The sequence below is a fragment of the Eupeodes corollae genome, chromosome 2 (assembly GCF_945859685.1).
Source record: "Eupeodes corollae chromosome 2, idEupCoro1.1, whole genome shotgun sequence".
NCBI classification, from domain to species: Eukaryota; Metazoa; Arthropoda; class Insecta; order Diptera; family Syrphidae; genus Eupeodes; species Eupeodes corollae.
This window is the reverse complement of record NC_079148.1, coordinates 89,816,604-89,960,782: the sequence shown is the minus strand read 5'-3', so window position 1 is coordinate 89,960,782 and position 144,179 is coordinate 89,816,604. Positions and strand designations below refer to the sequence as shown.

At 33.3% G+C, this 144,179-nt stretch overlaps 3 protein-coding genes and 1 long non-coding RNA gene across 12 annotated transcripts; 2 read left to right on the top strand and 2 right to left on the bottom strand.

The window, feature by feature from the left end:
• Window positions 1–21,078: 21,078 nt before the first annotated feature.
• On the bottom strand, window positions 21,079–30,812 carry LOC129948592 (tubulin-specific chaperone cofactor E-like protein). 7 transcript variants are annotated; one of them, XM_056059725.1, is made up of 8 exons: window positions 30,795–30,812; window positions 29,670–29,935; window positions 29,460–29,603; window positions 22,223–22,954; window positions 22,067–22,153; window positions 21,901–22,000; window positions 21,517–21,833; window positions 21,079–21,319 (listed from the first exon to the last, which is right to left on the bottom strand). In XM_056059725.1, exons 3-8 carry the CDS (start codon window positions 29,567–29,569, stop codon window positions 21,127–21,129), a joined length of 1,539 nt encoding a protein of 512 aa, XP_055915700.1. In that variant the 5' UTR covers window positions 29,570–29,603; window positions 29,670–29,935; window positions 30,795–30,812; the 3' UTR covers window positions 21,079–21,126. The 7 variants fall into 7 exon arrangements, with proteins under 7 accessions (XP_055915700.1, XP_055915696.1, XP_055915695.1 ...); XM_056059721.1 differs by lacking the exon at window positions 30,795–30,812 and adding an exon at window positions 30,313–30,788 and having other exon boundaries at window positions 29,670–30,078; XM_056059720.1 differs by lacking the exon at window positions 30,795–30,812 and adding an exon at window positions 30,313–30,776 and having other exon boundaries at window positions 29,682–30,078.
• A 6,127-nt stretch (window positions 30,813–36,939) lies between these two features.
• Window positions 36,940–45,380, top strand: LOC129948593 (serine/threonine-protein phosphatase 6 catalytic subunit). Its single transcript, XM_056059727.1, has 5 exons — window positions 36,940–37,134; window positions 37,264–37,392; window positions 37,453–37,611; window positions 44,717–44,871; window positions 44,937–45,380. The coding sequence occupies exons 1-5, from the start codon at window positions 36,970–36,972 to the stop codon at window positions 45,238–45,240; spliced, it is 912 nt and encodes a 303-aa protein (XP_055915702.1). The 5' UTR covers window positions 36,940–36,969; the 3' UTR covers window positions 45,241–45,380.
• A 10,772-nt stretch (window positions 45,381–56,152) lies between these two features.
• On the bottom strand, window positions 56,153–128,551 carry LOC129943983 (protein PALS1). Of its 3 annotated transcripts, none has more exons than XM_056053090.1 (14): window positions 127,400–128,551; window positions 109,036–109,166; window positions 107,029–107,500; window positions 101,768–102,513; window positions 97,080–97,252; window positions 80,253–80,416; window positions 80,003–80,184; window positions 71,989–72,204; window positions 63,676–63,880; window positions 62,441–63,611; window positions 62,177–62,373; window positions 58,075–58,206; window positions 57,823–58,004; window positions 56,153–57,737 (listed from the first exon to the last, which is right to left on the bottom strand). In XM_056053090.1, the coding sequence occupies exons 2-14, from the start codon at window positions 109,054–109,056 to the stop codon at window positions 57,543–57,545; spliced, it is 4,056 nt and encodes a 1,351-aa protein (XP_055909065.1). In that variant the 5' UTR covers window positions 109,057–109,166; window positions 127,400–128,551; the 3' UTR covers window positions 56,153–57,542. The 3 variants fall into 3 exon arrangements, with proteins under 3 accessions (XP_055909065.1, XP_055909066.1, XP_055909067.1); XM_056053091.1 differs by having other exon boundaries at window positions 101,768–102,510; XM_056053092.1 differs by lacking the exons at window positions 97,080–97,252; window positions 101,768–102,513; window positions 107,029–107,500; window positions 109,036–109,166; window positions 127,400–128,551 and adding an exon at window positions 89,916–91,041.
• Window positions 128,274–128,908, top strand: LOC129943984 (uncharacterized). The gene is made up of 3 exons (XR_008781378.1): window positions 128,274–128,411; window positions 128,476–128,728; window positions 128,799–128,908. It is a non-coding gene; the product is annotated as an uncharacterized LOC129943984 (long non-coding RNA).
• Window positions 128,909–144,179: the final 15,271 nt, after the last annotated feature.

Below are 144,179 nucleotides of genomic sequence, written 5' to 3'. Positions count from 1 at the left end.
ATTGATTGGGTATCCATATTAACTTCAAATATAAAATATTTTTTTTTTGTTATATGTGCATGAACAATGCACATATATGGACATACGTTACTTAAGGTACATAATGAATGTTGTGTACAGATAAGATAATGATTTTTGAAATTTCATATTGTCATATAATATCATCAAGAAAAAATTTACTTGGTTTTCATTTTGAATTTCATCTAAAGTAGGTATATATGGCCGATAACATACACTCACTTTGAATAATATTTATCAAAAATAAGGTAAAGTTATGAAATGAACAATAAATTTGAGAATAATATTTTTTTGATAGCTTATAGAAATTTACTTCAAAATAAAGGGTGATTTTTTTGAGGTTAGGATTTTCATGCATTAGTATTTGACAGATCACGCGGGATTTCAGACATGGTGTCAAAGAGAAAGATGCTCAGTATGCTTTGACATTTCATCATGAATAGACTTACTAACGAGCAACGCTTGCAAATCATTGAATTTTATTACCAAAATCAATGTTCGGTTCGAAACGTGTTTCGCGCTTTACGTCCGATTTATGGTCTACATAATCGACCAAGTGAGCAAACAATTAATGCGACCAAGTTTCGCACTCAGTTTACTTTATTGGACATTAAACCAACCACACGAATGAGTACAGTGCGTACAGAAGAGAATATTGTGTCTGTTTCTGAGAGTGTTGCTGAAGACCGTGAAATGTCGATTCGTCGCCGTTCGCAGCAATTGGGTTTGTGTTATTCGACCACATGGAAGATTTTACGCAAAGATCTTGGTGTAAAACCGTATAAAATACAGCTCGCGCAAGAACTGAAGCCGAACGATCTGCCACAACGTCGAATTTTCAGTGAATGGGCCCTAGAAAAGTTGGCAGAAAATCCGCTTTTTTATCGACAAATTTTGTTCAGCGATGAGGCTCATTTCTGGTTCAATGGCTACGTAAATAAGCAAAATTGCCGCATTTGATCCCGAAAAATGCACTGTTTGGTGTGGTTTGTACGCTGGTGGAATCATTGGACCGTATTTTTTCAAAGATGCTGTTGGACGCAACGTTACGGTGAATGGCGATCGCTATCGTTCAATGCTAACAAACTTTTTGTTGCCAAAAATGGAAGAACTGAACTTGGTTGACATGTGGTTTCAATAAGATGGCGCTACATGCCACACAGCTCGCGATTCTATGGCCATTTTAAGGGAAAACTTCGGAGAACAATTCATTTCAAGGAATGGACCGGTAAGTTGGCCACCAAGATCATGCGATTTGACGCCTTTAGACTATTTTTTGTGGGACTACGTCAAGTCTAAAGTCTACACAAATAAGCCAGCAACTACCCAGCTTTGGAAGACAACATTTCCGAAGAAATTCGGGCTATTCCGGCCGAAATGCTCGAAAAAGTTACCCAAAATTGGACTTTCCGAATGGACCACCTAAGACGCAGCCGCGGTCAAAATTTAAATGAAATTATCTTCAAAAAGTAAATGTCATGGACCAATCTAACGTTTCAAATAAAGAATCGATGAGATTTTGCAAATTTTATGCGTTTTTTTTTTAAAAAGTTCTCAAGCTCTTAGAAAATCACCGTTTACATACATATTTCTCAAGCATTCTGAATTCCAAATTTGGTTCGTTATTATTTACTTTTTTAAAATGTTTGAATCACGGATCAAGCGGGTATTTTATGGTAGTCATTGTTATTTTTGGAAATAAGCAACGTTTCAACACAATTTCTAACATTTCTGCTTGAAATGCAGCAAAAATACTCCAAAATACTGTAATTTTGCTCCTAAGTATGGCATATTTAGAATTCTGTTGGAATCTTGGAATGCTTTCATATGTAAAAAGTCGTCCAAATTAAATAGTTAGACCATAACTTGCTGGACAAAAGTGTTCTAAAATAATCCAATTACTAAAGTTATCACTTTTTTAGATTTAGATAGATAGATAGAAATGTGTAAATGCAAGGTTAACATACACATTATGTCATTTAAACTTTGTCAGCCTCCCTTAGAGAACATTAAATAACATTTGAATGTTCAATTGAAAATCTCAATCCGCCCTTGCCTATTATATTATTGATAAGTTTATACGTATACCATCCTCAATGAAATTGAAAAGTTAAATAAAAGAATTTAACATTCCCAAAAGCTAATTGTTTTTTTTTTGCAAAAATGTAGATTATGACATTAAATTTTAAAATAAAAAAGAGGCTTGGATGCAATCCACACTGATAACTTCCCTTCTGTCGATTTGTCTAGCTTAAAAGTGTTGGGTTAAAAAAGTTGTTTAATTATTCTTAAAAATTTAAAAATACTTACATTACCATATAAAGGAATAGTTTGTTTGAAAATCAGTTTTTTAAATAGATTTTTAGTCGAAAACAATTTTTTACAAATTTTAGTAGCATTTCTTAAATTTTTACAAATTGGATGATGAATGAAATTAATTATGGAGATATCAAGAACGGAACATCAATTTTCATCAAATTTGCGTACTATTTTTTTATAAAAAACGGACAGTTGGATTTTAAAAAAAAGCTACTCAATATCGAAAACAATATTTTCTGTAAAATAAAAAAAGTTGGAAACAATAATTTTATTTAAGTCGAAAGTAAATTTTTAAGTTTTAGTATTGGTTTCTTTAAGGTATTTATTTATTCTAAAAAAACTGTTAATTAGATTTTTCTCAAAATTTTACCGAATGTTGAAAACAATATTTCTTATAAGATAAAATTAGTTTGAAACCATAATCTCAAGTTTTTGAAAAGATAAGAAATTGAATTTTTACCAACTTTGAGTAGTATTTTTTTAAGGTTTTTTTTTATAAAAAAAATCAACTTGATTTTTCTCGCAATTTTACCAGAAGTCAAACCCTTTTTTTTCGCTGCACAAAATCGTTTTGGAGATGAAATCATTTTTTATTCGTAAAATTTTTTTTTAGTTTTTCCTATTTAAAAAAAAAAGGTAATTGTTTTTTTTTTCAAAAATATACTGTTTTCGTATTACGTTACAACTAACCAAAATGTTCACATTTTTTAAAAACCGCTATGGTAAAAAAAAACCACCCATGCAATTTTCTTGAGATCCCTTCCTGCATCTTTGTGCATTATTGTCGTTATATAAAGTTTATTTGAAGTCGATATCTTCTGGTTCTTGAGCTATGAACGACGACGTACGAACGTGCGTGTACACGCACGCACAGACGCCTCTCTAAAAATCTTTTGTTTCGATTCTAGGGACTTTGAAACGTCGAGAAATGTCAAAATTTTCAATTTGACAAATCGGTTTCATTACAATAACTTCCTTTGAAAAGTTAAAAATAAATTAGTTTATTTTCTTCTGAGTGGAAAGGGTGAAAACAAATCAAAAATAAATGCATTTATTTTACAATGGAAAACTGTGTTACAGTGATCTCGGATTGCATATAAACATCAAGGAGTTGCTTTTGTCCTATACCTGTTACACCTTTAGTTTTTTGACTGGTATATAATGCATCTTTCGGGGGATTGACAACTCCTTTAAAAGCAACCATGTAACTCGCTACGAAAGAACTTTAAGTTGTTCCTGTCCAACAACATACGATACAGTGGTGTTCATACAACAATAGTGTGATTTTGCATCAACTAAGATTTTATTTCTTTATTGACAATTAACAAATCTTATTAAAGTAAGAAAAACACGTAACAGGTGTTTCTTTTCGAGGTGTGGTTTTTAGTTCGGCAAATATTTTTTTGCGGAGTTGGTCTTTTTGACAGATGTCACTTTGATATACTCAATGGCAGCGTTTAACCTCAGACAGATACGGTATCGGGATACCTTTTTGTTAGTGTTTTACGTGTAAAATTACAGATGATCAAAAACATCTGAGATGTCAAAAAAGGTATCCAAAGTTATCCAAGAATTTCTGGGGCATGTAGATATCTGACAGATCAGCTGATTCAACACATGGTTGAATTTCAAGAATCTTGAAAATTTGATTTCAGCTTTTTGTATTTGTTGGTAAACAAAGAGATACAAAATGTTAGTTGAAGTTGTATTTGAGGATGTTCTGTACATAACAGATGATGAAGAAGATATTTGCCTCCGAATTTTAGAAGGTAGATTGACTTATTTTGTTCTCGTTTTGTAGATGACGAATTTGCTAGGTCTTAACCCCAGTCTAGTGTCCAGTATTCTGAAATTGAAGAACCAGATCCTGTTCCAGAGTTAGAACAAAACTCAGGTAAATATGTATGTATTAATCTTGTGGAAATAAATAAATCTACCTTTTTTGTTTTTATGTGCATATAAACAGACAGAGGCGGACAGCTTGTGAAGCTACAAGCAAATAAGGTCGCTGAAAGGAAAGTAATTCTTTCAGATGATTTAAAACCCCAACGAAAAACAACTCTATTCGCTTTTTTTTAAGGTTGGGACATAAATCCATTCTGCTCTTCTTGTTCTTGGAGGAGTGCAAAAAGAGAAAGGACCAGCTCCGAGGCCCAAAAATCCGGCAAAGAACAATTTTTGAAGAGAAGGAATTAAAAATAAAATTAAAAAATCTTATCTTATCTTACAACAATTTTGACTTCGAAGCTTAAATGGTTCTCTGCTCTTTGTGAACACCTGATAGTTGTTTTTATTTTTTGACAGCTATCTCAATACAGCTATCCAACTCGTTCAACAAGGTATCTAAAAATCTACCTATCTAAGATACCCTATTCAAATCGAGATTGAACGCAGTCAATTTTGTATGCCATTTCATAATAAACCTTCAACTAAACAAATGCATAGTCCAAAAAGTCACCGTACAGCAGCTTTCCATTACCGCAGCATGAATTTCGACACGCGTTTTTTTTTATTTCATAGATACATATGTGCAAATAATAACTATAGCAGTTTTAGAGCGAGGAAACCTTTATATCTATTTTAATTAATTTTTAAAGTTAACTTTTTCACATACAAAACATGCAAAAATGGTTGATTTTGACATTTCTTTCCTGTTTTTTATTCCAGTGTTGCCATACTTCCTTTTTTTGTTGTGGATTTCCTTGATGTAAGTGCTCAAATGCAAAAAGTACTTTGGATATAACCAAACTCGCACTTACCTCAAATCCTATAGTGATCCCAAGCAGGGGGGTTGCAGCGGGGCAACATGCTCCCCAAAATACCAAACTGTTAGTTCGCCTTGCTATCAATTCAAAAAAAACTTGTTTTAGGCCCAAAAAGTGAAATTCAAAATAGTAGGGTTAAATCGGGAGAAGAAAATATTAATTCCTATGACTTAAAGGTGTTTCCTCGCCTTAATATTTAAAACATGATCTATTGAGACTCCTACCTAACTAAAAAAAAAAAAGTTAGACGGAAATTCGTGCTACGGTAATGGAAAGTCGCCCTAAGGTTTTATGTAACCTAGTGTTAAAGGAGTTACATACCTTTCAATTAGTACGCTCGCCGTACTATCCATTCAAGATAAAACTTGTTTTATCAGTGTACAGTGGCTCTAAAAACAAAATACACAAAAGTAGGGTTAAGTCCGAAAAAGAAAATAAAAATTATTCATAGAATTGACGGTGTTTTGTCGGCTTAATATTTTATATCCCTACTTATAAAACACTTTTTTTGCCATAACTTTTAATAAAGTAAATGTGTTTTATTTCTTCTTGAAGACCACACGACTAAAAAAACACCCTCTATATTGACTTATATTATAGGACTACGAGCTAATATTCCAACAAAAATCTTTTGCTCAGAAATAAACTTAAGGTAAATACTCAAATAAGTCCAGTCTTTGAAGGTATGTTGCTGAAATCTTTTATATGTATAAGACAAACCAAGAACAGAACTGCAGAGCCCACTTTGTTAACCTTAATATTATCGTAACACCAAAGTTCATACCTAGGTATTGTACAAACCTATGTAGGTATATCCGATTTCAAAATCTCGATTATTAGTTTTGAATGAACGATGAATCCAATGTAACACTAGGTCCTATATTCATATTATTTATTTATTAATAATTTAAAACCAACAATTTTTAAATTTGTGCCAATTGTTTATAAGTATTTATTTGTAATGCTATGTCTTTAAAATAGGAACTTAATTTCAAATAACAAACTCCTACCTACCTATTAATGTATTATTGATTTGGTAGGTTCGACGGCCTGGAACTGTAGCTTATATATATGTAGCTTATATGTAACAAAAACAAACAAATCTTTTAGTTTGGTAGGTAGGTAGGTAGCTACCTAACCTATATCCACTTTAGATATGAAATACACAATATTCAATCACTGCCCTCCTAATCGACTCGACACCTCACACATGATCCCGATACCCGATAATATTCCACAATAAGAATCAGATTTACCGAAATACCGCGCATAACGGGTTTTTTATCTCATTTAAAAACATAAACACAATGAAATGAAATGAAATGAAACGAACAGAAAGAAAAAAAAATCAAAATCGTCTTAATTCCGACAAAATGGGAACCGAAATAATCACGATCGCTCTCAATCGCGGCGCTTTGGTAACTAACGATTTCGGTTTCGGTCTCGCTCCTCTGTGACGGTGTTAAAGAAGCACCGTGCCGTGCGTCTGTCGTCGTCGTCTTCGTCTTCGGCATCATCACATATCGTTGTCGCCTCCGCATTCATATACACAACACACTCCGGGTCCCGAACCGACTCCACTTAAAACTCCCGTGCCCGTGTCCGTCCCGTATTCTCGTTCTTTTAACAATTTAACCCTACCAAACCGAATCGAACCAAAACCAACGAAGCACCGAAGAAAACAAAAATAAAGGGAATTGGAATATCACGACCAAAATAATGCACACACAACACACAAGCCATTGAGATTGCCATGAACCCAGATCTCCATTCTCCAACGCTTTGGGTTTCAGTGGATGTTGCCATTGCCGTTGCCACTAACTCCACTCAATGCATTTTGTGTGTTCTCACAAGAGTTTTGTGCATTGTGCAGCAATCCCCACGCGCTAAGATTCCTGGGCTCCTCTTACTTTAGCTCCAACTGAAATGTCACCACTACCACCTACATTCAAACAAAAAGAGCCCTATCGCCCGTCGCGTCGCGTCGTTAGTGTGGACGCTTTCGCATGGACTTGGTTGTTCTTCAGTTGGTTGTTTGCTTCGGTTGTTCATATCGGTGCTTGTTGGAATGAAAAAGAATTGTACTGGGCTGAGTAATCTCAGCCTCAGAGATACAGCGTTGCCGCAAACAACAATCCGAACTTTTTCGATTTTGGTTCATAGCCCTTGCACAAATGTTTGGGCTTCGGACCTAAAATTTGAACGTCACTTCAATAAAAAACTAGCAACCAAGATAAGAACTGTAACTGTATATATTTTAGGGTCTAATAAAAAAAAGCCTTATAAACTTTGTGAGATAGGTTTAAAATTATTATGTTCCCCAATAATTTTATATCGAGTTTTTGTTTCTCCTGAAAAATTAACTTTTCTGGATTACAAGAGGTATTTCAAATACAAAGTCGACATACATATTACACTGTTCGACAAAATTACGTTTTTTTCTGTCCCACAAACTAAACAATACTTATTTACAGGATTAAGATGTTATAAATTCGAATCTGGCTTTCACACTTTTTTCCACATATCGTTTTTAAAATATGCCCCTTTAAAAATGTTAAAAACAACCATAAACCGGGGTTTTAAGTCTGAGTTAGAACTCAAAATATCTCTGAACAAGAAAAGTAAAAAGCATTATCTTTCAGGTACAATTTAAATCATTTAAGTATTTTACTTATTTTCTGGAAATTCTCATTAGTAAGGAGTTTCGAGACAAACTTGAATTTGAAAGCTTAATAGTTTTGGGAAATATATTTTGGACTTAATGTATAGTGCTGATTTCGAATCCAAACTTTTATTTAAACAATTTGCTTAAGCTTTAAAAATACCTGGTTTCAACATTATAATAAAATTGTACTACGAGTTCCTCACAGGAACTGACTTAATTCAAAACCTCTTTTTCTTTTGAAAACCATTTTAGCAAAAATAGTTTAGCTTTTCTTTTAAATTTTTGAAAGACAGGTGAAATCTAACAACTTTAAAGTTTTTTTTCCGAATTATATATGAAATAATATAAATATTTCCTGACGTTATACATAAAAGTGTGCAATTTTAATATCAGACGATCACTGTTATTATTAACTTATTGTAATGGGTCCGATTTGTCAAATTGAAAATTTTGACATTTCTCGACGTTTCAAGGTCCCTAGAGTCCTAGAGAAATAAAAGATTTTTAGAAAGTACGTGCGTGTGTACGTATGTTCGTACGTCCGTACGTTGTTCGCGACGTTTTTTTTCTCGTTCATAGCTCAAGAACCAGAAGAGATATCGATTTCAAATAAATTTTGTTATACAGATAATAAGGCAGAAAGATGCAGAAAGATGCAGAAAGGGCTCTCAAGAAAATTGCGTAGGTGTTTTTTTTATCATAGCAGTTTTAAAAAAAGGTGAAAATTTTGGATAACCCTAAATATCTTACTAACCAAAAATGCTAGAGACTTGAATTAAATTTTATTTAATATATTGTAACGTGATACCCAACAAGTATATTTTTTGAAAAAAAATCCAGATAATTTTTTTTTTTATAAATCAAAAAAGCTGAAAAAAAAATTTGTCACCTCCAAAATTTTACACAAAAATATGATTTCATCTCCAAAACAATTTTGTGCAACGAAGAATAATGTTTTTCACATTTGATAAAATTTTGAGAAAAAACTAATTGACAGTTTTTTTTTATGAAAAATAAAAATCTAAAAAAACATTACTCAAAGTTGGTAAAAATTGAATATCGATTCAAATATCTTTTCAAAAACTTGAAATTTAGGCTTCAAACTTGTTTTATCGTATAAGAAATATTCTGAAAAATGTTGAGAAAAAATCGAATTGATAGTTTTCTTACAAAAAATAAAAACCTTCAAAAAAAAATATTAAAAGTTGGTAAAAATTGATTTTCGACTTACAAATCTTTGCAAAACTTTGAGATATTGGCTTTAATTTACTTTTATCTTTCAAAAAATATTGCTGTGGACATTCAGTAAATTTTTAAAAAAATCGAATTTACAGTTTTTTTTACAAAAAATTAAAAACAGAAAAAAATTAACAAAAGTTAGTAAAAAATGATTTTCGACTCAAATATCTTTTCAAAAATTTGAGATATTAGCTTCTAACTAATTTTATCTTATAAGAAATATTGTTCTTAACATTCGATTATTGAATTGATAGTTTTTTACAAAAAATAAAACTCTTAAAAAAAACAATATTAAAACTTGGTGAAAATTTACTTTCGAATCAAATAGATTTTCAAAAATTAAAAATATTGGCTTCAAACTTATTTTATTTCACAGAAAATATTGTTTTCGATATTCAGTAATTTTTATATAAAAATCCAACAGTCCGTTTTTTCATAAAAAATAAAATCTACAAAATTTAGTACACAAATTTGGTAAAAATTGATACGAGTTCATATAGACAAACTTTTAAGCAAGACAAATCGACAGACGGGATGGGAAGTTATCAGTGTGGGTCGCATCCCAGCCTTTTTTTTCTTGGAATTTGTAAGAATCAATTATTAAATACTATTGTTAAAAATAGTTGATCTGTCAAATCGAGCGCGTCAGATTTTCAAAGGGGATGTTAACTGAACCTAAAAGAAGGCTCTTATGTAATAATCTGACGATTTGGATGTGACTCTGATTCAATAAAAAATGTAAGAAGTGCAACAGATGAAGTCTTGGATGGCAATGGAAAGAAACTAGTTGAAATGTGTGAATCCATCGGTTTAACGTTACTAAATGGACGAACAAACGGCGATACAAATGGTTATTTCACATTTATCAGGGGTACTGCTTGCTCAACGATAGATTATTGTCTTGCAAAGGGAATATGGCTTAAATATATTGCTGCATTCATAGTGAATGAGCTTACCTACTCAGACCATTTACCCATATCTGTTCAAGTTGATATTAAGCTTCTGCAGGATTCTCAGCCTAAACAGAAGTATTTATTACCTAAACTACGGTGGTATGAAAGAGATTTACAGAAGTATACAGCGTATCTAAACCTCAATGTTAGCCTTATAAACGAAACTGACATTCAGTCTATATGGGGCTCAGATATTCTTACTTCGTGTATTATGGAATCAGCGAAGCCTTTGCAAAAAAAAAGAGTTAAAATAGGCAAGCAACCATGGTATGATTGGGAATGCGAATCTGCAAGGAAAAATCATTTGCCTTTCTCCTCCTGTTAAGAAGATGGAATTCCAATTACGCTAAAATCATGTATCGCGAGGCTAACAAAAACTACAAAATTTTATGCGCTCAAAAACAAAAGCGTTATTCACAAAGTTTATCTTCAGCCCTGGTTAACATTAAAGACAGTCGTTCCTTCTGGAAAACTGCCAAAGTGCTAAATGGAGCCCTGTTCTCGAAAAATATCAAAGTAGAAGCTGGAGAGTTAGCTACACATTTCAAAAAACTCCTAAATCCGCCACCAAATCCAAACCCCATGGAATATGCACTCCCATATCAACAGGACATTTTCTTAGACCGATCTATACTGCTCGAAGATGTTACAAGTGTCATACACCGATGTGGATTGATCAAAGCCCCTGGTGAAGATCGTATATCGTATGAGTTCTTCAAGAACGCTTCAACTGATTTTTTAGTAAAACTAACATCGACATTCAATTTTATTTAGTCCACGGGAGAAGTCCCTGACAGTTTTAAGAAAAGTGTAATACTACCGATTTTAAAAAAAGGAGATCCAAAAAATCCCAGTAACTACAGAGGTATATCGTTTTTAAACACTGTCATGAAAATCTTCACAGGCACCTTACTTCAACGTTTAACAGACTGGATAAACGAAAATGACCTGTTAAGAGAATTTCAAGCCGGGTTCCGCAAGGGGTACTCAACAGTAGATAATATCTTCTCTCTAATAAGTATTGCTCGTATGTATGTGGAAAAAGCAAAAAAAATGTATGCGTTCTTCGTAGACTTCAAGGCAGCTTTCGATTGCATAGACAGAAGATCTCTATTTCTCAAACTAAGCAACCTTGGAGTTCTTAACAAAAATGTTAAGAATCTTTCAAAAGCTCTTCGAAGAAAATAAGTCGGCTGTTTGGGATGGAAATATTCTTTCAAATTGGTTCGAACCAACAACTGGTGTAAAGCAGGGATGTCTCTTGAGTCCACTCCTCTTCTCAATTTATTTAGACGATCTAGTTACGGTTCTTCCGGGAGGAGTTCTTTTTGATGGAATGTCCTTAAAAATATTGCTCTACGCTGATGACATTGTAGTTCTCTCTGAATCTCCCAACATGCTCCAGATCATGATAAATAAACTTTATTGTTACTGTAAACTGTGGAACCTAAAAATAAATACAGCTAAATCAAAAGTAATGGTGTTTCGAAACTGGGCGGGTCATCTTGCAAGGAATGAAAGTTGGACTTGGGGAAATGAAAAACTGGAAACTGTTAAGGAATATAAATACCTCAGTGTTTGGATTACTCAAACGCTATCATTCAAAAAGCATTTACAAGAAAAACTTAAAGAATCCAAACGCGCGATAAACTGTAATTGGAAAACATTATTCTGCAATCGAAATATAGCTTCAACTGCAAAATACAGAATTTTTGAGGCAGTAGTCAGATCAATTATGTGTTATGCGGCACAAGTAGAAGTAGAAAAACTCTTACGTTTTTTCTTAAAAAGAATATTCAGACTTCCAGAAAATTCACTAACGTACATGTTGCACCTCGAAACTGGTCTACCTCCACTGTATTTGTACACTCTTGATTTACACTTTTCATATATAATAAAGACCTTGAAACACCCTAATCATCGCCTCACAAATAAAATCGCTTTGCATCTCAAAAACAGAAATGAGCAATTTTTTTCGGAATGGAGAAGACTGAGCCTAGAGCATGATGTTCCACTCCAAATAGAAAATGAAGATTATTTAAGAATAAACCTGCAAACCCTTTTAAGTAAAATTGAAGACTCAGCTAGAAATGCTTTCATCGAACATTGCCATCAAAGTCAAACAAGAAGCTCGTATAAGTTTTTAAACCATTTCGTGGGAGAAAATAATTACTTTAATGACCAGAATAGTCTAGATGTTATCAGTACTATCTTTAAAGCGAGAGACGAACTCCTCAGACTTAATTACGTACCCTACATAAGCGAGCAAAATACGGAATGCACCTTGTGCAATATGAGAACTAGAGAAGACATTATGTCATTTCATTGGCATATGTCCTATTTTAAACTCAATCAGAAGATCAATCTGGAGAAAAAATACTCTTAATGAAGATGAAATCCAGGGTATCCTTAATGGCGAAAATTGGACACTTCTTTACTGCTACATCAAAACTGCCTATAAATATCGAAATCAAATCATAAACGAATCTTTTTGATTCTGCCTTTAATTTCATAATAAAAAAAATCATTTTTATATTTATTGTATTAGTTTATCTATTTGTTATTAATAGCCGCGTTTTATTATCACCGTGATCTGATCCGGATCAGATCATGATAATAAAACAGCATTGGATCATCATATTTTTTATTATTTAAAGTTTGGTAGCAGTGTCAAATTCGTTCTTTAAAAAGTGACATTTCGAAGCAAAAAAAATATAAACAAATACCCAAAATGGAAGCTGCTGTGGTTGATCGAAGTATTAATTTAAATTTTTATTTCTTTTCTCTTTTAAAAACTTTTATAATTTGCAGTTTTTATTTGAAAGTGATGAAAGCGAAGAATCAAACAATTCAATTTTATCCCTATTGAATCTTATCGATAATGATTCAAGTTCCAGTTGTAGCTCCACAACTTCTGAAAATGTGCAAATCACAAAAATCAAAAAATGTTGAAAATACTTTTACATGGGAATTTTTTGAAATCAGTCTTTAAATTAAAAATGGTTGTAAGAAACACTTAGGTGACATAAATTAGAACTCAGAACCGTCTAAACCATCTCAATAAAGAGAGTAGTTTTGAAATGACAGTGGTTTGTATGACGGTGGGTTGTATGTAACACTTTTAAGAATTTTGTATGATTTTCTCTCGAAATTCTTGGAAGTGTTACATACAAACCACTGTCATTTCAAAACTACTCTCTTCATTGAGATGGTTCAGACGGTTCTGAGTTCTAATTTATGTCACCTAAGTGTTTCTCACAACCATTTTCAATTAAAAGAATGATTTCAAAAAATTCCCATGTAAAAGTATTTTCAACATTTTTTTCTGCTGCAGCTTTCTCGATTTTATTTATGTTTTTTGACATTTAAAGCAGGGTTGCCCATAGAACATTTTGCTCAATGATTTTTTTTGTTCCTTTTTTTTGGGCAAAATATTACCCATAAATTATGTCAAATATACATTTTTTTGGACTTAATTATTTAAATTTCACCAATTAATTAGTTTTGTTAAAATATCTAATTATTTCATGGATTATATACCAAATAAATAAATATAAAGCTTCTCGCTTTTTATTTAAAAAAATATTTTATTTCAGTCAAATTAAAATGTTTATATGGCAATACAGGTTTTATTTAATTTGTTTGCAATGATACCAACATTTACATGTGAAATCACAATGATAGAGCGCTCCTTGTTGTGAAAAAAAGAATTAAATTTTGGATCTCAAATTGAGATCTAAACACAAAGCAGGATCTTGTGTTGTTGTTGTAATGCATGTAAATCCAAGATCCGGATCAGATCATGGTGATAATAAAACGCGGCTAATGTAAACTTTGCGTTAAATTAACTCATACTTTGTATTAAGAAATATTATTGCTCTCTTTTCGGCTGACGGCACATGCCAATGCTCTTTTGTGATAACTACCAAACTATGTAATTACTTCTTATAAATGTAAATAAAAATCACACTTACTACTACTACTACTGGTACCAAAACCACATAAGCAATTTTCTTAAGAGCCCTTTCTGCATCTTTCTGCATTATAAACAGTATAACAAAATTTATTCGAACATCGCGAACGCACGGACGTACCAACGTACGTGCTTTAACAAGAATGTACAGACATTTTTCTAAAAATCTTTGGTTTCGACTCTAGGGACCTTAAAACGTCGAGAAATGTCAACATTTTGAATTCGACAAATCGCACCCATTACAATAACTTTCTATTTGAAGTTAAAAAAAGCTTGGCAACGCTGGCATCACCACGCGACTGACGACTCGAGCGAGCGTCACCATGCAACCCAGTTTTTGTTTGTTTCCAATGTTTAGGTTTCTGCTCTGCATCAGACTCCAATTCGATTCTTTCACAAAGCTCAAATATATTCCTACAAACGTATAAATATGTAAGTGCGAAGGAAGAAAAGACGATACAAGAAAAAGAGAAAAATCAAAAGGTGGGAAATGTAAACAAAGCATGAACGTAGTTGGTGTTGTGTGGAACGGAAAATTTAAGAGGCAACGGGTAGAAGTTGTACGAGTATCACTCCTCTTCGGTGAACAGCACCTTCCTCCTCTCCACACCAACAACCAACATCGCAACGTGGTATCATTTTATTCAAAATGCCATTCGGAACATTGGAGTTTGAGGGTTTGGAGCTTGGACCATTGGACTTTGGAGGACATATCCATAGTATATGCAACAAGTTGTTGATGACATAGCTGAGTGTGGATTGTGTTGTGTTTTGATTCATGTGTAGGTACATAATGGTTGCGTCGAGTGTTGACTACAATTTGTAGATACAGTAGGGTGAATTAAAATAATTTTAGTTATAAAAAATATCGAAGTAGGTAAATGCAAATTAATGGACAGTTGACTTTCGTTCCACAAAAAACACCGTAGCTTACTTAGGATGAGTGGAGATTTTTAAAATATTTGGAATAGAAAGCGAATACTACAAGAGAAGTCTCATTCATTTTTCGAAGGTGCTTTCATCCTTATTTGTCTAGGACATTCTTATGCACCGTATAGCAGCACACTTGGACTCCTCGAGAGAGGTATTTTGTTAGTTGTTAGACTAAGCCCTTAACTAGTTAATCTCCAATTCGCAGTCTTTAATAGCAGGCAAACAAAATCGGTAATCATATGACCATAACGATAAGATTTAACGGTGACAGTCGTTCCCATTGTCGTTTTCGAAGAAGTAAGGTCTAATCACACCTCCGAAACAAAGAGCCTACCAAACAGTTGCTTATTGTTGATTTAATGGCCTCTCTTTAATTACTTGAGAAATCTCAGAACCCTATACTTTTGAAACCGCAAAATGAATAGCCCGTTAAAATAAGTTTGTTCTTGATAGAGTTCAGTTCTTTCCTACGCTTTTTAACTCGCTTAGCTGTTCTCTCTTTGATGTGCTTTTTACATTTAAGCCTTGAATCCAAAGTCATTCCATTGCATTTGGCGGTATTCTACTTACTTACTTACTTACTTACTTACTTAAGGTGGCCACAATCCCTAAGTCTACGTCACTGTACCGCCCGTACAGCTCGTAGCTCGATCTTCTTCTCCACTCCCCACGAAGCTCGAAACTACCCAAGGTTCTTTCATCCGCTTTTATCATAGTCCATGTTTCTGTACCGGGCAGCATGACCGGGATGGTGAGAATCTTATATGACGACACTTTGGTCACTCGAGACAGAGCTTCGCTATTCAATTGCTTTCTTGGAAAAAAAGAAACAGCGGTTAGCAAGAGTAAGAGTAATTGTTGGGTTAATCTTGGGTTAGACAAAGTCCTTTACAACCTCAAAGTTTTTTTCTCATTTCCGTAATTTTTTCGCCTCTGCCTCAATACTCACCAAAGCCCCATTGACATCACTCTGAGTTCTTCCAATTATGTCAATGTCATCGGCATAAGCTAGTAATTGGACAGGTTTTTGAAAGATAGTTCCTCTAGTGTTGACGTGGAAGCTCTGCACTATTCTTTAAAGTACGATGTTAAAAAAAATCGCATGACAACGCATCACCTTGTCTAAAGCCTTTTTGACAACGAAATTTCCGGTTAAGTTGTTTTCAACCTTTATGGAGCAAGGTGAATTCTCCATGGTCATCCTGCACTAACGGACGTATTTGGCAGAAATGCCAAAGCTTTACGTGGCTCTATACTGCTCGGTGTTTAAGATGCTGTCATATGCGGCCTTGAAATCGATGAAAAGATTGTAGGGGTCGATTTGATGTTCTTGGGTTTTATCCAGGATCTACTATAATGTGAATTTTTTATCGACTGTGGACTTTCCTGGTCTAAAACCATACTGATAAGGTTGTTGACGATGGGGTTTAGACGTTCACATATTACGGCAGAGAAGATTTTGTTAGCTATGTTAAGTAGACTGATGCATCTATAGCAATCTTTACTTCTTCTTAGTCGGGAGGCCGGGATTTTTGGCTAACGTCGTCTATGTTGAATGGATCATCCTGCCTGACAGCGGAATTCGGTTCGTCGGCGCCGTTATACAGTCTGAAGAAGTGTCCCTTCCAGTTAATGATGTTTCCACGTTCGTCTTTTTAGCCTTCAGTCCTAGCTTTATGTGCATGTTTCACCTAATCATAAAAGTTTCGAACTTCATTCCTGCTTTTAAACCTCTCAATATCTTCGAACGCACGATTCTCATGCTCTGCTTTTTCTTCTGAGAAGTCGGCGTTCCTCTCGCATCTTCTGCTCATAGAGCCCGTAACAGCTCTCGTCATTGCTCATCAAACCAGGGGTTCCTTGTTAGTGGCTTCTTGAAACCCAGCACGTCAGAAGCGGCTTCTCTAATTGCATCCTGGCAATGTAGTACCCGTGGCATGATGTATAGTGTTGGACTGTCATGCGAGAGGTCTTGGGTTCGATCCCTGCCTATGCCATCTAAAAGTCTTGCGAGGAATTGACAAATTCTCCAAGAGTAATTCTTGTCATGAAAAAGTGCTTTCTCAAATTAGCCGTTCGGATTCGGCATATAAACTGTAGGTCCCCTCCATCCCTGCAATTACTCGCACACAGGAATAGTTGAGAGTTGTCAGTCACTATTTATTTTTTAATGTTGCCACTGGTTCTCGACACATTGTGTAGGCTGCAGAGAAATTCGGGAGAGATTAGTTGTAACTCGGTCAGTAAAGGATTTGGAGATCTCTTGCGATTTTAACCGTTTGACGTTGTATCTTCTCCTAGCATCTCCCAGTTTTGCCTTAGATCTTGAAATCCGTAGTGCTACCTTGGCTACAACGAGGTAGTGGTCCAATTCGATGTTAGCTCCTCGAAAAGTTCTGACATTCATGGTACTGGAAGCGTGTCTAGCGTCGATCCCAATATGAATCTGGTTGACGGTAGATTGATCTGGAGAACTCCAAGTTCCTTTGTGGATGTCGAGGTGTGGAAAACGTGTACTGACAACCATAACGTTTTGCCTCGCAGTACAATCGATGAGCCCGAATCCGTTGTCGGAAGTGTTGTCGTGCAGGCTGTTGTGCCGGCATAACCGCTCCTTACAGTCCTGCTATTCTAATGTGTCGTAGTAGCCCTATAAGGTCTTCACTATGTAGTTCAACCTCCGCTGCAGTCTGGATGAAAGGAGAGATATATTAGTCGCTACTCTAAATAGAAAATTGGAACATCATTTATTTTTTTGCTTACAAAAATTAAGACAGCATTTTGCAATTTTTGCAGTATTATCACCAAAGTTACAAGTTTAGAACAAACACCGGCTTTTATTTTCTTTATTTACGAGTAATTTTGGTAGTACTGTCAAACTTTTTCAAAACTTCATAAAACAAAACTTTAAAAAACCATAAATGCTTAAATATACATCTGTGTTCAAAATAACAGTAGTGCTCATTGAACTATAGCATCCCTGGCATTAACGCCATCTTTACAGTTGGAAACTTTATTTCCGTGATGTCAAATTTTCAGCTTTAAGATGTTTGCTTAATTAGAGCTGTTCAAAATAATAGTAGTGGAGCTGATTTTGTTTGATTTGTAAGTGATACATAATTAGGACAGGCGCATTGTCCAGATGAGCAAAGCCGAGCTCTTTGCGTAGTCTTGAACTTAGAGGTAAGTGCACTTATGATTCGGAGGCGATCGTTGGAAGCAAATTTGAATGCTCGCAGTCCGCGCAAAGTCCCTTTATTGACCAAGAAGTTGACTTCAATTTGGTAACGAGCACATAAACTGGCCTAAAGAGAAATGGTGCAACGTATTGTAGACAGATGAGAGTAAAATTGTTCTCTTTGGTGGTATTGGATCCCGCAAATATGTCCGTCGTCCACCCAACACAGAATATGCACCCAAATTCACTACGAAGACGCTAAAGCATGTAGGATCTAAGACTTTAATTTGGGCCTGTTTTTCATACTCTGGTGTAGGGCCCATAAAATTTATTGAAAATATCGAGCGGCTAAAAAGTTGTTTCGGGTCAATGGGATTGAGCTAATGTTTTGGCCAGCGCAATTATCTGAGCTTAACCCCATTGAAAATGTATGGGGGGATGTTATGAGGGAGGTTAGAAGAGCTAAGCCTTCTAATAACCGTGAACTGCGGGCAGTAGTGAAGGATGCTTGGCAGAACATACCAAAGGAGCGTTGTGAGTGTTTGGTAGACTCGATGCAGCGTCGGTGTTGGGCTGTCATCAATAACAAATTTAATTTTTATTAGGTTTTTTTTTAAATATTTTTGTTGACACTACTACTTTTTGAACAGCCGATTTTGTGTTTGTATTTAGTTTTATTTTATTTAATAATTGTTCTCGAACAAAAACCAAAAATAAATCAAGGATAAAAGTGTGTTTTATTAAAAATTAAGTTCTGTGAAAATAGGTTCTGTGTAATAGTTTTATAAAGCCATAAATCATTCCATGAAGCGCACTTCTATTATTTTGAACACAGCTGTAAATAGTTTTGACAACTTTCTGAAGAATAGTTAGAAAAGTTGAAATTGAATTCAATTTCAAAACAAGTTCAATGGAAGATCTAGATTTAAAGGGGTTTCGAATTTTAAGTTTTTCATAATTTAAACGTCAATAAAATTATTATTATAAATTTTGTTTAACCTTAAAACTCTAAACTCCTTTAAATCTAGCTTTGGAGTTAATCAAGTTAAGAAGAACTTAACAACATGAGCGTAAATATCAAGTCTCTAAAAACATATTTTAATTCTAAATGGATTGAGACTAAAGTCAATACTTTATTTAAAACAAGTTATAGATGTTATTTTAAGATGAAGTAATTAATGTCTGTTATTCCTGTAGTGTCTATCATTCTACGATTCTGCATTCTTTACTTTATTTTTATAAATATGTATATCATCGAAGTATATATTTCCAGGCAATATTTTATCCTGACTTTGTTTAAAATATATTGATATTAATAAACTGGATTTCAAACTAAATAGTTGTCCAAATAAATAATTAATTCAATCGATATACTACAATTCCAAAGTGCAATATTTACTCATTATGAAGTAAAAAGGACTTAAATTTAGGTCCGTAAAGCTGGAAACACCACAATCGAATTTAGAAATTCTAATGTGCTAATTAAGTGCTCAAATCCCGACATGTTTCAAAAATACCTTCCCCCTCAAACTTGTGGTGATCCCAGCTTGACGACAGGCTGGAAACCCACACCTTAAGCTTCATAATTTCAAAAAACTGATGATGAGGGAATTTAGGGCTCTTTTTGGGCTCCTAAGTTAGCGAAACTCCAAATTAGTATTTCCACTCCTAACAGCCTAAATTGGGTCGTAAAGTTAAAATTTTTGGAGACTTTCTAAACCAACAAAAATTTTATAAAACTAATTTAGTCATTTAGTGCTATTTCTGGGCTCCTTAGTTCGCGGAACTCAAAATTGTTTTTTTAAAGCCCATATCCCCAATTTTAAGTAGTAAAGCTAAAACTTTGGAGACTTTCTCTACCAAACACAATTTTAAAAATCTAATGATAAGGTGATTTAGGGCTCTTTTTGTGCTCTAATCCCAACTTGGTTCAAAAATCCCTTCCCCCTCAAACTTGTGGCGTTACCAGCTTGAAGCAATTTTTATTTTCATTTTTAAATTCATGATTTCAAAAAACTGATGATGAGGGAAAAGAATGTAACTTATCAAGTTTGAATTTACGCATGTTGAGATATTCGTAAATTTTAAGCATATTAAGATAATGTGCGTAAATTGTGCACACAATTCCTATCACAATATGCGTATATTCAAGTTTGATTAGCTAAATTTCATTAAATTTCAAAAAATAAATTTTTGATCTGATTAGTTGAACAGTTTTGTTTAAATATAATTGGTTGCTATACAAATCTCCAAAATAAAATAAGAGTAAATAAATGAATTAAGCCTGTGGAGTTCAGTTTGCTGGGAATTACGTTATCACAAACTGATTTTTCCTTTGTAAAACACAAACCAGTGGGAATAAAAAGACTAAACAGGTATTTTTGTTTGCAAATTATCCTATCTTTAAACTTTTTCAACTTTTGAAAAGTCTGGTCGACCCAGCTGCACGCTTTATTGTATTTATATATTCATGACATCATTTGATAACCAAATTGCTATTACCTCGTCACATTGAAAACTTATTTTCGGGTATTTAAAATAAGCCAAAACAATTTTCTAAAATCGAAAGCACATTTGTATTTACGAAATACTTATATGCTAGATCATTGAAATTAGCTTTTTTGTCCTATATTTCATTGATAAAGAGCTTAATACATTTCCTATTTTGAGTTTTTTGTATACTTGGAAACGCTATAAACTTTAAAAGTTGTTGGTATTTCTCAATGCGATTAAGCATTTATTTTATATCGAAAAATATTTATATACTATACAAGTCGTGAACTTATTAGCGAAAGTAACATTCCTTAGAGCCAGTTTATACGTTCTCATTAGGTCATTTTTAATCCATTTGATTATCACACCTATCCTAGCATTTTATTCGTCTAGTTGAACCCAACCTTAATATTTTAATTCGTATATCTTATAAAAATTTCAATAAAAACATAAACAATTATTATAAAAGGTTACTTTTGCTAAAATCCTTTGAGGCAGCACATTAATATTTGAGTTAGCAGTTTATTATTTGAAATAAGGTATTCACTTTGTAGTGTTATAAAATATATATTTTATATAAATATGATTTGTTAACAATTTTTCTGAATTATAAGAATTTCATCGCCAGATCTTATGTTGTAACTGTACAATTGTTTATTTGGAAATTTCATTTCTTCTGGTCCTTGTAATTCTTTTAAGTCCTGGTCTACATAAAACAGCCTCATATCCTTTGCTGGAAGTTTTACGATTTTCTCCAAACGAGATTTTAAATCTATAACGCTCCTAAACAAAAATTAAAAACAAAATTATTGCTTTGCACAACAAAAACAAAAAAATAAGTAAAAAACAATAACGACACTAAAAAGACGACAAATTTAACAGTTTGAACAGACAGTATCTTACATGGTATTTTGAAAATAACCTTTGAACTGTTAAAAATTGGCATTTCTTAAGTCGATTACAATTAAGCAGTTTTTAACCTGTAAACGTCGACAAATCGCGCTTCTGAATTATTTCCAAATGTAAAGTTTACTTTAACCCTCTTCTCAGGTTTTAAATCGACATTAACAAGACGATCTAATTTTCCATGTTTAGCAATTAGTTCGTTGTATCGCAGGGGTATATCACTCTCGGGGTGCTCCATGTAATAGCGAATAAATGCTCGTTCGGCATCTTCTCTTTCGTCTGCAGTTATAGTTCCACCACCATTTAGGGTCTTGAGAAAGGGTAATCTGGCAATCAAGAGTTGCCGTCGTTCGTGCTCTGTAGCTTCACATTTTTCCCATAAAGGCCAATTCTATTATTAAAAGAATAAGATTTAAATCAAAAAATGTTTGAGCATAACATCTCTTAAAAACCTGTACCTGTACACGTAGGTTTCTCAAACTGGGGAATTTCGCAAGCCTATCGATGTCTTCCCATGTGTTTATTTTAGTACTACTCAAATTTAAAATAGCTAAGTTACTGAGAATAGAAATATAAATCGTGTTAAAAAAAGTTCTTATCAAAACATGGGATTTTAATACTTACGAAAAATATTTATGAGGCGATTCTCTGTTGTTCATATCGTCGGCAACAACTTTAACAGAATCTGTCGGTGAAATTGGCTCAATTGATCTAAAAGATAAAAATAAAAAAAATCTACATACATTTTTGAATCAATTGAAAAATAAAATATCCTCTTACTTCAATGGACATTCGGCTAGCACTAATGTTTCAAGATTGGGAAAAACCCGTCCCAATCGACATATTTCTTTCCAATCTTCAACGGGATTTCCAGTAAAATGCAATTTCTTCACACCATTATGAGCTGGCACTTTTTTAAATGAAGAACTTTCTGAGGATGTAGATTCTGACGGACTCTTGTTGTTATCGGCGCCGGAATTGGTAATTAAATTTGAATACTCGGCATTAGCTGTCTGTGTGGTATTGGCAAAGTCTTTTATGGCTATCGGTGGTGTTTCAGTATTTGTAATGGCATTATTATCCTCACTGTCTCTTTTCTTACGATTCTCCGTTTCTTCATCCGCTTCTGCATCTGCGTCTTCATCAAGAGTGTCAATAAGCACATTCTGATAATCGTTTAAACTAAGATGCAACTCTTCTAGCACTGGCAGACATTTCAAAAGCATATCAATACTATTCCAATTCAAGCAAGTTCCATTCAATACAACACTTTTGAGACCGCTCATAGCGGGGGCGGGCGTAAATGTTACTGGTCCATAAAATCGATTTTTACTTAGATTGAGAAACTCGATTTTCGGCATGTGTTTCAAAATTCGGAATATCTCATCCCAATCCCTCAAGTTGTTTTGCGCTAAATCGAGTTCTTTTACTGCACGGCATTTTTCTTTGAGTGCTTCTGTATCGCCAGCACAGTCAATATCACAATCATTTAGAACTAATAATTCGGGAACGCTAGAAAAAAAATATGTTGTTTATAAGATTAGATAAATATTCGTGGTTGATTGATGGTTAAACATATTTTCAATAAATTAATTTTCGTGAATATCAAATAAGTTAAGTGATAATTGTTTTTCATTTAAATAAAAACTTTATCGCAGCAAGATCAAATTATTTTTTAAACATAGGTCAACATTTACCTACATATATAAACGGAGAGAGAAGCAGAAGTTTTGGGGCTAAAAATTAATTCCGGCAAAACAAAAACGATCAGCCTCGAAACCCGATCATCCTCTCAAATAAATATTTCCTCGCAATCGGTGGAAAAAGTGGAGAGCTTTCAATAGTTTGGAAGTATCGTCGCCATCGAAGGCGGAACCGAAGAAGACGTCACCTATCGCATCGGCAAAGCAAAAGCGGCATGTTGTCGAAAATTTTGAGGAATAACTCTATCAGCTCAAGAACAAAGCTACGACTGTTTCGCACAAATGTACAATCTGAGCTTCTTTATGGGTGCAGCACTTGGAAGGTTACTTCAGCTATTACAAGAAAGCTGCAAACCTTCGTGAATAGATGTCTCCGTAACATCCTAAGAACTTTTCAAGCCAAACCGTATATCAAATGAGGTCATTCATACATACAAAGGCGTAAGTGGCAATGGATTATACGCTTCGAAAAGTTAACGACTGCATTGCAGGCCAAGCAATGCAGTGGAATCCACTCATAGAAGAAGGAAGAAGAGCTGGACGACCGAGAAGCACATGGCGCAGGACAGTCCAGGTAGAATCAGCGTCACTAGGCAAAAGTTGGAGGGAGCTGAAACACATTTCCGGAAACCGTACACGATACCGCGTAGGCGTATTAGAGGCCCCATGCCTCTTAAAGGGTTCGCAACGGAATTAGAAATACAAAATAAAAAATCCAAGAGAAATTTACGGAAATATGCAGGTTATCGATTGTGCCCGCCTGCAGGCAAATTCAGCGAGAAATTTAGGTATTCGGAGTAAGATAGTTTTCTAGTTTAGGTTTTCGGAGTAGAATAGTTCTAAAAATTGTTGTATTTAATGGTGTAGGAGAAGACTGTCTCTTAATATATGGTACGGTGTCTCCTCATTCTTGTTATAGAAAAATCTACATAGAGAAATTCTCCTCAAGCCAACCAACTTAGGCTTTAGTTTTGAATAGCCAATAAGAAGTGGTGTTATTATTTTTGGGTTAGCTTAAGAGTTTGAAACAGAACAAGGAGCGTTTTTGGGGGGTAACTATGTAACTCGCTTCTACTTTTGTTTCTCTTTGAAACTCATTTCCGATTCTACTTTCAAATCGTACAACGTATAAAAGTAGAATCCGATGTCGGTTATACCAACTTGTTTTCAAAAAAATGTTTTCTTTCGAACGAGTATCGAGTTGTTTGAAAGTGTTAAAACAAAAAAAAAGCATCAAATTCTTGGACAAGAATAATTATTACTAAAATGGACACCGTTGGAATTTGGTTTAATTTGCAAGGAAATGAAGAACAGAACGAGTAAATAGAACGCAGAAGAATAGCAGACAATTTCAACACAATGGAGCTGAGTGAAAAAAGGTTTTTACATATATAAACGGTAGAATATTTGAACGCATTCTTAATGGAAAATATATACTTTTGTTTTAGTTTTGTTAAGAGCTATCGTCTTTTTAAAGACGGATTTATGTTCTTACTCAACACCAGAAGACTAAATGCTGTTCCGATTATCATAAAGTTACCAGCAGCATTGAAGATTTTGACAACAGGAGATTACCAAAACCAAATTGGTGGTGACAAGAAGGCTGGTCTTGCACAGAAATCATGTCAAAAATACTTGCCGAAGGTTTGACTTCAATCGAATTACATGTTAATAATTTATAACATTTTACTAACACTTTGACGACAGAAAAAACTTCGCACGCAAACACATTTGATGTAGAGTGATTATTTTTGAATTTTGACTTGTTTTGAATTCTACTTTCGACTTACGTAGTTCCCCGTATTCGAAAGTTCAAAAGAATATAGTTGGCACTACTGGAACTATTCAATTCTCGTTGGTTCGAAAGTAGTCAAATAGATACATAGGCGGCGTTTTATTCAAGAAACTAGTTATTTTTCATTTTTGAAAGAAAAAAAATATTATTCATAAAAATTGATTGTTGATTTAAGTTCATTAGTTTTGAACCACAATTAATAAAAGAAAAACGTATATGAGCAGAATGGTAACAGAAAATGTGAGCACAGCTATTCATGGCCCAAAAAGACACATTTTCTTCTCCCAATGATTTTAAAATTTAAAAAACGCACTTTTTTTATTTAAAACAATCAAAGCCTATTTTATGATCTGAGGAAACAAAGTATTCAAAAATAGTTAGCTTACCCATGTAAATTGAAATAATCTAAATATATACAAAAAACTGGGATGCGACCAACATTAATAACTTCTCATTCGTGTTCGTCTGTGGATATTTTTAAAGGTCTTACAACATAATAATAAGAACATTTTGTGTTAGATACAAACAATTTGATGTCAACATCTTCATTTGCTTTTAAGATGCTTGAGTCGAAAAACATTTTTTAACTTCCCATTAAAAGTTATTGCAATCGGTTCTATTTGTCGAATTGAAAATTTTTCAACGTTTCAAAGTGTCTAGAATCTAAATAAAATATTTTTAGAGAGATGCCCGTGTGGGCGAGTGCTAGTTCATATGTACGTTCGTACTTTCGGGAAACCTTTTTCGTCGTGAATATCTCAAGAACTACTAGAGAAATCGGTAAAAAATGAAAAAATGCAGAAAGGACGCTTTAAAAAAAAATAAGACGGTGACTCTATTCCTTTTATATACTCAAAAATAAATTATTGGTGCGTGAAATATTTGGGGTTACCCAAAATTTTCACATTTTTATAAATTTCTACGACAAAAAAACACCCTTTCTGTATTATTTTATCTATAACGAAATTTATTTGAAGTCAATATCTCTACTGGTTTTTGAGCTATGGATGACGAAAAAAACGTCCCGAACGCACGGACGTACTTCTCTGAAAAAATAAAATATAAAACTTGAAACGTCGAGGTAAAAATTTTCAATTCGACAAATCGGACCGATTACAATAACTTCCTTCCTATGGAAGTTAAAAACCATTGCGGACACAAATTATTTTGGGCCCTTTTTGGTACGATTGGTGATTTTTAATTTCAGCTTTGGTCATGCAATTTCTTGTTAAGTGGCAACCGTGCTAGTGACTTCAATTATTTTGTATTGTATATTGTGATGTGTTACCAAACTTATATTATTTTGAAAAGAAAAAAATCAAATTAAAGTAACTATCACCTCAAATATTTAACGGATACAAAATCAATTTGTCTCAAAAATAATTTTATTCAACAAAGAATAACGTTTTTGACATCTGGTTAAATTTTGAGAAATATCGAATTGACAGTTTTTTTACGAAAAACCTACAAAAAAAAATAGAAAAAGTTGGTAAAAATTGAATTTCGACACAAATATCTTTTTAAAAATTTAAGATTATGGCTTTAAACTTATTTTATCTTTTAAAAAATATTGTTGTCAACATTCAGTAAAATTTTGGGAAAATCTAATTGACATTTTAATAACAAAAAATAATTTTCGGCTCATATATCTTTTCAAAAATTAGGAATGTTGGCTTCAAATTAATTCCATCTTATAAAAAATATTATTTTCGACATTCAGTACGAATTTTTACAAAAATCAAACATCTTTTTATAAAAATTAAAATCTACAAAAAATAGTACGCAAAAATTTGTCAAATAATATAATATACATATTATAAATAAATAAAGTGTTTACTTCAAAATAATTTCATTCGGTGCTAAATTTTGTTTTTAACGTAAGATATTATTTTAAAAAAAAATTCCAATCTGTATTTGTTTACATAAGAAATACTATTTTCAAGAAATGCTACTAAATTTGATAAAAATTGGTTTCCGACTCAAATATCTCGTAAACAAAAATCTTTTTTGGAATTAAACTATTTCATCATATGCAAAATACTGTTGGTAATTTTTATTTAATCCTTTGGCAAAATTGAACTGACAACTTTTATAAAAACAATACAACAAAAAAAAAACTGATAAGAAATGGTTTTCGATCCAGTTATTAGGAAAACAAAGAAAGATATTGGCTTCAAATTATTTATCTCACACAAAATATTGTTTTGAATATTATGTTTAATTTTGAAACAAGATTAATCAACAGACGGATTGTAAAGTTGTTAAGAAAGTTGTCAATTGCATTTTTCTAAAAAATTAAATGAACCGAAAAGTAACACCAGCATTATTCATATGATAAAATAAGTTTTATTTCAGTACCAGTTTTTGTTTGCAAAATATTCAAAGTGACAAATAATCGCCTAATGTTTTTTGATGAATACAAAAAGTCTAGTTTTATTTTTTTTCGAGTTTATTACAATTTAAATTTTTTTATTAAAGTCGCTGGCTGTAAATTACTATAGTACAAAAACCACCCAACCAATTTTTTGAAGTCCTTTCTGCACCTTGATGTTATTATCCCGTACGAACGTACTCATACACTGACATATCTCTAAAAGTCGTTGATTAAGATTTTAAAGAATATGAAACGTCGAGAAATGTAAACAATTTTATTTCGAATTACCGGATTACAATCAATTAACAAAACTAAATTTGTTCAGGTATGATGATTAAAATAATGTCAGATGACCAAATAACTCTGAATCTGACTCCAAACTATGATTTGGGATTAGTTCCTTTAGCATTATTGGCAACATATATTATTACAATTATTATACTTAGTCCTAACTCTAATAGAGCAAGATCTCTATCATAAAAGCTGAAAGTTTGTCTATGTTTGCCTCTAGTACAGGTAAGAACGATCCCCACCCATGATACCTGGGTAATGGTTCCTTTGGCAAGTAACAGGTAGCAAAGGTGCATAAAATTTCATCTTACTTTCGTTATTCTATAAAACACAATTTTTGTATATTTCATTCCAGACACCAGACACTTAGTATGGTTCCAACCCCTTGCCAGACACCCCTAAACTATAATTTTCGAAATTTTCGAGGGTTCTATCATCCTGTCAGACACTTTAAATTGAGCAGAAGTTGTGAGAGCGCGGAGCATGCGTAGTAGGCGGGGCGACCAAAACAGAGCATTCAGTTTATTGCGATCTTTTACTGCTGGTATCTCTGCTATTATGTTTTTAGCAAGACAACTCCTCAATAATATTAGTCATAACTTTGAATGACAATTTTCGAAATTTACATGTATTACTTTGTGACCAATAAATGGCGCCATTTCATCAGTAGCCCAATGTAATTTGAAAAAATCAACTAGAGCTTCTTTAAAATTTAATTTTTTTAATTCTTTCACGAAGTCAATAGGTCGAACTTGTTCAGGTATAGTTATGGTATACTCTAAATGTGCACATTGAAATCGTTGAGAATGTTTGTAATGTGTAAAATATTGGCCAAAGACTACATCAATTCTGGGAGCTTTTTTTTATTGAGTCACCATATGCAACATTTTTTTGGAAATGTAACCGAATGTTTTGGGAACATTTTTCATTGTGTGTAACAAAAAAAAACCGTCAATTATTAACAATCGATTCGAGGCTCTTCATGCTTAACCTCTTTCACTAAACATTTCATCAAAGCAAATTTTTAATCGGGTAGGATAAAATATTTGAAATGTCAATATTGTAGTTCCCGAATACGTCCCGTAAATTCCTTTGAATTTTTGCTTCTTAAACTTATATATTATTTGAAATATTTACTAATTGGGCTTTAGGCATAACTACACCAAAAGGGTTAATAAATTGATTGAAAGTATTGACAAATTGTTTCAGTTGTTGTTGTTTTTCTGGAATTCTGAGGGGTTAAATCTGCTGAAACGTCTTGGTGAATTTGTAGTCTTAATTCAAGATAAACTTGACTTATTATCGTAGATCTCACGTCATGGTTTCGAGCCCACCGTTGTTTCGCCTAATCTAGTTTACGATTTCTTTTGCCGAACAAAACATTCCGATAAGAAGCAGGAAAAATTCGTTTTCGTCACATTTGGGAGACTGTACCTAGAAGGCTACACTACAAATGCCTAAGAGACGATTTATGCCGGAATCACACCTTAGCTGACCATTTTTGAAGCTTGAACTGAAAATTATATGTCACCTGTTTTTCTTAAGTATGATTAGTTTTTATATGATTTTTCTTCAAACAGCACGCAATGTAACGCAAAATTCTATTATAGGTTTTTACGCATTTTCTTTGATCGTTTTAACAAAGGATAATGATGGTAAAGGAGAAATTTTTCCTTCCCCATTACCCTCTGATAAAACATACCAACAAAAACTAGAATTTTTACAAAGAAATTGTTTTTTTAAATTACGAATTTGCTCTCAAATAGATAAATTATAGTATAGACCTCAGGAATGTAACAACAAAAAAATTAACCACACTCTGAAATACCAGTTATAAGAAATAAATGTACATACCACAGTAGCGGTGGCAGCTTCGGGACATATATGGGCACTACCGACTCCTCAATGTCGATGTCCTCCGACAGACCATACTTCCGCTCCAAAGCTTCTAACAAAGATGGCATTCTAACACTCGGTAATTTAATATATTCGTACAATCTACAAAACAAACAATTTGAGGTCAAAGTAAAATTTAAAAACAAATACAAAAATCTATTATTACACCTCTCAACTCACTAAATATTCGTCCATGTGAGCGAAGCCACAGTGAACCGTCACAATTACAATTTACAATCCCACTTGATTTATTTTATTTAAAACTAAAATTCAACTTGTATCGTTTAATAATTTTTTTTTTATTCGTTTATCGTCAAGGTCAACGTTTTTTTAGTTTGTAGTTTTTAGTTTCTCTTCACTTTACAATATTTTTCTTTTGATTTGTTTATTATGCTACACTTTGAATTTATGTTGCAACACCACCACCAGACCAGCTGATGATGTTTATTATTAAATCATAGAATTTTGAAGGTAGGTACAAAAATAACAATTTTATTTTGTTTTTTTATTATAAATTTGAATCTTGTGAAATTTAGAAGACAGCTCGACCTCGCTGTGTAAGTGTAATGAAATGAAACTAAAAGCAAAACTAATTAAATGATGATGATTTGGATTTCTTTAAGTGAATTATTGAATTGAACGCAAAATATCAAGTTCCTATTCCTCCTAACTGAAGCAAGATGAGCTCAGTGTGCAAGTGAATTCTGCGTTTCTTTGTTTCATTGATCAGACAGACAGTGAGGTTTTTTTCACGACGTAAAAACAAAATACTCATTAATACAAGTTGTGTTGTAAATATTGATATACCTACATATTGGAAATTAAACACACGACTACGTTATACGTTGTGGCTCTTGGTCTTTGTTGGACTTGGAGCACGAAATGACGAGACTTGCGAAATCAAATTTTATTTTCCTTTTGTTTTTGTTGGGTTGTGCGTTCTAAACTGAACTGAACAGAAATTGAAATATTAAATGTGATCAAATCAAATATTGAGGAAAAAACTAGGTCACATCGTCGTCGTCAATAAAAATCGAAATGTAAAAGGATTATGCATTACATTTTATTTGAGTAAAACAAAACTGAGGCAAGACAACTTGGTATTTACTTTGTTTTTCTATTTAGGTTTGTTTTTAGCAAAAGAGCACTTCTTTGAGGTTGTAAATTTGTATATACTGAATATATCAATTCAATCACATCAATTTATTGGTGCAGCTTTTTTTAATTACGAAAAATAAATGTAAAGTAATGCTTGTGCAATGGAATTAATTTATATTTTCTTTATTGTTCTACTTAAATAACAAGAACACCCATGCAGCACAATGAATTTGGAGCTTTTGCAATTAGCTTACACTAAAAGTACATAGTATAAGCACTTGTCTAACAAGTAACAAACTATCTATAGGCTATAGCTAAGGTAAGTTAAAGTTTTTCTTTTTCTTTTGTTTTTGTTATTTTTTCAAAATCAAAATAAACCAGATGCAATTGCAATGTTTAATGGCCACAGATAGTCGAGAATTGGGAGTCTCGAGTCAGCTGAGTGAAGTGTTGAGCTTTTGTTTTGAAGAAACAACATGTAGTGTGGGGAAAAATGAATTAATGTCATACAGCTTTAAACACAATAGGCGCGCTGCTGTGTAATACAAAAAATGCTTGAAAATTTGAATTCGAGTTTGTAATAAAACAATTTTTGAGCCAAAACAAATCTTAGGAACCTGTTCATAAAGAATTACTAAATTTTTTTTTAACTTGAAACCCATGTTAATAAATTAAGAAGATTAAGCTGCTTACTTACTAACTTAAGGTGGCGCTACAGTCTGGGACAGAGATTGCCCTCAACCAACATGCTTCTCCAGCCAGCTCGGTCCTTAGATAGTTGTCTCCAGTTTTGTCTCATCAAGTTGGTTGCAGTGTTGTTCCTCTGCGTGTCGACTTTGATTGTCTACCTTTCTACGTAGACAATTGTGTCAACAATGTAGACAATACGTGCGTTTTGTTCGCATTTCATATATAGTATAGTGAGAAATTCCCAACATAACGATCCGCAGTGGCCAGATTTTTGTATTTCAAAATAGGTACAACTGAAAGAAGATCTGTCAAAATAATAACAAAAAAACACACACAAATAAGAAGAAAATTTTGTGAAAATCAAAAGTCAAAAAATTAACTTAGCAGGAAAAACTAACTAAAACTAATAAAATGGATAATTTTCAAGAAGAAATGGTAAGAAAACATCTGAAAATTTATATTCTATAAAAAAATTAATTTAATTAAATTCTTCCTTTTTTTAATAATTAGATATCAAAAATGGCTAAGCCAACTCGTGATATACTTAAAATAATTTTTCAATTCCTTCAAACCACGAGAAATTTCTGGCAATTACATGGGGGAGGATTATTTCGGGAATAAATATTTTGAAATTCCGGCAAATCCTTTAATTTGAAAAAGAAAGCCATCCCTATGGTTTGAACCAGCAGATAAAGAAGCCCTCTATCAAGAAATGACCGCCGAATGGGAGGCATGGTTAAGATTCCGAATGTAAACTCAATCATAACATATATTTCATTTTTCTCTAAAATGATAAATTGCGCATTTGGATGATGATTGTGTTTTTATTTGTAGGGAAGGACCACCAACAAGATATGAACTTGTGCGCAATCTACAAATAATTGAATTGAAAAAACGAAACGCAGTGCAACTAGAGAAAATTCACGGCACATCGGAGGAGAGGAAGACCAAATCGAAAATTGGCTTCGAATCGTGTCCAAAATACAGCGAATATGAGTCTATTCCTGGACAAGATCTAGAATGATCTACCAATCATTCATATCTAAATCCTTAACAATATCAATTGCAGCATCGGCTCCATCGTCTTCCTCTTCTTCCTCTACGGCAGCAGCCGCAGGGATTTCTTTAGCCTTTTTCAACTTCTTTTCCTTCTTGAGTTTCTTGGTAGGTTTTTTCACTTCGACTTCGGGAACACTTCCTCCTTCAGTATGTCGTTTAATCCGTCGTCTTCTGAATCTGATGGGAACAACTCGACATCACCATCATCGTTGGCCTTGTCTGTCTTTTGCCTCTTTATCATGGGTATGTCGTAGTCGTTGATATCATCAGTGTTTGCGGCTTGACGACGTTTGTTCGTCTCGTGCGTCTTAAGCCAGTTGGTGTAGTAGATTCCAAGTGGAGTTCCACTGTTTCGAATCTTAGTCTCCCACGACTGCACGAGGCTCGTTTCTTTCAGCCCGAAGTTAATCTTTCTTCGTTCGTTCTCAACGAATTTGGCATTGTCCTGAATTTCACACTTGACTTGGCGGTCGATTTTAAAGTTTTAAGTTTAACCAAACAAATTTGACATGAAATAAAACTTCAAAATGGGGGTTTGTTCGTAGACTACTGCATTAACATGTGGTGTTGAAGCGAGCTTGAAGCTTGCAAAATAGGCCCAGTTAGTCCATTTTCACTGAAAAAACTAAATAATATCAACAGTAATAGATTCGTTTTTTCTGCAAAAAAACGCTCCACTGACAAAACGCTATGATCTTTTAATTATGTCAATTTCATTAGCGTATCCGAGTAGTTGGACATATAGTAGACCTTTAGAAGATTGTGCCTCTAGTATTAACGGTTTAGTTTTGCTCAATTATTTCCAGAACGATGTTGAAGACTTTGCATGACAGTGCATCGGCTTGTCAAATGCATCAGTGAGATCTTCTTGATAGATCAGCGTGCATTGTCCATCGTATTCTGCACAAACGAATTATTTTAACAGGGATGCCAAAACTAGAAATTGTTCTGTAAAGCTCTTGACTATAGATGGTGTCATACGCGGCTTAAAATCGAATTTAAGTTCTTGGATTTAGCTTCGTTGGTTTAGATATAGCTATCTTCACTTCGGTGAGGTCGGGCAGGCAGAATTGTTTATATGCGTACCATTGGTTGATTGATTTATCTCCCTTACAAAGGTACTCGATTCGTCATCGACGTTACATAATTTGGAGAAGTGGTCTTTCCTTACACTACTACTAAGCTGTGAGCCGTAGAAAATGAACTTATAATGAAATGATAATCATTTATCGGGTTTTTAAATAAGAAATTGACAACATTGAAATTAATTTGTGAACGCCACCTTCTACTAATAATCAAACTGTAACTGTCAATTAATTCAGTAAACTCAACATTTTCATTATTCTAAAGTACACGAACGAGCTACGTGTGCAAAAAATATAATGTTTCTGTCGGGATTTAGAGCTGTTGTCCGGAACAGCAGAATAGCGTTAACTCAAATTTTGTATCATTTTGGCTATAGCAAGTTAAGTGCAAAAATTCGAGTCTAGATATTCGTGGACTACCTTGTCAGTGAGACTAGGCCGCACAATTCCACAATGTTCTCAAAGATCCAAATGGCCTCGACTGGAAAACTGAGGTAGCTCGGTTTGGCTATGTCAAATAATTTTAATTTACACCAAGTCAAAAATCAACAATTCTGAGGCACCGATACAAGGGTCGGATCTGCCGCATGTGAAGAATCAATGAGCCAATTAGTTCTGTCTGCTTACACAATCCTATCTCACCACCTTACAACAAATCCTTAATGTCTCCTTAACTCTTTGTACGTTTTCTAGGTATGTTATCATTTTTTTTATATGGGGTTACTATTTTCGGGCATGTTTTTCTGCTAAAAAGCAATTTATTTTTTAATTTGTAGTAGTTCATTTTATAAAAACCCTTGGTTAGCATAATTGGATAACTGTTTTGGGTGAACAATTATTTTTCAAATTGATGATAGATGATATTCATTTCATTTTTATGTTTTTTTATAAATAACTTTCATAATAAATGTATTTCCTCATTTTACAGTATATATAGTAACACAGGATCATCTATAATTATATTAAGATTAAGAAAACTTGATAGAGTTCACCACAAATGAAAATTGAGGGTGTTTCAGACAAAAATTACAATTCAAATAACATTTTTTGCGAGCTTACACTTTTATATTGGAATTCGTTACAGAAAAAAGCTTAATTTGTCACTTTAACTATTTATTTTTTGCCTATATTTTTACCTAATTTTCAACCTTAACAAAGAGAGGTAAAAATTTACATATCAATGAAGTATATTTATTGATATTAAAATTTAATGTACAGCCACACAAAGCAACACATAAAGGGCTAGATTGCTGACAAAGTTGTCTTTGACCTATGTTTACCTCAACTCGTATTATCTTGAATGCATTCGTTATCTATATTTTTGTTCACGTAGTAATTTTGGATTAAGCTTATCAGTCGATTTCGATTGATTAGCGCCAGTAAATCAGTAACCCTGAAAGGAATTATAAAAAAAATAACTTTAAGTTATACAAATTTTCTAGAAAATTTTGTTCTTGTTATAGGCCTTTAAAGTTCCAAGCTAAAATTCCAATTTTATGTTGTCAAAGTTTTTAGATTATATAACCAATTCCAATTTAATAGAACAAGAAGTTCTGAAATCGAGATTCCTGCAAACATAATGGCTGGAACACAAACACACTTAACAGTTCAGCCATAGGAATTCAATGCATACTATCACAATGAAGTTTCGACCTCACGTTTCATTTGACAGTTGTGAGGAAATAACGTAATGTAACGTAATAAGATTCCAAACGGAAGCTATCGTTCAAATTTGCTGAACATCTGACAGCTCAACAGCTATAAAAAATGCAACAAACAAAATACATTTGCATTTGGAGAGATAACCATTGTTTATTAGAAAAAATTGAAAGATAAGTTATTGAAATATTGAAAACGTGGACCCACAAACGTCTCTCAGTTTATGCTTCCTCTTGCTCCATGAGCTGAACATACCCACGATAGGCTCTGTAAGCTACTTGAGCGATAAATACAATTTGTTCAATTTAAAAATTCATACCTTTTACTGCACGAAAAATCAAAATAAACTTTTGAGAAAAAATAACTGCTGCTAAAGACAGAAGTCATTTCAGAAATGGCATATTAGAAATTTCATGCAAAGCAACTTCGAAACAGGCCCAACGCAACGCGGACGAACCTGAAGCTGAAGGGTGTTTGTGTTTCAGCCATAAATAGTTTTCATACGATTATAAAATTATATCCAGCATTTGTATAACAGCTCTATCCTGTTACCCGATTTTTTAGAATATTTTGATTTACGTTAATGATGTTTATTTGAATTCACTTAGGCTAGGCGTGCACATGCAACTGACGTTTATGAAACCAAATAGTTTGATCGTTAATTGCCCAATTTTTTGAATCTTCTATTTTTCCATGCGAATTGATTCCAATATATTTTGCTTTTAAAATTCTTAGCTGTTTTTACAAACTTCGAACAATCATCAACCTCTCAAAATAATCAGAAACATTATGCTTTGTATTTCTTGTAGACAGCAGATAATAAATTGAAAATATGTACAGTCAAATAGAAAATATTGCCTCCGAAGAGGAGGGATTTTACTAATGTAAGAAAAATATTTAAATTAGTTACATAATTTTCACAATTAAGGAAATTTAAAGGAATAAAAGACTGTGCAACTAAACCTCAAAGAAAGTAACACAGTGCCAAAACTTAAATACGAAAGAAGTGTAAACCTTTATTAAACTTTTAACATTTCTGTGACAATGAATACTGATGAACATTTTCTTAAAAAAATTAATATTTTATACATTTTGTTTTGCGCAACAACTAGCAGAGAACCAGAGCCTAGTGACTTACAAATCTCAACCATTCCTGTGTGCGAGTATTTTCTGGAATAAAGGACCGACCTACAGAATTACAAGAATTACGATTGGAGGATTTGCCAATTAGGCGCAAGACGCAGTACCGGTGAAAAAAGAAAAACAAAACTTTAGGTGGCACAGAAAGGGATTGAACCAATACCTCTGGCATGACATTCTTAAGCCTAGTACATACTTATGAACCATCTCGTGAACCCATACAAATTTCAGTTTTTGGTTCACCCGTCAACTTGCTCGTGAAGCTGAGTGGAGAACAAAGTGGAGAGTTTTCGCTCACGGACAATTCACGTGCAAAATGTACGGAAACTATTGGGTAAGCTTTGACATTCCGTTTCCGCATGTTCACAACGTGTACTCACAAGTGTGTACCAGTGAGCAATGTCAAAAGTTCACTTTCTCCACTGTCGAACGTTCACTTCACGAGGAAGTATGTACTAGGCTTTACACACTAAGCATCACGTAATGGGTGTTAAAAATCAGCCATAAGGGTGTAAATTCGATTTTGTAATTTTTGTAAAACGATATGCTTCACTCGAAACCGGCGCGTCTGTTGAATTTAAACAATCTGTTTCCCACTTAAGCTTTCATTCATCCATCGCTCTACCTTTCCGACACAAAAAGGAAGAATTCAGTGCCCTTCAAAAAAGGTTGATATTTCTCAAAATAAAAAGAAGAACAAAAAATAGACAGTTCGTAAGAAAATTAGTTTACTCAAGATGGCCGAACTTGACAAGTGGATTGAAATTGTTAAAGATTGTAAATATCTTCCGGAAAACGATTTAAAACAACTCTGTAATATAGTTTGTGAAATTTTGCTCGAAGAATCAAATATACAGCCTGTCAGCACTCCAGTCACAGTTTGTGGCGATATCCATGGCCAGGTGAATATAAGCACACCCCATAATTTGTTTTTTTTTCTTGGAACATTTTTCCTCATTGCTGAGTTTCTTAATTCTTTTTCGAACCTACTTCTATCCTGCGATGTGAATATGGAAAAACAATGGAAATAGTTTTATGATTTGGAAGAGCTCTTTCGGACCGGTGGACAGGTTCCTGATACAAACTATGTTTTCATGGGAGATTTTGTGGATCGTGGTTATTACAGCTTGGAAACACTCACTAGATTGCTAACACTTAAGGTAGGTCTGTTCCGGGACTATGAATTTGTAGTGATTTGTTTTTCTTTTATTTTTAAACAGGCCCGCTATCCGGATCGGATCACTCTTCTGCGTGGAAACCATGAATCCCGTCAGATAACTCGAGTCTATGGATTCTATGATGAGTGTTTTAGCAAATATGGCAATGCAAATGCATGGAAGTATTGCTGTAAGGTCTTTGATCTGTTGACTATTGCTGCTGTAAGTTATAAATCTCAATTTATGTTCATAACTATTCATCGTTTGTACTTGTGTAACCATCGATAAACTAATTTAATAGGACAACTTCTTTTGCTTATGTTACTATTCCATTACTATTTCCACAACCCAAGACATCTGACCATCCAATCGTAACTATTGCTTAGCTATTTGGCAATTGTATTTAATTTGTGGTCCGAACTGTTCATATGTCAAGCTAAACTTAACATAATTTAAAACGGTTTTTGTATTAGTATTAACTTAAATTTGGCCCTTCAAGGCAATTGAGACCCAATGCCACTAGACTTGTTCATTTAACTTTAATTGAGCGATTGGGAGAACCTTTTTTTGTTTATATCGCGCCCTTGAAACCCAGAGCAGCAGTGAAGAATTAAATAAGATGTTCTGGACATAAATGTAATTTTTAAAGTTCGTGTTATGGATAGAAAAATCGGCGGTATTACTGATCCCGTCTGTGAAGATTTGTAATACAAATGAAGAATGTTTTAACGTTTGCCTAATTCAAAGAAATATCAATCGAACAGTATCAATATTGTGAGTGAACTCAAGGGGTTATAAATACTCTTATAATGAGTAAAAAAACATCTCGAGGAGAACTCCAAAAAAATGGTCTGTAATGTACATATATACTGTAAGCTTCTCAACAGCTTTCACCACCTGCTTTTCATCGAGGTGACTTAATAGGGGTCCAAAAGTCACGTCTTACAGGAAAGTTATTTGTCAGAATATTTTTAAGTCTAAAGTAGAATCAGACAGGGCTGTTAACTGTTCATATTATTGGTGACCAATGATGTGCTGCGGGCAGCCTGGACAGTAAATGGAGGAATAGAATTCCCTCTTGTGTGTGTATGCTTGCTATCTCATAGGACAATAGATCTCCATCAAATGACAATGAGGATGGAGAGAGAAGCAGAAATCGTGGGAAACTTCCACTAATCATCCATGAATAGGTTAGGATAGCTTGGAGTGGCTGTCCAGATGTCATTGACGCACGTAGACCTCAAGGGTCCATTGTGATACCACTAATGAGGTTACTCATGGGAGAGTAATGAACTTAAACGAACCATTTCGTACTTTTAATAAAGTTAGAGAGACGTTTTGTGTCAATCGTTGCCATTTCACTGGTGTTATCGAAGAAGGGATTACCGAGAAAGTTATTCCTTCTAATGGAGAGTGCTGGACATGTGTATAGAAGGTGTTGGACTGTTTCCTCTTCCTCCTCGTCCATGCAGCTTCTACAGAAGTCATTTGTGTAGACCCCTAGCCTCAGAGCATGTCTTCCTATGAGGCAGTGTCCTGTTATTACTCCAATTGTAGAGCTTATACTTTGTCTGCTCAGTGATATCAAACCTTTTGACAGTTTTAAGTCTATACTTGGCCATATTTGCTTGGTAGCTAGGCAGGTGGTACTCTGTGACCTAGAGTACCACTTTCCATGTAGCAAGTGGTGTTCCCATGTTATGTTTTTGTCTAACATTAAGCAGAAGTGTTCCCTTTTTGGCGAGCTCATCGGTTTTTCAATTTCCCGAATGAGGTGAATGTTAAACTGTTCCGTCATCTCATTCAGAGATGATCGACAATCGTGGACTCCATGAATAACATTGCTCAATAACCAGTAGAAAAGCTAGAGAGTTTTTAGTATCTTGGAAGTATTCTCTCTACTTCATGTGGAACCGGACAAGATATCGCTAGCCGTATCGGGAAATGCAAGGCTGCGTTCAAGATGTTATCCATTATTCGAAGAACAATTCTCTCGGCCTGAAGACAAAGCTACGGCCTTAAAAACATTACCAAAATCTTATGGATTTTCAAGTCCATCCGTTTATGCATTACGTGCCAGGAACCTATTGACACTATTGGATTTGAGAAATACTTCGAAAAGCTAATGAGTTACTTAAGAAGGTAAAATAATCTGCGACGAAGAAAGACTTGAAAAAAACAGTCAGACCTGTTAAGTCCGTTGGGAACCTTTTAAGGGGCATAGGGCCTCTACTACGCCTACGCGCTATCGTGTACGGTTTCCGGAGATGTGTTTTAGCTCCCTCCAACTTTCGCTCAGTGAAGCTGATTCCTTCGACTGTCCTGCGCCATGTGCTTCTCGGTCGTCCAGCTCTTCTTCTTTCTTGTGTAAGCGGATTCCACTGCTTGGCCTGCAATGCAGTCGATACCTTTTCGAAGCGTATGTCCAATCCATTGCCACTTACGCCTTCGTATTATAGAGTTTATAGGTTTCTAGCCTGTTCTTCTAGGAATGACCTCATTTGATTTACGATTTGGCCAACAAATCCTTAGGATGTTAAGAAGACATCTTTTCACGAAGGTTTGCAGCTTTCTTGTTATGGCTGAAGTAACCTTCCAAGTGCAGCACCCATAAAGAAGCACAGATTCGACATTTGTGCGAAACAGTCGTAGCTTTGTTCTTAAGCTGATAGAGTTATTCCTCCAAATTTTCGACAACATACCGAACGTAACTTTTGCTTTGCCGATGCGGCAGATGAAGTCTTGTTCGGTTCCACCTTCGATGGAGACGATACCTCCAAGGAATTGAAAGCTCTCCACGTTTTCCCCCGGTTGCGAGGGAATATTGATTTGAGAGGATGGTCGGGTTCCGAGGCTGATATTTTTAGCCCGACAACTTCTGCTTCTCTCTCCACACTTGTTGTCATTTAATGGAGATCCTTGATCCTATGAGAGAGTAAGCAAGTGCTTTAAATAGGATGTCAAAGTCCATCGGATACTCCGCTACCTGACAAAGTACATAGCTTATCACCAACAAAAACAATTTTGGCTACAAAATACAGCCCTGTCTGACTCCGCTTCCATCGTGCAGAAAAGCAATTAGTTTTTCTGGGATGCCTCTCATTCGCAAAGCTAACCAGATATATTCCCTGTTAACGCTTTCAAAGGCCTTCTCGAAGTCAATGAACAGCAGGTGTAGTGTTGATCGATATTCAACCCACTGTAGAACGCAAATTCCAGTTTTCATTTTTGTAAGATCTCCTTTTTTTAACGGTCCTGCAGTCGCATATGTTTGCAGCATTTTCTGCTGGTGTTGATGTAGTTATCTGTCACGTGGTACGAGGACTCCACTCGTTTCTTTCTTACTCTTGTGCCCAAAATTCTTCTGAAAGCCAAGTGTTGTTGCTTCCTTCTTTCCGACCGACCATTCTGCCAGCACCTGAAATGAAAACGTTCTTCACTGCATTCCAATGGTATTCGATGTCGTCATGTACTGTGCTGCTGATTGTTCCCATTTCGTGAGACAGGTGGTCCCTGAATTGTTGACGGATCCTGGGATACTCTAGTCTGGCGATGTTGAATTTGGGGGCTAGTGTTATTTCGTTGGATCTTCTACTTGTAGCTGTACGCAATCATAGGATAGCTATCATTAAGTGGTGGTCACGGGCAAGTCCCATGACTGCGCTTCTGCTGTTTCGGACATCCAAGAGGCTGCTTCTAAAGCGTCGACTAATCGCGAAGTGGCCAGTTTAGTTGGAAGACGCTTGCCTTACCGTCGATACCCAGCTAATTTTATGGCACAGTTTGAGTACAAACATAGCGCCACCAATCACAAGGCCATTAGCGTTGCAGAAGTCAAGGAAGCTCTCACCAATATCATTGCAATTGCCGACACCATGAACACCCATCACATGCCTTAGCCCGTTGTTGTTACTGCCAACCTTAGCATTAAGGTCTCCCATAACCAAAATAAAATCTCGGGAAGTGTTGTAAGCGGATCCTAGTTGACTGTAAGAGCATTCTTTCTCTTCATCAGATGCGAGCTCCGTCCCGGTCGGAGCGTAACACTGTATAATGATGACGGGTCGTACTCTACTCTGAAACCGAGCTAAGTCTTTCCCCAAAGGGCTCCAACGAAACCAATATTTGTCCGGCTACAATAGCCACAAGTCGCCAACGAGTTATCAATAATTATCCGAGGCGTAATTTCGGTTTCTATAGCGGGATGGAGTTCAGTTACGAAGAGTGCTAATCTCCGTAACCTATCCTGAAGAGTCGGGAAACTTCGCCATTGCAATTTTAGCTAACTTATGTATTTTATATAGGGATATACAAATCATTGCCGGGAGCCACCACGAGGAGGTAAAGCAAGAACTTCAACTTGGCAAGAATGTTCCATTGCTGGTCTAAACCAAGTTTTAGGCAATCCCCAACTTATTTTAAAGCTTTATCGCCTTGTTACAGCATTCAGTTTTCGAACCATTAAATTCTTCACATCCGAAAGATAATAAATACATAAATTGGGTGGTGCAACAGTCCGTTGCGAACTAGGTCCTAGTGACTTACAAATTTTAACCATTCCTGTGTGCGTGGAAAGTTGTCACGGACATCCGAAAAATAAGTAAATGCTAGCCCAACGAAGACGAGATTTATCGACACTAAATGCAAAGATTTTCGATAAAAGAGCTTGTTGCTAAACTCCACCAAATCCATGCTAAAAATATGAACTTTGAACAAAATGAGAACATTTTACTTCCAAGATAAAGTGACCCGACAATGTTGGTTGATCCGAACATACTATAATAAGCAAGTCCAGTTTCGCACTCCAAGTTAGTTAAGGTCCTCTCCCACCTGCGTGCGCCATCTGAGTCGCCCTCTTACTCTACCGTTACTCGGGATTCGATTCGAAGCCCTTCTGTGGTGGAACGTTGATGTCTATTCGCTCTACATGACCCAGCGATCTAAGTCGTTGGACTTTTATTCCTTTAACCAGCTCAGTGTCGATATTCAGCCCGTACAGTTCATCGCAATATCTTCTCCTCCACTATCCATCTATGCAGACGGGACCAAAAATCACTCGAAGATTTTTTCTCTCGAAAAATCCAAGCTCTCATCTTTCTTTGACAGGGTACAAGCCTCAATGCCATAAATGAGAACCGGGATGATGAGGACTTTACTTCACAATTGTCTTCTAAGTCCAAAGAAGCAGCGATTTGCAAGAGTTATTCTGAGTTTGATTTCAGCGCTGGTGTCGTTGTCTGTGTTTATAGCGGTGCCTAGGTAGACAAAGTCCTCAACTACCTCGAAGTTATAGCTGTCCATGGTGACGTTTTGTCCAAGACGTGGTCCTGCATTGTCCTATTTTGATGACAACTAAACCCATCTTTTCCGCTACCGCTGCAATGCTCAAAAACGCTCCACTGACATCACACTTTAATCGGCCAATGATGTCAATATCATCGGCGTTTCCAAGTGATTAGATGGATGGACTATTGCCAGATTGTGCCTCTAGTGTCGACGGCTTATATTGAAGAAGTCGCAAGACTTTGTAAAGCGAGGAACCGGTGGTCAAAAATTATAGTAACGGAGCAGAAATACTTCAAATACTTGAGCGAATAGTATTGACTGATAGCAAAAGAGCCTACTAGAGTCAAGTTAAAACTCTTTAAATCTATTAACTAAAATTATTCTTATATTTTTTGACAATTGGAAGAATATTGGGAGTTTCTATGAAAACATCAATCAATCCCACAAAAATGGTCATAATACTATTTACCAATATAAAATAACTATCTAGGTTAGGTTAGGTTAAGTTAGGTTAAAGTGGCTGTCCATGATGTTATAGGACACACTTAGGCCAGTTTAATGACCCATTGTGATACCACATGAATCTTGAAGCTTTCTTCTCAGTTCAATGAAACCAGTTTGAGTCCCTTACGAAACGTGAAAGACTGATTATTTTAATGTGATTGAGATCGTTTAGATCTTTATAGAAGAATTCTCCTCCGTGTGCTTTCCTTTTAGATTTTGAAGCTTATATGCTACCTGATTAGAAAAAAGCAAGCACTTTGATCGCTTTAAATCTAGTGAAAGCAAGATGTTGTTGTGACCTGACACGTGGTGGTGTTGTTCCACCTGATGTTTGCCTTCTTCATAGCGTCTTGCATTAGCAATAGTTTACAAGTAGCGATTGGTATTCTAGTATGTGCCAAACGTGGTAAAATGGGTTGTACTGTACCATTTCTAGCGAGTTCATCTGCTTTACAAATTCAAGGAAAGGTTCTATGCTCGGCACCTAGCAAAGGTAGAGATTTATAAGCGACCTGACTATCTGACAAAATACGGATATCAGTTGTTGCTATCACGTTTTCTTTAAGCCAGGGCAAGACTGCTTTTATCGCCAAAAGATCTTCTAGATCACGCTACAATGATTGGGAAGGTGGAATGAGAAACTTAATTTCAGTCGTTCAGAGTACACACCTCCACCAACCCCTTCTTTTGTTTTTGAACCATCTGTATAAAAATGGATTGACCCATCTTCCAGGAATGTCCTATCCTCCCAGATCGTTCTAGAAATCTAGAAATTTCTGTCGAATTACAGTTGGGGGATGGTGTAGTCTGTGTGCTTTGGAATTGATTCTTAATACCTAAGAATAACGGATTGGCCCATGTTGTTGTGAGTCCACTGCGACAAAGCTTTAAGGCTAATAGCAAAGCTTGCAACTATTTGTTTGCTAAATATATCAAGAGGTGTTATGTAGAATAAGGTGTCCAGTGCCGCAGATGGGGTCGTGCGAAGCGATCCTCTTATACATAGGCAAGCTGAACGTTGGAGTTTATTTAATTGCTCGCGGAAAAAATAACTATTTAACAATTAAACCAAAGAAAAAAGAGCAAGATAACATTTGGTAGTAAACTCCTATAAAATAAGCATATAGAAAAACTGTTGCCTAAGCCACAAAAGCCCTTACCATTTGCAAAAGACAGTACAATGTTAATTTGCTGTGGTAAAAACAACTCGGAAAACACTAGAGAAAGTACAAACCCCCATCTCTCATATTTGATGGGACTTAAATCCACATTCGCAAACCCGTTTGTACAGTATTTTTCAAGCACAAGTTCATACATAACAAAGCATCGTAGCTATTACTCGAGATAATGATCTGCAATAATAGGAACTACAGCCTATTTTTTTATTAAAAATATGAAATTGGGAGCTCTTGACCAGTAATTGATCCTTGGGCCCACTTACTCTGAACTTGATACTTTGCTTTAGACTTGTCTTTAATTAAAATAAGATTAAAATTATGTAATTTAACATTATTGAATATATTTCTTTTTCTTGCAGCTCATAGATGAAAATATTCTTTGTGTTCATGGAGGCCTTAGTCCGGAAATAATCACACTCGACCAAATTCGGACAATTGATCGGAACGAAGAGATTCCATATAAAGGAGCGTTTTGTGATCTAGTCTGGTCTGATCCAGAAGACATGGATTTTTGGTAGGACTATAAAATTCGTACACAACTAAAAATAATAAAATTAAAAAAAATTCTTTCTTAATCAGGGATCAAAGCCCACGTGGAGCTGGTTGGCTTTTTGGTTCATTAGTTACCAAAGACTTTATGAACATCAACAATTTAGATTTGATATGTCGAGCTCATCAACTTGTGCACGAAGGAATAAAATATATGTTTGATGAGAAACTAGTGACTGTTTGGTCAGCGCCTAATTATTGTTACAGATGTGGCAATGTAGCTTCGATATTACGTTTTGAAACGTCCAAACAACGCCAAGCAAGTATTTTTAATGCAGTGCCAGAGACAGATCGGGTCATACCACAGCAAAATACAACACCATACTTTCTTTAATTTAATTCTTGTAATAGTTCCGTGTAGTTTCAAATATTTAAAGCAAGAATGGAATTTAAGGTGAAACTAATCTTATGTGCTCTTTTATTGTTTAAAGCTTGATGAAATACACAAATATAATTTGTTATATTTTTAACCTATGTCATTTCTTTTAAATCTTTTAATTAGATAATTTTATTTTGCATAAATGAAAATCATAAATTTTAGCGTTAAAGGGATCGCTAAAATTTTAAGAAAACAAAAATAGCCACGAGTTTTCAGGGCGTGATAATCGATTTGTTGTTTGCTTCTCTTTTTTAATGTTTAAAATGACAGCATCTTTTATTATCTAACAGTGATAAATAAACATCAGATCATTGTCAACCAACAGTACAAAGATTAACTGAGTTCCAGTTCTGGGAAAACAAAATTACACATACATAATACAAATATAACTTATGAAATAGTTCGTTAAAGCTTTTTGATAAGATTCTGTTGCTTTTAAATATTTAATGATATTCTGGAATAAGCCATCCGAGGCCAAACTGCAAGTCGGCATTTTCGTGGGTGCACAAATTAAGAAAATTATGGCTAACAATAAATACTCATTAGAGTAGATTATAGTAATATTCGTGTGCTGACATGGAATTTTCTATCTGTGTACATCCACACTGTCTCTAACGGGCCAGCTGTTTTGTCACTGAGTGAAACCCAAGTAGGTGCGGATTCCAATCCAACGGAATTTTATATTCATGGGTATAACTTGGTGCTATTATAATTCTCCCACCATGGTCTCGCCCGTATATTAGAAATGATGTTGCCTATCAACTTTTAAAACGATACGGTCATTGTAGCAACTCCTTCTTTTATTTCATGCGGTTAAAACTCCGTGAATAAGCACATCATTCACTATTGTTTCCTTTATCGAAGCTCAAACCTAGACAGAGTTTTGATTTCTCAGGAATTTGATTCTCTGTCTGACTCCGTTCAAAGAATTGTCTCCCTGTATCCTCACACTGAAATCGTTATTACGGGCGATTTCAATGTACACAATTCTTCATGGCTTCAACATTCGGGCCAGACAACACCAGATGGTGTGTGTGTTGGGATCTTCGCTGAGTTAACCACCTAACTCAGCTGGTCAACGAAACCACCCGAATATTAGACGTGGTAGGTCGAGAAGAAAAGACTCTAGACTTGTTTCTTACCTATGACCCTGGTAAGTACACTATTAATGTTTTATCTTCTCTAGGCTCATCTGACCATTGTGTTATAGCAGCAAATTTCTCTCCAATTAAAGAAAGAGCTCCTAAGATCAATAACTATGTATATTTTAACTGGTCACTCGATAGTGACGTTGACGCCAGCGCTGATATGATCACCAGTTTGATTCTCCTGTGTATGAGAACTTTTACCCCGAATAGGGCGAAAAGCATCAGACCTAAGGAAAACGCATGGTTCGATGAGAGCTGTAAAGAGGTTATTAGGCTCAAGAAGGTAGTTTCCGTTGTTTTAAAGCCAATCCAACAAGGCCTGGAACGCCCATATTTGACGGACGAAATTTTTACATGACGAAAAATTATCACAAAAAATACTGCAATGTCCCAAAGGCAATAAAAATTGTTGGCTATTTGTATAAAAACACGAGGAATTCTTCCTTTTCGTCGGTACCTCTGCTCGTTGTCAATAACACTACATTTGTAAGCTCTTTAGAGAAAGCTAGTCTCTTGGCTAGGCAGTTCGCCGCGAATTCGACGCTGCCAGTGAGTGCTATGACTCCACCTGTCATCGAGCGCGTTAGTGATTCTATGGGGATAATCTTTTTTCGCACTCGTTCTGTGGTGAGAATCCTAAAACATAACATAATCTGCTGGCCCGGATGGTAATCCCGCTATTGTTCCGAAGAGGTGTTCTTCAACGCTGGAAAAACCACTGCATAAGCTTTTTAATCTATCCTATTCTTCTGGCGTCGTTCCAAGTTGTTGAAAAGTGCATTTGTTTAGCCAATCCAAAAAAAGGCGAATCTTCCTCACCCTCTAATTACCGACCGATCGCACTTAAGTCAATTCTTTCCAAGGTCATGGAAACGCTGATTAATTATCAGCTTAAGAGAAAAAAAGCCGACGGAAAACTATATTTCCACTAATCACAATACTTAAGAAATATCTTGAGGAACGGAAGCTTCTTAATGACCGGCAATACGGCTTCTGTAGCAACAGATCCACTGGTGATCTCATGGTTCATCAAATCTTTACATCGTTTCAGAGAAAGTAAGATTATTGCACATGATATTTCAAAGGCATTTGATAAAGTCTGGCATCCTGCTCTCTTATCGAAAATGCATGCTTTCGGTATCAACGGATCTCTTCTTCATTGGATTAGACCGATTGGATCGAACCGTTCAGTACAAGTTGTTTTGGAAAAATTCAAGTCTGGTGTGCCCCAGGGCTCCGTTTTGTCTCCGACCCTTTTCCTTATTTTTATAAATGATTTCCTGTCTGCTACTTCTAATACAATTAAGTTTTAAAATTAATTTGGAGAATGAAAAACTTAAACTTAGCTGGGTACTCCTACGACTGGCAAAACGTGAAAAGAGCTCCAACCTTCGATATATATGGATATATGGTATATCCTAGTATAATACGGAATGTCAATTAATAATTATTTTTAAAGGATTTAGTTGTAACGTGTTTTATGGTTAAAATAGGACTGGATTGGCTTAAATGGCAGCTTGGAGTGTTTTCCTTGTTGGGAAGATAGCTATGTGTAGATTGTGTGTGGCCGAGGCCAACACAAAAGAAACATTTGTTCATCTTAGTTGTCGTTTTCGTTAGATAATAACACGTTTCTGCTTTTGGATTAATGGAAGAGTAGAGGTGGTGATATGTTTTTCAATCATCTAATCGTTTATTTTGCCAGTAGGTGATGATCTCTTTGAGTTGAGTCCAATCGTTGTGTGGCTCTTTTTGCTGCACAGGCAGCAATATCATTCCCTTTAATTCCACAGTGTCCTGAAAACAAGATTTATACCGTTTTCTTTTCTTTTCTTTTTTTTTGAAAATACTGTTTCAAATTTCTATCATCGAAATTGTAGTACAGTTTTGAATGTTGTTGATCTATAATATTTAACTATAGGAGCAAATCATTAGTATTGCTTAAGGTTTCCATTGAGTATATTCAGAAATAATTTGGTAACTTTGCACTGAATAGAATATCTACGGATTTCGTAGACCTGTCCAAGGATCTTGAAAGTCATTGCATCCTTTCGGTATTCGTCCAAGAAACATTTGTGTTTAAGTTTCGTTGATTGTGGCGTTCTTCCTGAGTCAAAAATAGGAATTTATTTGAATCTATAATATGAAACTTCTCGCTTGTTTCTTGGGCTCCCGACTATTCTGCTTTCTTGAGTAAATCATTACCTTTTCAACTGGTTTGTTTAATCCATTGATACTTGAACCTTCGTATCTGCACCTAATTCGATAGTTTTGTAGTTTCTTGGTAATCGTTGCTGTTATTTTATAGGTGCTGATTCTTTTAAATATGGACAACATTTCAGTCGCAACCTTTGATTTCCCGATTATCTTGTTCGGTTCCGCCTTCAGAAGAGACAATACTTCCATGATACTGAAAACTATCTAATTTTTGTATTGGTTGTTTAGTAATGTTATTTATAGAAAATGAGTGGAAAGTTCCGAAGAAGAAAATCTTAGTTTTTACGTGTTGATTTTTAGCCCCAAAATGTCTGCCTCTCTCCAATATCACTGTCATTTTATGGAGATCCATTAGGGTATGCAGCCCTGTCTGATTCTACTTTAGACTTCAAACTACTCTCACAACTTACCTCCGTGTAAACTTCGACGTGGAACTTCGAATGTGGAACTCCAACGACAATATATGATAAGCTCATTAAATTCCGACATAAGATGCATTGTAAAATGAAGAAGAAGATGACACATCAATGAGATGTGTGCGATATTCTCGGTTTGTGTATCATCAACCACCTTTTGTGAAAGATTTTCCAACACAATGATTGTGATCTGGCTGCTATCTACAAGACTTCTATAAGTCTAAAGAGTAAAGCTCCCATTCTAGAATGGTATTCCTGCAACTTACATAAGCCTCTTGGACAATATGGAACGTAGAGCATTAAATTGATTGGTGTTAATTTCATTTACTCGCTTGAACATAGCCTTCAGGTTTCATTTCTAACCCTTTTTTACCGTTATTTTAACGATTTATTCTTTGGAGAAATAGGCAGCTGCATTCCTTCCCTTAAACAGTTCAATCCCAATTCTCGCGCTTCTAGGGTACTCATCAATATACTCTCAAAACCAACTTCGGTCGCACTGTCAAATGTAGACATAGTTTTTTTTTATTTAATTCAAAAATACGATATTATTATATTGAAACGTTTTTAGAAGAAGAAAGACAAAATGGAATGTCTAAATATTTTAAGGACTGTAAGAAATAATATTCTCGGTAGAGCAAGTGGGAGAATATTGTGTGGTATTAAATTAAATAAAATTAGTAATTTTGTAAAGTTTAGAATAGTTGAAACTTAATTAGTTTTCCAGATATGTAGATGGTAACACAATCCACAAAACTCAACTTATTGTCCCATTATATTTAAACTGTAATAATTGGTTGAACTATTATGGAGATTTGTACGATTTTTTAAATAATTTCAAATCCAAAAATTTTATGTTGACCGGTGATTTCAATGCCAGAATTGGGCTTTTTCGAAATTCAATCATCGAAGAATTGCATACTCAAACGGATTTTTTCTCAACTATAGAAACTCTAAAGACGAAACACTAAATAGAAACGGGAGAATGTTGGTTGAATTACTTGAAAGTTACGGTTTTTTGTCTTGAATGGTGTACCGAGAATTGATGTTTGCGGGTGGGCAGGGAAGATCAGTTATCGGTCTGTGTGCAGTGAATGGTGACTGGCTTCAGGCTGTTAATGATTTGGAAATATTATCAGCAACTTTTACGTTTCATTTACCAATTCTAGTCAATGCAAACTTCTTGCACGAAACACATTTCCTAAAGCATAGAAAAAATTCCAAGACTTAAAAGAATACCTCAGGAAGGAGAGTTTTAATAAATATTTTGGCTTTATCGAGTATTGCTAACAAATGTATCCCAAAGAAAAAGAAGGTGTATGCTTGCTTTATAGATTTAAAAGCTGCATTTGATACCGTCAATCGACAAGCTCTCATTTATAAAATGGCCTCATTTGATATATCTAGAAAATTTCTATATATCTACGAAAAATTTGTATGTAAAACTTTTGCTGCAGTTTGGGATGCGGCCGAGGTTTCATATTGGTTTTAAATGACTGCAGGTGTTCCCCAAGGATGCATCATCAGCCCAATGTTGTTTGCCCTTTACATTGATGATATTTCAGATAATTTACCTGATGGAGTTTGTTTTTCTGATATTCGTATAAAAGTGACTTGGTTATGCTAGCGGATAACTTATTTTCTCTTCGGCTACAAATCAAAAGGATTTAAACGTACTGCAATATCTGGGACATTAAAAATAAACTCAGAGAAATCATAGATAATGGTGCTTGAAGCAAGGACTTGTAGAAGGTTGAGAAAAGAAAGTTGGTTCCTTAACAACCAACCTATTGAAATATCTGGGAGTGTTGATGTCTGCTAACGTTAGCTTCAATAAACATGTTCACCGTAAGAGTAAGGAAGCTAAAGTAGCTCTCAACATAATGTGGCCAACTTTCTTCTTAAACAAAAACATTGACTTAAGATCTAAATACCGAGTTTTCCAAGCAATCATTGACATTTGCTTGTCTGTTTTGGGTCACACCTAATTTGAAGAATTTGAGTTAATACAACGCCTCTTTTTCAAAAGATTATTTCGGTAACCTAGTTCTACTCCAACTTATGCAATTCATGTTGAGTCTGGAATTGAGCCGATTTATGTTAAAAATTTTAAATTGCATGCAGATTTTTAACAAGAGTGATGAGTAAACCAAGTTCGAATCTTCACACATCTATTGTGAAGGTTCTTCTGCCAACAGAATCATCGAAATTTAAGGAATGGACCAAACTTGCCCGGTTGCATAACTATTTTCTTGAACTGACTAAGTTTAACATAGATAACTGGCAAGATATCTTTTCGAATGTTATCGCAACAGTTGATGAAAATATATATCTTCAACATCTAAATAGAGCATCATCATCGTCAACAAGATAAATTTATAGAAATCTAAGTCACTTCTTAAATACTAATGCGAATAATTATTTCAATAATAGACTTTCAGCAAAAGCTATAGGTACAATTTTCAGAGCAAGGGTTGAAATATTGAACTTGAATTATATTCCGCATCGGTCAGATCTAAGCGTGACGACATTAACCATTTTATAGCTGTTTTGTCCGATACCACAAGAATTTGGAAGGCTCTATTTTCAACATTGTGCCCTCTCTAGGGAACAAATCCTTTTTATAATGAACGGATCCCTTATGTGAACAGATATCTTCATTCTCTGTGACCATGTTTAACGAGTTTGTTGTCCTTGAGGACTTGCTGTGACCAATATACGGTTTTCCAACCTAGCTCGACATGGTTCCTTTATCCTCCTCTTTAGCAAAATTAAAAAGATGTCAGTCTTCACCATCACGATGTTACCGATGCACGAGATATTTTTCTAGTCCCCCCCTACCCGGGTGTTTCTCTCGCCGAACAACCCCTTGAACCAACGCTCCTCTTCCTCTACCCTTCTACCTCGGTTTCCTCATTTCCCCCTTTTAATGCAAAATCTAGAGATTAATTTTGTTTAAATTTATTTGACAACAAAAATTCACTCACCCCAAAATACCGATTTTTGGGCCTAATTTCGCAAAAAATTGCTTCTTAATTATTCATTTTCCATCTTAATTATCCTAATGGAAGCTTACTTTAGGAGCGAATTACCAGGCGTATATATGTATATATATGTACGTAATTTGATCTTCGACGATCTTTTGTTTAAGGTACATATATGTTACCTATATCGAACGGGCGAAGCCAGCACTGATGGATTTTTCTCTAAGGTGGATAATTTTGAAAAGAAGGTACTTACCGACGGCTTTTCTCAAGAACCCTAACTCTACATATCTCACTAATACCACCCCAGCAGAATTTTCCAGCCTTTGTCTGGTCTTCCCCTCGTTTCACAACCACTAGATTACGCATTATTAAATTAATGTTATAAAAACACAATTAATCTTTTTATGTGAGTGTGAACATTGGTAGGCGTAATTTACGCACTTGTTGCAAACGTCTTCGGGTGCGAATCGGATTCATAAATGCCATGACACCGATTGCATCCAAATTGTTTCACGTAACAGAAGTGAGTTTCTTCACCTTCACAACATTCCCTGTGGTGTTTTTAGTTTGGTTTGTTTTCTTTTAATTTATATTTATTTTTTATGCGTAATTAATTTGTTTTCTATTTTAATTATTAAAATACAGCCCATTCGGTTACACATGCCTTAAATCAACGAAGAAGCTTTTCAACCTTTTATTTTTTTTTAAGTCCGTTTTCCTAAAAATGTTAATTTGCAAATTTCTAAAACAATTTATAAAATGAATTTATAAAAACATAAACTAAAACGCAAAAATCAATACTTATCAAAAGATCATTTATTTTTTCTGTTTGAGGGAATGTAAAACAACAAAAAAATATTCTTTTTTATAACAAGAAATCTAATGAAACCCTACCAACTATTTATTTTATTAAACAAATGTTATTTTCTGGGAGACGCCAATCTTGCCATGTTCATTTATTATTTTGATTCAAAATTGTAAAAAAATGTTTTTTAATGAAATTAATTTTTTTTTTGACACGAGGAAATCTTCAAAAGAGACTTGGCAGTATTCGACACCAAGTAGTGTGGAACTCGTAACCACTAAAACCACCCCTTCATCAGGACCAATCTTGAGGGATCGACTTCAGATTTTTCTTTCTTAACTTTGAACAATCACTTTGGGGGAAGTTTTAACTTTTAATACTTTTTTTTGACCATAAGCTCATGAGGCTTGCTTTTTCTTAAGCGAGAACATGCTTTCTTATATTCAAGACGGACTCTATTTCAGAATTAGTATGACTTTGCAGAACTATTACTAGTTGCAACTACGTCTGTTCAGAATGACCATTCACACCCGTCCACTTCAGGTAAATGTGTTGAAGAGGACGATGACTTTCAGTTTAAAGAAATCGCAAACGTGCGACATTTCATAACCTATATTTTTCCAAAAAAAATAAGATCTATTAGGATCTCGTCTAAAAACTACGCAATTTAGAAAAATCTGCATGGAAGCTTTTAAAAATGTTGTTGCAAATTTGTTGGGTAGCCACAAGAGTCACAGCTACAGGGAGTTGGTTAGCGAGGTGTTAATGACATATAAAGCTTTGGGTTTCAACATGTCACTTAAGATCCACTTTTAAGACTCCTACCTGGATTTTTTTCCTGACAATTTAGTGCCTGTCAGCGACGAGCACGGTCAGAGGTTCCATCAACACATTTTGAATATGGAAAAGCGGTACTAGGGCAAATATGTTAGCGGATTATTGCTAAGCAATTAAAAGGAGAAGCGAAACATGGAAGAAAAATAAAAAATACAGTTTTGATTAACAAGATCTGTGTTATTTCGCAATATTTTAAATTACTCAATAAAATAAAATCTTTGGTCAACAAATTATTTTTAACTATTTATTTTTTCTTATGATCACCAACTAAAGCAAAAAATATCAAAAAAGTCCGTGTGGCAAAAAAAAGTTAACATTTTGTTGGCCAGTGTTATTAATGAATATTGGAATATTGTTTATCTTTTTATTTGTAAAGTTTATATGTAAAGATTTTGTTTCATTGAGTTTGATACGCCACTTTTCGGTCCAAGCTCTCACTGTCTACGGCATTTTGTAGTTTTACTGCTGCCTTAGAGACAAATTACGGTATCATCTGCAAAAGTAGCCATTATGGTGGGATTACGAACTGGAATATCCCTTGTTTACAGTAAATACAGGGTACACCAGCTTCTATTTTCTTCAATTCCGAGTATTGCCAGTGCTTAAGGCATGCATTTATTATAATATATTGGAGTTTTATAAAGGCTTTCAATGGCATTTCTCTCATAACCTGAGCAGTAATATCTAATTACCTGGTGATTTTTTATTTGATAGTTGATGTAAACACATACTTTTTATTTCTATAAGTCTTACAATTGGTATTCACTTTCATCTATCTTATCAACAAACTGTAAGCTATTTTCAGCCGCGTTTGATGAGTATAGATTACTTTTTTCTAGTACTTCCGATTAACTTAGTGACAGGTCATATAATTACCTTCGACACTTATGTGATTTCGTTTGATTCCTTTAAAGTCAATAAGGTCTGGTATTTTGTTAGTGTCGGAAGGCCAGTAAGTTGGCGACCGGGAGGAATAAAATTCGCATGATTGGAAAAGTCTTTTGCCTTTTAACAATCTGAGAATAGGCTTTATTTTCATCGCCTTTACTTTGAACAGCCTTTATTGGCGGTTCATTCTTAGTATTGTTTTCAGCAGTTAAATCGGTATTTACTGTGTTTCTGGGTTTGTCTCTAGAAGATGTTTTTTTTCTTCTGAACTCTTGGAATTTTTTGGCAACTGGGCAGCCAGTTTAGCTTGCGGGGTGATTACCCTGCTTTATGATCTTTGCTCATAGGACAAAGGATATTAATAATGTACTCCTGTTGTTTTAAATGATGAACATCACGTACATAGATCCGCAAGGTGTTGATCTTATCAATGTAAAAGGATCCAGTTCGGAAGATCTTCTTCAGCGTCAAGAGTTGCTTGGGTTCCCATATGTGTTCTAAGACAAAATTTGCGACTATTTTTATTATTTTTATGACCTTAATAGAATTACAATAATTAAACACACATGTTTATTCATTGATTTATTTATTTTATTGAATATTAATACATTCTGCCGCATATATGTATGTATAATAATAATCATTTCGAATTTCTAGGTAAACAAAAGAATTTTGAGTTTTTTTGTTCTGTATTTTTAAATTTGTATTCGCTATTTAATTTATTTATTTAAATTTTATTTTTTATATCTATGTATAATATAGTATGACCCAAAAAAATATTTGATACAAATGATTAAAGGGCAAAAATAAATAACAAATCTTATATAAGAAGTATCGTCTTTTTTGTTTGTAATTCTTATTCAGGAGTCTCTAACCATGTCATTTGCATCAAATATTTCCTCGTCATTATTATGTAATACAGGATGCCTCATCTCAAGATGTCAACTGGTTGAGTTATGAGCATAATGTAACTCAACCCAGCCACTTCACATATTGAGAAAGAAAAACCCATTTTAATAAAATTTTTCTTTTATAAATATAATTTTTGTATTATTATAAATATTGAGGTACCTACTATAATAAAAATATTTTAAATAATGTTTTTGGATATAAATTCTGGAAAAGTAATCTTTATGTGAAGGTTATTCACATAATTTAGTGTGTCTAAAAATGTATGTACGAGTCGCACTCACCCTAAACATATTAAATAAAAGGTAAGTTGTTATACATAATTGCATCTAAAGGCTGCAACAATTAAGATTCAAATGCCTCTGATTTAATAATTTTGAACCAGTATCTCTAAAATTAATTAAGTACTTTTAGTAAAAAAAATAAAGCTAGTTAGATGGAAGGTTTCCACTAACTAGAATTTATTATGAAAAACATAATATTTCCCTAAACTTGTACAGATTTTTAATATTTTTCCACTGAACAATTTACAATCGTGTTTGTTTTTATGTCAACATATAAATCATAGTCCATCGATCCGTTTTTACTTTATTTCTACCAAAAATTTAATACTAACTTTTATATATAAAAATATATGAAACCTGTGTCTACGCATTTTGCTTTTTAAAAATAAAATTGTGGTTGCAGTGAATCTCGATTATAGTTTCAAGTTCGTTCTATTGCGATCTTGAAGAATTTTGTATCTAAAATCTTTGATCATCTTCATTCCCGGCATCTTGTCATCTAGTAGATGCGCTTATATAGCTTTTGTAGGTCATGAAAATTATTTTTAAAAAAGTTGAAGCTTTGAGTATTCTAGTTACACACTTTAAACATTTTGGGTATGTAGAATTGATCAATAAGTTTTGACAAGATGATCTTATTTTTAAAAACTCGTACCCTTATTTCTAACCAAACTTGTTTGCACCCATAATTTTGTGAACAAGTTATAAAAGTGTATGTAGATTTTGGTTTCTTAAAGTAGATTTTTAGTTGGAAAGCAAAAGATTTGAAGACGACTAACACTTATTTTGTTTTTTTTTTTCCCAGAAAATATTCCAAAATCACTTTTTAAAATATCATTTATAGTACATAACATTTTTTATACACATTTTTTGTTTTGTATTTTTTAAACATTAACGTTTTTATTATAGTATAAGGTATTTCTATTCTTTTAATTATTCTACATCAACTCTCCACTCTTTTTGTATTTTTTTGATTTTATTATAAATATATTTAATTTATTAAAATACAAATAAAATAGTTATTGTTCGCATCCTTTTTCGTATATTTCCCATGGCATTTTTTTCTAGTTTTGTGTTCTAAGCACTTTTGTTTTTGTTAAATTTTTAAAAAATTATTTTGGAGAAAATTATAGAACTATATTTATGTATAAACTATATAATAAACTTTGTCAAAACATAGATATTCTTCTTAAAACTATCTACTTTTTTTATTTATAAATTTTATATCGGAAAACGATTGATTTTAGGAAAAAAATGCCATGAATTTCATCTTTATACATAGAATAAATGTATTCAAAACTTGGCTATCGAATTCGGAAAGAACTAATATTCTAAAGTTCTCTTTGCAAATACATATTCGTACATACATAATGTATTTGTATATTATATTTTTATGTAACGTTTACATTTTTGAAAGTCAATTTAAATTTAATGTGGGTTTTTTTTTGGAAGCAGTAAATTATTTATATTATTTTATGTACAACTACAAAATACATGTTAATCAAATTAAACTTTTAAAATACTTGTTTAATAAAGGTTTTTACATATTTGTTTGCATAACTTAAATAGAAAATAAACAAAAAAAATTAAACACTCATTTTATTAATTCTAATTTTATAATAAATCTTTTTGTTTAAATCGTGTTGTTATAACAAGTATTGGACATAAGATCGCTTGTTTTTGTTTTTGTTGTTGTTTTTCATTTATTTTTAAATTGTATTTAATTTTTTTAAAACAATTTTCAATGTTTCTTAGTATAAACCTTATTATGACTCATCCCGAACATTGTGCACCCAACTAGCTGGTACCCATTGCGGTTCACGTTCCAGGGAATTAATTTCGGCTAACAACTGATGATATGCTCTTTCGGTGTCATTATTTATAATAATCATATCGAAGAGATGGCCCCATCGAGCTTCCATGTCACGGGCAGTGGCAATAATATCTTTAAGTTCTTCCTCCTTTATTAGTTTTTTTTTTTTGAAAATAGATAATTTGAGAGATTAAGAATAAATAATTTTTGTTTTGTAATTTGTCGCCTCTCACCTTGAAGGGTTCGCCATTTCGTAGTTTCTTTTGCCTTAGTTTGTCTAAGCTTGGCGGGGCTACAAGAACAACATATGGTTTTAAATCGGATGCTCGTAGCAATTTGAGACTCTGTGGATGCAGATTGAGAACACATATTTTACCGCTAGCCACAACAGTGCGTATTGCTTCTAGTGAAGTTCCTGAAGAAAACAAAAATACAAACATTAAGGAGGTTCTTGATAAATTAAATTTTACTAATTGATAAGTTACCATAATAAGCCTTTTCGTATTCGCCATGTTCGACAAAACGTCTGGCCAAGATATCAGATTCGAATGCAGTACGAGATATAAAGTGATAGTCCTGTCCAGGAACCTCACCATCTCTTCGAGCTCGGGAAGTATCTGGAAAATTTTAAAAAGTTTTAAAGTGAGTTAACAGCTCATTAATATTGTAAATTTTAATTATGGCCAAAGTGAAAATTAATTGATTGATTTATTACAATGAAGATAAAAATGTCTAAAAGAGTAAACATGACATTGGCTGCCAGTTATTGCCCTCGTAGAAAATCATCAATCTTTGTTTCAATATGATTTTCTGATCTCCTAGAAATATTAAAACTTTAAACAAATCATGAGATGAAATTGCAGTTACGACGCATGTGATGTTCCAGAATTTATTTTCTAAATTTGAATACAGTGTACGATGAAGATCTTGTAACATACAAACATTTAAAAGTAAGTAATTTTCATTAATTATGTTTGTATGTGAATTTTAAAATTTCAATTTTCACCAAGGCTGATGTTCCAAAAATTTAAGTGCTGAGAAAATAGTTGAATACTTTTATTGCTAAGATCAACTATAAACCGAATGACTGAATTTATCAATTTAAAACAGAAATCAGTGAAAAGCGAATTAGTAAAAAACAGGATGCCTGGCGGCAGTTTAATATTTTCAAAATTAAATTTAAAAAATCTATTTGATATATTGTTTTATTTTAAATATTAAACGACAGGCTAATAATGGGGATTTCAATTTTAGAATATTATGTCTTCCATCGAGTTGCACAAACTATTCCAAACGGGGCCTCGTGCAACGCACCACACGCTGCAGTAAACTTAATTCAATTGCACTGATTTCTCAATGAATAGATTGTTTAAGATTCACTAGAGTTCTAGGATTGTTGCTGTAAACTCTCTCTTAGAGGAGAAGTCGGCCGCCATCGGTAGCCACGGGAGTTATCCAATGCGATTGATAAGTTTTTGTTGGAAAGCTTCCCGAAGCAAATTCATCTGTGCGATGAAAACAATGGATGAGTTTGCAGGTTTGGCAAAAATACAGTCCCTGGCCATATTATTACATTTTTATGCAAGATGGAACTCTATGCCACACAGCCCGGTCCATAAAAACTTATTTGAGGGAAGAAAACCTCCCCCTGTTGGACCGGACAGGAAACAGTCATAAAGAGGAAAGTAGCTTTGGATGCGGTCACTTATTGAAGGAGTAAAGGCCCAACTATAATAGGCATAAGCAAACATAAGCTTATGTCAAAAACCCAACGAAAATTCACTTAAGTTTGTGACATTACTGCGGATAGCCATAATGCAATTTTGCTCACGAATCTACATGTCAGATTTTACTTATGCGGCGAGCGACTGGGATCGCTCTTGCTTAAGTTTGCTTAAGTTAACGAAACTGAGAAAAATTGAACGAAACGAAGCTAGACTCCATTATGTTCACTCCTATTGAGATTCTTTGTATTAGCACGTTTACTTATGCGCGCATATGCTAGCTTATGCCTATTATAGTTGGGCCTTAATTCACGTGTGGAATCAAAAATCAAATCATGCATTGACAGGAGGAGGTTCAACAAAATATTGAAAAAATTACAAAAATAACAACAAAAAACTGAAAATATTCATTTAAAACACAATTCTTTAAATCTGTTGCTTTTTTCTAGGAAGTTGTTTATATTCTGCATACAATATAATTTAAATGCAAAATCTAAAGTGCGTCTAATAATATGGCCAGATACTGTAAATCCGTTATCATGCGTCGGTAATTGTTACAATTGATAAAATTGAATGCAGGTCCCAGAGCATTCCGAAAAAAGGTCCAATTATTCGAAATACGAAAACGCTCCAACATCGTCTCACAAAACTTTTTGCGTAAAACAAAATAACTTCTTTTGAGTTCTAGAACCATTTGAATTTTGAATAGATGGATCTTTTAATGCTTTATTAAATTTTAATGAATAATCGCCCTTGGAAGTCAAAGTAAGGCTGCCCTTTTTCGTATTGAAAGTGGTGGGTTTTCAACTCTTTTCAATATTTTCGGTAGTCCTTGAAGATCGATTGGAATTACCGAACCTCTGCACCCACGAACGAAATTAATTAAGAATTATTCGTCGCATATCTAAGTGTGAACAAAACTCATCAAGAGTAGTTACGTACGAATCGTTATTCTTGAAAAATGTCTCTATAGCGAATGCGCGATGCTCACTTGACCATCGCGACGGAGAAATGCACACGATCATTGATTCCAATGACACTATTCCCTACCACCGTTTATTACTTTTTTAAATCTTTATATCTAAAAATATAAATCTGCCACCAGACACCGTATATTATGCCATTGTGAATACCTCCAATATTTTATATAGTGAATGTACTTCTTAAAGATGTTTAATTTATGCTCCTTAGGGGCCGGTTATAGCTTTCAGTAAAATCCATCAGTAAAATTTTAGTTTTTAGTTTTTGAGCATGTAACAAATTAATTTCTAGCAAAAGATTGATGCAATAAGATGAGTCCTATATTCAATTATTTTTTTCAAAAAGAAACAATGCATTTAAAGTTTTATTTAATTTATAAGACCATTTTAATTTTTTTTAATGATGATATTTCATTTTACTGAGCAGCTGACTGCCAAAAGCCACAAAAAGTTCCATTTCGTTTTACTGTTGGTGTTCCAATTTTTTACAGTTTCGATCACATCATTAAAAAATTGACTGATGAAAGCAACAGTAAACAAATTGTCTGAGGCGCGAAGCTCGATGTTATGATCGGAAGAAAACAATATTTAATGACGTAAATCTACTAATTGCTATAAACGCTCATCACAAAACATTTCGTATTCCTCCTGTTTCAAATTTTACTGATAGATTTTATTGATAGCTATAACCGAACCCTTATGGCTAAATCACAAACACGCTTCAGCTTCGGCTTCAACTGACGTTTACGAGTTCAGCCATAGGAATTCAATGCATGTTATCACAATTGAGCTTCGACCTCACGTTTCGTTTGATAATCGCAAGAAAAAGAACGTAATTTAAAGTAATGGGACTCCAAATGGAAGCTTTAGTTCAATTATTTGAACAATTGCTTTGTCTGACAGCTCAACAGCTGTAAAAAAAATATCAAGAAACAAAATATTTCTCTTTGGAGGGATGAAATAATAGACATGTCATTCAAAGCAACCTCAAAGCAGGCACACCGTAACGCAGACGAAGCCGAAGCTGGAGCGTGTTTGTGATTCAGCCATTACCCTGGTTACAAGAGGATTTCCGGGAAAAATTGATTTTTTTGTGGCGCATGAAACACATTTGAAATTGCTTTTTTTGTAACATTTTATTGATATAGCTTTTGCGACGTGTTATTGAGTTTTCTAGGGCTATCAAATTTAAAGCTATACATTCTTGTTATAACTTTATTAGTATAAGCGCAAAGAAGGGTTAAATCTGCCTAAAAATCGACATCCGCAGACTTGATATTAAATTAAAAATAAATCATGGAATGCAAAAACAGGGAAAATTAGTGTTTTGGCAGACCTGGATACAAAATAAATTATCGTTTTGCTCACCATACTGATTTTTTCATTCAAAACAAATAATTTAAAAATATTCACAATATTGGTAAGTGACAGTCCCAATGCCATTAAATAAACTTGATTGAAAAATATCAATTATTCATTGATAGTTGATCTTTGCAATAAGGGTGGATAATTGTGAAACTTGAAAATTGTCATTTGATTTTGATTCAAATTTCTATAGCCCTAATAACTCGCATACTTCCCTATTCCTGGCCTTACCCATTAAAGAGCAAATGTAGAATCATTTGAATTTTGCGAAAACTAAAGTATTAGCACTAACCCATGACCATCAAATTGAAATAGCCTGATATTATAGTTTGCATACCTTCTTTTGAAGGTTCTTCCTCAATTAGATAGAAAACTATACAAAAAATTTAATTTGTTCAGTTTTTGTTTCAATATTATCAAAAGAAAGCAGCGAAAGCAAAAGCACATAATTACAATACTACTTAATAAAGAATCAAAATAAATCAGAGAAAAAAAATATTGCTTAAATTAAAACTTACGAGGCACAGCAGCGGAAAACCGATCCGAATCGGCCATAAGGCGTTGTCGGAGCTCATGTCGTCCAATATTTGGCGGTCCAATAAGAACAATCGGTCTTTTATGCGTTGCGCGAGGATAGTATAAGGCGACTTCCTCATAAGTGAGTATTTCTTCAACGTCCGGTTCGTCAGGAGCCGTTGTTGCATACAAAGGGTACCTGAAAATAAATACCATGTTTAAATTTGCAACAAAATATTTTTTTTTCCATTCTAAATTTAACTAACCCAGCTTCAGAGCTAGCTTTCTTCTTCTTTTTCCTTCCCTTTCGTGCGCACAGTAGTGTTGCTCCCTTACTGCTGTCCTTGCCGCGGCTACGAGCCAAGCCCGCTTCCTCGGCAATAGCCAATTTCATAGTTTCTCTCTGATGTTGAAATGATTGACTAGGAATCAAGCCCGCCAAAGTTTGATCTTCCTCACCTTCGCGGTACGCCTGCCACCAGTTAGGATCATCTCGAGAAATAACGTGCAATACGTCACCCTTTTGGAAGCTGATTCCCAATTCTCGACATGGTATGTACAAATCATCTTCGGGATCATAATCAAAGTGGGCTCGGACATGGAGCACCGCCGAATCACGGCCGCCTCCTGGTGGGGGACTGCTCGCAGGCACTATCAAAAATGTGAGGGTACCTTGCATGGCGCCAAGTAATGAACACACTTCGTTTACTGTTTTTCCCCGCAGTTCTTGACCATTAACTTCTAGAATTTCATCGCCTTCATGCAATAGACCTGATTTTTCAGCCGCTCCTCCACGCACTATCCGTCCGATGACAACAGCATCGCCCTCATTCCTTACAGTAGCACCCAATGGCTCGGATGATTTTTCAATTTGAATAATCCGAATGTGGTCGTTATGATCTTTTAGCGTTCCAAAAGGCGAATTTAAGGAAGGTGGTGATTCAGAACGTTGTTTAATAAAGCTGTTTGACAAAGGTGCTTGCGGAATTGGAACTGGCATCGGTTGTCTGTGCTGATTTCGGACAGATGCCGAAACAGATGCTGATGGCGTTACTGCTGTGGGCTTGACGGGTAAATGGCTTGAAATCACAGATGGGGTACAGTCGGTTAACGTCGCTACACGATCGTGGGCCAAGAGGAGGCCTTCCATTTCGTGTGATGTTAGTAAATTTCCTAACTCAATCGCCGTCGCAGAATTTGATTGTGACAATACTTCGACAATATCTTTAGACAGCCCTTGGGCATTATCACTTACTGGCTGGGCAAAACGCGGTCGTCGTCTCTGAAGGACCGTTGTTCGAGCTGCGAGTACATGAGCAACTCCTGGTCCGAGCAGTATGTTTTGAGCAGCTGTTACTCGCCCAGCTAAAGTTGCCATACCACTTTTAGTCAATTGATTTTGAAGTTTTTGAAGTGCAGCCACTAAGTCACCATAGCCTAATAAGAAAAGGTGTTTTAAATATAAAAACCAAGTGGTTCATGGCTATAGTTATAAACTTACCAAGTATTTTCTCGGTTTCCTCTTCATCCGTATAGGCATCATTATCAACACCTTGGACAGCTTCGACAGATGTAGGATGTTGCTGCTGTGCAGGGGTTTTATTTTGTAGTGCTTTAAGCTTTCGAGAGCCACGCAAACTTGCGCGTAAGAACTCATTTTGTTGGGCTATCCGTTCTTCTTCTTCTCGTCGACGACGAAGTTGTTCCTTAAAAAATAAATTGAAAAAAAAAAACACTGGTATAAGAGTCTGATTTTTTGTGTTAAACAAAGATAAAAGAAACGATAATTATAATTTTGTTGGAAAAGAAACTGCCTAGGAAAAAGGTTCGTGTAACGTTACTTAACTTCAAGCATTGAGACTTTTTTTATTCTTTACTCTTAGAAGTTACTAAAAATTAACAAGCACGTACACTTGGGCGTATGTGGAATGTGAAATTAGAGGAAATAAAAGTTCATATGAATATACGTTAAGAAATTACATCTGGTGGTAGAAATCGCTAGTGACTTTTTTCTTTAACACATTTGGCAGCTCTTCTTATCACGATAAATAAAAGTAGGAATAGGTAAAACTAATTTGATGAGGGGTTTTACTTATCACCAGTTATCATACAAGTTGAAGCCATAAATTTAAGTTAAATGAAGCTTCAACCTCTAGACCTCAATATCACCAATACAATACTAAGAAATGTATGTACAAGTATTTAATACAAAAATGTTTTTATTTTAAGGGCGAGACATTTTATGACCAACCAGAAATGATAAGGGACTTCATATGCAGTCAACTTCATACTTTGAACATACATTTTGACCATGGCATCTATTTAGTTCTTCAAGTGTCATGAAATTCAAATACTTCACAAACCTCTAGTATTAACTTAAATAGTACAAAAATTACTAAAACCATTAATGTCATCTTTCAGGCAAGATACAAGTCCATCACGATTTGTATTTCGTATTGTAATGAAGTATTAATTATTTCTTCTTTTTTAAATTAACAAAAAAATATTAAATGGAGTTGTGCAGAAAATAAATAAATCATGGAGTAATAAAGTTCAGCTTTCAGTTGAATGAAAAAAATACTATCAACTGTCATTTTGACATAAGTAAAATTGACTTGATAGTTATGAAGAGTTTTTTTTTGACTAACTTTCCATTAAAGTTGCCTTGATTGGAAAGTAATTTTTTGGCAGCTAGCCAATCAAATACTGAACCCGCATACTGACGCGACGGCGTTTTGGTCAAAAAGTTACCATCGACAGATATAACTTTAAGGTTACTAAGGCCTTTGTGTACCTAGCCTCTGCTATGAACACAAAAAATAACACCAGCGCTGAGGTCAAACAAAGGGTTACTCCTCCTTACGCCTATTTCTTTGGGCATTTGAGTAGCAAAGCCCACTCTCGATCAACCAAAGTGTCGTTGTCCTAATATACGGTGCAGAAGCACAGACTATGATAAAAGCACCTTGGGTTATTGCAAGAGAAAAGTTCTTCGCCTGATCTACGGCCCTGTATGTATAGACACATAGTGGAGGAGAAGATGGAACAACTTAGTGAACGAGTGCGCAAATGGAGACATCTACCTGGGGACCTAGCTAGATTGAGACATTTTTTGGGTGATGCCCTAGCTCACACCGGACTGTAGCGCCACCTTACACCTTAAGAAAGTGTAAGTAAGTATTTAAAACTTGGCTGCAAGTTCGAAACCAAACATGATAAAACATTCTTACAATTAAATTTGGAGAACAAAAAATGATGGTAATTCCAACATACATTAACTGCAACAACTAGGAATCTGATTTCGAAAACTTGTACGAATTTTCGTTAAGGAATGACAACCCAAATGTGCTCGTAGTAGGTGATTTCAAGGCAAGGACTGCGGCTGAGGCGGGGTTTGAAAATGAGGTAGTGAAATAGCACGGCAATCATAGGATGAGTTTTGCAATGCACGAGGAAAACAATTTCTTGACATTTGGACTTAGAATTTTGAATGGAACCTCTACATCAGATAAGGATGGTGAATTCACATTTGTGGGAAGTCAAGGTAGCTCAGTAGGAGATTACAGTTTATCTGGAGGAGCAATTGTAGAGTGTATACTTGACTTCATAGTAGACGCGATACCATTCTCGGAGCATTTACCCATCAATACGATGATGCAAGTCGTTACCAATGATGATTCCGGTACATGAAATCTACGGTTGCTACCAGAATTGAAATGGTATTCGAGTTTATGGAACCTAAACCTTTCGCTAAGTCGGGGAATCAATTCTGGTGTGAGTGCTATTGCAAATTACATAATATCGGCATATCATGCAAGCACCAACAACAAAAAGTTTTCCCTATAAAACAATGGTTTGATGATAACTGTAGACGTGCGAGACAGGGGTCATTTGCGTGGTTAAAGTAATTTCGAGTTTATGGAAGTCATTATATTAAGAGCAAGTACTTGGAAGCCAATAAGGAGTGCAGGACAAAAAGAAGACTTGCTCAATGCAAGAATTCATCGGATTTTTGGACATACTGAATGGAAATGAGTATAAGATACATAGAGACTTAACACCTGACGTTCTTTTGTCGCATTTTAAATAACTTTAGAATCTCTTAACCGTCAATGCAACAGTATCCTATGCAGAGCACTGAAAATAGTACATTGAATGCGGTAATAACTAACTATGCAGAAGTTTTAAATACTTTAAAAAATTACAGGATGGCAAAGCAGCTGGCTAGACGTAATTCCAGTTGAATTTGACAAGTATGGCATTAATGAGCTGATAAATAAGATTACCTCGGAGTTTAACCATATATTGGATAGTGGATCTATACCAGAAGGGTTTAAAGAGTCCTTAACCTTTCCTATCCACAAAAAAGGAAATACTCAAAACCCAGAAAATTATCGAGGCATAAGTTTTTTGAACGCTTCATACAAAATTTTTACGGTGATTTTGCAAAGACGACTTAATTTGTGGATTACACATAATGGTTTATTGAGTGAATTTCAAGTCGGATTCCTCTACGGTCTTCCGGAACTTCTTACGAAGCAAAAAGAAACTTCACTGTTTCTTCGTAAATTTTAAAACACATTATTTATGAACTAGGGATGTCCAGGAAATTCGGTAAAGTCCTCAGAAATATATACGATGATACTAAAGCCGCGGTTTGGAATTAAGTGGAAATCTCTGAATAGTGAATGTTAGATTTCTAAAGAAAGCAGCCCTCATGCGCAATCAGAGAAGTAGTCGGTACGCAGAATGGCACGAGCTGGCTTTGTGGTGTGAAATCTCACTGAATCTGGATTTCGGTAACGTTGATGATTGCAGGGTTAAACTGTATAAATAATTCGCAAGGGTTGATAAAAAACTCGGTATTCCCGGTATAGAATAAGCTTTAAATTCTATTTTAGAGATAAGAACAGTGTGGAGGTTATTTCTATGATGTTGATACTTTGAGAGGAGCTTCTGCATCTCAAGGGAAGATCGGCCCGAGCAATGCAGTTAATGTAACCGAAGGGAAAGAGAAGATGTTCATTTCTTAGAAAAATGTCCTGTGCTAGTAGAGAGTAGTAGAGCGTATCTTGATTGTAAATTATACATATATGTACGGATATGTTTTTTGTTTTTCTTTTTGTTAAACAATTCTCGATTTTTAATGCAACCATTAAAAGCTTTATATTACTTCAAATTTATCTTGTCAACGTGGCTGATATCATTAACATGCTTATTGTGATTTTATAAATTTATAAATATGTTAAGAAATAATGGAAATAAAATCAAATCTAATCTATTTAAACTTAGGACTCCCCTAGGGCCTTTTAAGATTTCCAGTGCAGAAAGGACGATATGGTTAAGATTTTGAAGATAATATTCGGCGCGTTACTGATGATATACATTTAGAATTTCTCCAAAAAGTAGTAATTGGGACTCTTGCCACTTGTCCGAAATCATTTTTAAAGCGTAATAGCAAACTTTAATTTTTATATTAAAGCTAAATTCTTGAAAAGAAAATTAATTATATACTTTTTATTTTTCCATATTTGTCACTGTTCCATGATTATAATTCGCAAATATAAATCATATCTCCTCTCGGTTCTAAGATAATACAAAATGTCATTGTCTTTACTACTTAAAACCGACTGTACGCTATTGCCCCATTTCACCCTTAACTATTAAAGCGGCTTAAACTAAACACGTTCATACAAACCCACAAAAGAAAAGAACAACAAAAATCAACAATAAAGTGCTAAAACCTTAAACAAACATTGAAAAAAGAATCATAAGAATGTTAGGTAATCTTAATAATACGAGTATCACACAAAAATCATATTTAACAATAATTCGTTTTTTTTTTCTCTCTAAAATTTTGTTTAAATAAATAAATACATAAATTCACATACCAATGATTGCATCAAATACTCCATTTCATTTAGAGAAACAAATTGGTTTACTTTCCGATTCATTTCAAATTAAAACTATAAAATTACTTTAACATAAAATAGGTATAATAATAATAACTCTTATTTTGTGATCTAATTTTCCAATGTTTAGGTGTTAAATATGGTAGCGGTAGGGGTTTCTATCGAAATGCAAATAAACTTGAAGTTGACGGGTTCCGTTCGTTGTCGTTTAAATAAGCCCGTTGACATTGATGCCGAATCACAACTGTTTCTGTTTAATAACCGTGAACTGAAATTAAGGCTTGCGTTTGTAGAAATTAAGAATTTTTACACAAAAATGTGGTGACAAAATACAACATATACGCGTACCTGTTATTGTTATTTTGTTAAGATATTTATAAAAAAATACCGATTTATAATTATTTAATTTTTTCAAATTGTGTTTTAAATATTTGGCCATGTTAAGTAAAGAATAATTCAATGTTGTTTGGGGTAGTTTCATTGTGGAAAATATAAAAAGAAATAAAAAATCAGTGTGCAAAATTTAAGCCGAAATCTATAATCCCAAATCGCTATTTAATACACATGTGTTAAAAATATTATGATGTCACTTTTGGTCCAAGGGTATCACATATTGTATCAATTTGATGGAACAAGGCACTTTAAATGTTAAGAATAAAACCTACAGGTATACATACAATTCTTATCATTTATTTTTTTGACAAAAATGGTTTAATTCATCTTGCATGTCTCAAAACAAGTTCATTTACTTAAAGGTGTTCTGCCAGAATCGAATCATTTTTGTTTAGAAATAAACATGACCTTTTTTCGAGACAAGAATCTTGCAAGGTATTGGATTGGGCGTTCGAAAAATGTATGCAGATATGAACTTATCAATTAACACAAGCCTTGGGTTTGGGATTGAAATGTACACCTACTAGTTTATTTTACCACTTGTACAGACTCGTTCGTCTGAAGATGAAGCTATCAAGCACATTAACTTGATAATTTTAAAGTTTGAAACAAGCAATTGAACTTGTTCAAATGAAGATACTCCAATTAATCTTATTGCACCATCATCACCGTTGATTGCTTTGAGAATTCTACCTAGAGGCCATTGAAGTGATGAAACGTTGTCTTCTTTTATGATGACCACATCGCCTTCTTTGATGTTCTTAGAGCTGCCCTTCCATTTGTGTTATTGTTAGTCATTGTGTTAGTCATTGAATACTTCAAACTCGGTTAGCAAAAAAAGTTTGAAATGATGCTGATGGTGAATTTATCCATGCAAAGACGATTTCGGAATCTGTCCATAAGAATGTAGGGACGTCTTTAAGGTTCAAGTCGTTCTTACCTCTAGCTGTTAGATGAGCCCCTAAGACTGCAGCGCATAGTTCTATTCGTGGTGATGTTTGTCTTTTTAGTGGAGCCTCTCGGGATTTTGAACAAAGTAGCTTTACTATTACTGTTCCGTTTTTCAGAATTGATCGCAGATACACAACTGTACCATATGCCTTCTCAGATGCATCAGATAGGGTATTATTTAAGCCTTTCAGGTTTTCACGAAACCGCATCCATCTTGTATGTAGCTCAACAAACCGCTTAATTATTCGATTTGTTGAATTTAAGCTTGTTTTGACACAAAATCTGTCGTTCTTTGGTTGCCATGTTAAACTAGGTACCAAAATCCTTAGCCATTTTTAATGAGTTAACATCAATGAAGCAGGATTAACAACACCAACACTTAGAATTCGTTGCAAATACTCTCTTTTTTGTATAATAAGCGCACATTCAAGGGGATATTACTAACCTTATTATGTAAAGATACAGTGTGAGCAATAGGAAAGAAAAAGAGATGGGTTGAAAGGAGGTGTCGATGCATATTGGAGGAAGGAGTCTCTCTACTTAAAAGTGCGACCAAAGTTGGGCTCGAGAGTATTCGAGATCCTAATCTTTTCCATTTCCAGCATGGTGTTCTTAACATCAACTGACTCCTTACCCTATCTTTTCGTTCCAACCACCTCATATCTTTTTTGGTCTGGATCTGAGGTGTTAAACGACCCGTTCAGTCTCTAACGGAGTATCCGGATACCTGCCCACCTCCGGATTAACTAGCCTAATTTGTATAATGCGAATCACTGTACAGACGGACCTCTCTTGCTTCGCAACTAGTTTGATCATGTATGAATGTAAACAAACAAAAATGATGTGACCGGGCGGCAGTTTGGCGCAAATCATCTTTCCGTAGCCAACACAGAGAAGGGAGTCATGGCAATCCATGGACTCTCTTCTGCTGTTGGCATCAACGAGAGTAGGAAGGTAGCTATACCTAATTCTAGACGTGGCAGGGTTGTTTAGAATGGCCCTACCACTACTACTAAGAGCACATCCAGAAATTTAAAGTAAAAAATCTGGAAAAGCCTATATAAACCTAGGCGGCAAACTTCGAGAATCCTGAAGGCCTCTGGCATATCCCATGATTCACCAGAGGCTAAACCGATCGCATTGAATGGGCAAACAGTGTTCTTGCTGCAGCAAGGAGCGGGAAAGACTTCAAGCCTAAAAGAGAAAGGTCTCTTGAGAGGGCCATACCAACACAAACCAGAACTCCCTCAATCCCATTAGAAAACAAGCCAGTTTCAGTGACGTCACGAAGGGCAAAGTCCTGGTTGCGGTCATTGACAGGAGCAATGATGATGGCACAATTTCGGCTGATCGTTGGCAGCTGGTCCAGGAAAAGCTCTTGGGTGGATTTTAAGCATTTTGAGAGAGTTTTCAGGACCACTTTCTTCCATAAGCGATGGGGGTTGGCATCAGGGTCATGTCAAACTCATGGTTTGTGGCGATCAGAGGTCTTGTGACTTGTACAAGCTTGCTGTCAGCCGGTGAGGTGAAGTTTGGATAGGTGTGAAACTCGAGGTTGTCGCTAAGGAAGACATTCCTAGGAGACCTTGAGCCCGCGGAGAGAGGAGTAACAGAGATGGTTTTGCCAGTGTTGAAGAACACCTCTTCAAACAACAGTTTATAACATCTATGTATATTTTGTTTTCCTAAACATTTTATATCGACGAAAGTAATAAATTAAATTAAAAATATTAATTAAGGTGGCACATACATAAGTCCGTTGAGAAGATTAGAGTAAAGTTTTATTCTATGGTACGAGATACTCAGGTTTAAATCAAGAAGAGACTGGGTACTAACGTAAAATTCTTGTAATTGAGTTAAAGTGGGCATAATTGGTTCAGTAAGTAGGAAGGCAAAAGATCTTGGATTTTTGATAACAAAAATAAAGTCAAAAATTGGCAGAGAATCGATGGCAACTTTGATGACTTGGTGATCGCAAAGTATGTTTGCAAATGCACGACGTTTTGTATTTAAGTCGATCTGTTGTAAATTATATTCGTAAAGGAGTAGGCAATAATGGTCAGACCATGGGAGGTTTTGTAAAATGAACCTATGTACGTTGCACTGCTTGAATTCTAAATGAGTTGGTGTTTAAAAAAAATAGGATCTTTCGAACAACAAATTCCGATGTCGTGATATCAACCACCTTGTTGATGTCAATTGGCTACCTAGGAGCTGCTTATCCCTTTTAACTTTTTTTTGAGGGAACTAAAGTTAAAGGCATACACAAAAATAATTTTAGTGAAACTTTCGTGGGGTTGGGTTGAAGACTTTCAGAGAGCTTATAAAGGTCTTGGGGCAATTCAGTTCCAGAGACTTTGTTTTTGCATTCAAGCCAAATCATGTCAGTTATGATGGTTTCTGCTTGTAAACGCGTTATAAAACCATTACGCAACTTACAAAAAATTAAGGATCCTGCATGGGTAAGGTAGGACTTCACATAATTTGTAAAAGCGGAACAATAATTTGATAATGCCAAAGGATTTGTAGTAAGGGCTGCATCCAAATTCTTTATTTACCTGATATTTTTTAATGCTGTCTAACTGCTCCAATGTTGGCTGGACTACCTGAGCAATTTGTTGTTGTTGCTGCATTAACATAGGATCCATAGAACTGTTATTGTTCACTTTACGATCGGGCAGTTGTGGCGCTGGTGCACGGTTAACCAGTCGGCCATCTGCTTCAATACGTAAATGATCACGGGGCGGTGGTACTGGCTTTGCGGAACCATTAAGCTGTTGAAAGAAAAATGTCTGATTAAATAAAGTACAATAAAAATACAAATAATGTATCTAGTTGGTTAATTTATTGGAGATATTATTAACAAGATTTTGTTAAGATGTGTGGAATTATGTTGTACTAATGAATAAGTAATGGTGTGTGATGGACATGTTTTATTTTATTGTAATTCAAGCAGTATACATTTTTTGTAGGGCTTTGGTTTTAGTTTAAGGAAGTGTGTACGAAATAAATAAACCTTAATGTAAGTGGGTTGAGTACATGTCTATGTTGTCCTTAATATTTCAGGGCATAGCATTATGATCATAAAAATAAGGTATGTTAGGTACGTAGGCGATTACTGATATTTACATACTACTTTTTGCTAGTGACTTACAACTCTTAACCATTCCTGTGTGCGAGTAATATTGTCTAAGATGGAGGGGTTAGGTAAGGTTAAGTTAAAGTGGCTGCGGATTCAGAATCCACACAATTAGGCCAAAAGAAAAACCCCATTGTTATACCACATAAATCTAGAGAATTACTTCCTACTAGTCGAACCATTTTGAGCTTTTTATAAAGCGAAGAAGATATTTGATATCCTTTTTAGCTAGTTCACTATGGGATTATCAAAAGAGTAGTCTCCCAGATGAAGTTTGCGTCTTAGTGAAAGAGCAGGACAAGTGCAGAGAAGGTGAGAGATTGTTTCCTCTTCTTCCCCGCCCATACAGCTCCTGCAGAAGTCATTTGAGGCTACACCAAGTCGTATTGCGTGTCTGCTTATAAGATAGTGTCCCGTAAGGACACCTATTAGGGAGCTAATAGGAAGTCTGCTTTGAGATAACAAGCATTTAGAGCGCTTTAGGCCCAGTGAAGGCCGTATTTTTTTTTTTTTTTTTTTTTTTATAATAAGCGCACACTCAAAGGGATATATTACCCTTATTATGAATACACAGTGTGAGCACTAGGAAAGGGAGAGAGGGTTTGAAAGGAGATGTCGGTGCACATTGGTTTTGAATTCCTGAATATTGCAATAGCTGGGAAAGACAGAGTGTGGCAAGGCATTCCACATTCGCATAGTACGGCTAAAGAACGAATCTCTGTACTTGACAGTACGACCGAAGTTGGGCTCGAGTGTATATTGATGAGCATTCCTAGAAGCGCGAGTATTACGGTTGAACTGTTTAAGGGGAGGAATGCAGCTGGCTATTTCTCTAGAGCATAAACCATTAAAATAACGGTAAAAGAGGGTGAGACAAGAAACATTTCGACGATGTTCAAGTGACGTAAATGATCTTATGATGGTAATATCACCAATCAGTCTAAATGCTCTACGTTCAATACTGTCCAAGAGGCTTAAGTAAGTTGCAGGAGCACCAGCCCAGATATGGGAGTTATATTCAAGCTTTGGACGTATATAAGTCTTGTAAATAACAGCCAGATCAGAGGGGGAGAAAAACTTCTTGCATCGCCTTAGAAAACCCAAACATCTTGCGGCATTTTTGGCGACATCGCGTATGTGATCGTTCCACAAAAGGTGGTTGGTGATACACATACCGAGAATATCGAGATGTTCAGTTTCCTCGATGCAAGTGCCATTTATGGATAATGGCAGGGGGGGTATATTTCGCTTTAACGATACAAGACAGCATTGCGTTTTCGAAGCATTAAATTCCACGCGGTTTCTTATTCCCCATTGTACAATGCTGTTTAGGTCGGAATTTAATGAGCTTATCATATTTTGTCGTTGCAGTTCCACATCCGAAGAAGAGGGGTGTGAATCTGAAAACGAATATGAAAAGCTAAGAGTACTATCGTCAGCGAAACAATGTATTGGATTAGATGTTGCAGACAGGAGATCATTAATAAAAATGAGAAAGAGTGTTGGAGATAGAACAGAGCCCTGGGGCACACCAGCATTTATTTTGTGGTTTTCAGACTTGAATCCATCCAATACAACTCGTATTGAACGATTCGAAAGGTAATTACTAATCCAATGAAGGAGGGATTCATGCAAACCGAAAGCACGCATTTTCGATAAGAGAGCCTGATGCCAAACCCTATCAAATGCTTTTGAAATATCAAGTGCAATAATCTTACTTTCTCCAAAACTATGTAAAGATTTGTTCCACTGTTCGGTGAGATGAACCATGAGATCACCAGTGGACCTATTGCTACGAAAGCCATACTGTCGGTCATTAAGAAGCTTCCGTTCTTCAAGATATTTCTTGAGCTGATAATTAATCAGCGTTTCCATGACCTTGGAAAGAAGGGACGTAAGTGCAATCGGTCGATAATTAGACGGTGAGGAAGATTCGCCTTTTTTGGGAATAGGCTGGACAAATGCGGTTTTCCATCCGCTCGGAACGAGACCTGAGGAGTAGGACAGATGAAAAAGCTTACGCAGAACAATAGCGGGGATACCATCCGGACCAGCAGATTTGTGTATGTTAAGATCTTTTAGGACCCTCGCTACGGTACGAGTGCGAAAAAAGATTTGCCCCATAGAATCATTAACTCGCTCAAGTACAGGCGGAGTCATAACACTCACTGGCAGAGTTGAATTGGCGGCGAACTGCCTAGCAAAGAGATTTGCTTTCTCTAAGGAGCTAACAAATGGAGTGTCATTCACAACGAGCGTAGGAACCGAGGAAGAGGAAGAATTCCTCATATTTTTTACAAACGACCAAAAATTTGTACTGCCTTTGGGACATTGCAGTATTTTTTGCCGTAATTTTTGGTCATGTAAAAATTTGGTCCGTCGAATATGGGCGTTGCAGGCCTTCCTGGCTTGCTTGAACTTATTCCGGTTTTCCTCAGTTGGATTGGCTTTAAAACAACGGAAACTTACCTTCTTAACCCTAATAACCTCTTTACAGCTCGCATCGAACCATGCGTTTTCCTTAGGTCTGATGCTTTTAACCCTATTCGGGATAAAAGTTCTCATTCCCAGGAGAATAAAACTTGTGATCATATCAGCGCTGGCGTCAACGTCACTATCGAGGAAGCATAGTGACCAGTTAAAGATCCTGAAGTAATTATTGAGACCGTCCCAGTTGGCTTTCTCGTATTGCCAAACGGTTCTCTTAGGAGCTCTTTTTTTAACTGGAGAGTTTTTACACGAGAAATTTGCAGATATGACACAATGGTCAGATGTGCCTAGAGGAGATAGGACACTAATAGTTCATCGGCTCTACAATTTCCTGTGATGTCTCTGTGGCCCTGTACACAACAGAGGTTAATGCTGCCCTATCTCCATAAGAGACGATCGACAATCGAGGGCTGTTAAATTATTGGTTGAGAAACCGTCAAGAGATTTAATACCAGCCTGACTGTCAGATTAGATGCGGATATCAGAAGTTCCTTCTTCTTCCTCTTTGATCGCTAAAATTTGCGCTTGGAAGACGCTAAGATGGAGTACCTACAGTTTAGAGTAGGATCCGCACGGCTTATTTGAGGAAGTGCTTTTCATGAGAAGAATTACTCTTCGAGGGTTTGTCAATTTCTCGCAAAAAGGTAGTGGCCGTAAGAAAAAAAAACTTTACTTGTAGATGGCACTGGAAGGCTCGAACCCATAACCTCTGGCATGACAGTCTAAATCATTTCCATCTACGTATCTATTAATGCTAATAGCAAATGTTTTATATTTATAAAAATGTCTAAAAGAACAGAATATTTTTGGAAAAAGCTTCGTTTTAAGACAATTTCTTATATTTCTGAGTGAAATGCGCCAAAGCCCTCAATACTATTGTACTTTAGCTTTTAAATGTGGCATTTTTAGAAAGCTGTTAGAATCTTCAAATGCTTTCATATATAGGGAGTCTTCCAACTTAAATTGTTAGACCATATTTTCTTGGCCTCGTTTAAAAAAATATCAAGCAAACCCTGTTAATGTTAGGCTCTATTAATGGTAATAATCGCTCATTAAGGATGTTATAAGGAGAAAGATAATAGTTGTCTTCAAAACTGTCTGTAAGGTTTGAACCAAACAAAGATCTTATAAGTGCGTTTGAATGATGTTCAGTGCGTTTCAATTTAATTTGTATAGGGTTTGTTAAATATTGGATTAGCGGAATTATTTTGCAATCTTCATAAATTATCTTATTTGCGAAATATTTTGTATTTGCTCTTCCAAATTTTCCACAGCAAAATCTTAAAATTTGTCTCTCAAATCGTTCAAGCTCTTTAGCTATAGTAGACGAAATAGTAAATTAGGGGTGGAATCGGCTAAGGTGATAATTGACTATCATATTTTTGATAGTGAAATTGACTATCATTTTTATTCCATGTGTGTAAAACGACTCAACTCAATTCAATTCGATTGAACCATGGTGAAATTTTAAATTGATTCCTATAAAACATCTAAATAAAAGTATCAAATTGGCTGGGTTTGAATAATATTCTTACTTTTGAATAATATTCTTACTGTTGATTTGTTTTAATCTCGTAGGCTTTGGCGGTCGCAGGAATGTGTTTTTTTAACGAAAAATAACTATTTAAGAAAATGTTCCAGAATAAACATATTTGTTTGAAAACGACTATGACATTTTCGTTGTGACAGCTTTTTAGGTATCAATTTGACTATCACCTTACCAAGATCGAATTCGTTTATTTTGATTGTCAATTATCAACAATCAGCTTAGCCGATTCCACCCCATGAGCATAATCCGTATGCCAATATTGGTCTAATCAAAAATTTGTATTGAGGTGCTCAAAAACTCATCATCATATGTAAATTTCTTAGATGTTGCTCAAGCTTTTGACAAGGTTTGGCATGAGGGACTTGAGTACAAACTGCAAAGGGATATTCCCAGGCAGTACTTTGAAATATTTAAATCGTACATCTCAGACCGATTGTTTAGAGTAAGGTACGATCAAGAATACTCGGAATTGAAGAAAATAGAAGCCGGTGTACTACAATAAAGTGTCCTAGGTCCTACCCTGTATTTACTATACACAAGGGATATTACAGTTGGTAATCACACCATAATGGCTACTTTTGCAGATGATACCGCAATTTTGGTACCGTCGACACTGTGAGAGCTTGGACCGAAAAATGGCGTATCAAACTTAATGAAACAAAATCTTCACACATAAACTTTACAAATAAAAAGATAAACAATATACAAATATTCCTAAATAATCAAGCTGTACCTTACGCAAATACGGCCAAATACCTTGGAATGACTATGTTTGGAGATTAAGAAGAACCAAGCCCCATGAGCTTATGGTCTAAAAAAAACATGGGAAAGTATTAAAAGTTTAAACTTTCCCCAAAGTAATTGTACAAAGTTAAGAAAAAAAAATCTGAAGTCGATCCCTCAAGATTGGTCCTGATAAAGGGGTGGTTTTAGTGGTTAAGAGTCCCACACTACTTGGTGTCGAATACTGCCAAGTGTCTTTTGAAGATTTCCTCCTGCCAAAAAAAAAAAAAATATGACTAAAAGTCTGGCGCCGCTCTTGATTGACCGTTTTTTAATTTTATTTAAGTTAAGTCATTGTTTATTTCAACAAGCCAAAGAATGTTGGGAGAGCACAATGCTAACATTGTATGGTCGAGTCATTGAAAATTGGAGCTAACTAATCGTCTTTATTGGAAAACTCTTTAGTGGACACACAATTTTCTGTAATATCCCAATGACAAAGTTAAGAAATATTTTGATGATATATCGTGAATTCTTTTTCGACCAACAGCCTTGGATTTGCTATAAGTATTTTTATGAACTTTAGCTTCGTGACAAGAGTCAACATCGAATTTATTTCTTCGTGTTTAGGTAAGATGGTGAAATTTTATTCAATGAGCTTGAACAATTTCCAATGAAATATAGAATTAAATTATAGAAAAACCTACTTTTATTTTCTTCCATCTTTTAAAAGCCTTAAGGCTATTAGATGGTTTATGTAAATAGTAAAAAAAAAAATGAAACAAAAAAATGTTTAACGTTTTTGGAAGCTTTCGGCAACTCAATTCTGCTTGCATAAAAATTGTTACATTTCTTTTAAAGTGACAATGATATTTTTATTGTAATGGATATTTTCAAATATGAACAATATTTAAATAGGTTAGTAAAGATGACTCAATGCTTTAACTGGCTAATGCAACCCTAATATCATGTCTCAGATCTGAGGTCATAAACCCTTACCACTATTTATAAAATGATGGCGGGGAGATCTTGTGCATTTTTTTACGCTTTAAATAAACGGAAACGCAAGCGGATCAAATAATTACATGTTATCAACAAAGTAGGTATCTATAGGATTTATATGCTTAAAAAGGAAATAAAAATAATAAATCTTTTGTACAAAAAAGGAATAAAAAAGATATCACCTGGAATTAACTTACAATTATGTATATGTAATTATTATTTTTGGGAGCATTTATGTATGTATGCAGGTAATGTATATTTTTTATCTGTAACTACATTTCAAAATTTCAGTACGAGCAAATTATACGAAATTTTAAAGAAAATTTATTTGTACATAGGTAGATTAATAACTTTTAAACTGCCGGGATTTTGGTTATTATTATTTAAATGATTTATCTGTTTTCTTTGGACTCCTTCGAAAGGAAATGACTTCTCTTAATATTATATTCGTTGGAAACAGCAGCTATTTTAAAAACTAAGGACTTAACGAAAGTAAAGGAAAAAGAACTAAAAAAATACTTAACGAAAATAAATAAAATACCTCATTATTTCGCCTAACAGCCACTTGGGGCTGAGGCTTCTGGTTTTCAGTTGATCCTTGTGACGAAGAAAGTGAAGACTTTGCTTTAACTACTTCTTTGACAATTTGTGGTGGACGCTTGGACGTAGCTGTAGCTGTGGCCGTTGTTGATGCTGTTTTTGTTGAAGACGAAAACGACGAAGACAATGAACGCGTAATGTTTGAAACGTCATTATTGGTATTGATTGATAGTGCCGACGACGACGCAAAAGACAACGGTGAAGACGACAACGATGTTGTCACCAGAGTAGTATAGGACGAGTTTTTGGCATGACCATGACCGGATAATAATTCATTTGCGCTATTGTGCTGCGGATCAGAGTTGGCCGTATTGACAATTGAAACTAATGACGAAGGCGACGACAAACGTACGGGTGGTGGATAGCGTGGTGGGCCTTTGATTATCTCAATGAAACTATCGGGCACGTCTACAGGCATCTCACGATGCTTGCGGATCGAACCCTTCGGCTTAAGTTCGCGCAGTTCATACTCCGGCGTGGCCAATTCCCCAGAGAAAGAACTGCGGGTGCTTAGCGATCCACCACAAGAAGACGTAGTATTTGAAAGCAACATGCAACCATTAGCGGCCTTGATCATGTTATTATTGTTCTGAAGCTGAATGTAACTAATCGAATCGAAGGATTCTTTGCTGCTATCATCGAAAGAAAACGACGAGCTTTTCTGATAGAGATCAGACAAGGGTTCCAAGTCAAGAGACAATTTATCCGACTTACTCCCGATTCCGATCCCGACCTGGTCACCCCCAATACTATCACTACCACTTGCACTACTTAAACTCAGATTATTGTGTTTTTGTGGTGTTTGGTGTTGTTCTTCTCGTGTTTTATTTGTATGGTGTTGTGGCTGTGCCTGTTGCAGCTGATGTGGATGGTTATTGTTTAAAATGGTGTACTGATCGATTTTCATTTGTTTTTGGATGAATTCGTTATCAACGTTTTGTTTTTGATGATTGTTAGATTGATGATTGATGTGATGTGAGTCGTGTTGATGATTGTGAGTTTGATCGTTTTCGGAATGCAATGCAATAGTTAGTTTACCACTACCACACAACATTAAATTTGCATTTACCTGAACAGCGGAATTATTGAGTGTTGAGATTTGTGGAACGGTTACTGGTTGACCGGGTGTTGAACCTGGTATCATCATTGCTGTTCCAGTTACAGATTGACGAGGTGGTGGATATCTTGGAGGTGTTTTGTTGCGTGCTACAAACGTATCGGGGCAATCTACTGCCATCTCTCGGTGGGGACCTAATAAAAATATATTTTATATTTAAAATTAAAATAAATTTCAATACAAAAAACTAAAATTTACTAACCTTTGTCTTGATTTGTAGAAATCATAGTCAACATTGTTGGATCTATGTCCTTAGTATCTGAATGCGTTCGATAATGTTGATTACTTATATAATCGTCAGGCAGACATGGCTTTAGATCATCACCATCAATCACAACAATGCTCGAACCCGATCGACGACGGGGCCTAAAATGGTTAAGAAAAAATAAAGAAAACAATTACAATTACAATTAAGAACTCGCATGAACATATGTTTTTAAGTATATAAATGTATTTAGGTATGTAAATAAAAGTTGACTGTCATTTTGAATAGGTAATTTGTTTTATTTATGTCTTGAGGAAGTAACTCCCGAAGAAGATTTAAACTCTTTTCTTTTTTTCGACGTTGGATGCATGCAAAGTTTCAAAGTTATTGTTTAAATTTGTGAAATAAAGTACTTTTAAAAAGAATAACAAACTCTGTAAAGGGTGTTTTTTTAAGACGCTTGGTTTTTAAGATAATAATTAAAAGCACATAATTTAATATTATAGCTAAAAATGTTCCTTCATTATTAAGATAAATGTTTGCCATTATGTTTTCAAAATTTTTGGCCAACTAATGCACTAAATGGGGCCGAATGTCAGCAATAGCATGTCTAACATTCTCTTCAATGAGTCAAACGTCTCGGGCTTATCCCGAGAAAAAAAGGCTGAGATGCGACCCACACTGATAACTTCAAATCCCGTCTTTCGATTTGTCTTGCTTAAATGTTTGTAGGGTTGAGTTATATAAGTTGTTAGTTGAATTATTCTTTAAAATTTAAAAATTGCCAATAATATTTTTCTTTCTTTAGTTTGAAAATCTAGTTTTGTTAGTCTAAAACAAATGTTTAGTAATTTAAGAAGCATTTCTTAAATTTTTAAAAATTGGATAAATGAAATTAATTTGAGAACCGAACATCAATTTTTACCAAATTTGCGAAATATTTTTTGCAGATTATATGTTTTATGCAAAAACGGACTATTGGATTTTTATTTAAAAAACTACTGAATATCGAAAACAATATTTTCTGTGAAATAAAAAAGTTTGAAGACAATATTTTTATTTTTTGAAAGGCTATTTGAGTCGAAAGTAATTTTTTAACAATTTTTAGTATTGATTTTTTGGGAGGTTTTTATTTTTTGTAAAAAAAAATGTCAATTCGATTTTTCTCAAAATTTTACTGAATGTTAACAACAATATCTTTTAAAAGATTAAATTAGTTTAAAGCCAATATCTCAAACTTTTGAAAATATAATAGAGTCAACAATCAATTTTTACCAACTTTTGTTAAATTTTGTCTTAAAATTTTATTTTTTGTAAAAGAAACTGCTAATTCGATTTTTCTCAATATTTTTCAGAATGTTGAAAACAATATTTTGTATAAAATAAAATTAGTTTGAAGCCTTAATCTCAAGTTTTTGAAAAGATATTTGAGTCGAAATTCAGTTTTTAACAACTTTGAGTAATGTTTTTTTATAAAGAAAACTGTAGATTAGATCTTTTTTTAATTTGGACAGATCTCAAAACCATTATTTTTCGTTGCACAACATTGTTTTGGACATGAAATGATATTTTAGTTGTAAGACTTTCGAGGTGACAAATTTGTTTTTCAGTTTTTTAGATTTATAAAATAACTCGTTAATTGGATTTTTTCCAAAAATAAAGTGGTTTGGTATCACGTTACAATATATAATATAAAATTTAGTTCAAGTCTTTAGCGTCATTGGTTCATGAAATATTTAGGGTTAACCAACATTTTCACCTTTTTTTAAAACTGCTATGGTAAAAAAAACCACCCACGCAATTTTCTTGAAAACTTTTTTTTGCATTTTTCTGCATTATTATCTGTATAACAACATTTATTTAAAGTCGATATCTTTAGCTATGGACGCCGACAAAAACGTCGCGAACGTATGCAGAACGTACGTACAAACGCACACACAGACATCTTTCCAAAATTTTTTTTTTCGACTCTTGGGACCTTAAAACGAGAAATGTCAACATTTTCAATTTGACAAATCGGACCCATCAGAATTAATTCTTGGGAAGTTAAAAATAGTCAAGGTTTTAAATCGCAAGATCTTTAATGCCACGCACTACAAGCCAACGACGACGCCAGAAAATGCGTTGAAAAAAAGTTCATTGAATTAATTTATGCTTTGCCTACGAACCATTATTTTTTACTATTTGCAAACGTTGTTAGGAATAAGTCTGTTCATTTTAAAATAGCAACCCAATTTTTTGACAACAGTCAACAAGTGCAACTACAAAAAATTTACTGTCGTGTCTACAAGAGTTATGTAGTTTCTAAACCATATTACGAATCGCATTCTATTCGTCCTATAAGTAAATTCAGAACCCTTTTTATTTGAAACACTCAGATCATAATTCAACATAAAACAGACAATTATTTATAACACAACAAGTGGTTCTTCCATTAAGAAATAAAACACATCAAACTGAAGCATTAAGCATATGTACAGATGAATTCATTACACAAATGAATGGAACATATTAGTAGTCAGGGCCAGATTCACGATAGCCAATGAAAAAAAATTAGTAACCAAAGCATCGGTTGACGAATTACTTCATTTTCACTTTCTTTTAAGGCTTTTGTTTTTGTTTTTAGCATTTAAATTGCGTAAGAGTTAAACAGATTCAATGTGGCTTTATGTATTTCGGCACAACCAAAGAGGAAATATTGTTTGTTGCGTATTTAACGAATTATAACAGGTTGAAAACGAACGTACATAAATATGTAAACCAATATTTGCGATTTTTTTTTACTTTTGACTTAGATAAAGGGATTTTGTCATTCAAGTGGGAATTTGCTAGTGTTTACAGAAAGGAATTTAAAAACGCCATAAGTAACTGCAAAGCTATTTAAAATCGAGAATATATTTATAATAAAAACAACTCTTGAGTAAAAATATGTAAATATATAGACTTATGGAGATCAGTACACGTTTAAAAGATAAAACACAAAAAATTATAATAATTGAATTGGAGAATCATTAAATGCCCATAGGGTAATAATGCCAAAAAAATCGACACTGGTGAGTAAATTAAAAAGACTACTTGCTCATATTTACACCCAAGCTATATGCTTGAGTTAGAGTTTTTAACTTGTTTAGGAAATGTCGTATATAATATTGTTGTTAAAGTTAGCAAAAAGGGCAAAACCTTGCACCACCACTTTTGTAGCAAGTAAAATTATTCGACTGCTTGACGAATTAGTATAGTAAATGACAAAAATTAAGCTAATGGTTGCGTTCAATCTCGTGCTGGATAGGGTATCTTGGATACGTGGATTTTTAGATACCTATCTTGTTGAACGAGTTGAATAGCTGAATTGAAATAGATAACAACTTTCAGCTGTTAACAAAAGCATAGAAAGATTTAAGCTTCGAAGTCAAAAGGTTTGTAAGATAAAACATTTAATGGATAATTCAACTGATTCGTAGGCCGATGGTGAATTGATAGGTGCGAACAAATTTAATAAATAAGAGATAACCCTTATCTGTAATCTATTTTAAATTTCTTCTTAGCTCAATTGAAATTCTATACAATTATAATTTACTTGCAAAATCTCCGGTTTTGAACGATTTACGTTTAACAGAAAGCTATCCTAACAGAAACGACGACTATTTTGAAGTGACAATACCTAGATATAGTTTAGAAGACTTTCAATCGCATTTCAGAATGAGCAAAAGTTGCTTTGCGGTAAGATTTTGAGTTGGAGTGTTTGCAGTAGCTTAATAGTGGGACCAACCCAAGAACTTTTGTTGCATGATATTTCCGTTTGGTTATCCAACGCTTCTTTAAAAACCATTCAAGGGGCACGATCAACTAGAATAGCCAATAAAATGTGAACAAACTATTTTTGATATCTATAATCAATTGCTTATTAACGATTTCAAATTATAAGGATCTCTTGTAGAAAGTGCAGCAAATTAAAAGAACTTTGAACTTGGAGAAAAAATGGTTGTTTTTTGTGTGGCTCTTTGTAAAATAGATCATAATTACCTTCTAATATTTGGAGCAAATATCTTCTTCATCGTCTATTATGTACAGAACATCCTCAAATACAACTTCAATTAACATTTTGTATCTTTTTGTTTACCAACAAATACAAAAATCTCAAGTTTCTACATACCCCAGAAATTCTTTAATTCTTTATTTTACACGTAAGACACTTACTAAAAAGTATCCGGATACCTTATCTATCTGAGATTGAACGCAGCCAATTTAAGGATACCTAATTCAAATGACATGTTAAATGCAAGAGCTTCTAACTTGAAACCACGAAACCACCCTACAAATTTTCTAATAAAGTAAAACACTTAAATGAAAACTTGCCATTCGTGACCGTCTGTCGATATTTAAAGATATAAGAAACATAAGTTTTTATAAGACAACAAAAGTTTGAAGTCAATATTTTTTATTTTTCATAAAATAGTTTCGTTTTTTATAAAAAAGTTGTCAATTGGATTTTTCTTAAAAATTACATGAAAGTTAACACAAATATTTTGCATATAATAAAATGAGTTTCATTTCAATATCTTTTCTTGTTCAATAGATTTTTATTCGAAACCAATATTTTATCAAATATAGTAACATTTCTTAAATGTTTTTATTTTATTTATTTTAAGAACAATATTTTGCATAGAAAAAAATAATTCCAGGGTTTTGCGTATAAAATCAGTTTTCCAATATTTTGTAGTATTTTTTTAAGGTTTTGATTATTTATAACAAAAAACTGTCGATTGGATTTTTCTAAAGTCTTACAGCATTAATAAGTGTCGCATAAGATATTCGAAAGGCCATTGATCTTCAGTATATAACATTGTTAGTTCTTTTAGACATTTGTATGGCCTTTGATATGGTAAACCATTCTTTACTTTGTGACATACTTTTAAACTTGTTTTACTTTTCTTCCGATTAATTAACTCTTACTTAACCTATAGACTACAAGTTGTCAAACTTAATAAAGCTTTTTCCGAATTTGTATTAAATATTAGTGGAGTACCACTGTGATCTATTTTCGGTCCCCTGCTATTTTTAATTTATGTCAATGAACTTCCTTCTATTATAGAACACTGCACAATACGTTTGTAGCTGATGATGCTCAGATATTTACAAGTTGTCCATTGGGACTTATCTAACACACTGCAGTTTACTTGAATCATGACGTTGACGTTATTAAGCCCTGGTCCGAGAAACATGGTTTTAGTGCTAAGCCCAAATTAATCAAAATTTATTGTTATTACATACATTTCCCTGTCATTTTAAATTCTTATCGTATAGAGTTCATTGAAACTGCAAAGAACCTTAGGTGTGGTTTTCAACCGAACACTTACTTGCAAAATTACATCGATTATACTGCACATGTTTTGTTGGAAAATCTATTAATAGTATAGTAGGATTTTACGCAAATAACAAAAACAATATCCGCAGTATAAATACTACCGATAAAAGTTAAAGTAGAATCTTACTACGGATGGGTTTTTGACATTTATACGAGTCTCGAGTGGATTTTATTTGATTTCGTTCTCAATTGTTATTACGATTGATATTGCATTTGTATCTCGGTAGCTGTGTTCGTAGTTCTGCATTTGGAATCATGTGTTTTCCATTGGAGAAAAAATCAATCTATTTCTGTTGATATTATATAGTTTTGTTAATGAAAATGGATTAACTGGGCTTATTTTGCAAGAGAAAACAATAGAAAAGATAATTAAGTTTTGCTATGTTTCAAACAAGGGTTTACCTAAGTTTAGATTAAATAATTTTTATTGGTGTTTCCACCGTACAAGAAGATTTAAAAATGATTAAGTTTGACAGCACTTTCTAAAATGAAAATGGTGTTTCGATGTTTCTTATAAAGAGAATGTTAGATAGTTGGTTTCGTGTTAAACAATGAAGAACTGATTAGTTCAGAATCATGTCGAATCAAGCTCATTCCAACTTGATTCAGGTATATAAAGTATTGAGGCGAGGTTGAACATATTACAGATTTATTTCTGGCAAAAGATTGATGCAAGAAGTTGAATCCTATATTCAAGTATTTTTTCAAAAAGAAACAAATATTTCATTTCATTTTACTGAACAGCTGACTGCCAAAAGCCAAAAAAAAAATCCATTTCGTTTTACTGTCGGTGTTACAATTTTTTACTGTTCCGATCAAATCATTAAAAATTTTACTGATGAAAGCAACAGCAAAAAAATTCTCTGAGGCGCGAAGCTCGATATTATGATCGAAAGAAAATAACATTCAATGACGTAATTTTACTGATTGCTATAAACGCTCATCAGTAAAATATTTCAGACTCCTGCTGTTTCAAATTTTACTGATGGATTTTAATGATAGCTATAAACACCCCAATTGAATTATGAAGTGTTCACAATTGGAATGGAACACTTCTTATATAGAGCCCGTCAGAAGAACATCCTCCTGTTCATTTAACTTCTTTATTAACGTTTCTATTATTAATAATAACAAATAAATTCCCAGTAAAATACCAATAAATTCTTTATACTTAGTTAATTTTAACTTTTGATTTTCACAAAACCTTTTTCTATTTGGGTGTTTTTTGACAGATCTTTCAGTTTTACCAACTTTTAAAATTCAAAAATCTGGCTACTGAATAGGTCTTGCATTTTAGTAATTCCCCGGTTAAAGAATCTAACATCTGAACGACAGTTCTTTGTAAATCATTTTTTGTTGTTCAAGGCGAAAATTTTGTTTTTTTTTTTCTTAAAATTGTTTGATTGATAAAAACATCGTTAGTTGAACTTTATGATTTATACCAACTTGGTACAAATTAATAGAAGTCACTAGCGTTATTGATCATATATCATCGAAGCTATAAAATAGAGACATTTTTAAAGCATATCGTGTTTTTGCCCAAAAAATACTATCAACAAAATATAAAAATATATGATAATTATTTTAAAAATGTCTACATTCTTAACTTGTACCATAAATCAGACAGAGAAAACAAAAAATACTAACATATTTCGCATTAGTCTCACGTGTCTTAAAAATCCACTCCCTAAATACCAGGTCTCTAAATGCTGTTAAGTAATTTTATTTAGCGATCTCGGATGACCGTGAAAAAGAAGAAAAACAATTTGATGCCACTTACATAATAATTAAAGAAGAATACAGTTTAATTTGGGGTTTGGTTTCAGAAAATTTCTTGTCAAGTCACATTCATCCATCCAAATTAAGCTGAATTAACTATTTTTAAGTCTCCATTGATCAGACTGAGGTTTTCATTTTATTTTTGGCTTTTGCTGATGACTGTGATATTTGCAAGCAAACTTTTAAATCACTGCTTCAGATTAAAATTTAGACTTGATGCATGTAGGTATGGTATGTATGTAAATTTAGTGGGTGTGATATTTATTGACAGACAGGAAACAAATTATAAAACAAATATACCATAATGTAAATGAAAAATGAATCAAAAGGAATCAAAATGAGGTGCGTCATGTCATGTATAGGTAGATCAATTTAAATGCGTACGACACACCTTTGAAGTGTGGATGGTAAACCTTTTTGAGTGGTTCATGTACATATATTTACCTTTAGATTTTTGGATGCGTTTTAGTTTAGGAAAAATAGGTATTCCAAGTCTATCTTAGATCAACAAACAATAAATCATCGAACAGTTTTTTTTTTTATTGTACCACCCACTAAGTTTTTTTTTTATAAAAATTAGGAATACGCTATAAAAACAAAATTACTTCTATGTGTTTAAAAGATTTTTTGACTAATTTCTGAAATATTATGATTCAAAATGAAATTAGAACTTAAGAATAAGGTTTAACAAATTCATGTACCCAAAAAGTTTATATTTTATAGAGTTGATGATTTTTTGTTTCTAAAAATTAATCAGGTAAAAAATCAAAGAAATTTGTTTTCAACAAAACTATCTATTTGGCGACAGTTGTATTACCAGAAGTGGTCCTGTTAGCGGATCTTTTTGCATTAAGTAGTGCGACTTAAGGCATCTCGATTGTATTACATGGGAATTTTTAAATCTTTGATTTATGTCGACAAACCAGGAATTCTTGAAGCATTGGAAGCCAATATGAAAGGCACCATCATTACAACCAATACAGCCAGATATTTTTAGGTTTTTATTTTTTGTAAAAAAAACTGTCGATTTGATCTTTTCCAAGATTTTATTGAATGTTAAAAAATAATTAACTTTGAGCCAACATATTTCATTAAAAAGAGGTTGGGATGCGACCCACACTTATAACTTTAAATCCCGTATGTCGATTTGTCTTGCTTAAACGTTTGTAGGGTTGGGTTAAAAAAGTTGTTAGTTGAATAATTCTGAACAATTTTAAAATTACAAACAATATTTTTCATATAAAGAAATAGTTTAGTTTGAAAATCTAGTAAATAGATTTTCAGTTGAAAACAAATTTTTACCAATTTAGGTAGCATTTCTTAATTTTTTACAAATTGAATGATTGAAATTAATTTGAGAGATATCAAGAACCGAACATCAATTTTTTCCAAATTTGCGTACTATTTCTTGTAGATTTTGTTTTTTTATGAAAAAACGGACTATTGAAAAAAACTGTTGAATATCGAAAACAATTTTTTCTGTGAAAAAACTGTTAATTCTACTTTAATCAAAATTTTTCCGAATGTTGAAAACAATATTTCTTATAAGATAAAATTAGTTGGAAGCCATAATTTCAAAGTTTTGAAAAGATATTTGAGTCGAAATTCAATTTTTACCAATTTTGAGTAATGTTTTTTTAGGTTTTCATTTTTTGTAAAAAACTGTATACTGGTTTTTTCTCAAAATTTAAACAGATTTTAAAAACGTTATTTTTCGTGGCAGAAAATTATTTTTGAGATAAAAATATTTTGTATTCGTTAAATTTTCGATTTGACAAGTTTTTTTGATTTATAAAAAACCGTTAATTGGATTTTTTTCAAAAAATATACTTGTTCGGTATCACGTTACAATATGTTATATACAGCATAATTCAAGTCTCTAGCGGTGTTGGTTCATGAGATATTTAGGGTTAACCAAAATATTCACCTTTTTTTAAAACTGCTATGGTAAAAAAACCACCCACGCAATTTTCTTGAGAGCCTTTATTTGCATTTTTCTGCCTTATTATCTGTATAACAAAATGTAATTGAAGTCGATATCTCTTCTGGTTCTTGAGCTATGACCGACGAAAAAACGTCTTGAACGTACGAACGTACAGACATCTTTCTAAAAATCTTTTATTTCAACTCAAGGACATTGAAACGTCGAGAAATGTCAAAATTTTCAATTTGTCAAATTGGACCCATTACAATAACTTCCTATGGGAAGTTAATAAAAAGAGAAGATATTTTCAGACCCAAAATATTTTTGAATTCAAACTTAAGCCATCGATATGGACCTTTAACAACTTAACTTAAGAACCTAAAGGGAACATTTTTTTGTCACTAGGAAGAAGATTTGGTATTTTGTTAATGCATAACTTTAATTAATGGAGATCATTTTTTGTTTAGTAATAGGAACCAAAATTTGAACATTTGTGGAAAAGGACATGAATGACACTTACAAACTCGTACAAAAATTCAAATAATATTACACTCTTATATTAAAATAATACTTGTCAAAAAAATGTCCTTACCAATGCTTTAGGATCCTCATGTTTTTTTTCAAACTGGCTATCTGGCTCTTAGATAATTATTCTTCTTTTTAATTGATCTCACTTAATCCATTTATCTTTGATGTTTTTAAAGACGGTTTCAAACGGTTTATCACACTTCTCTGAATTAATTTTTATAAAAAACGAATTGAATCTCTTACTTGAATTCCACAACTACGAATGCGACTAAAGTAAGATATTCGGAACAATAACAATAATTAGAAAGTAGGTAGGTTAGGTACGTATCACATCTCTCGCGGTCTCGAGACACTAGACAGTGCACGATAATTTCACTTTTAATGCAAAAACTAAACGAATGGTATTCGATTTAAAGTAATTTCGAATGGCATGCCATACTTAGTAGTTGGTATATTGTGTGCAGGTGATTTGTATTTCTGATTAAATTTTATAATTTTGCTTCACTTGCTGCTGGATTTGCTTGGTTTTATTTTGTTTCACTAAGCAGGTAGCTAAGGTACCTGAGATATTAATCTATCTTTATTTATAGACATAATATAAATGAAAAATTAATTATAATTGATTTTATGTACAGTAGTTTCACTTGCACTCACGACTTTTGATGATGCATCGTCGGGTCGGACTTTGGGATTTTATTTTGCTTTTGCCTGAGTATAATTAAAGGCACGTAAAACAACAGTTAGCTATTTATTTCTCAATTAAACATTCAATTTCTGATTAACTTCTTCTTCTAACCACACAAATAAAAATTGAAAAATCCGTTTCTTTCAAATCTCTTATTCCAAAACAAAGGACAAGAGGGGAAGTTATTTTATGTTACCTCAAAATGGTTAAGGGGAATTTCAATTTTAACACTTGAACTGTCACAGGTGCACGGCTCGAAAAGTATTTCAATATGTGATAGATAATTATGATTTAATTTCAGAACGCTATATAAAATTTCCTTTGTTAGGAGTTCCTCCTGAAGCGTATTAACCAGTCACTTGAATAAAATTCATACAAAAATAATGAAGAACAGTAGCTCAGGTAAGGAAGGGAGGGAACTTATGTTTATCTATTCTATTAGCACATGGGGGAGCCCAATGTTTAGTGTCGTCATTTGTTGTGTTGACGTCGCGGACCCGGACTGACTGTTGGTTCCAGTGCCAAGGCATTATTTTTAACAGTTGAATGTATAGTTAAGCTTTGTTTAAAGAGGAAGTGAAGAAGACACAAATATAAGTCAAGTTGATAGTCTGCCAGGTGTAAGAGAGTCAACTAGTTAAAGCATTGCATGACCAATTCCAAGCATATACTCGTACGTCGTCGTACCTACCTATATGAGGAATAAAGCATACAAAACATAAACAATACAAAAACAAAAAAGTAAGAACAGGCGAAGGCGGTGTTCGGGCGGTGCGGTGGCGCGGCGGCGATACGGATGGTTTCGCACATATACATACCAACAACATGAAACAATGATCAAGGCCGTACCACGAACTTCAAGGCGGGAGGTGTTTGATTTAAATTTGACTTCATATTTAAAAATCAGAGACAATATCAAATCATGCTTGTAACATCGTTTTGTTTAAAAAGTAATTTTAAGAATAACTGTAAATGAGTAAATTATTCTGAAACTAATGTATAACTTAATTACAATTTCTTAGACCAAGACAATTTTAAGGACCAGAACTTTGACTTGTTTTTGTGCCATTGTTTTTATGCATGAAATAAAAATAAATGTGATAAGCACTCTTTCATATCAAGAGACTCGCTAAAATACCAATTAGCGGCCGGGCTACCCGGAACTCTTTTCAATTCGAAATATCAGCATAAGCCCTATGGAAGAGAACTTTCAAACACAACGCTGCGTTCTTGCATTTGCTTGCAACTCAGCTTACAAAATTGGCTCTTAGATAGTGCAGTGGAGTAATAGTTAAAGTTCGATTGCATTTGTGTTTTTTAGTATTCAAAATGACTTCAAGTTCTTTTAAGGACCCAATACTGAAGTGCATAGAAGAAGCAGACAATTTTTGGACAAAACCAACAAATTTTACGATATTAAAAAGTAAAATAGTAAAGAGTTTTAGAAAATTATGATCAAAAGAGCATAAATGACTTTGGTATACAGAAAGAAAAACGTTATTAACTTTCCATAGCTATTGCAAAATATTGACATTTCTTGACGTTTTAAAGTTTCTTCAGTCTAAATAAAAGATTTTTAGAGATATGTCTGTGGTCATCTTTTTTCGTCGTCCATATCTCAAGAACCAGTGGAGATATTGAATACAAATAAATATTGTTATTCAGTTTAAAAGCAGAAAGATGCAGAAAGGACTCTAAGAAAATTATGGTTAAACCAAATGATCTTCCGAACCAATAATGTTAGCGACTTAAATTAAATTTTATATTATATATTGCGAAATGATATAATTGACGGTTTTTATATAAAAATATATAGGGCCTTGTGACTTACAACCTTCAATCATTCCTGTGTGCGAATAATATTGTCATTAATGGAGGGGACCTACAGTTTATATGCCGAATCCAAACAGCTAATTTAAGAAAGCACTTTTTCATGACAAGAGTTACTCTTGGAGAATTTGTCAATTCCTGCAAGAGGCAGTACCCGTGAAAAGACTTTAAATGGCATAGGCAGGGATCGAACCCAAGACCTCTGGCGTGACAATCCAACCCACTAATATTCATGCCACTGGTTTCAGAAAAAAACTGAAACAAAATAATTGTTACCTCTAATATTTTACGAAAGAAATTAAGTTTTAATCTCCAAGTCAAATTAAAAAAAAATCGAATTAACATTTAAAACAAAAAATTAAAGCCTACAAAAATATCACTAAAAGTTAGTAAAAATTAATTTTAGACTTTAATATCCTTAGTAGATGTTTGCTAAGTATAGGCTATTTATAAATAAATTTAAACCTAAGTTTAGAGCTAAACCTGAGGTTTAACTATAAACATAGGAAATGCTGTGTTTAAGTAGTTTTTGTTGCAGCCAAATGATTTTGATTTTTGTTTGTGAATTAAAAAGCTGAAAAGGTAAATCACATCAAAGAAATAGTAAATAAACTCGCTGGTGTAGCTCTTCTTTTTTGGGTAATTTTCGCTACAAAGTTCTTTGTCTGACTGTTATCCTGCTATTTGGGCTTTACATTTTTTTTGTGTTCATCTAAAATATTATTAAACGTGTTAGTTGTTTTTTTTTTGATTTTCTATTAAGTAGTTTTGTTTTACTTACTGTTTTCAACATCCCATTCGAGGAATGACAATAGATACAAAATAATGATTTTGAAAATATAACAGTATTTTTTTGCTTTCTCTTGTCATTTGAAGTATAATTATAGTAGAATACAACCTTAAACTGGGGTTTTACTAAACACATCAGAACAAATTACTATGAATAAGAGCTGTGTTTATTTAATCAACAAGCCTTAAACTATAATACAAGAAATCACGACTTTAGTAATTCTCTTTGAATATGCGCCATTTACGTCAAACTTATTTCATAGTTTTTGAAAGTCAGTTAAATTTGTATACAAATCCAGCTGTCTGTTTTTTCACACAAATTAAAATCTGTTAAAAAATTGATGTTCGAATCTCGATATCTCGTGAATATTGACTTGAAAACAATTTAAAAAAATAACAATTCAACTGACAGCCAATAAAAAACTGATAAGAAAATTTGACTCACGTATTAGGAGAACAAAGAAAGTTGTTGACTTCAAATTATTTATCTCCCAAAAAAGATATTGACGGAATGGTAAGTTATCAGTGTGGATCGCATCTCAGACTCTTTTTTTTATATCCGTTTTAGTAGTAAAATTGTACTAAGCAATTGGCAATCCTGCCGACATTTGTGACAAAACTATCTCAAATTACAATGCTCAATACCGCATCTATACGAAAGCCTTTAAATGGACATAGCTTATTTAAGTCCATAATATATAAAGTAAAAGACAAATATTTTGAAAATTAAAATTCTACAGAGTATTGTAGATATAAATGTATGTACTGTTGATATAAATGTATTGAACTTTAAAACGGTACTGCTTACAATGTTAAATTAAATTTTTATATGAACACTTAATTTCAACTTTTGTTGTAATGGTTTTGTACACCAATTTTGTAAAGAGAATTTTCGTAACAAAAATGATAACTAAGGGAGGGTTGTGATTCCCGAATTTCGGACACACCTTCCTCTAGATACAGTCTTTGAAATTCCTAGTGGAGATCGCTCTTACAGATTGTTTTGTTATAGGCATGGCATTGTTGTTTGTAGTATTTTGAACCGATAATAGTGTATGAGTGTGTATCTGGTTGTTGTGTTTTTATAGGTATAGTATCTATACTTCGTGTAGCTGCACCTGAGGCAATTCATGGATGAGAGTACGTGCGCAGCACAAAGATAGAAATGCAACAGGTAAGAAAATGGTATAGGGGAACAATATTCCAAACAGGTAGATCTTTTTGTTTTATACGAACAAACATCAATGTGTGTATGTGTATGTGTATTAATGCATTTGTTTGTTTGTGCACATGGGTAATAGTATTGTTGCCAGAGCGATAGAGTACAGAGGAGGTGGATGTGGATATGGGATAGATATTGATGTAGAAAAGAGAGATTTAAAGGAAAAAATAAAATACAAAATATGCTATGAATGCCTTAGCATTGCACTTGACGGATTTACTGATATTTGGTATCATAACGTTGTGAAAATAAAATATAATATGTTCGGAGTCTTGAGGCGCTGATTTGGAACGACCAACGACGAGCTTTTCAAGATGTCTATTATTCTGGATTAGATATAAACGTCATAATTATATGACAGATAAGATCACATTTAGTTTATACATAGTTTATAATATACATACAAATAGTTAGAGAGATGCATCTACAATTGCGCACGCATTAATATGAATATCTTCACGTCATAATCTGGTAAGAGTACTGGTTAAAACCTCGGTACTAGAAAAAAGTAGGGTCAATTAAAAACTAATATCCTCACAGGTCACTCTCCGATCGCATTCTACTCATGAAGAAGGATTTTCAGTAGAAACTGGGGACCGAATTTTTGGTCAGTACTCACTTATCGCAATATAGTATTGTGGAATGCGTTAGAAAAAGCTATACAAAAATTGAAACTCTCGCAAATGTCCACAGAATGGTGTACAGGCATAACGGCAGCGATGAGCACCCTCCCGACTCCAGAACTTAAAGCAATCTCCAATCTTTTAATTCTGGGCCCCTAGAAACCTCTAAGAACAGTACTTACGGCTCAGCCAAACCAATTTCTGGAAAACTAGCCAGCCTTTACAGATTCTACAGAAATACAAAGGAACCAATGTAAGCACAGATTACAAGACGCCCACCCTGTTTCATTATACTGACTAAATATCAAGCTGAGGAATTTGTTTTTCTGATATTCGTATATAAGTGCTTCTTTACGCGGTTGACTTGGTTATGCTAGCGGATAACCCATCTTCTCTCCAGCTACAAAACCTACTGCAATATCTGGGATCTTAAAATAAATTCAGAGAAATAAAAGATGATGGTATTTGAGGCACGGAGTTGTAGAAGGTTGAGAAAAGAAAGGTGGTTCCTTAACAACCAACCTCTTGAAATAGTACAGGAATTCAAATATCTAGGAGTGTTGTTGTCTGCTAACGGTAGATTCATTAAACATGTTCAGCGTAAGAGTAAAGAAGCTAAAGTAGCTCTCAACATAATGTGGCCAACTTTATTAAAAACTAAAACATAGACTTAGGACCTAAATACCGAGTTTTCCAAGAAACCATTAACACTTGATTGTTTTACGGTATTCAAGTTTTTGGTCACACTTATTTTAAAGAATTTGTTTTGATACAACGTCTTTTTTCAAAAGATTATTTCGGTTACCTGATTCGACTCCAACCTATGTAATTCATTTTGAGTCTGGAATTGCGCCGATTTATATTAAAAATTTGAAATTGCATGCAGGTTTTCTAACAAGAGTAATGAGTAAATCAAATTCGAATCTTCAAAATTTTATCATGAAGGTTTTTTTTTCGACCAAAAGCATCGCCATTTAAGGAATGGACTCAACTTGCCCGGTTGCATAATGTTTCTCTTGAACTGACTAAGTTTAACATAGATATTTGGCAAGATATCCTTTGAATGTTATCGCAACAGTTGATGAAAATATATATCTTCAACATCAAAAAAGGGCTTTATCATCGTCAACAGAAGAAATTTACAGAAATCTAAGCCACTTCTTAGATACTAATGCGAAAAATTATTTCAATAATAGACTTTCTGCCAAGCTATAGGCACAATTTTCAGAGCAAGGGTTGAAATGTTGAACTTGAATTATATTATAATGAATGGATCCGTTGGGTAGACAAATCTCTTCATGTTCTGTGACCATGCTTCAAATTATAGAAGAAGCTTTTCAACCTTTTATTTTTTTTAATTCTGTTTTCCTTAAAATACCTACCAAATATTATTTTCTTATTATTTTCTTGCAGACGGCAATCTTGCCATGTTTATATATAATTTTGATTTTCAAATTGTGTGTTTTTTAATTACATAAAGGAATAGAAAAAATAAAAAAGGCAAGCTGAGGAATGACAGCAACATACGCTGCAAAACACGTCGCAATAAATGCGCTTTCACAGGCTGTTATCACCATATTCATTGATAGCCCATAATCATTAAAATCGTTTTCTGCTTTAACAATCAAATCTAAGCTTATAAATTAGTATCACCAACCGTTCTAAGCTCACAGAATAGGAGGAAATTGTGGCTTAGTAGCTACGACATATGCAAAGAGTCTAGCGACAGGGAAAAGCACGAAGGTACTATTTATAATCACTTCCTATGCCACTAGCTAGGCAGCTTCATGCAACACAAGATATACATTCTTAATAAGTATACCTTTTCAATAATCATTAAGAATTTAAAGACCTTTCAGAAAGCAGTCTCTTAGGCCTTATAAAAGCTGTTAATAGCGCTGAAACATCCCAATCAATATGTTTTATCCAATTGTTTTTTTACAACATAACATAAACACCCAATCATTTTTTTAACGAATATTCAAACTTCAAAACGCCTTGTATTTGCAACTTAAAACATATCAAATTTACTTTTAGAAATAAGTATTTTTAAGGTGTTTCAAAATATTATCAATTTACCTCAAGTCCTGTCGTAGTGATTGATCTCCCAATAAAATTTCGGTACGTCCTTTTGATATGCTCGTTTGACTACTATGTAAATGTTCATATAATGCAGCTGCGGTTGCTCGTAAACTTTCATCTGCTCCAATTTCACCATCGACTACATCACCTTCATCAAATGCTATTAATAACTACACAAATAGAACAATAGGTTAGCTTTAAATTATACAAAAACTATAAGTATGATAAGTAATAAATATTCGATATTAGTCTAAAACAAAACAAAAGACATTGATCCTCACAGTTTAACTGTATGTTATCGGAAACGCAAAAGATGTATTATTTAAACGCTGACCAAAAAGAGTTTTCCATTGGTAAATTTGGGCTTTACCAAAAATAAAATCAAATTGGTTTATTCGAGGCGATAGGAACAAAAGTAAAGATTTCTTTTTTATTTGTTAGAAACAACAGATGTTTCAAAAGTATAGGCCTGGAATTTGACATCTGTCGAACTTAGTTGTTAAACCAATTTTTTTTCAGTTGAAGGTCAGACATTTACGAAAATGGACCGCTTAACAATCGCACAACGCATACAAATTGTTAAAACCTACTATAAAAATGGTCATTCTGCCACAGCCAAAAATCGTGCTTTAAGAGGAGATTATTGTGTACATAATCGTCCAACTACAAGGGGTTATTAATACCCTTAACATGTTTAAAGTTTAAACACAGTGCGAGCTTTAGAAAAATAGGGAAGAATTAAAGAAGGGATCCGGATGCACATTGGTCTTAAAGTTTTAAATATCAAAATGATAGGGAAAAACAGAGCTGGGTAAAGCTTTTCACAATCTCGATGTGCGGTTAAAAAAGCATCTCTATCCTTGACAGTACGTCCAAAATTGACCTCAAGGTTGACCTGATTGATCTTTTAAAATATGACTGTCTTACGGCACATTATGGCGTATTTTGCGTTTGGATCTACACCTGCATCCATATAAAGTCCAGCGCACACAACAACTGAAGCCTGCTGACCATTTACAACGTTGTAGATACGTCGAATGGGTGCTTGAACAACAGGCAGTGGACGACGATTTTTCGAACACATTTATCACATTTCTCATTCGGTGGGTATGTTAATAAACAAAATTGTCCTATTTGGGGTTCTGAGAATCCTCAAGTAATTAAAGAGAGGCCATTACATCCACAAAAAGTTACTGTTTGGTGCGTCCTTTGGTCCGCAGGTGTGATTGGACCTTACTTCCTCGAAAACGACGATGAAACGACTGACACCGCCAATTAGGAACGTTATGGCTGAAATACAAACACGCTTCAGCTTCGGCTTTTCCTGACGTTTACGAGTTTAGCCATATGAATTCAATGCATGCTGTCACAATGAAGCTTTGACCTCACGTTTGCAATCGTAAGAAAAAGAACGTAATGTTACTCCAAACGGAAGCTATAATTCAAATTTGCTGAACATTTGATTTGTCTGACAGCTCAACAGCTATACAAATATTCAACAAACTGCATTTCTGCATTTGGAGAAATAACCATTGTTAATTACAAAAAGTTGGAAGTTAAGTTTTTGAAATATTGAAAACGTTTTATTTTTGTAGAACAGAAAAAGAGATTCGAAGAATACCTTATAGATTGAAGAACTCCGTATTGACTTCCCGGACCCACCAACGTTTCTCAGTTTGAGCTTCTTCTTGCTACATGAGCTGAACATACCCACGATAGGCTCTGTAAGCTACTTGAGCGATAAATTCAATTTTTTCAATTTAAAAATTCATACCTTTTACTGCACTGAAAATCAAAACAAACTTTTGGGAACAAATAACAGCTGCTTAAGACAGAAGTCATTTTAGAAATGGCATATTAGAAATGTGATTCAGAGCAACTTCGAAGCAGGTCCATCGTAACGCAGACGAAGCCGAAGCTGAAGCGTGGTTGTGTTTTTGTTTCAGCCACTATGGTCATATGACAACCGACTTTTCTTTTGTCTGCTAAAGAATAGGACTTTGAGAATATGTGGTTTCAACAAGACGGTGCCGCATGCCACACAACTCAAGCAAATATGGCTTTCTTGCAAGAGACATTTCCTGGCAACGTAATTTTACTTTGAAAATTACCTCAAAAGAATCAATGCTTGTAAAAATTTGCGTGGTGGTAATAAATGATTTAGTGATTTCACACATGATCTCAACGTTCAAACTTTATTATAAAAAGAAATATCATGAACAAAATATTGTATTTTTTTATTTACTTTTGAATTGATCATATTAACACCCCACGGATCATTATTGAACAGTGCGATGAATATCATTCACCACTTCACATGCTGTTCATCGACTTTGAGAAGGCCTTTGATAGCGTTAACAGAGAGTATATCTGGTTAGCTTTGCGGAGGAGAGGCATCCCAGAAAAACTAATTGCTATTATTAAAGCAGCATATGATGGATTCAAGTGTCACGTTCTGCACGAAGGTAGGTTGTCAGATGATTTTGAAATCCAAAGCGGAGTCAGACAGGGCTGTATTCTGTCACCAATATTGTTTTTGTTGGTGATAAGCGATGTATTGCGCTCAGCTCTGTCAGGTAGCGGAGGGATCCAATGGACTTTGACATCCTATTTAAAGCACTTGGATTACGCGGACGATGTTTGCTTAATCTCTCATAGGATCATGGATCTCCATCAAATGATAACAAGTGTGGAGAGAGAAGCAGAAGTTGTGGGGCTGAAAATTAATTCCGGCAAAACAAAAATGATCAGCCTCGGAACCCGACCATCCTCTCAAATCAATATTTCCTCGCAACCGGGGGAAAACGTGGAGAGCTTTCAATACCTTGGAAGTATCGTTTCCATCGCAGGCGGAACCGAACAAGAGGTCATCAGCCGCATCGGCAAAGCAAAAACTGCGTTCGGTATGCTGTAAAAAATTTGGAGGAATAACTCTATCAGCTTCAGAAAAGGCTACTGTGCTTCTTTATGGGTGCAGCACTTGGAAGGTTACTTCAGCCATAACAAGAAAGCTGCAAACCTTCGTAAATAGATGTCTTCGTAACATCCTAAGGATTTTCTGGCCAAACCATATTTCAAATGAGGTAACTTATAGAAGGCCAGGTCAGAAACCTATATAATCTATAATTCGAAGACGTAAGTGGCAATGGATTGAACATACGCTTCGAAAGGGTAACGACTGCATTGGAGGTCAAGCAATGCAGTGGAATGCGCTAACACAAGAAGAAAGAAGAGCTGGACGACCGAGAAAGCACATGGCGCAGGATAGTCGAAGTGGAATCAGCGTCACTAGGCAAGAGCTGTAGTTGTTGGGACCTGAAACACATCTCCGGAAACCGTACACGATGGCGCGTAGGCGTAATAGGGGCCCCATGCTCCCTAAGGGGTTCCCAAAGGACTTAACAGGTCTGAGGACCTAATTAACTAAGTGAGTTATTTACGTTTATTTTTAAAACCGCAAAATAAATAACCCTTTTTTTCCAGTATTTTAAGATTTAAAAATGTACCATTAAAAAAAGTTTGGTTTCAAAAATGTAAATAAAAACAACCCTAATTTTTCAAAAATTTTATTTGAAAATCGTTAAAGAGTTTTTTTTATTTTTGGTGAGTATGAAGTTATTTAGAACTTATTAAAATACTTTCTTAATTTGAATTTCGTAAAAAAATTGTGACCCATTTTCAAGATATCGAATATAGAAAAAAATGTAATGTTTTCTGAAAAATCAAAAACAATGACATTTCTTATCATCAAATTTTATTGAGACAGTTTAAGGGCTATGTTAAGAAAATATTATTGAAATCGGTTAAATAGTTCCTGAGAAAAAAAATGACCGTTCTGTGGAGAGGTTCTCTTCTGGAACAATACAAACATATTTATTGAAACAAGCCAACTTTATAGAAAATCAAAAAAAAAATCTATCGCTCTGTTTTTGAGAAAATTCGAATTTTCGATTTTTGACCAAACAAATTGTATGTTATTTTTAGGGACCCATTTTTTCGACTTCTTTATGTCGTAATGTTATGTTCGATTAAAATCTCGAGTTCGAAAATTTTTGCGAGAGCAAAAGTTGCCAGATATATAATTCCTATATGTCGCAAGAAAAAACAGAAACAACTATCAATTCCATGTTGGCTTTTGTAATAGAAGCAGACCCCAAGTAACTATCTTAAACGTCATAATCAAAAAATGACAGATGCAAAACGTCAACTATCCGACAACGCACGTTAGGCGGCAACCGAAAACGAGGCCCTTCTCCTTTTAACCTTAACGTGCATAGCGCTCTTTTTTGTATTAAATATTGTTGAAGATAATTATAATAAAATAATTGAAATCAAACTATAAATATAGCGTTTGATTTAAAGCTTTCAATCTGAACTTTAATAGTTTTGCATTTTTAAACACCAATTTCAATATAATCAATACGATTCTTCATATCGAGACTTCATATCGAGACTTTAATTTATTAACCGAAGATGGAATTTGCTGAAAGTTAAGATTATTCTTTTACATGGTGTATGGTTTTTCATTTATAAAGTGTTCTTGATTTATAAAGTTGTTAAAGCACTTACTTAAAATGGCTTAAGTTAATTTAGATAAGTGACATTTATAAATGTCAAAAAATATTCTTAATAAAATTATACAACATAAAAAATTTAAACATTTGAAACTAAAAAAAGAAACTTACTTCACGTCTGGGTGGATTACAACTTGGCATTAATGAATCCCGATCACTTCGACCATAATCAAGTGGCAATGTTGAACCGGAACTAGTTGTTAATGCACTAACTTCTAACAGCGATGGAGTTGTTGTATTATTGGTGCTATCGCTAGCTCCAAAATTACTTGTTATATTGCTATTGTTGTTTTTACATATTATACTATTATTCATAAAAGCACTACTGTTTGTATTGTTATTGTTATAGTTGTTAATGTTATTATTATTAGTTATTAAATTATTACTACATGTATTATTTATTTGAATGTTGTTCGATCTCACATAATTTTGTTGCTGTTGCTGTTGCAATTGTGGATGCGGATGTTGTTGAACTTGGTTGTGAATTGGAGTGTCAACAGTGAGTGATGTTGATACCGTTGATGTATCTAATGCATCCACCAGAACTGCGTGCGTTTTTAAATTGGTAAAATTATTGCAAGCAACTATGTTGTGAGGGTGTTTTTGTATTGTACCGTCAGCGCCACTGCCGCTACCGCCACCGCTGCTGGTGTAATTGTTGATTAAATTATTACCGCCACTTAGTCCTGAACTATTTCCAATTATAATTTGGTTATTATGCTGATAATTGCTAACACCATATGGATTAGTTGAGCCCACAGCTGAAGATGATGAGGATGATGTTGTTGAGGTGCTGATTGTTGTAGTTATTGCTGATAACTGTGTTGGCAACTGAGTAACAGTCACTTTACTTTCTTCTAAGAAGAAGATTGTTTAGTTTATTTATTTATTTAAATTCGTTAAATACTAACGGGAGCAATACTTATAATCTAATTAAATTACTCTAAGCTATTAAAGAACAAAGTTTTAAATTAAATGAATTTTAGATTATCATTTTTAGACTTTGCACAAAGGTAAACAAAATTGCAAATTCTTTCTGTGACTGGTGAGTGTTGGAAGTTTCATTAAAGCGAAATTTTAAGAGTAAGGATAAAGTATGTGTTCATGTGACAATGGAAGAAAACGACGGCAAAAACTCATAACTCTTTTTGGAATTACTTCAAGTCTTGTTATATAAACAGAGTAGTAAGGTGACCACGAAGAAGAATATGAAGAAAATGTCTTCCAAATGAAACAAAGAGAAGTTTAAGAACGTAAGGTTAGATTAAAGTGAATGGCCATGATGCAATCGGACACACTTAGGCCAGTTAGTGATACCACATGAATCTTGAGGTTTCCTCCCTCTTAGGCTCAATGGAACCAGTTTGAGTGCCTTTTGAAACGTGGGAGGCTGATTGTGCTGATATGATTTGATCGTTAAAGAAGAATTCTCTTAGGTCATTTTTGCGTTTATGAGATAGAGCAGGGCGAAGAATTGTTTCTTCTTCTTCCTCGTCCATACAGCTTCTGCATAAGTCATTTGAGAATACGCCTAGTCGCGTGGCGTGCTTTCCTATTAGACGCAATGTCCGGTTATGACACCTATTATCGAGCTTATGTGCGATCTGCTTAGAGATAGCAAGCACCTTGAACGTTTTAAATCCAGTGTTGGTCAGATGTTTTTTGTGACCTGACACGTGGTGATGTTGTTCCACCTGTTGTTTGCCTTCTTCATAGCGTCTTGCATTTGCAATAGTTTACAAGTAGCGATTGGTATTCTAGTATGTGCCAAACGTGGTAGAATGGGCTGCACTGTACCGTTCCTGGCGAGTTCATCTGTCTTACAGTTACCTGGAATGTCTCTATGGATCAGCAAAGAGCAAAGGTGAATATTAAACTGCTGTGCCATCTCCATTAGAGATGATCGACAGTTATGGACTGTTATAGAGTTTGTAGATACAGAGTCCAGAGATTTTATAGCGGCCTGGCTATCAGAGAAAATACGGATATCAGATGTTGATATCACGTTTTCTTTAAGCCAGGACAAGACTTCCTTTATCGCCAAAAGTTCCGCCTGGAACACGCTACAATGGTTGGAAAGGCGGAATGAGAGACTTTATTTCAGTGGTTCAGAGTACACACCTCCACCAACCCCTTCTATTGTTTTTGACCCATCTGTGCAAAAATGGATGGACTCATCCTCCAAGAATGTCCTATCCTCCCAAAAAGATCTGGGAGGTACAGAAATCTGGAAGTTTCTGTCGAACTACAGTTGGGGGATACCTAAGACTTATGGAGTGGCCAATTAGTCCACTGCGACGAAGCTTTGAGGCGAATAGCAGAACTGACAGCTATTTGTTTGCTAAAAATGTCAAGAGGTGTAAGGCAGAGTAAGGGGCCCAGTGCCACAGATAGGGTCGTGCGAAGCGATCCGCTTATACATAGGCAAGCTGAACATTGGACTTTATTTAACTTATCCCTGTTTTTACCTTTCTCTAAAGCAGTCCATTAAAATCGCTCTGATTACCGATGTGTATAGCCAATTCGTGATTCTGGGTTGTAAACCCCATTTATTACCAATAGCTTTTTTGCAAGAAAAGAGAGCTACAGTAGCTTTTTTGACTCTTTCCTGTACGTAGTGTTTCCAATTTAGTTTTTTTATCTAAGAAAAGACCCAGGTATTTAGCCTCGTCTGAGAATTTAAATTGGATTCCTTTTGATAGAGGGAGGGTTGACAAATGGAATTTTGTGTCTCTTAAATAAGTCTAAATCGGTTTTATGTGAGTTAACACCCAGTCCACACCGATCAGCCCAAAGAATTAGTCTGTCTAAGGCATTTTGTAAGAGTTATTTTAAGGTGCTAAGATGCTTCTTAAACTCCTATAGCAATGTCGTCCGCATAGGCTATCACTCTGAAACCCTCCGTATCCAGACTAGTTAGGATTTCATTCACCGGCGGAGAAGGGATAAAATACCACTTCGCGGTGTCCCTCTACTAACAAATCGTCTGCCAGAAGAGTTGCCCAGTTTTGAATTGATTATTCCACTAGTCAGCATTAAATGAATTAACTCCGGAAGCGAACTCTCGACATTTAGAGATGTTAGTGCAGATGTGATAGCAGATGTGTCCACATTGTTAAAGGCACCTTCGATGTCAAGTAAAGCAACCATAGTGAATTCTTTATGATGGAGGGAATATTCGACTACTAAAGTGTGTAACGCTGTTTACCGATTTATCTTTACAGTAGCTCGGCTAATATAAGTCCACCTGGTCCACCAGATTTGAATGGTTTGAAGCTGTTGAGAGCCCATAGTGTCCCTTGTGATCAGACCTTCTGGATATGTCGTATTGGGACTTGAACGTATATAATTGTTGGATGTTTCGGAAGGAGAACTACCAGGAATGTGAGTGTCCAGTAGTAAGTTCAGCGATTCAGTACTTGAATTTGTCCAGGAGCCATCTGCATTTTTCAAGCTAAGGAAGTTTAAAAACATAAGGGTCACGGAAATTGCAACCTAATCTCTTTATGAGTCCTAGGATCCTATTAGCTTTCTTAACTATGTAGTTAAAGTACTCTTTAAAAGTTAACTTGGGATCAAAAATACCACCTAAATCAGAAATTAATGTGATCAACATAAATATTAACGGACGAATATTTTTTGATCGAAACGAAGTCATTTATATATAAAATAAATAAAATTGGACCTAAATGGCTTCCCTGAGGGAACAATCGAAATACAACACTATTAATTCTCTTTTTTAAAATACAATGACTTCCAATTTGATTTTGGTTGTTTACCTTAAATTTTAATGAATTGGGATACAACTTCTCAAAGGCTTTACTAAAAATCAGTATACATTTTGTTTTAATAGGTGACGCAACAGTCCGTTTAGAACTTAGGCTTAGTGACTTACATATCTGAACTAGTACTTTTGTACGGTACATTTGTTAGGCATGGGAGACATATAGTTTTAAGCCGAATCCGAACGGCTAATTTTGCTAAAGCACTTTTCATGTCAAGAATTACTCTTGGAAGATTTGCTTTTGATAGCACGGACAGGGATCGAACCCTAGACTCCTGGTATGACAGTCCAACGCACTAAGCATCAGGCCACGGGTACTACAAAATCAGTAAATATACAATCAAGTTCTCCACGTTTTTTAAGAACATCTAAGTTACATTAAATTGAAGTACAATGAAAGAAATTTTACATGCAATGGACTTGAACAGTTTCAGTACCACAGATAATTTAGGTTTGGGTCTGTAGTTCATTACTTCAATTTTAGGACCTTTCTTGTGGACAGGTGTAATGAATCACTTTTCCAGATATTAGGAAAAAGCAAACTATTTAATGAGCAACACATTTTTTTTAAAAATGAAGGATAGTACACCACCAGGGCCTGGACTTAAATACTCCTCAAATTTCATTATTATTACGCACCAGTATCTTCGGTTATTTCAAGATTAATTGAATTCAAATAAGGAAAATTAACTTCAGAAGAAGAGTAGTACAAACTGTTGTTATAGTTTGTATCTTTGAAAGCCTTTTTGAAGAAGTTTGAAGGCATGTTTGCGATAACCTTGTGCTCATGACTAGTTGACGATAAATTTGATACAGAGTTAGGGTAGCCACTAGTTTTCTTTTTTACAATTGACAAATTTCCAGAAACTATCTAGATTAAATTTAATGTCACATTCTATTTTAGAATACTCTGTAAACAGTCATTTTAGAAATGAAAAAGTTTTATAATCTTCATCAGCTCTTGTCCTATTATATTTAACCCAGGTTTTGTTTCATTTATTTTGTATGTTTTTGAGATGTGAATCAAACCATGGTGGTACATTGGAGTTACTACGAGCCCTTTTAAAGGAAGTTCATTAATTTAGATTGGTAAATATTTAAATATATATATATAATATAATAATATAATATTTAGTACCCGTGGCATGATGGTTAGTGCGTTGGACTGTCATGCAAGGGTCTTGGGTTCAATCCCTGCCTGTGCCACCTTAATTTAAAAAATAATTTTCGCGGAGACTGCCTCTTGCGAGGAATTGACAAATCCTTCAAGAGTAATTCTTGTCATGAAAAAGTGCTTTCTCAAATTAGCCGTTCGGATTCGGCCTTAAATTGTAGGCCCCTTCCATTCCTGACAACAGTACTCGCACACAGGAATGGTTGAGAGTTGTAAGTCACTAGGCCCTGGTTCACAACGGACTCTATGAATGAACTCTATTTACATACAAATCGGACTAAGTCAGACTTTTCTGTTTACTGCAGACATTATGCATTAGGAGTGCGTTCACAAATGCATCAGAAAAGAAATGATTATTCCTTGAAGAAGGCATCTAAAAATAAGTTAGTAAGATAAATTTTTTGATATATTTACCTGTTGGTGCTGCTGGTTGTTTAACGTTGTTATGGTATATTGTTGGTGCAAAGGTTTGTATCGATCTTACATTGCTGTGATGACTTGCATTCGAGGATGTTATTGTGCAATTTTTATGAATTTGTGCGTAACTATTGCTTATGCTGTTTGTAATTGGATAGTGATTTGGTATAAGGGTAACTGCTGTTGTTGATGGCAACCCTGTTGAAGTAACTGTTCCTTTTTCCGCTATTGATGTTGTTGTATTGGCGTTCTTGTCCGAAGGTGTTGTTGAATTAGCAATTGGTGGCGTAAAAACTAGTGACGAAGGTGTTGGAGCTATAGATGCCGCAGTAGCTGTTGTTATCGTCGATATTCCCGCTGTTGTGTGATTACTGGTAAACGACGTCACATAAATTGGAGATGCTTCTTTGAGAAAACTTAAATCTTGATTTGTTGTTTGGCCACCTTTGACGCTGTTTTGTTGATTTAACTGCAAACAAAATCAATAATTGCTAAATTTAAAGTTATGTTTTTTTTAAATATTAAATCGTCTTCTTTATTTTTTTAATTAGAAGATAGAAAGCTGAACAAAACTTTTTTATGTTAAGGATGCGATTTACAAAAAAGATCATCACAATTTGCCGTTTAGATATTGTGATTGAAAACCATTAGACATTAAGAAGGAAATCTTGAAGTTATGGCGGGTATACAGCCGCGTAGGATGTATGTGTACACGTTGTTAGCCTATCCCGGCATTCTTGTTATAGGTTCAAATAGACCATAATTTATATGGCTATGAGGAAAACGAATGAAGAAATGGTGAGCATATGGTACCTGCTAAAAACTGTTGAAGAAGGGGAAGGAGGGTTTGCAGGTTAATAAGTTTTAGACGAGCATAAGGTCATAAGAATAGATTATCACTCCAAGGAATACCGTGCAGTTCAAATCGAAGAAATATGCGCTATACAGATTCATTTCTTTGAGAATAAAAGTTTTGATGGGGAGATCAGACTTGACTAGCATATTCAAGAAGAGGTCTAAGAAACTTGGTGTATAGGTACTTAGTGACATAGGGGCCGAGCATTCTTTAGACCAACGTTTGATGAAGCCATAGAATGAGTTGGCATTTTTAATAATATAATCAAAATGGGCTCGAAAATTTAACTAAGTGTCGCAAATACCTCCTAGGTCGTGAAAAGAACAGACAGAAAGAATAGTAACATCGTGCAGACTGTAAGTTCGGTATCGAAGATGTGACCGCTTGCGGGTGAATATTATGAATTGGCATTTAGCTACATTGAGTTCTAAGAAATTTTTGTCACACCAGGTCTGAGATAAGTCAAGATCATTTTGGTGTTAGACATAATCAGGTGGAGTAAAAATAACCTTTATCATAGTTAAGACAATTAACAAGGGACCAAGGTGGCACCCTTGAGGTACTTCTGAGTTTGTATAAATGGGATCAGAGATTGAAAATAACTCTATATCGGCGGTTCTGCATGTACGTTCTAAGCCGTGAAAAAATAAAAAATGATTTTGCTGACGATACCGAATCACTATCGCAATCAAGTAAAAAAGTAAGAGAAAAATGGGGATGCTATTAGTCAAGGGTAGATGGTAAATAAGTAGATACTTTTTGAAACAAAATTAAAACCTCTTATTGGAAATCCCTAAAATTGTTAAACTAATTTGCGGCGTGGACTAAAGGAATATCAAGCCATTAAATAGCGAATATATAGCTAAAAATGGGTAAAATAGGAATGATATAAAATGCAAATGTGACGTTTAAAGGACGGACAATTAAGTCACTCTCAAAAAAAAATTGCATTGATAGATTTGATACAAATCCATGATAAAATTAAACATGATTCAGAATGAAATTAAAATTCTTCAATACTTTTAATTTTTTAACTATAACAGTTGACAAAATATTTTAACAACATATTTTTTTGTTAAAGAAAAACAATATAAAAAAAAATAAAACACTAATTTCAAAGAACTTAAAAGTCTGTAATTTGTGTTTACCTTAATTGATAGTTGTGACATATCAACTGGTGTGACCCGTTTGAGCGCCGATAGACGTTGCAAACGTTCGCGAGCCTGCTGTTCAACAGCAATGACGAAAGCATCTTGAACAGCATTACCTAGTTCACCAGCTGTAATCAGAAGCATAAGGAAATATTAAACTTTTATGTAAAAACGTGCATTTCAAATCATTTAATGATATATGTACATATATAACAGCAAACAATGAATATTAATTCCATATCTTTTAGTTTATACATTTTATTTTTTAAATAGTTTTCAAACTTAAAAATAGTATGTACATATGTATATGTTTTTGAAGTCAATAATTTGGTTGCAAAAATGGCGTAAAGGTTGTTTTGAATGTGAAATTCCTGTCCCCATGAAATTCATTTTGTGATTAAGGGAGAGGCCTTCACCTCTTTAATCTACATGCTCATTAAGTTGTATTGAGAAGCCACATTTTAGTACTACTTGTTGGTGACATCAGTGAACTGTTACGTAAATTCTTGATTTTTGTTTTATTTTTTGTATGGTGTTAAAATTTGAAATAATAAAAATACAATATGTATTTAAAAAATAATAAAAATAACATTAAACTGTTGTTGTTCAATAATCCCGATTCTGTGATTGAGTAATCGGGCAAAGGTTTTTAGTAACTGGCCATTTCTATTTTCCAAGTGCCAATTGTTTATTTAAGGTGACACTGGCACTGAACCCAAGACCTCCGCTATGGCAGTTACACTACGTCTACTAATTTTAAAATATGTAACTTTAAAGAATTGACATATCCCTAAAAATTAAATTGTTTGATGATTTATTTTGCAAAGTACAAATCTTTGTCTTCTAAATATAGTTTAAATTGTTATATAGTATATTACTTAGTTTCTAGAAACTCTCATAAGTTACGAGTCTATATGAAGCTTTGAACAAACCTACCATTGTTTTGAAAAATACGTTTTTCAGCTAATTGTTTAGGTCGATTTCGAATCTGAACGTTGAAGAAGATAGTTCAACTACTCAAATTTTAAAAATATCCCTTTTCAACATAATTTGTTGGTTTTTAATATAGTTCCAAAAACTGATACGATAGAATTCGTTAGTACGTTCGTACGTCCATATTTTCCAACGTTCGTAACGTCTTTTTCGTAGTCCATAGCTCAAGAACTAGTAGATATCTAATAATGCAGAAAGGGCTCTCAAGAAATGTTGGTTAACCTTAAATATCTCACGAACCAATGGCGCTAGAGACTTGAGTACAATTTTCTATTATATATTGTAACGTGATGTAACGTGATACCAAACCAGTACATTTTTGGAAAAAATCATATTAACTTTTTTTTATAAATCAAAAAAACTGGAAAAAATGTGTCACCACGAAAATTTAATGAATAAAAATGATTTCATCTCCAAACCAATTTTGTGCGACAAAAAAAACGTTTTTAAAATCTGGTAATATTTTGAGAAAAATCGAATAGAAATTTTGTTTGAAAAAAAAATAAAAACCGAAATAAATAATGACTAAAAGTTGGAAAAAATGATTTTCGGCTCAAATATCTTTTCAAAACTTCGAGATATTTTCTTTAAACTACTTTAATCTTTACAAAAGTATTGTTGTCAATATTCGGTAAAATTTTTAGGAAAATCGAATAAACAGTTTTTTTTTTAGAAAAAATAAAAAACTTAAAAGAAAATTTAACAAAAGTTGGTAAAAATTGATTTTCGGCACAAATATCTTTTCAAAAATTTGGGATTATGGCTTCAAACTAATTTAATTTTATAAGAAATATTGTTTTCAAAATCCGGAAAAAGTTGAGAGAGATCGAATTGACATTTTGTTTTATAAAAATAAAAACCTACAAAAAAAATACTAAAGCTTGGTAAAAATTTATTTTCGACTCAAATATTTTTCAAAAATTAAAAATATTGTGTTCAAACTTTTTTATTTTTTTTTTATTTCACAGAAAATATTGTTTTCGATATTCAGTAGTTTTTTTTTATTAAATTTCAACATTCCAAATAAAATCCACAGAAAATAGTACTCAAATTTGGTAAAAACTGATGTTGGGTTCTTGATGTCTCTCAAATTAATTTCCTTCATCCAATTTGTAAAAGTTTAAGAAATGCTACTTTAATTGGTAAAATTGGTATGTCAGTATCTCCATTAGAGATGATAGACAGTTATGGACTGTTATAGAGTTTGTAGAGACAGAGTCCAGAGATTTGATAGCGGCCTGGCTGTCAGAGAAAATACGGATATCAGATGTTGATGTCACGTTTTCTTTGAGCCAAGACAAGGCTTCCTTAATCGCCAAAAGTTCCGCCTGGAACACGCTACATTGATTGTGAAGGCAGAATGAGAGACTTAATTTCAGTCGTTCAGAGTACACACCTCCACCAACCCCTTCTTTGGTTTTTGAGCCATCTGTGTAAAAATGGATTGACTCATCCTCCAAGAATGTCCTATCCTCCCAAAAAGATCTGGTAGGTACAGAAATCTGGAAGTTTCTGTCGAATTGGAGTTGGGGGATGGTGTAGTCTGTATGCTTTGGAATAGATTTTAAGTACCTTAGAATTACGGCGTGGCCAATGTTGTTGTTAGTCCACTGCGACGAAGCATTGAGGCGAATAGCAGAGCTTGCTTGTCAAGAGGTGTAAGGTAGAGCAAGACGGGGTCGTGCGAAGCGATCCGCTTATACATAGGCAGACTGAACGTTGGACTTTATTTAACTTATCCCTGTTTATACCTTTTTCTAAAGCAGTCCACCATACTGCCACACCGTACGTTAAAATCGGTCTGATTACCGATGTGTATAGCCAATGCGTTATTCTGGGCTGTAAACCCCATTTATTACCAATAGCTTTTTTACAAGAAAAGAGAGCTAAAGTAGCTTTTTTGACTCTTTCCTGTACGTTGCGTTTCCAATTTAGTTTTTTGTCTAAGACAAGACCTAGGTATTTAGCCTCGTCTGAGAATTTTAATTGGATTCCTTTAATAAAAGGAGGGTTGACAAATGGAATTTTGTATCTCCTCGAAAATAAGACCAGATCGGTTTTGTGTGGGTTAACACCCAGTCCACACCGATCAGCCTAAAGTATTAGTCTGTCTAAGGTATTTTGTAAGAGTTCTTTTAGGATATTAAGATGCTTTCCTGAAACTGCTATAGCAACGTCGTCCGCATAGGCTATCACTCTGAAACCCTCCGCATCCAGACTAGTTAGGATAAAATATATTTGGCAGTTTTAAAATTTGTAAGAATAATTCAACTAACAAGTTTTTTTTACCCCACACGAAAACCTGCAAAATTTAATTAAGACAAATCGACATACGGCTTCTTTTTAAATAAATAAGATAAGATGAGATAAGTTAAATCTTACAACTTAAGATTTTAAAAAATACATACATATGTATATACATAAACGTATCAACTGAATATCGAAGAAAAAATTACATGTTTGGAAAACCATCGCAAATTTTTTGGAAAAAATTTTTCATGAATTTAGATAGGTTCAAAAAGGCTTGTTTATGTGTATTTTTTTAATTTTAAATAAATCAAATCTCAAAAACCTTATGTGACAGAGTAATTTTGAAGGGGTGTTTGAATTAATGCTATCAAAAACGTTCAAAAAAGTTCAATTTAATTGGAAAAACCAAATTCTTATCAAATATTTCTATTAAATACAAAATAACACACATTTGAAATTTGCTTTGCGTTACCTTTCTTTTATTTTTTTTTAAAGTGACGAAACCCGATTTAAAAAAAAAAGACTAACCAAAAATCTACAACTTCAGGCCAGCCCTCATAAAATTATGGCTCCATTGAATATGATAGAAGAATTGGTAGCTTGCCTTACCGAAAATAAGAACGAGTTTGCTCAATTACTTAAGCTTTATGTACATCTTTTAATTTCTTTGAAATTAAGGTTAAAATTAACATTTTCCATTAAATTTGAAATGTGCAAAGGAATTACCGATTCCTTAACCTGGAAAACCGCCGAAACTCCGAACAAGCTATCGACCAATATGTTTGCTTAGTTGTAAACAAAGTTTTCGAAAAAATGCAGATGAATTAGCAAGATTAGGGTCAATGCTTGACGTAAGCCAAGCTCAGCTAGTTAGCACCCCTACATAATTTTTAAAACAGGAAATCTTAAAAAGAATAACTAACTAACCTGCGGCACTACAAAAAAGATCTGGCCCTGTTTTAACAAACAAAGAACGGAAAGAATTATGCAGGTACACAAGGGATCACTTCGATCTTTTGTAAGCATAATCACCGGACATAATCTGCTAGGTTATCATATAAAAAAGATAAGAATCAGTTCAGATGATCTGTGCAGAGGATGCGGTGACGAGGAGGTGCATGAAGAGGCAGTGCCCGGGAAAAAAATATGTAGATGGCTCAGTCAGGGTTTGAAACCAAAACCTCTGCCATGACAGACCATCACGCCACGGGTTTACTACTTCATTTAATATATACTGCTATGATAAGTAATTATATAAGCTCGTAATTGTGAAATGTTATCAGGAAGAAATAAAAACCTAGTGTGAAGAGATACCAAATATTTATAGGAACCTTTTAAGAATCTGTCAAAAATAATCAGTCATCAATCATTTATTATAATTATTCAAAGTGTGCTTTAAAACAGGTTTTCTAATTACTATTCACACCTGTGTTTTTAAGAAGTTTTATTTTTCCACAAAAATAGTTAACAAAACTAAACAACTAATTTCTGTATTACAATGATAATTTATAGTTTTTTTTTTAAATTAAATTCCCATATTTTTTTCTGAGAAAAACAGCTTTCAAGCAATTTTAATTACATACATACATACATATGTACATACATACTCGTATAGGTAAGCAGTGTTTTATTCTGAAAAAGCCTTGTAATGAGCTCTGTCCCTTGCGGTTAATACGATCCTAAGGTATGAACATTTTACATGCATATTTATACGTGGAACTAAATAATATTTGTCTTGAACTTTGGGGTACTTATTCAAATAAGGGGTGTTTATTTTTGACGTGTGAATTTTAATCTGGCAATACTTTTTACCGATTTGGACAGCTATCACTTGATTTAGTTTGGTTTGCCATTTCAAACTAAATAGACTTACTTCTAAACAATGTTTGCAAGGCGTGCAAATGTTTTACAAAAATGATGAAGGAAACTTTTGGTGGCAATTTGACTATTTTGTGTGGTCTTGTAAGAAGTCGCTTGTCTAAGCAGATAAGTTTGAGACGATTGGCGTAATCGTCGAGCCAGTAGAGGCGGCTACTTGCCATTTTCAATAAGTAAACAAACTCGAATGATTTTTTTATGAAAAGGTTAAAGCAAAAATAAACCAAAAATAAAGAGGCTGGAATGCGCCCCACACTGATAACTTCCCATCCCGCCTGTCAATTTGCCCTGTTTTAAACTTTAACATAATATTCATAATATTTTGTGTGAGATAAATAATTTGAAGTCAATATCACTCTCTGTTTTATAATAATTCTTGAGTCGAAAACCATTTCTAATCAGTTTTTTGTTGTTTTTTTAGGTTTTCGTCTTTTTCAAAAACGAATTGTCAGCTGAATTTTTGTAATAAATTAACAACCAGATTTGGCTTACGTTTTTTTTTAGATTTTAATGAAAAAATGTACTGTTTGATTCTTAGTTTTTTTTATAAAATTAAATAAAAATAAAGCCAATATCTTTAATTTTCAAAAAGATTTTTAAGTCGAAAATCTATTTTTACAATCTTTTAGTAATGTGCTTTTTTTTAGGTTTTTAATTTTTTATTGCCGAGAGTCCTTTTTGCTTCTTTCTGCATTATAAACTCTATGATATCATATATTTAAAGTCGATATCTCCACTGGTTCTTGAGATATGGACGACGAAAAAAGGCTTCCCTCTCGTACGGACGCCTAACAAACAAACGTACCTACACACGCACACAGAAATTTCTCTGAAAATCTTTTATTTAGATTCTAGAGACCTTGAAACTTCGAGAGATGTTAAATTTTCAATTCGACAAATCGGACCAATTACAATAATCACCTATGGGAAGTTAAAAAGTGATATTTTCAAAATAAAACTCAGGAACCTACCGAGAATTAAAGTTAGATTCGCAGTTAATATGCTTTTTACACCAAACCCAAAACCCGGTTTTCGTGAAAATATCGGTTTTCGCCGAAAACCTACATCGAAAACTCAAGTTTTGCCATACATTTTTGGTAAACCACAAGTTTTCGTAAACCACAAGTTTTATATAAAACCTCTCGAAAACTAGCTGCAATTCAAAGTTGAACTAGACAAACAAACCTTTCGAAACAAAACAGCTGATGCGTGTTGTCAAAACAAATATTTCATTTTGAAATAAATTTGGTCGTGGTAAGTGATATTATTTATACAATTTCCTTAGGTTAGGTAAGGTTATAGTTTAATGGCCAGTTTAATGGCCCATTGTGATACCACATGAATCTTGAGGCTTCCTTCTAAGTTCAGTGGAACCAGTTTGAGTCCCTTTAGAAACGTGAGAGGCTGATTATGCTGATCGTTAAAGAAGAATTCTCCTAGGTAATTCTTGCGTTTTTGAGCTTCTGCAAATGTCATTTGAGAATACGCCTAGCCACGTGGCGTGCTTTCCTATAAGACAGTGTCCGGTTATGACACCTATTATCCAGCTTATATGCGATCTGCTTCGAGAGAGCAAGCAACTTGAACGTTTTAAATTCAGTGTTAGCCAGATGTTTCTTGTGACTTGACACGTGGTGATGTTGTTCCACCTGGTGCCTGCCCTCCTCACAGCGTCTTTCATTAGCAACAGTTTACAAGTAGCGATTGGTATGCCAGTACTTGCCAAACGTGGTAGGATGGGCTGTACTGTACCGTTCCTGGCGAGTTCATCTGCCTTACAGTTACCTGGAATGTCTCTATGGCCCGGCACACAGCAAAGGTGAATATTAAACTGTTGTGCCATCTCCATTAGAGATGATCGACAGTTATGGACTGTTATAGAGTTTGTAGAGACAGAGTTCAGAGATTTGATAGTGGTCTGGCTATCTTAGAAAATACAATTTTCTCATAAAATAAGAATTAATGGTTTTTGTTTTTTATTTACAGAATATGGAAAATTTCCCAAGGTCGAGAATAAAAGCCCCAGTGACTATTTGCGGCACTGGCGGTTCTTTTATGATCCCCCAGAGTTTCAAACGCTCTTTGTTAAGCGAGGAACCGGAATTCAATATGGCGTTTCCAAGGAATGCGTCTTCCAACTCGTCGCCACAAATATGGTCGACGCTTTCGCTTACTACCTAGAGAATGACTTTCCGGTAACTCCGTTCAATCACAAGGGTTTGGCAGATATGAGAAAGACATTAAGTTCATTTGTGGAGGAGAATAAGTATGAAAGGAAATCTCTGGTGGATGCTTAGTCGCAGCGAGCTAGGAAAATGTGCGCCAAAGCATTCCACAACGTGGGAATCGTTGTTCCAGTGAATAAAACCACAACAGTGGGCTATCGCCCCTTGATGGACATCGATGCGAACATCAAGAAGATCCTAAGAGCTTTGGACGAGTTCATAAAGGAAGAAGCCAAAGAGTTAGTCATAAAGAAATTGCAGACTATCATAACAGCTTCAGTGGTCGCTTTGGATGAGTGTGATTTTGGTACGAATCTGGAACTAGGAATTGACCTTTTCTGCTCCGGCCATAAGGACCTACACGAAATCGTTCAGAATCTTCTCAACCCCGCCTATAAGCTGCTTGGACGGCCAGAATACATGGCGATTCTGAAGGCACATTTGGCCAACAGAAGCAATAGTCATAAGCAGTATTTTGGATTGAGTTTGTTGTGAATAAAAAGAAAATTTTTTAAATAAAATTAATTTTCGTTTTTTATTGCTTTGATCGTATATTTTCTACACAATAAGCTTCTCTTTGGTGAATTGTTCTGACCGGTTGAAGTGAACAAAGAGGATAGCTGCATTCATGTCGTGAGCCCATTCCACCCGTCCCAAGAACTTCAGTTGATACTCTTCGAAACGATCTAGTGTTACGGCCTTATCTGCACTGATATGCTGCTCTATCACAGCACAGGAAAGGATTATCGACTCGAGGGTGTCGACGGCAAAGAAACATCCTTAGAAGAATGATTTCACTTCAAAAATTTTCAAATCTTCACTGTGTGAAAGGAAGTACTTGGATATTTTCATTTTATCCGCATCCAAAACGGTGGATGGTGATATACTGGGAGTTTTTTTGTATATTTGTATCGAAACGTTTGTTAAACCCCTCAATGACTGGTCGTTCCCATTCGTTCTTTTGGAGCTCGTATAGATCTTTACCTTCCTGAAAATCAACTTGATAAGTACCTACATAAGGATAAAGTTTGTATCTTGCATTTCCAGATCCTTTAGTTCATTGCATAGTGTACCGAAAGTTCTGCGGCTCATTCTAAAATATTTTTTTCATCAATACAAAATTTTACAGCCGGTGTTAAACAACTTTAAATGTCAAATGAAAACGTGTAAATGTTCGGTGTGAACGATTTGCGGGTTTTTGAAAACTTCTTGCCGAAAACCCGGTTTTGGGTTTGGTGTACAAAGCCTATAACATAGGTACATATTTCAATTGAAAATATTTTTCCTCCAAAATGTGGACTCCTTGAAGCTTTTGGGCCTATTCGAACATTATTACAGTTAGACCAAACAAAAAGATTTATTAGATCCGACTTCTGCTCTGTTTTTTATTCAAATATTAATTTCCAAAGTTTATTTCCTATATATTTATTCCCTATTCTGATTATTACCCAAATATGAATTAAACTGGCACAAAAGCACATGAAGTTTAAGAGAACAACGTCTATAAAGGCCGTTTACTAAAAAAAGCTATTTACATTTTATTTTCTTTAAGACTCTAAAGTAAAATAGGTACATAAATAATTGCGTTTCATAGAATCGAACGTTTTAAGATTTCTCGATAAAAAATAAAAAACACTTTTTACTACAGTGACACTTACTTGCCGACGAGCGACGACGCGGACGACCTGAATTAAGTGATGCAGAGTGTTCAATTCAAATAATCCAATGTAACAAAAAGTTGTATGTAAATTAGGTTAAAAGGGTATAGTAAATATTACACTTGTATAAGATAAAATTGTTGTAAGAACGCTTAGAAATATACATACATATATATAAACCTCGTGGAAAAACAACAACAAAAAAGTTAATAATACAGAAAAAAGTCAAAAGTTCTGCTGTAAGAGGAAACCATACAATTTTTGGTTTTGTTAGAGTCAGTGCAATTGTGGCGGTGGTGGCAGTGGCGGCAGGCGGTAAGTCAATTCAAAGAGTAAAAAAGAAAGAACGAAGAAGTGGTTAATGCAATTAACAAATACCACAAGAAAGACAACAAAACGAAGAGACTGATGAATAAATCATAACAAACGGCAATGAGTTTATAACTTTTGAAGGTGCGGTACGGAACTACCCACACCACAGCACACCACACATTCATGGTGAGATTTGCAATAAAAACATGATACAAAAAAGGACACCTACGTTCACAGGTCCGCAATATATGAAGAACAAAGTTGTTTTTCAATATAGGCAGATTATGTTTATTAGGGCTCTTTTAAAAAGGATTTTGCAGAACATTACTATACATTTATTAACCTTACAGAAGTAAAAATAGTAAACAAAGTAGATTTTTTTTTATAATAAGCGTACACTTCAGGGGATAATAATACCCTTATTATGTGGGAGAGAGGGGTTGAAAGGAGATGTCGGTGCACAATTTTTTTGAATTCCTGAATAATGCAATGACTGGGAAAGACAGAGTGTGGCGTTGCATTCCACATTCGCGTAGTATGGCTAAAGAACGAATCTCTGTACTTGACAGTACGACCGCAGTTGTACTCGAGGGTATACACGCAATGGAACACTATATATATATATATATTTTTCAATAATCAGCCAGCACTAAAAGGGTTTTGTATACCTTTAATATGCCAAAGACACAGTGTGAGCATTAGAAAAAGAGGGAAGGGTTGGATAGGTGGTGTCGGTGTACATTTATTTGAATTCCTGAACATTGCAATTACAGGGAAAGGCTTTCCACATTCACGTAGTACGGCTAAAAAATGAATCTCTGTACTTCTGTACTGTAGTACGGCCGAAGTTGGGCTCAAGGGCAAACTGATGGGCATTCATAGAAGCGCGGGTATTACGGTTAAATTGTTTGAGGGGAGGAATGCAACTGGATTTTTCACATAGCATTTACATGAAAATATAAATACTCGGTAGCCATCTTGATTAGCCTACAAGCGAAATTGAACAGCTGTTGTAGGATGGTATTCGAAGTTTGTGTGAAGTGGCCTCCGAAAATTCATTTGTTAATTTTTAAAATGCGTGAAAACCAGCCAAAAATTATTGTTTCAATTTCATCGGCATAACAAATAACTATATAAAGAAAAGAGTTTTTGATGGTGATCCGTACGAAATACGAAAGATTTATGTATATCTTTAAATAGAGTGTTTTTGAAATACGCCTTGAAACTTTTTCTTTATTAGTCTGATCATGTAAATTTCTACTTTATTCACCTATGGAGAAAAGGAGAAGACAAAAAATAGTGATAATCTTTAGCTTGTTGCATTACTATTGATATACATACTCATAATAACATTCATACATATGATATACATTATGTATCTGTGCGACGACGTCTATATGAAAAATAACATTGAAGAAAAATCACAGAAACAAAATAAATAAGAAGACATAGAGCTATCACAATGAAACAATGTTGTAAAAGAAATTTTAAGACATTTTCTATGAAAAGAAAACTGTTGTGATTAAGTGACAATAAATCGCAATTAAAAATGCGTAACTACTATTATGTCTTTCTACTTTATGACAATATGATAATATGGATACGGAATGGATACTATAGAATTTTTGTCAGTATAATTAAAATACATAGCTGTATGTTAAAAAAGCCTCTTAAATAGTTGAGACAAAATGTTTAGTCGTGGACTTTTTATGTTTTCTAATCTATTTTGAAGTTTATAAATGTTCTGATTTCAGTTAGAATTATTTTTAATATGTAGAAATAAACTAGTAAGACAATTTGGAGGGAAGTTTGGAGTTTTTGTTTTGTCCCTTTTCAGTGAATTTGTTGGAAATGTTAGAAACTATTTTCTAAAAACTTGAGCCCTTAATACTAGCATCAAAGTCTTGCCTATTAAATTTTAAAATATCTCATATAAAATACGAGTAAAATTTGTTTGTTTGTATCTACCCATAGGATGTCTGATTTGTTGACATTTCTCGACGTTTCAAGGTCAGTATAGTCTAAATAAAATATAATAGTAGAGATATCGTAGTACCCGTGGCATGATGGTAAGTGCGTTGGACTGTCATGCGAGACGTCTTGGGTCCGATCCCTGCCTGTGCCACCTAAAGTTTTATTCACGGGTACCATAGCAATCTAACCCATAATATCACTCGAACTAATAATGCTGAAGACCTGAATTAAATTGTATATTATACATTGTGACATGTATAACCATACTAAAAAATTGAATTAACAATTTTATGTATGCAACGATTTAGACATCTGGTAAAATTTTGAGAAAATTCGAATTGACTGTTTTTTTTTGCAACGAAAACTTGGCACATATTCAAAAATTAAAAATATTGGCCTCCAAACTGATTTATCTTAGGGAAAATAAAGTTTTCGAGATTCAGTAATTTTTAACTTCCCATTGAAAATTTTGACATTTCTTGACGTTTCAAGGTCCCTAGAGTCGAAATAAAAGATTTTTAGAAATATGTCGTTTTTTTCATCGTCCATAGCTCAAGAACTAGAAGAGATATCGACTACAGATAATAAGGCAGAAAGACGCAGAAAGGGCTCTCAAGAAAATTACATGTGTAGTTTTTTTACCATAGCAGTTTAAAAAAAGGTGAATATCTCTGAACCAAACACGCTAGAGACTTGAATTAAATTTTACATAATCTAATGTAACGTGATAACAAACAAGTCTATTTTTTTGAAAAAAAAAATCCAGTTAACGGTTTTTTTCATAAAATAAAGAAACTGAAAAAAAAATTTGTCACCTCGAAAATTTTACGAATACAAAATGATTTTATCTCCAAAACAATTTTGTGCAACGAAAAATAACGTTTTTCACATATGGTAAAATTTTGAGAAAAATCGAATTGACAGTCTTTTTTACAAAAAATAAAAACCTAGCAACAAAACAATGCTAACATTTGGTAAAAATTTAATAAAATAGCTTTTCAAAAATTAAAAATATTGTCTTCAAACTTTTTTTATTTCACAGAAAATATTGTTTTCGATATTCAGCAGTTTTTTATAAAAATCCAACAGTCTGTTTTTCATAAAAAAATAAACTCTCCAAAAATTGTACGCAAATTTGGTAAAAATTGATGTTCGGTTCTTGATATATCTCAAATTAATTTTATTTATCCAATTTGTAAAAATCTAAGAAATGCTACTTAAATTGGTATGAATTTGTTTTGACTAAAAATCTATTTAACAAAACTAAGTTTTCAAACTAAACTATTTCTTTATGTGAAAAATAGCTATAATTTTCAAATTTTTAAGAATAATTCAACTGACAAATTTCTTAACACACCATGAAAACCTAAAAACTTTTAAGCAAGACTAATCGACAGACGAGATGGGAAGTTATCAGTGTTATCAGTCGCATCCCAGCCTCTTTTATTATTTAAAATTCGATTCAAATTCCGCGGAGTTGAATTTGACAGAATCGTATTGAGTATTGAACTCTCTACAAAAGAATCTATTGTGGTTTGTGCTAACTCTCATTTCATTCTTAATAACAATTTCACTGTAATGGGGGGTAACGGTAGTATAGAATTAGTTATGAATATCACCACCTTCACCTTAAATAGTTTACAATAATGTAATTTGACAAAACAAAGTTAACCAAAGCAACGCGTGGCCGGGTCAGCTAGTCTTTTATAAAATACTATAAACTTTTAAACTGAATATTAAAAACAGGGATTATAGATTTGTAAAGTTTTATGACATTCGTAAAAAAATAACATCGAAAATGCAACCCAAGTTGCAGATTGATGTGCTACACATAAAAAATAATTTTTAAATGTCAATATAAAAAAATTAGAGCTAGACAATTTTTGAACTTTTGTTGTAAATCACAACTTATACCTTTAGTTAAAACAACAATTTAAAGCAGTACATCATCTTAAAAAACCATGTACCTACTTAACTAGGTGATGAATGTAGTTAACAGGGTGACATTGATTTACATATATGTATATAACACAGGATAACATTTTCCAAAGATAGCTTTTTTAATTATTCCTAAATTGAATAGCATTAATGCAATTCAGTTATGTTATGTAAAAAAGTAAATGAAAGGGGTTAATTTTAATAATAAATTCATAATGATGAACAGAATTAAATTTGTCAGTAATTTGCGAAAAGTTATCAGCTTTTCTGTAAGGTTTTAATAAAATTCAATAAATCAATGTGAACTTCAAATATTTATTGTGTCTTTGAGCACTGAATCGATGGGACAAAAAACTCCAGACAACATTTAGTACAAAATGAGAAATTTCTATTTTTTTAATATCCACTAAGGCATATCCACACTTTTTCGTTCAAAACTGATCCTCAGTTAAAAGTAAAAAATAAAATTCGAAAGCCCTCTCGCTGAAAAACTTCTACGCGTGCTGATAGGACCATCGTGAGAAAGAGTTTTATCGACCAGTTTGAATCATTGCGTATCATCATGAGCGAAATCTATGAAGAATTTAGTTCAAACAATTCGAGTAGGCTTGTAAGAAGGCGACTCAATGATCCTTAAAAAATTTGATGCATTAGAAGGCTCGATTAGATTCGCGAAAACCCACCTAAGGAAAGATATACACTTTTGGAAAAGATTTGCCAATGAAACGAATTTAAAACACTTTTCAATTGTCTATTTTGTTTTCATCTTCAAATTTGTGAACTGTTTTCTCTGGAAATTGTTAATTAACATAAATGTACGTTTGTATATTTTTTGCCGGCTTATAACTACCTAAAACTATCATATGAAAAAAAGAAGAAAGACAATTCATTTTTATATTGCTGGTTGCTTTAATGCAGTAGTAATTGATTAATAATAAAACTGGTATTGTGATGGAGTTGATCACGTGGCTTCCGGTAGGTCGATGTGTACAACATTAATTTAAAATAAAATGAAGACTTAACACAAAATTAATACCTAGTTGAATTGAATATACATTTTTTAATTGCTGTTTTAGTTTTAAGTTGAAAATAATGATAACAATGCATTATGTTATTAAATAAAATGGAAACTATTTACATTTAAACACGTTCTTGTTCGTAGATTCATAATTTGGAAATATAAGATATTATAGTCTAACCTTTATAATAGAATTATAGTAAAAGCTTTGGTATCTTTTTGTACACAAAAAAAAACTAGATAAACAAGAGTAGACAATTCTGTGGCAAGTGTTGCCAAGTGTTCGTAAAAGTGTGTATCTCAAATGTTTATTTTTTTAGAACAAATTGTTTCATTATTTAAGATAACATTAATATGAAATAGAAAATAGGCGGATTAAACAAAACATATTTATATAATGTTCGGCTATCTTAAACATCGAAAGAATATGACTTTAGAGTACAATTTGTTTTTTAATCTGATTCTATCTCTGCCTTTGAAACGACGCTGTTTATTTTTGCATCACTAAACGTACCCGTAAAGTAATTTTAGTTATTAATTTTGCTTTCTTTATTATACAATTGATGGCAAAATTTTATTGGGGCGTATACATTCTGCTGCTTATTTACAAAATTTGTAATGACTGTCAGAAGTTTTGCAGATGATTTCGAATTCAAATGACGCTATAGAACAGCAACATTTTCCAACCAAGTGGTAGTGAAGCTAAACAAAATACAGTGACAAATTAAGGAAAAGATATTTTAAAGAATCTTTATAAACAATACTGCAATCGGTTACAGCATTTATATCAAAAAAACAAAAACGATATCAGCGATCACTTTAAAATTTCAATGCCTCTGTTAGTAGTGTGCTTGTGCAAAAAAACGAATTTGGAATTTGAAATGTCACTTTTAAAAATGGAAACCGAAAACTAAATTTATTTCGCTCAATAAAGTTTTGATTGTTTATTTATTATGTTATTTTCCATGTATTCTTCTAAAATTAGCTTTAAACATAAAGTGCACTGTTTAGTTAAGCAGAAAACGTCCTAAATTGCAATCGCACTTTAATTACTGTATCTAGTTAGATTTCTAAATAATACCACATTTTAGAATCTCCCTTAGTTTTCGTAAATTTTGCAAAGGTACATAAGTTAGTTTATTTTCCTATATATGAAGTTCTGAAAATGTTGCATTAATAAAATAAATTAGGTGGCTCAACAGTACGTTGAGAACTAGGCCCTAGGCAGTACAACTTTCAACTATTTCTGCGTTGATTACTGATTACTGTTGTCAGGGATGGAGGGGACTTACAGTCTTAAGCCGAATCCGAACTGCTGATTTGAGAAAGCATTTTTGGCGAATTTGTCAATTTCTCGCAGGATGCAGTACCCGTTTTAAACTTTAGATGGCACTTTCAGGGATTGAACTAAGACCTCTAGCGTGACAGTCCAAGGCACTTTTTTTTAAATTAATTTGTTTTAATTTTACCTTAAAACTATCTTAAAGTTAGACAAAATTCATAAAACTAGCCTAATTAACCATAACTTACAACTAACATCAACTTAAAACTAAGTCAAAGGCACTAAAAATAACGTTTTAGATTTAATTTTTGGTGCTAATATCGAACTATAGCGGATCCAGTTGGGTCGTTCGAGTCTTGACAAACCCCTCCCTGGGAGATTTTGTTTTAAATTTTTCCTAGACATTCCTTTGAACTCGAAACTTATATTATTGCGTTAATGGATATGACTTTCTTATATTTTATATTATTTATTTTTGTATACGTGAAAATAAAATTTGTATTTATCTGCTTCAAACGTTGTTGCTTACAATACTACTTTGAACCGAGGACTGGACCAAGAACATGATATGAATCGGTAATCCAGCCCTTTTCCAATCGCTCATCAACTTTTGACCAATTACCGATCGAGGGGGGTCATATCAGCCATAAATTGTATACATTTAAGTTGTATAAGTAAAGATTTCATCTAAATACCATAAAATCTCTGAACTACTTTAATTTAGCTCATAAATATTGTTGGAATTTTGTAATTAAGTGCATTTTTTTGGTATTCCATATATAGTACAGTGAGAAATTGTCAACAAAACGATCCGCAGTAGCCAGATTTTTGTATTTAAAAATTGGTACGACTCAAAGAAGATCTGTCAGAATAATAATAAAAAAAACACACAAATAGAAGAAAGTTTTGTGAAGATCAAATGTTAAAATTAACTTAGCAAACAAACTAGTAAAATGGACAATTTTCAAGAAGAAATGGTAAGAAAACATCTGGATATTGAGATTCTATCAAAAAAATGTTCATTTAACAATTACTCAAGAAGGGGGCTTGTTCGTAGACTGCTACATTAATATGTGTTGTTGGAGCAAGCTTGAAGCTCACCTCAATTCTTTATATACCTGAACCGAGTTGAAATGAGCTTGATTCGCCTCGATTTCGGTCGGGGATCGGAGTTGAGTCAAAATTTGAGAAGAAAATCCTGTTTGGAAAAGTTGGTTTAACAGATAATGCATAATGGTCTGTTTATTTGCATGTTTGTGTACCAAAAAAAATAGTTTTCTTTAAATCAAATTACAAACAAAAATGGACATGGAGTTGGTAGCACATTCTTATATGGTGCTGTACTAATCAGTTCTTCATTGTATAACACGAATTAAACTTGCACTTCATAAGAAACATCAAAACACAATATGCATTTTAGAAAGTGCTATCATTTTAATAATTTTAAATCTTCTTGTGCGGTGGAAACACCAAACAAATTTATTTAATCTTAACTGAGATAAACCTTTGATGGAAACATAGAAAAACTTAATTATCATTTTTATTGTTTTCCCTTGCATTTTCAGTAACAAAACTAAATAATATCAACAGTAATAGATTGATTTTTGTCCCTAATGGAAAACACATACATAATTCCAAATGCACAACTACTTAACGAACAAATGCAATATCAATCGTAGAAACATTTAAAAATGAAATCACATAAGATCCATTCGAGATTTGTATAAATGTCAAAACCCCATCCATAGTAAGATTCTACTCTAACTTTTATCGGTGTTATTCATACTATGGATATTGCTTTTGTTATTCGTGAAAAATCCTACTATACTATGGATAGATTTCCAACAAACACGGGTAATGTAGGGAGTCATCCAAATTAAAAAGTTAGACCATATGTTGCTGGAGAACAGTGTTCCAAAATAATCTAATAATTTGAGTTCCCACTTAAGCTCTCGAAATATGTAAGTATGTGAACTTACAACCCCCTGCCCCCTTTCTACGCTTAAAAGTCTAGAACCGCCGAATCTGAACTCCGATTTTAAAATTATACTCGTATTTAAAAATACTTTGTATCAGCTTAATTATTTCACATTTTTCTACTTGTTTCAACAACGCTTTCGTTATAATAACAAATACATATAACTCTAAAAACTATTTTTTTTTGTTTTTTGTTTTCAGATATCAAAAACTAGAATTAAAACTACTAATGTCATCGAAAGCCTTCAGATATGAATAATTTAGTTGATAATGGTTACAAAACCTTTGAACAGTGTTATAAACTTAAGTATGCGATCGTATGAGTTAAACAATGTACATAAGTCTTTCACGATTTGATCACCACCATTAAATCAATCAATTAAATAATTGTTTTTCAAATTTTCAGTAAAAAAAACAAATAATCAGAAATGTAATTTCTAACCGTGGCAACACTATATTCACTGTTGACAGAGCTTTTTGAGAAAAAAAAATATTTATACATTTTTCAAAGGGGAATTCCTCAAAACTCCAAATGCAAATTGACTTGTGAATCAAGTTGCGAGTAGTTCTAAGAACTTTACATTTCTTTTCCGGTTTCTATAACATCTTTTATCCCACTACCTACCTATCACAGTTTTAAATGTAATTCAAATAGGTAGGTATATATTTTTGTGTATAGGCACTTTTCATACCTTTTGTTTTTAATTATTGTTTTTTATTTAAATACAAAAATGTTAAAAGTATTTGAGGGGCCGCACCCAGAAGTCTCACTTGCTGTCAAATTTACTATTTTTATAAAACATAATATTAAGAAGCAGATAGGTATAGGTACGAGTATTTACTTTATTTCACAAACCTTATCAGACCATTTGATGATAAAATTTTTCTGCTGCAAGGTGCGATTTTTTGTTTCTTTTCTCCAGCCGTGAGATTAAATGTTGAGTTAACAATTATTATTTAAGCAAACACACAAAATTTTTATAATTCTGCTTAAATTTGAGTTGTTTTACTCACTTTACATTCTTTCACATACACAATCACAACAACGAAACGAAACGACACTAAATTTTAAGTTACACCATGAAGGTAAATGATTACAGTAAGTGCATAGAATAAAACAAAAATTGAAAAAAAAAAGAACTCGAAAAACTGCAATCGTAATCAGAATTCAGAATAGTTTAGTTATCCGTGATTCCTATTCCACCAATTTGGATGCTGTATTGAATAAAGATGCAGGTAAGTAGGTAGATAGATAGGTTGGAAGCTTTGTAGATTGTTTTGTAGTAAAATCACAAGAAAATGTAGTGGTACTTTGATGACCGACGTGGTAGAATAGTAGTAGTAAGGTATTATACATATGCAGATACTTTTTTAGATAAAGATACGTAAGGTAATCACGATCACTTAATGGACGTAGACATTCTTCACTTTTTGGTAAGATTGGGTATTTTTAATAAATTATTAATCACTCAAAAACACAAATCGCGATCCGTGAATTAAATTCGAAATTACACACGGATTGGAATTAAAATAACCTGGATTCGTAGCAGAGCAGGTAGAGTGGTCATTTTCTCTTTGGTTATTTCAAAAAATAAAATATTTCCAATTTCATATTAGGAACAAATCCAAAATCCAATTAGAAAAAAATCAATTTTCCACCAATGGAATCCACAAGTTTATTTGCTGCTCTATGTTATGTTTTGTTTCTTAGTTCTGTGTTTTGTGGTCGGGGGCGGTTAAAGTGATAATCCAATTAAAGAGAATGAGATACTTTATTGATGTTCTTGATGAAAATTTATGCTTGGAATTATTGTGGACAGTTTTTTTTAGTTGAAGTTAAAGAAGAAGTCAACAGGAAATATTATTGGGTTCGGAGAAATTTATTAAAAAAAATGAAATCCGTCCGAACGATAACAATATAATATCTTATAGGTATCCAACCAATTCCAATAAGACGAATATTTGGACACGGCACACACATACAGACGAACGTATGCAGTGTACGTATGTATGAGGTAGCCTTTTCTAATACGAACACGAAACGAAAAACGATGAAGTCTAGAAAATCTAACCAACGACAGCGACTGAGAGACTCTAACTAACTAAATAAAAATAACTGAAACTGAACAGTAACGGTATGCTGGCTGGTGAGTTGTAGTTTTGGATGTTGGACTAGTATACATAGGTAGTGTATCTTGTCTTTTATGAAGGTATCGTAGAGAGTATAGTATTAGTATCTAGATTGTTTTTTTAAGTCTAACAGAAAAAGTTGTTGCCTCGATCTATCTGTGAACTGTGAGTGCTGAGACTGGAACTGGAAGTGACTTGATTGAGTCACGAACGCAGGCACAATTTGATGTTGACGGAGTGAATAACAGAGCTGTCGACTTATTTTTTAGAATTGTTTGGTATTTAAATTTTCATAAATACTTAGGTTGAAATTAACTACGAAAATAGATGATTTGGACTTTTGGAAATTAAACTATTGATGGGCAATTGAAATTATTAAAAAAAAGAGGTTGGGATGCGACCAACACTGATAACTTCCCATCCCGTATGTCAATTTGTCTTGCTTAAAAGTTTGTAGGTTTTCGTGTTGGGTTAAAAAATTGCCAGTTTACTTCTTAAAAATTTTAAAATTACCAACAATAGATTTTTAGTCGAAAACAAATTTTTACCAATTTAAGAAGTATTCCTTAAATTTTTACAAAGTGGATGAATGAAAATAATTTCAGAGATATGAAGAACCGAATATCAATTTTTACCAAATTTGCGTGCTATTTTTTGTAGATTTTATTTTTTTAATGAAAAAACGGACTGTTGAATTTTTATAAAAAAAAATATTGAATATCGAAAACAATATTTTCTGTGAAAAAAAAATGTTTGAAGACAATATTTTTAATTTTTGAAAAGTTATTTGAGTCGAAATTAAATATTTACCAAGTTTCAGTATTTTTTTAGGTTTTTATTTTTAGTAAAAAAAAAAACTATCAATTAGAAATAGCCGAAATTCTTTTTTTAGCAACTTTGAGTAACGTTTTTTTTAGGTTTTATTTTTTATAAAAATACTGTCAATTCGTTTTTTTTTCCAAAAATATATTGATTTGTAATAACGTTACAATATATAATATAAAATTTAATTCAAGTCTCTAGCGTCATTGGCTAGTAAGATATTTAGGGTTTACCAAAATGTTCACCTTTTTTTAAACTGCTATGGTAAAAAAACCACCCACGAAATTCTTTTGAGAGCCCTTTTTACATCTTTCTGCCTTATTATCTGTATAACACAATTTATTTGAAGTCGATATTTCTTCTGGTTCTTGAGCTATGGAAGACGAAAAAAAGGTTCGCGAACATACGTACACACGCACGCACAGACATCTTTCTAAAAATCTTTTATATCGACTCTAGGGACCTTGAAATGTCGACAAATGTCAACATTTTTAATTTGACAGATCGGACCCATTACAATAACTTCTTATGGGAAGTTAAAAAGTATTTAATATCGAAAACAATATCTCTTATATGATAAAATTAGTTTCAAGCCAATATCTTAGTTTTTTAAAAAGATATTGAAGTTTAAAATAAATTTTACTAACTTTAATAATGTTTTTTTTTCAGGTTTTTTTTTATAAAAAAAACAGTCAGTTCGATTTTTCTTAAAATTTGATCAGGTTATTTTGAGGTAAAATCATTTTTGATCGTGAAATATTCCATCACCTTACATTATACAAAATACAATTTAATTCGTGAGATATTTTGGGTTGACCAACTTTTTTTGGTAGAGTACTTTCTTCACCGTTCTGTGTTGAATTTGAAAAGAATTGTCTCCTTTTCTTCAATCTCAAAGTGCATTTGCAAAAAACAATGATTGTGTATAAAAATGGATTGAGTTTGGTAGTTCGACTCAAAAGTTGGGATGAAATGTCCGATCTATAGTTTTAGCAACAAGTTACATTCATTTGATTTTATTATTACAACTAATATTTTAATTTTTTCTTGACAGATGTTTACAAATGTTGAAACAAAAATTAAAATACTTAGCTAACTTATGAGATTCTTTTGATAAATTTAAAATCTATTTAAGTTCAATTTGTTATTTAACTTTCTTAATCGGTTTTGAAATTCGAAACAAAGACTTCGATGATAAAAACCAATGAGAAACTAGCATATTGAAGCTTTAATAAGTTTAAGACAATCTTTTTAACAATATTGATTTCGTTTAAAAACATTTGTTTTGCCAAATTGGTAAGTAAATATATTTCACAAAGGTAAGTTCAGAATATCATGTCAGACAACATGATATGATATTCCATCGCCCTATATATTGACATAGAATATTATCGTACCCTAAAAGCGGTATTTTATTTTAAACAAAATATGATTTGCCTCCAAAAAGAACTTAGATAAAAAAAAAACTGCAAGGAAAATACAAATTAATACATTCAAGCAAATAAGAACAATTTATGCGGTTATTTAATATATCTTTTACCATCATTACTGAAAAATGTCTCCTTCTTAACTCAATCGTTTGCATACCAAAGAGCTGACACCTTACAGGATATGGAGGTCTGTCAATACTCCAAGTAATCTTATTAAAAGCATATCTAGTGAAGGATTTCTGCACTCCTTCTATTCTTAAGGAATGAGTGTTTTAGTACGGATTTTAAACAACACTACAATACTCAAGATTTGATCTGACAAAGGATGAGTAAGGGCATTTAAGCGCGTAAGGATCAGTGAATTCCTTTGTGTTCCTTCGTACAAAGCCGAGCATCTTATAAGCTTTATTTACAACAAAATCAATGTGAAAATTAAAAGAAAGTTTATGATCTAATATGATTCCTAAGTATTTTGTTTGAGTAACTTTTTCCAAAACAATGTCATTAATTGAGTAATCAAACAAAATGTATGATTTTCTCCTAAAACACGTAAAACTTTGACACTTAGAGACATTCAGAAGGAGTAAATTTCTATTACACCACAATGCCAATTCATTTAGATCCTCTTGCAATAATAGACAATCATCAACAGATTTAATGGTTTAAAAAATTTAACATCATCAGCATACAATAAATAATTAGAACATTTAAAAGTATCAGGAATATCATTTATAAAAAGTATAAAAAACAAGAGCCCAATATGACTCCCCTGTGGAACACCTGATGTTACTTTGATAGCTTTAGATTTCAATTTATATATTTTGACGAATTGGGTCCGGTTGCTCAAATAAGAGCTTATCCATTTTAAAAAATGAGAATGGAATCCCAGCAAAGAAAGCTTGTGAACAAGAATTTCATGATTAACCCTATCAAAGGCCTTAGCAAAATCTGTGAAAACTATGTCTGTCTGAAAACCTTTATCAAAACCTTTTACTACGGAATTACATAAAACAGTGAGATTAGAATTTGTTGATCTGCCTGACACGAAACCGTGCTGAGATTCAGCAATAACATTTTTGGTAAAAAAATAAAGCGTATCACAAACAATCTTTTCAAATATTTTTGGAATTACAGATAGCTTACAAGTTGGTTACATACTTTTTGTCTCGGTCCCGCTTTGAAAATTGGAGAGATGAAAGATGTTTTATTGTTTTCCATTCATCTATGAATTGACCAGTGCGAAGGGAAATGTTAAAAATAAACCTTTTACACTTTTATTTTTTTTTTAAAGTCAAATCGAGTACCAAACTAACAATATGTTTGCATTTAAGTTTTAAGCTTGAGTGTAAGGTGAGCTCAAAGAGGTTTTAAAAATGTGTTCTTTTCAATATATCGAAATATCATAAATCATGGTACAGTATTACAAACGGAATATGGAAATTAATGTGTTTGCATTGATGTTAGATCATAAATGTAAGGTTGTGAAGTAAGATACGAAGTTAAAATTCTACCCGGACGGTACAAAATGAGTGAAGAAGAATTTAAAAAAGGGGTGTTCCCACTTGTTGAGACTAATGAAAACTTAGTTAAAAGAAAAATAATATCAATAAATAAAAAAAGAAAAATTGTATATCCTAATTCCGACTTCAAGTTTTAAAAATAACTTCTCCTATTAAAAACATTATTGATACGTTTAAAAAAAATAATTGTTTCAATTAAATTAAAATTCTGTTTGAATATTGTTATTGTTATATTTTTAAAGTTAAATAACATTTGAAATGTTATTTTAGAATCAAAGCATGCAAAAAACAACACTCCAAGAAATGTTTGATTTGACTTACCTAATCTTGAGTCACTTCTTCGTTTTACCCGAAGTTTAATCATACATGATTGAATACACTGAAATTATTTAGAAAAATAAATTTTATAATATCAATATTTTGTAATATATCCAAATGCGTTAATTAAACAAAAAAAAAAAAACACTGTAATTTAACAATAATATATAGAAATAAATATTTAAATGTACCTCGTGTATGTGACGTATAACCTCTGTTCGTGGCAGATCCTCCAGTTTCTTCTCATTAACATCGAGTATCTCGTCTGCCACTTCGAGGTTATCTTTGTCTGCTGGTGAACCATATAACTTGATTTTTCCATCGCGCCCTTCAACAAGTATTATCACGTAACCATTAAGTTCAACAACTTGCTGCAAAATTGAAATTAAAAATATTATATAAAATATTTGTGTGTTTCAAGTAAGAAAAAAATAAGATATAAATTAGAATGTATAATAAAAAATTAACTAACATAAAATAAACATTTAAAGAAGAGTCTGAGATGCAACTGATAAATTCGCATTAGTGTTTTTTTTTATTTGAAATTTGAATTGAATCCCATTTTTTTTAGCAATTTTTAGTGGTTTTTTGTACCAAAAGTCAATAAGTTTGATTTCAATATTCCCTCGATATTTTAGTCGAAATCCAATTTTTAAAAAATGTTAGTAGCTTTTTGTTTCTTATAAAAAAGTGCCGATTGGGTTTTTCTTAGACAGTTATTTTATGTTATAAACAACATCTTATATTTAATAAAATCAATTTTAAGTAAATATTTTCATATGTTCTCGAGATATTCAAATAGAAAACCAGTTTTTACCAATTTTTTTTTCTATTTTTTTTCCCAAATTTCAATTATTATCCAAAAATGTGTGTAAAAGTCTTACCAGATGTAAGAAAATAGTTTATTGTTTATTTTAGTCGAAAATAAATGTTTACCAACTTTTGGTAGGTTTTGTTTAAGTATTTAAACTGTCAATTCAATGTTTGATATTAAAAAGGTTATTCTACGATGCACTAAATCATTTGGAAGATAATACAATTTTCGAGGTGACAAATATTTTGTTCCGTTTTTTATACAAAAACAAAGTTTTTTTTTGAATGTAGGTATGCCCATTTGGTCTTACGCCACAATATATTATATCAAATTTTATTGAAGTCAATGTCATTTCTGGTTCGAAAAATATTTGGGGTCAACGAATTGCTTCACTTTTTTTTGAAAAACCACCACTTAAAGTTTTGTTATCTTTAAAATCAAAATTTATTTGAATTCGGTATCTCGAATAGTTCTTAAGATGTGGCCGACGAATAGAGGTATCCCGAACGTATGGAAGCACATACACACACACACACATATGTAGGCATTTCTCTCAAACCTTTGATTTAGATTCTAGTGACCTTAAAACTCCAAGAAATGTCAAAATTTTACGTCATACCACTTTTTTAATAGATAAAGAACTGTGCTATTCTTTTATTAAATGGGCCATATTGGTAATGTGTCACCTAAACTAAATTTGGCTTTGCATTAGTTCCCAGGCGTCTTAAAGGGATCTGAGTTAGAGCGATTTTGTTCGGAATCATTGTTTTTTGCAAAGCACATAAGCAAAATATCACTTTACCTGTCTAAGTTTTGAAAGGAAATCATTCTTTTTGTTGTATTATATTTCTTACTAAACCCGAGTTATTAGAATAGTTGCCTTGTTTTGAAATAATTTGGTAGCCCAGTTTAAACATTTTTATATTCCGGAATCTCAGAAGAAAAATTGTTGCTTCATTTGTATAGACAGCCCAACAGTTTTAGAACATCGAGAACCTGAGCTACTTAGAGCCCAATTGAAGTTGGGCTATCATACTTAATTGTTTTTCGACATTTTTGGAAAAAAGTAGTGCAATTCCTCAATTATAATATGAAGTCAAAAAGAACTTTGCGCAAGCTCAGGCCGTTTTTTATTATAAATTGATTTGACTATCATACAATTCAAACATTCTAAAAGACAGAAACAGTACAGAATCTATTCTTATGGCCTGATTATTCTAAAGGACCAATTTTAGCTTTCATTGTTTTTCATCATTGAAAGCATCATTGCATTTTTACTGTCAGGATCGCTATAGATTACTAAAAATGTCTGTCATTACAAAAATGTCCTGATTAAAATCTACCAAAAAATGTGTATTGACAGAAATCTGTCATTGGAATTGTGTGAAATTGGAACACGAATCAGTGGAACGATTCTTTTTCTTTTCTTTTTTGGTTGTCCAGGAAAATGAATTTCTGTCCGGAAATATAAAAATAAATGTTTACCGAAAAAAACTGTCTAATTAAACCTTTTTTTCTAAAAAAGAAATTAAGTGATTTGCCATCGATCAGTAAGTAATTTCCATTTCTAATCGAAGGAAAATATAGTCAAATATTAATTTAAAAAAAAATTCCAGATTGATTTCAATGATAACTATAACTGGTCTCTAACTCAGAAAAGAGGGTTTATCAAATCTTAATAAATACAAAGTAAAAACAATTCTATATTTGGCACCGAAGCAGCAACCAACGCGCAACTTCCGGTTGACATTCCTTTTAAAGCTGTCAGGCAATATTTTATTGGGTGATGCTTTGTGTATTTTTTGGGCGATATATTTTGCTTTTATTAGTGGCAAATTTATTTGTTTACATTTGTTTATGCATCCCGTATATAACTATGTTTGTCTTATTATTTCTTAAACTGCTTCTGGCTTTGGCTAGAGTCATTAACAATTGCATTTTGTTAAAAATTGTATATAAAACAAAAAACTAAAAAAGAGATTGGAATGCGCTGATAAATTCAAATTGATGCCCGCTAAAAATTTTCAAATGTAATTTCTTGTAACAACTCGATTGTTTATTTAAAGAAATTGAAACGGTAAAAAAACCAAAAAATCTGGCAATTTACTAGGAACTCCAAAATTTTAAACCTTTTCTTTCGCATTGCTAATAAGTAAATTGCTAACTCAATTTTATTGAAAGGAACACCCGAACATGTCTAAAAAGTGACAGCCCGTGAAAATAAAGAAAACACACTGAAGTGGGCCTACTAATAAGAATTCTCAACGTAGGCTGGACCATTCTATCCACTTTTTATAAGAAATTTTTTCTAGGGTAATGACATTATTTCAGGATTTAGCAAATTAGGCGGCTGTTATAACTAGCATTGGTTTTCATCATTGAAAACAAACATTGGAATTTTTTTGACAGGTCGTTTATTAAAAAAATTCTGTCATTAAAAACAATTTAATGATTAAAATCCACCGACAAATTTTTACTGACAAAAATATGTCATTGAAATTGTCTGAAATTGCAACACAAATCAGTGGAACGATTCGTTAGACTTTTGGACATAAAAGTATCAGCTGTTCAGGAAAATGAATTTCCGTCCGGAAAATAGAAAAATCATTGCGCAGTTACAATTTTTCTTCTCAAAACAAATTCTTGAGATCGAAATTGAGATTTCCGATCGATCAGTATATAATTTTCATTCCTAATCAAAGGGAAACACCGTCAAATATGACGCTATAACTATCCCCTTAATATTTTTTATAGATTTTTAGTTATAAAAAAACAATCAATATTGTTTTATTTTATTTTAACAATTTTTATTAATTTATTTACACAAATTAGTTTGAAGCCAATTAGTGTGTCAATTTAATGTTTCTAAAAAATGTACCAGATGTCAAAAATGTTATTGGAAATAATCTGAAAGTAATATCATTTTGTAAAATGTTCTAGTTGACAAACATTTTTGTTCATTTTAGCAATTTGATACCACACCACAATCTTGAATATTAAACTTAATTGACGTCAACTTTCTGCATCTTTCGATGCAAATCAAAATTTATTTAAATTTGACATATCTGCAGGTTACCGAGATATAGTAAGTACATATGCACAGAAATACTTCAATCTAAATTATTTTGACATACATAGGTTAAAAGTCAAAAAAAATTTAAAAACTTTAATTTTAAAATTACAAACATTTCATCTATGGGTACTTTCAGATTTGATTTTATTATATGCGCTTTTACTCTGAAGATTGTTCTTAATGTTAACCAGGATAGCACAGACAAACAATTAAAACATTTTTATTAACAAAAACAACAAAGTGAATTTTTTTAAATTTGGTGTTTTGAATTTAAGTTACACAAATATGTACACAGAAATTCAACATGTTGGTTTTGCCGAAACCTTACTCATAAGGTGTCAATACGAGTATCGACGTTTTTAACATTTGACTACATACTTTGAGGTGACTTATTTTGACTTCTCGTCATTCAATCTCTTTTCGCTTGACTTTTAAAGAAATACGAATATGGAACACATTTGTGTTTTTTTTTTAAATGAGTGGGAACGTAATGACTGTTTTTATTAAATTATTATTTAAGAAACTTAGAATTTCTTTTTGACATCTCATGTCAATTTCTCTTAAGCTAAAAGCAGACGATTGTAAGATCTTATTATATTTTCATATAAGATCGGTTTGTTAAACAATTCTCCCAAATGTTTTACAATTTTATGTGTATGATAATATTGCCAGAAACTTCATTGGAAAATGATGTTTTAAATTGTTTAATGTCGTTGTTATTGTTATCTGACGATTGCTGAATCTTCTTACATTCTCATTTGGAGCGTATCGGAATCGTTTTTAAAAAATCCCGAAAAAAAGTTTTTAAATCCCATCTTTTAAAATACTGACTTTTTAAAATCCCGTATTTTAAAATCCCACTTATACAAAATCCCGATCAATTACAATATCGCTTTTTAATATCCCGCAAAATTGCGACAATAAATAATAATAGGAGTCAAAGGGTAAATTACTAGACTAAAATATAATAATATCGTAATTTCTTTGGTTTTTCTTGTACATGAAAATTCTTTGTTAATTCATTTGAGTTTGTTTCTTTGAAAAATCGGATTAATAAAAAACGGGACTATAAGAAACGGGATTACAAAAAGCGGAATTATAAAAAATCGAGATTATTAAAAGCAGGATTATAAAAAAACGGGATTTTAAGAAACAGGAATAAAAAACCGGGATATAGAACCCAACCTATTCTCATTTTATGTGCATATACAAAAATCGTCTCCGTGGACATTAAATTGAACCATCTAAGTATCTGACCATGAAAACTTCAGGGCAAAATCTGCTGATCATATGAAGCCCAAATTGTTTCACTTGAAAGGTATTTGGCTACTGTCAGCTGTTGGCAGACCTCTGACAGATTTGGCAATCGTCTGTTTTTAGCTCAAGTTTTTTGAACGAATTTGAAAATATGTATTTAAATTTAAAACAGACCACCATTGAACATATAATATAGACCTAAATTAATATATCAATAAAAAAGTCAACACCATATGTAACTTAGTTTTAAACCTTAAATTATTGGTTAACGTGAGTGTCGAGAAATGTAATCCTTTAAATTGACCTGCTGGTATTTAAAGGCACTTTCACAAAAAAAAAGAGCAAGTCTCTGCTATACGACATTAGTACCAAGGAACTTATTTAAACTGCTTTCTTCCTCGTCAATACTTTATAACACCCACGATTTGTTTTTTGATTAAGCACAGTGCGAATATTACGATAATAAGGAAAGGACTCGAAAAAGGATACGATGCACATTGCGTTTTATATCAAAAAGTCTATGAAAAATGGGGCCATCAGGTTGAAAATACTTCCGCATTTCTATTGTACGAAAAAGAGAAATCTGTCTACTTAAAGTTCATCCTTAGTCGCGAGCTCAAGGATAAATTACTTCCATAATAATAATAATCAGTAGGTATTATCATTTAATTCATCTTTATACCTATGGATCAATCGCAGTGCAACACTGTTTATTTAAAAGTCACAAAAACTAAAGTTATTAGTCTTATTTCTTGGACTTGGAAAGAGACTTACTTAGTTAAAACCTACAAAAAGGTGGCTTATGTTTAATTTTGTAGAAACAAGCATTAAAACTTAAAAAAAAAAACTGTTAACTATAACTGTAGTATGTTCTTTTTTCTTTAATTTACAGGACAAATGTGAAGATTAAAAAAGAGATTGGGAGGCGGCCCATATTCATAACAATATTTTGTGTGAGATAAATAATTTGAAGTCAATATCTTCCTTTGTTCTCCTTAAACTTGAGTGGAAAACCATTTCTTATCAGTTTTTGTAGGTTTTCATGTTGTTTTAAAAAAAAACTTATCAGTTGAATTTTTCTAAAAAAAATTAGATACAAATTAAAAACAATATTTTACGTACTATTTCTTGTGGATATTAATTTTTATGAAAAAATGACTGTTGGATTAGTTTAACAAATTTTTGACTGAATGTCGAAAACAATATTTTCTATATGATTATATAGAAATTTATTTAATTTTCATTCAAAAATCAATTTTTACCAACTTTTAGTAATGTTTTTTTTTTAGTTTATTTAACTTCTCATAGGAAGTTATTGTAATGGGTCCGATTTGTCAAATTGAAAATGTTGACATTTCTCGACGTTTCAAGGTCCCTAGATTCGAAATAAAAGATTTTTAGAGAGATGTCTGCGCGTGCGTGTGTACGTACGTTCGTACGTCCGTACGTTCGCGACGTTTTTTTCTTCATCCATGGCTCAAGAACCAGAAGAGATATCGACTTCAAATACATTTTCCTATACAGATAATAATGCAGAAAGACACAAAAAGGGCTATAAATAATAATTATATCGTTTCGTGATACCAAACAAATATATTTTTTGAAAAACAATTAATTAATGTTTTTTTATAAATCAAAAAAAAAAAAATAACAAAAATTTGTCACCTCGAAAAAATCTTACAAATAAAAAATGATTTTATCTCCAAAACAATTTTATCCAACGAAAAATAACATTTTTAACCAATTTAAGAAAAATCGAAGTTTTTAAAAAATCAAAATCTAAGAAAAACATTACCCAAAGTTGGTAAAAATGGAATTTCAATTCAAATATCTTTTTAACGGGTTTTTTGGCAAAAAATAAAAAATTAAAAGAAAATTTAACAAAATTGGAAAAAAAATGATTTTCGACACAAATCTCTCTTCAAAACTTTGAGATTATGGCTTCTAACTAATTTTGTCTTAAACAAAAAACAGTTTCCAACACTCGGTAAAATTATAAGATAAATCGAATTGACAGTTTTTTTACAAAAAATAAAAACCTAAGCGAAAAATTAATAAGAGCTGGTAAAAATTGATTTTCGACTGAAATATGTTTTCAAAACTTTGAGATTTTGGCTTTAAACTACTTTTGTCTTTAAAAAAATATTGTTTTCAACATTAAGTAAAATTTTTTTGACAAAAAAACTAAAAACCTAAAAAAATGTACAAATATCTGGTAAAACTTGATTTTCGACTAAAATATCTTTTTAAAACTTTGAGATCATAACTTCCAACTTATTTCGTCTTATAAGAAATATTGTTTTCAACATTTGGTAAAATTTTGATAAAAATCAAATTGACAACTTTTTTACAAACAAAAAAATTAATAAAAGTAAGTAAAAACTGATTTGCGACTCAAATAACTTTTTAAAACTTTTAGACGTTAACTAATTTTATTTTTTAAAAAAGATTGTTTTCAAAATTGAGTATCATTTTGAGAAAAATCAAATTGACAGATTTCTTACAAAAAATTAAAAACCTAAAAAATTATTAACAAAAGGAGGGAAAAATGAATTTTCAACCTAAATATCTTTTCAAAACTTTGAGATTTTGGCTTTTATCTAATTTTATCTTAAATATTGTGTTCAAAATAAAAACCTAAACAAAATTTAACAAAATTTGGTAAAATTTGATCTTCGACTTAAATATCTTTTTAAAAATTTGAGATTATTTCTTCCAACTAATTTTAGCTTATAAGAAATATTGTTGTCAACATTCGGAAACATTTTGAGAAAAATCAAATTGACAGTTTTTTTACAAAAAAAAAAATCTTTACTTTCTACTCGAAAAGCTTTTCAAAAATTAAAAATATTTTCTTCAAGCTTTTTTATTTCACAGAAAATATTGTTTTCGATATTCAGTAGTTTTTTTCATAAAAAAATTAAATTTACAAGAAATAGTACAAACATCTGGTAAAAATTAATTTCATTCATCCAATTTGTAAAAATTTAAGGAATGATACTTAAATTGGTAAAAATTTGTTTTCGACTAAAAATCTATTTAACAAAACTAGATTTTCAAACTAAACTATTTCTTTATATAAAAAATGTTGTTGGTAATTTTAAAATTTGTAAGATTAATTCAACTAACAACTTTCTTAACCCAACACGAAAACCTGTAAACTTTTTAAGCAAGACAAATCGCCAAACAGAATGGAAAGTCATCATGGTTGATCGCATCCCAGCCTCTTTTTTTTAAGCAGTCACCTTGATTTTTAAGATAAAATCATTTTTTTTTGTAAAATATTCGAGGGGGCAACCATTTTTTTCACTTTTTTCCAATACTGCTATGTTAAAAACCACCCACTCAATTTTTGTGTGAGTCTTTCACAGCATTTTTCTGGATTATTATCTGCTTAACAAAATGTATTTGAAGTCACTATATCTACTGGTTATCGAGATAAGGGCGACGAAAAAAACTGACGGACGCGGACGTACGAACGCTTGAACCTACGACCTACGTACACAAGCACCCACAGACATATCTCTACAAATCTTTTATTAAGTTTTTAGGGATCTTAAAGCGTCAGAAATGTCAATATTTTCAATTCGACAAATCGGATCGGTTACAATTACTTAATATGGGAAGTTAATAAAAAGGAAGTATTAATAGCCGTGCATAGAGCAACGTATTTTTGTCTACAAATGTATTGAAGTTTAATCGGTCTACAAGTTATAGGAATACTTTACGATTAATTATCCTATGTATACCTATTACCTACTTTCATTTGCTTTCACTATTTTTATTGAAGTTTTCAAAGACAAAACCATAATTTGAAAACTGAAATTAGTTGCTTTCAGTGAATTTGAACATAAGACCTCCGTATTTTTCTTTTAAATAATTGAATTGTCCGAAATGTACCTACTCATTTATTATGCCCATAAATTATGGCCAAATGTTCCTTCCTTTTAGATATGAAGATGAAGATTTTTAGTTTTAAATTTTCCAAATTTGAATAACAATAACAAAATTTCTTGAGAGTGGAACGTAGATGTTGTGGAATGCATAACTGCCTATAGGTAGATACTCCATTACCATTTTAAGGGACATAATCCAAGACTTTTTTCCCATCATAAACAAAAAAGTTTCTTATACTGACAGTTATAATATATTCTTCGAAGAAAATAATGAAAATAAGAAACTATATAAGGATAAGGAATAAAAATGAATTCTTATGTAACTTACCCTTCCCGATGAAGTTGAGGCTGTAGACGATGTTTGTGGCCCAAGTGCAGTTTTATTATTTGCTTGCATTTCTCATTTGAGAGGAAAATCAAAACTAAAAAACTGTATCCCTGATCCCGAAAAAGAATTACAAACAAAAAAAGAAAATAGGAAAACTTTGGCAAAGATACAGGGAGCCACAAGAAATCACACTTTCATTTTATAGATAGATTTTTTCATGTTTTCTACTATTTCACTAGATAGGTATAAAAGGCAACTTTTAATCCATTTGATGCAACTATTATATCCACTGAACAAACGGGGCTAGGTCAACTCCAGGACAGAAACTTGCTTAGGGTACACACATCAGAAGGACTTTTTTTCAAATATATATATATAGGGGTATACCTATAGAGAAAGGTATATATTATATTCTTTTTCGATATTTGGAATATTTTATAATCCTGTAAGTAAATTCATGATTTTTATTAAACTTAACCGATTTTTACAAAAACACTTCACATAAAAACGACGAAAACGCACGAAATTTAATAAATAAATCGAACTTGCAATTTTTTAACCCACAAATTTCAGAACATCGAAACGAAATACTTCAGAACTATACACATCCGAGAGAGAATCAATATCTCGAAGACTTAAAATGCGTTGCAAATTGCAGGAAAATAATTTTGTGAGGAAAGAATTTCACTCTCATTGTGACAGTCTGAGATTCTGAGCATCAACATTCAGAATCAGTCTCAGCAGAGCCTGAGCATCCTTTGGTTGGAGAGGATTCCAACAACATTTTCACCACAACTCACCAATTTGTGGAACTTAAAAATTCCTCTCCTGGGCTTGGACCATGTGCGGATATGTTGTTAGTGTAAGAGAATTTATTAGCACTTGAAGGCAATATTTTTTGACATTTTCTTCCCCTTCATTCACTGTCATACTTGAAACTCGTACTTGCCTCGCAGTTGTCAGAGTCAGAGGTAAAATAAAAATCTTATGAGTTGTAGGGCGCATGTCTTTTCTTCAGATATTTGCAGTCAAACCTAAGTATAACAAGTTGGAGTTAAATTCACCGTAATAGCCTTTCCACACCAAACTCAAAACCAATGATTTCGGAAAAAAAGTTTTCAAAAACCCGAAAATCCTTCACTCTGACTAATTTTGTGTTGATACAATATCCAAATACTGCACGAATTATTAAGGAAAATGTCAATAGATTCGAAAAACTGGGTTTGCCTTAGTGATTTGGAGCTATTGGTATAGATTTCCAACAATTCAACATTTTCAAAGTGGTATATCTTTTTTGAAATTGGATAATAACTATTTTGTTTGAATTTAATGGTGCGCGGAATGTTTTGAAATGTTTGCTAGCTTAGGTCTTTTTTGAATTTCTACTAGTTGTCGATGGGTTTTATATAAAACTTGTGATTTACGAAAACTTTTCTCTTTCGAATAAAGTATGCGGAAACTTCAGTTTTCGATTAAGGTTTTCGACCAAGACCGATAATTTCACAAAAACTTTGTTTTGGGATTGGTGTGTTGAAAAGCCTAACACAGTATATCCAGATCTTTTGGCCAGTTTATAGAGCAATAGAATAAGTTATAAACAAAATTCGTTATTCATATTCATTACGTTTCTTTTCCTCTTTTATGAATTGTGCGATAGAGAATTCTTTTGCAATAGAATCATACAAATTCTGTTCTCAGATTTCTGCCAGCAAAAATGTAAGAATTGTATGCGAAACTGTGATTATTGTTCTGGGAATACGAAAATCTCTGAGATATTAGAAATATAAAATGGCCTGATAATAATTTTTGTTTTTCATTCAACAAAATCAAAATTTAATTTTTTTTTGTTTACGTATGATTCTTTTTTCGAATTCTATAAATTCAACCTCAAAATGACATTTTAAACTTATCTCATAATCAGGGAAAGAACCATATGGATAAAGTAATCAAACTTATTCGTAGTATTGCAGTTACCGGCAATGTATAAAACCTATGAATTATATGCAATTCCTAGGAAATTTATACATTACCGAGTCTATTTAGAAAAT

Bases quoted from the DNA above. Each gene is read 5' to 3' on its own strand.
- LOC129943983 (XM_056053090.1), bottom strand. From the start codon at position 109,056: ATGTCACAACTATCAATTAAG. The intron at 58,207-62,176 runs GTAAGTTTTAAT...AAAATTTTCCAG, and splicing joins GTTTTCCGCTGCTGTGCCTC to ATACTTCCCGAGCTCGAAGA. The intron at 57,738-57,822 runs GTGAGAGGCGAC...AAACTAATAAAG, and splicing joins GAAATGGCGAACCCTTCAAG to GAGGAAGAACTTAAAGATAT.
- LOC129948592 (XM_056059725.1), bottom strand. From the start codon at position 29,569: ATGCCATCTTTGTTAGAAGCTTTGGAGCGGAAGTATGGTCTGTCGGAG. The intron at 22,955-29,459 runs GTATGTACATTT...TTTTTTTTCTAG, and splicing joins AAGCTGCCACCGCTACTGTG to CGTTCCCGAATTATTAGTTC. The intron at 21,834-21,900 runs GTACAGGTTTTT...TTTTAATAATAG, and splicing joins TGAGAAACCTACGTGTACAG to AATTGGCCTTTATGGGAAAA.
- LOC129948593 (XM_056059727.1), top strand. From the start codon at position 36,970: ATGGCCGAACTTGACAAGTGGATTGAAATTGTTAAAGATTGTAAATAT. The intron at 37,135-37,263 runs GTGAATATAAGC...CAATGGAAATAG, and splicing joins GTGGCGATATCCATGGCCAG to TTTTATGATTTGGAAGAGCT. The intron at 37,612-44,716 runs GTAAGTTATAAA...TTTTTCTTGCAG, and splicing joins ATCTGTTGACTATTGCTGCT to CTCATAGATGAAAATATTCT.